Genomic DNA, 113652 nt, shown 5'->3' on the forward strand with positions numbered 1-113652 from the left:
GAGACTGACACTAGAGAACTGGCAGTGAATTGACTGTTTCTTTCAGCGGCGCTGGGCCCAGCGGTAGATGAGGACTGTTCCCGAGGAGTATCTTTTAACATGGACATGTAATATCACTAGGGATGAGAGATGACAGCTTTGATATTGCTTCTGGAATCTCGCCGAGACACGGTCTCGGGACAGCTCGCTTAGGGGCAGGAGTTCAGATCCATCCTTCCAATCGCACAGCATCATCGGTCATGTCGTTATCAAGGGGTATGTACCTTACAATAAGCTTTAGCTGGTAAATATCTGTACGGTACCAACGGAAACGAGATGCTGGACGGTGTACGAATACGTTGTACGTTGTACGTAAACGGTCCAGCCCCTGTACGAAGTAGGTAGGTAGGCAGGTACCTTGTACTTACCGTACGGCGTGGGGTTTCCGGGGTTCCTGCTCCACTTAATTCCACTTGCGATGTCGCATCAGTTTGTCAAATTGTCAAAGCTCTCCTGTTCCTCCTCTTCCTCTCAGCTCGATGTCACCCATTGTTTCCCGGCTCAGCGAATCAGATGAGCGTACTTGCTCCCATGACTGCGTCGCCCATGATACGGTAACATCGACGTGCGAACCGTGAGCAAAAGAATCAGACGACAAGGTGGGATGAAAGGGTAGAGAGGAAAAACAGAACCATTCAAGCCCTAAAGACAGAGAACGACTTCTTGTCGTGGTGTTCATGCACGAGCCGACCTCGAGATGCAGACCTTGGACAGTGCAGTCTGCATTACATGCAGTTCACGAAACGGGCCAATTACTTCCGTTCTCTGAGAACTGGCGTACAACATACGGAGTGTGCTCAACCCCAGTTTCCTCATGCCCCTGATCCCTGGCAGCTTGTATGACAGCAGGTGGTACTCCGTGCTTCGAAAGTACGGATATGGAACCTGAGAGACGATGTTCCTGCGCATTTACGCCGCCCATCTGTGTCGAGGGTCCTCCTCTATTCCCCTGGCCTACGAATGGTAGAGCTCTCGCACCTCACGGAATGCCGTGGCCACTGACGAAGTATCTCCCCGTCACCTATGATTTCAATCATTGCTTTTTCTTATAGGGCAAGACAGAAACACCGTCTCACTCCAGCCATCTAATCTACAGCGTACAACGTACGTCGTATGTCTTACTTCGCTTGATCTGCGTTGACCTACGTTGTACACTCCGCACCACCGGGATCATCAATAACTCAACCCCTCGCAGCCGCGCCTCTTCCGTCGTCCTCCACGTATTATCTTATTACTATACTTCGCCTTATTAAAATCGTGTCCAAGCCCGTTCCAAGTTGCTTCCCGTCCCGACTTACAACGTACAACCATCTCCTGGCACTCGCCTCCAAATCCCAGCAGACCCCTGGTCGACACTACGGTACCCATTTGATTTAATTAATCTCGCGCAGCGTCTGCAACGTGAGCAGCCCCTCCTCCGGATATCCTCGATATACTCCTTGGCGACGATCCTAGGAAGTACGTTGTACATACCTACGTTGTACCTGGAAAAAGCACGCCGAAGCCACCCTTGTCCCTTCTCGGACCTTACGTCGCATCAGACTTCGTCTCCACCACCTGGATAATTAAACTTGCAGGCAAGGCGTGTTGGACTGGCATTACGGCTCCTACTTTAATGGTCAACGTTCTAAGTGGCCCGTCGTCGGAGGGAGACTTCTCCTTCCCTTGCGTCCATCGTCAGACTTGACGAACTACGCACATATCTTTGCTCATCTTGGCTTCCTGGATACTCCATTCAACTTGACCTGAGACCACGTCCCGATTCTTCATACGGCGTTTCATCCCTCACTCGAAACATCATTCTTCAGCTCGCCCTTCGATATAAACTAGACATAATGCCGTTACCACTAGGTCCGGCGACGTTCGGTACTCACGCTGTCTCTAACGATTTACCTCACGCCACCCACAAGAGGATAGCCTCCCTCGACTCTGCGACTCCTATATCCAAGGGCAAGGCCCAAGTGCCACGACGTCTCTCCCTTCAGACTCAATCTCCGTTACCCACGCTGCCCAACACGCCAGCCGAATGGAACAAAGCTGTTGCCGAAGTCAAGCGAAACTATATCAACCGTCGATATCGGTCCTGCTCAGCACGGTGCTGTGAAATCCTGGACAATGTCAAAGACATCGTAAGTATCTCATCAGATAACACTGGCTCACTCCGTAACGACAGACGTGGGGTCGAGACGGGAACTGACTCGTTGCAGACAGCTGTAGAGCCGGCCTACCTACTCTACCTACACTTCTACGCAGCTTGTTCCGTCGAGATGCTTGCGCGGCCTTTGAACCCATCATCCCCCTACAGGATCAAGCTCCTCCAGCAGGCGCGTTCACACTACCACCGCGCCTCGGAGCTCATCCGGACCGCCGACGAATCCATGTCGCGATCCTCCCGCCCCTCCTCCGCCGCCACCTCGCGCTCAGGCCAGCACACACCATCCTCTTCATTTTCTTCGCACGGCTCCAGCGAAGTGTCTTCCTACATGGGCTCAATCTACTCTCCAGACGACGCCATCGTGACCAAGTTGTCCCCGCCCCCCCCTCTCGTGCCTCGCCACCCAGCGAAGAAGCGCGTTACTTTCGACGACTCCCACCACGAGCCCAACGACGAGCCGAACTACGAGCCGAACGTTCGACCCGACTCACCGACTCTCGGCCTCGACTGTTCGCCTCATGCTGCCCAGTTACCATGCAAGACCCGCCACCTCCCGGATGCCAGCGAGCAGCCAAGAACCCGACTCCTCTGTTCCCTACCTTCGACCCCTGAACCCCCAGCCGAGGACGGTGGGGCCGAACTTGCCTTCTCCTTCGTTCGGGAGCGCTCCATTCACCGGTATTGCGCCATCCTCGCCACCCTTCGCATCCAGTTGGCGTCTTACCTCGCGTCCCTCGATGCGCAGCTTACGCCATACGCACTAGCCGGCGCCGGCGTTCGATCCCACTTCAGCTTCAGCATGCCCGCGAGAGCAGCCTCCCCCGAGTCTTTAACCCTCGACGACGAGATGCGCTCCCTTCAGCTCCGTGCCCGCATCGAGCGCCTTCGCGCGGCTGGGTGGGAACGCCCGCGCTTCAATGCTCAGAGGTACAAGGAGCTCTGCGATAGCGTGCTTACCGAACTTTCGTCCTACTAATGACTCGATACCCGTTATGTGCGCCGCTGCTGTCTCTCTTCTTATACCCATGTACTATCGTATTTGTTGTTTGAGCGGGTGTTGAATGTTGTCTATGACCCTGTCGCATACGGACTTGAAAGCCACCACATGTATATGCCCGGACTACGATGATGGAACATGCATAACACCTGACGATCTATTTTCTTTTCTTTGAGGCAATCTGCGCTGGCACCGCAGCAGGATAAAGGAGAGATGGAAGACAGGGCATTATGGCAGAGACACCCCTTAGGATCTTGTCTGTCCAGGATGACTCTGTTGCAGCATGTCGCTTCTTTCTCGTTTCCCTCTCGTTGGTTTCTTGCCCTCTTCTTGGGATTACCTACTTCCGTTTCTCTCATCTTCCCTTCTTACAAGGCCGCGGTTGGCCGGCTTTTTCTCTTGTTTCCCCTCGGTATTGGACATACCTTGTTTGGTCTCCTTTGTAGCGCGTAATGCTGTTGTTTCACCGCCAGAGCTGTAGGCTCGGTTTGGGAAAGGCTAGGAGTTTGATTTCTGCATCAACGCTTATATACCCCTTTTTCATTTGGCAAGCACAGGTTGGACTAGATACCTAGTGTCGATTTCTATAGCATGAATTCGGACACCAGCGTATGCGTAGTGCGAAGTTGTATTGATTGCGAAGCAGAAACGTCGAGGCTCAGAATACAGGTACTCGATTCAGAAAAAGCCCCAGAACCTGGAAAGATCCCATCCATCCCACACCCAAGTCTTAACCTAAACCCCTGACTACCCACACCCCGGAGCCTTACAATCGAATCACGTATCAGTAATCATCTTCATTGGCGCCGTCACCCTTCCGCGGGTGGCTACCAGCCCACCCGGCAGTCATATTCGGTTCACAGACTTCATATTGGACATCCCCGCCCGGTACACCCAGCACTTATTCCATCGTGCGTCTCCGGGCTTCTTTCTCTGCCTCTTCCTTGACCTTCTGGGTATCTCGCTGCTGCTTCATCTCCCGCACTTTAGCGAAGACCACTTCGCGGAAAATGGCACCCTTGACGGCCTTGGAGAGGGTCTTTCTGTCGGCGGAAAAATCGGTTTGATGGCTCGACAAGGTGTCGTCGCGAAAGTCGGTGTCTTCGGGGTCCTCTTCCTGGATTTTGAGGGCCTGGATGCGGTTGGCGAGCTTGACCATCTCGATGCCCCGACGTAGCCTGGCCTTGGCCATGTACGCTTTGATCTCGGGCAGCAAGTTGTGGTCGGTGGCATTCTTGCCGCTTAGCCACGGGTGCCGAAGCGCTTCCTAGGATAAAGGTGAGCTACTAGAGAACCAAAGCAACGGAAGAAGGGGGCCCGAAGGGATCCCCGGGCTTGCAGGAAATCGCCGTACCTCACTAGTCCATCGCTTTTCCGGGTTCGGTTGCAAGAAACCTAAGATGAAATCCTTGGCATCCTGGCTAACGTCTTTCCAGTACCGCTCGTGGAAGACGATCCGCCCTGACGTGCATTCGTCGATGAGCTCCTGGAGATTATCGGACCGGAAAGGCGAGTAGCCGCAGAGAAGGGTGTATGTTATAACGCCCATGGACCACATGTCGACCGGCTTGCCGTGACCTTGTTTGAGCATGATTTCTGGTGCCGCATAGCCTAGTGAGCCCGCCATGGTCGTGAGAACTTCGTCCTTCCGGTCAAGCATCTTGGCAATGCCAAAGTCGGCAAGAACGAGGTCGGAGTTGGGGTCTTTGCTAATGTAGAGGAGGTTCTCGGGTTTGAGATCTTTACGGGACCCAGGTTAGCAAATGTAGATTCCCAGTCCGCGCGTCACACAGGATATTGTTGTGAGTTTGGACGAACCTCGATGGACTACGTTATTCTTGTGAAGGTAGTTGACGGCGCCGAGAACTTGCTTGATCGTCTGCGATGCGTCCTTCTCTGTGAATTTCCCCTGCTCGGAGATGCGATCAAAGAGCTCGCCGCCCGTCGCCAGTTGAGTGACGATATAAAACTTGTCCTAGTGTCGTGGTCAAACGAGAGGCCAATCTGATGGGCCCAGGCGCAAGGCCAACTCACTCTCGACTCAAACCAGTCCACAAATTTAACAATGTTGGGGTGATGGAGGCGCTGAAGCATCCCTAGTTCGTCGTAAACCATTTGTTCGTTGCCCTTGACGCTCTTCTTCAGAATGATTTTGATGGCCACTTTGCCCGTAGGGCTATCAGCCTCTCGGACGACACCATAAGTACCGGCACCAAGTGTCCTCCCGAAGCGGTAATTCGATCTAAAGGCCAGCCACGGCTCGTTAGGCCTCTCACGTCACGTTTCAGACCAGGATATAGGGACGCACTTCTTATCGTAACTCTCCGGCTGGCCGCCGAGGCGGTTGAGCATATTAGCGACTACAGGCGCAGAAATTGTTAGTACATATTCGCGCAGTCGGGAGAATACTCGTGACCTGATAAATACGGACGACTCGCAGGTACAGTGCGTGGCATTGGGACAGGGTGCATTGAAGGGGCGTGACGCAGACGGCTACGCATCGATAATCTCGACTTACAGCTCATGTTGGGCGAGGTCGGAAATAGTCGCAGAAGGTAAGTAAGCCAGGCAGATTCCGGTAGGTTATCCAAGAATGAAATGGCGTTGTTTGCGAGGAAGACCACGGGCGTGATTTTCCAACACCCGGCGCACTGGTAGTAGTGGTTGCGAGAATAAATCGAAGAGGACCGGACTTCTTTATGGGAATTTCGTTCTACGACCACTGGCAGGCGAAAAAGAGTGTCGGGGAGGAAGACAAAAGGACAAGAGGCGGATCGGCGAGGGAAGTTGCAGCTTGGGACAACGAATGGTCCACGTCGTGGGCGTCTTAAGGCTGATGATGTGGGGTAAAACCAACGTCCGCTGACAGGGGAGGAGAAACAGGAAGCTGGTCGAATTGCGAATTATCAGTCGTAGAGAGGCGAGATCCCGTAAAGCGTTTTTCTGCGACAGTCTCGAGCTCAGATATATACGGAGTGCGAGAAGAAATCAGTTGATAACAGGCTTGCTGTGAGAAGTAAAAGGAGCGAAGATTGTCGCGTAGAGGAGTGGAAGGTGAGCAGCTATGGGTGAAAATGAGGGGCTGTGAATTGGGAGTATAAGGTACTGTACACTGACACCGTGCTGTCCGTCTTCCCCACCTCACCTCGGTCCACCACTAGACCAACCGATGGCGTGGAGGGTGCATACATAGACAAATGAGAGTTGTAGGTAGTATGAGGTGCAGAAGACACGTTATCAAGCCCTGAGAGACAGGCTTCAAAGGTAACCAGTACTTCCCTTTGGGTGGACTTGCTGTATTTTGGTCACATTCATGTTGGCCGTTTGGCGTTGGCAAGACAATCTGACACGCCAAGAACAGCAACAAGACTCCACGCAAGCCGCGGGTTTCTGGCTACCCAGTTATGTGGTACATACACCATACCATATCTGCAACGTTCGTGACACTTGCGGGTTCTAAGGTACTGACGGGTATGGGATGGAGCGTGATGATACCGATTATGCACAAAGGACTAACTTAGACACACAGTTACGGAGGTTTCTCAGCGGGAACTATCATATTCGATCCACTATATGAATCTAGCCACTACGAAGTAAAGCTCATGAACGTCCTGGTAGACGGGCAGATGACGTGGGTTGACCGAGACTCGATGCCAACAGCACTGGTTGGTTGGTTGGTGTGACCATGGAGTGTCCTCTTTTGGTACCAGGGAACTAAGGAGGCATCCAACTGGAAATATCCTATCAGCTATCTTGGGATATCCTGAACCTTGCCTCGACATGTTTCTTCATATTGCTTCGGCAAAGACATGCCATTACGTACGGGGATCGTTCTCTCCCCCATCGAGATTCGTTACACCCAAAAAGCTCTACGATGGGGTGTCGCTCATGAGGACATCAAACCCCTTGTAAAATGTTTCAACATCTCTTGCACAGCGGACATCGTTTCGGTGAGATGATTGAAACATCTCTTGTCCCCAAATTCCTGTGCCAACGACGCAGCACGCCAGTCCAACCTGTGAAGATTCCCATACTCCCGGGTTTGCGAAGCTCGCCCAACGCCGAAATGCAAACCGCAGTCTTTCGCGTTCAAACGACCATTTGTAACCAAAGGGAAGCGCGCTATTGCTTAGACAGTGTTATCATCGTAATAGAAGTCGATGTCGCGAGGTCGCTTCCGATTGCTTCGCACAAACTCCTCGTCTCCAGGCGGTCTTTCGTTCTTGGAATTCCCCGTCAACATGCTCTGTAGACTCATGCACACCGTCTCCACGTTTTGAACGGGACTCCATCCCTGGCTTCCGAGGAGGTCGAGGCAAATGATACCATTCGAGTAGATGTGCGGGTGGATGGGGATTGGACGATCGGTCTGCTGGACGAAGGTCACCTCTGGGGGTTCTGAAGAATCGAGCACGGTGAATGTTAGCCTCAAACCACAGGTCCCACGATACGTGCTGCATCCAGCAACTGCAACACAAGGGCTAGGAGTGAAGTTGGCTACCGTACGTACCAATGGGATATTGTGGGGAGAACTTGAACTTGAGTCTATAAACCTCGCCCCTATAGATGGGGTTGTCATCCAAGACTCGTATGTCCATGAACCAATCTTCGAAATTGTCGGCTGAGATGAGATCAATGCCTGGGGGAAGCCCATTTTTCAGCTAGGGAGGAACGGTCCGAGTCAGTTCACGTTGCAGTCAGGACCACATGGCCCCAGACACACATAAATGGCATAGGGCATAGGATTGACGAGATGCGCGCAAACGATGGGCCAAGTCAGAAATCCTATACCTTGGTGAGTTCCTTTGCAAGTCTCTTGGAAGCGAAGCTAGCCATGCTGTGCGCACGTGTGGTAGGGGGCCAAGGCTGCGCCTTCGTAGAAGTGATATAGTATGGTGACGTAGCTGGTACGGGACGTTTCGTTTTATCGTGCCTTCACTCCATATGGAAAAGTTGACAAATGATGGCTATGGTATGCTGCGGGGACCTTGCACTCGGTTGATAACTGACGGCCTAACTAACGTATATCAGCGATGGTGGCGGCCGGAGCGGGTAGGCTTGGTTTGGCATCACGCGGTAGGATTGATTGAAGGCGAGAGTTGGAGAATGGACTAGAACAGGGTGGTAGAAGCAGTTGAGCAGCTTGAGCGTCGTGGGGAACAAAGAGTACTTCTACATAGATACTCAGTAGGTACCACAGTACGAAAGTGTGACCCCGCAGTCGCAGAGCTAAATAAAGCCCATGCGTGCGTGTACGTTGTACAGACCAACTACCTACCTACGGTAGGTAATTACTGGTACTCAGGCATCTATCTGGAAGCTTCCCTACCTTCAAGGTACGTACTCTTTCTTATCTGTATGATGCTGGAACTGGCCAGTCAAAAGGCAAGGCGACAGACCCACCCAGCCAGCCCCGCTGGAATGGAGCTACCTTCGCCTTGGTCATTCACCTTCGGTTTCCTTCCTTCCTTCTCACCGAGCTTCAGCTAGCCATCCTACCGGCTCGCCTTCTCAACCACATGGGGCCGCAGACATGGCTTCTCGAGTTGGGTTTGATGCGGATCACATCAAAGATCGAGCTCGCAGGGACTTGCTGAACCTGCTCGAGGGAGTACGTAAGGCTTCCCGTGCCTCGTCTGCCGCCGCGCGCTCCTCCCCATGCATGGCTGACCCATCCGTTCGTATCTAGGTTCGTGGCAAGAAGAACTTGGTTCTTGAGCGTAGTTTGGCCGGGCCCATTGGCACACTCGTCAAGGTCGCAACTCTTCAGGAATATGGCGTCGACAAATTCTTCTTTCTGGAGAACAACAATGCCGATACCAGCCAGCGCAATATCATCTTCATTGCCCGTGGCGAGTGTGCACGTCATGCCCCATCCATAGCAGGTTAGCATCTCTCTCGTATCATGTCCCGGTAGTCTTTTCGCATCATGTCCCTGTCCCTTCCGAGTTGCTGTTTTCTTTAATTGGCTCCAAAAGTAGACTTCGAGGAATAAAGCCCACTCTTCGTCGTCCGTCAGTGAGCCGAACATTAACATATGCATGTCCTCCTATAGCATCACTTGCGTCTTGCTTACAAAAGTTGATGCCATCATAACGCGCTGACATTTCCATCAGATCATATTCGACGATTGCAGCGCGAGAGCCAGACTGGCCATGAGTTCCATATTTTCTGGGTACCCCGGCGGACCGTTGTATCGGACAAACTGTTGGAAGAGGCAGGCGTCTTGGGCGATGTCAACATTTCCGAGCTAGCGCTCTACTTCTTTCCCTTGGAAAAAGATGTCTTATCCCTTGAACTTGAAGACTCGTTCCGCGATTTATATCTGAACAAGGATGTGACGCCCTCTTTCTTGATGGCCAAGGCATTGATGGGAATCCAAGAGAAATACGGCCTCTTTCCACGAATCATCGGCAAAGGCGACAATGCTAAACGCGTGGCCGAATTGCTGGCGCGCATGCGACAAGAGATCCTAGCCGGCGATGACGCGAGCGAGACCCAACGCAGTGGCGGCCTCAGCCCAAGTACGACCATAGAGAGCGCTATCATCATTGACCGTCAAGTCGATTTCGTCACCCCTCTTCTCACCCAGCTGACATATGAGGGTCTCATTGATGAGGTGTTCTCCATACAGAATAGTCAGGCAGAGGTGGACACCACCATCGTGGGAGCCCCATTACAAGCGTCCGCGGCGGGAGCACCGAGTGCGCAGGCACGGAAACGAAAGATACAACTAGATTCGTCTGACAAGCAATTTGAGCAGCTCCGCGACAAGAACTTTGCCATTGTCGGGAGCTTCCTGGGTCAACAAGCGCGGCGGCTCCAAAGCGTCCAGAAGGATTACGAAGTCCGAAACAGTCACAAATCGATTGCTGAGCTCAAAGACTTTGTAAGCAAGCTTCCGACATATCAACAGGAACACCAAAGCCTTCGCATCCACACCGGGTTAGCAGAAGAGATTGTCAAGTACACAAGAACCGACCAGTTCAAGGGAATATTGGAGGTCCAACAAAACTTGGCTGCCGGTGCAGACCCTTCCTCGCAGTTCGAGGCTATTGAAGAACTCATTGCGAGGGGAGCGCCGCTGCCTGAAGTTCTGAGATTACTTTGCATCTACTCTTGCGTATCGGGCGGTGTCAAACCCAAGGAGTACGACCAGTTCAGGCGCCTAATTCTAGAAGGCTATGGCTACCAGCATTTACTGACGCTCCATGCTCTGGAGAAACTCCAACTCTTCCTATCTCGATCTTCACCTCTGGCGGGCATGATACCCATGGCGGGCGCAGCAGGAGGACCCATTAATAAGACGAATTACACCCACTTACGGAAACTTCTACGACTAATTGTGGACGAGGTGCGGGAGGATGACCCTAACGACATCGCATACGTGTATAGTGGCTATGCTCCACTTTCGGTTCGCCTGGTGCAATGCATTCTCCAGAAGCAATATCTACTCACCGTGACCAAGGGTAACGGCGTGACCGGGACGACTGGTTCGTCCGCGGCACAAGGATGGCACGGTTTTGACGAGGCTGTGAAACACGTCCAGGGTCAAACATTCTACGAGCTCCAGAAGGGCGAGGACAAGGCGGTCAAAGCTCGCGCGCTGCTTTCGGGCGGGTCAGAGAAGCAGACTGTCTTTGTAGTTTTCTTGGGAGGGATCACCTTTACTGAGATCGCGGCACTCCGCTTTATTGCAAAGCAGGAGGAAGGTACGTTGGCCCAATCCCCCTCTTCAGTTGTTTTTCTGTCCGACGACTTGGTATTGTTGGGTTGCTGACACATGAGACTACATGATTAGCCCGAAGGAACATCGTCATCTGCGCAACATCGATCATTAGCGGGAACAGGATGATGGAAGCGGCTGTTGAGAAGGAATCCTTTGCGAAAAATATAGGCCCAGCCATCTCAACACAACGGGCGTGAGCTGCCCCAATGCTATAAAGGAGTTGGGAGTTGATTAATGGGTTGAGCGGTTGGATTAAAGATATGATCATTGTCGAATATCGGGAGACTCTAGCTCGGCGTGCGCTAGTACCTAGAGAAGAGTTGTGCCGAGGGATACCAGTGCTCAGATGGAAATATTGAATCCTCAAATTCACTATAAGGAGATTGCCAATGTTCAAGACAACGGCATCCCCAAAGTGAAGCGGACGCCTTGTCCCTAATGACGCTATATCGTCTTCTGCTGTCATACCGTTTGGTACTCGAGGCCGCTTGCGGAGTGATAATTTGCCCAGGGTCATTGTAGCTAGGAACGAGCTCTTGCAGAGTAACAATATCTCTTCGTTATTCGTAACGACTCGTCTGTGTCTGTCGTGAAGATCCGGACGGCAGGCGCGTTTTCCTATATGTATCAAAAAGTGGCCCTAAAGCTAGGTACTTTGCTCAAATAATATCGCTGGTTATAAGCGCAGGGAATGTTGAAAATGCGGAAACCCGGGGTCTAAAAGCAGAGCATTGTATCATCGCCGGGTCGTGATGACCGAGACGTCCGTCCTCTGAATCGCGAAGGTCTGTCTGTCAGATATTGCCATTTCAGGGACATCACATGATTTTGTACCTTGGTACTCCAGAACAATTCTTGGCTCGTTGGACGACAGGGGGGTGAAAACACGTGACAGTAGCGCGGGTAAAGTACTCGGAAGTGGAGGGATCGCAGGCCCAGCACTTGCTGATTTATATCCAATCTCCCTCACTAATACTCCCATGGCTTATTAGCCCGGGATTTCCTCAGGGCACCATCTATTCAAAGTCGCCGATAAGCGTCTCGATCTTCAATTGATCGCGTAGACCTATCCCTTCAAGAGCCGGTGCCGGGACGTGTGCGACTGTGAACATCTCCTTCCGACACTCGTCTTGAATCGATAGGTAAGAGGGTCGACTTATATCAGACTCCGAGTGTGAGATAACATGTTGGTCAATATACTAACTCGGCTGATGAAGGACCTCTGAACCTAAACTCATAGTATCATTACTGTTTAGGGCTGCTTGCGGCTCGGTGCAGTTTGGTCTGATGGGCCATCCCTCCGCTACGGCCGAGCCACCATCCGCAATTATACTCCCCCATATTCGCTTATCTCGACATACCTCCGGTCCGGAACGACCATTCTACAATGAGAACGAGCCCAACGACTCCGATTGAGTTGGGAATTGGACTTGGAAAAGAACCATTCGGTCCACCTCGGTGTGTGGGCTCATATATCTCAAATTCCTCACCACCCAGATCAGGGGACCCGAACCATCCGCCATCAGGACTTCCTCCGCAAGATCCCGTGTCCCCCGCTGGCAGCAGCATTTCATCTGGAGCAGTCTCAGAAGTTGGATCTGAAATCATCGTTCAGGCCGGAAACATGGAGCTCGATGGTCCCCGTCTCGAAGACTTAGAAATGGGGCCTTCAGCCGCCTCTCCCCATGCCGAGTATGTAATATACTGTCACGCCTTTCTCGGACAGGTTCCCATTCAAATCGAACTCCTCACCCTCATAGTTTATGACGTCTCTGAGACTCTCATCGGTACAACTCGTTCTTCTAACTATCCGATAGAGCCTCCGAAACTGGGGCCCCACCAGCTCCTTCGACTACTCTAAGTCACCTTGAGACTGATCACTATTCACTCGAATCTCCCTTGTCCAACCTGACTGATCAGTCCGAACTATCATCAATCCCGCCATCCGTGTCTAGCAAGGCTACCACCCCTGTCGACTCGGAAGCAGTGAGGGAACTGCTTATCCCACCTTCTCAGAACCTCCCTCCGACTTTCCCGCAGCCCAAGCCTCGCCGTGCATTCGACGTAAAGCCGAAATCTTCGATACCTGTGGGAATGGACGATGTGACATATGCATCCCAGTGTCTCCGTGCTGCAGAACATTCGAGACTGGACCCATACGCCTTGCATGAGGGGGAATACCGCTTGTTGCGGCAGCACATCACGCCATCGCAAGTGACTACGTATCTCCAAATCAGAAATGGCATTCTGCGTCTCTGGTACTCGAATGTTCGGAGGCCAGTGACACGTGCTGCGGCAGTGGGATGTGCATCGAATACACGATGGTTTGATATGGCCAGTGTCTCCTTTGACTGGCTCGTGCGCCATGGTTACATCAACTACGGCTGTGTTGAGTTCCCTCCAGCTCCCACGACCTCCACCGAGCTTCCCTGCAACCGAAAGAAGAAGACAATTGTCGTCATTGGCGCGGGCATGGCCGGCCTCGGGTGTGCCCGGCAAATCGAAGCCCTGGCCAAGCAATATTCGGACGAACTTGAGGAGCGTGGCGAGCTGCCACCCAGGATTATTGTCCTCGAAGGTCGACGCCGCATCGGTGGTAGGGTGTACTCGCGCGAGTTCCAGACGAAGCCGGAAACACCCGTACCCGGGTACGACGGACAGCGGTATACTGCCGAGATGGGCGGGATGATTATCACGGGATTCGAGCGCGGGAACCCCGTGAATGTCCTTGTTCGAGGACAGCTGGGCCTCCCATTCCGAGTCTTGAAATCAGATACAACACTGTACGACTCCAATGGTCGTCCCGTGGATCCCCTCAGGGATGATCGGGTGGAAAAGCTTTATAACGATTGTCTCGATCGCGTTAGCGAGTTCAAGTTCAAAACACAGCCGTCCAAGCTCATCAAGGGCAATTTACAACTTATTCAGACGGGCCGGGAGGTCACGAGTGATGGGACCAGGACCATCAGCGAACAGGAAGAAGCCTTGGCGGCACTTCCACACGCGCCATCTGTGTCGGAGCAAAACGTGCCTGAGCAGGTGAACCGCGTTCCCGTCTCTTCTGACAAGGTGACCGGCCGTGTCCATACTGAACCGGGTACCCCAGCGACGATCAAAGCTTCAACCAAGGCGTCGCAGTTTGGGTGGACACTGAAGAACAATGTCAGCGAAGACTCTACGGTGGATCTCTCCGAAGCCGCATCAAGTCCGGATGCGACCTTGGGTTCTGTGCTCGACGATGCCATCGTTCAATACCGGTCCCTCGTCGACCTCACCGCTCTGGATCACCGTCTTCTGAACTGGCACATTGCGAATTTGGAGTACAGTAACGCTACCCATCTGTACAATCTCAGCCTTGGTGGTTGGGACATTGATGCCGGATACGAGTGGGATGGTAAACACACCATGGTTGTGGGTGGTTATCAGGCCGTCCCCCGAGGTCTTGCGGAATGCCCGACACCCCTCGAATTGAAGACAAAATCACCGGTTCGGAATATCAAATACGGAACCGACGACTCCTCTGGTCCTTGCGTGGTAGAATGCGAAGATGGAAGCGCCGTCGAAGCAGACATTGTGGTGTCGACCATTCCGCTGGGTGTGTTGAAGCAAGGCAGTGTTGGCTTCAACCCACCTCTTCCAGAATGGAAAACAGGTGCCATTGAACGCATTGGGTTCGGCGTCCTCAACAAGGTGATTTTGGTCTACAAGGAGCCCTTTTGGGACACTAGTCGACACATCTTTGGAGTGCTCCGAGACGCCCCCAACAGGCATAGTTTGGCTCAGGGCGAGTACGTTTCTCGACGTGGCCGTTTCTTCCAGTGGTTCAATGTCTCCAAGACGACAGGCTTGCCGTGTCTCGTGGCTCTGATGGCTGGCAAGGCCGGATTCGACACGGAGTACGAGAGCAACGATAGCCTCATAGAAGAAGCCACCGTTCTTCTGCGCAAGATTTTCGGTCGGACTGTACCCTACCCTGTGGAGGCAGTAGTCACTCGCTGGGCTTCGGACCGGTTCGCCAGGGGCAGTTACTCTTCATCCGGGCCCAACATGCACATCGATGACTACGATGCCATGGCGCGCCCCGTTGGCAACTTGTATTTCGCCGGGGAGCACACATGTGGTACACATCCGGCCACTGTCCACGGCGCATACTTGTCCGGACTGCGGGCTGCATCGGAGGTGTGGGATGCCCTACTGGGCCCGATTGACGTACCGACGCCTCTCAGGCGTCCCAGAGAAAGCAGACCACTGTCACTGAAGAGAAGGATGGCTCACGAGGCCAGAGACCCAGAGTATGCGCGTATCGAGGCGTTTGAGAAGGCTGCCATGAAGTTCATCGTCGGACGGATCGGAGAGCGCCCCGAGGCTCCTGCCAAGTGTTCTGCCAACGCGTATCTCCTCTTCAGCAAGGACTTCTTTGATGTCGCAAAGAAGAAATGCGAAGAGGAGCGGGCTGGGACGAAAAAGAAACTCCTTCCCAATGATGTTCGGAATATGACATCCAAGATGTGGAAGGCTGCTAGCCCAGAGGAACGTAAACCGTACGAAGACAAGGCTAGCCAGCTCAAAGCAGAACACGCTCAACAACTGGAAGAATTCGAGGAGAAATCGACCCAGTGGGATGAGCAGTGCGCCGTCCTGCGGGCCCAGTATGAAAAGGACCATCCCTTGATATCAGGGTCCTTAAGCTTGACGCCTGACAGGCAGAACGGTATCGGCGACAGGGGCCTGCACAAGAGCAAACACCGCAGAACTAGCAGGCCTATCGACTATGCTGAGAGCAGTGACGACCCTGACCTCTGAGACTACGATGCAGAAACGCAGTCCGATATAGTAACCTCCTCTGCGCAGGAGGAGGAACTTTCTTGCGTATATTTGTACATGAACTCGTCTGGGCGTCATAGTTGTGTGTTTCGGTCGGGACTTGATCTCGAGGCGTTCAAAGAGGATATTCCATCGTTGACAGCGGCGGCGGGCGCGAGGCGACGCGGGCATTCTTATCACGGCTTCGTTCGAAAGTGACGATGTATAGAATAGTAATTAACTTCCAGTTCTTTTCCAGCAACAATTCCGTGTCTGCAGTTCATCCGCAGATTCTCTATCAAACATCTCAGTGCATGCGACTGCATCTTGTATTATGGCGGCTGAACATTGAGGAAGCACCGCGTTTAGTTTAGGATGGAGTTTATTGCGGAGGGTTTGGTACACTGAGGGCATGTATCGCCATCGTTTCGAGAGCTTGATACAAAGGGAAAGGGAATGCTAAGGTATTTCTCCAGGCTCTTAAGTCCCCATCGATTACATATCCTCTGAGGCGGTCGCACCAGTGATAATCTCCACCAGCTCGCCCGTAATGACGGCCTGGCGGGTTCGGTTGAACAGAATCTGGTACTTGCTGATCATCTCACCAGCGTTCTTGGAGGCGTTCTAAAAGAAAGAGAGCGGGTGTGTCAGCAATCGAGAGGCTTCGGCGTAGGGATTCAATCCATGTTCAAAAGCTGCAATGGTAGTACTCACATCCATGGCGTTCCGCCGGGCAGACTGCTCGCAGGCGTGGCCCTCGGCCAGAGCCCAGTAGAGGGAGTTGGCGAGAGAATATTCGCGCAGGTTGCCGAGAACCTCATCTTCAACCTCGAAGGCGGAGATGTTGGCTGTACAGACACAAGAAGTGTTAGATGACTTTCAAACTCTTATGCGGTTGTTTCTCTCAGCCGTTCCGACTCACCAGACGCGGCAATAGCCTCCTCGTTAAATGCCTCAATGGTGACGGGCTCGTAGCTCTGGGCGTTGATGAATCTGTTGTACAGGATCTTGACGTCCGAGTAGTCGCCAGGGAGCTGGGTGATCTGGTCGGCGATGGCCTGGGCGTCGGCAAAGGTAGGGATATCCTTGCCGACACCGGCAAAGCTGAGGACAATGTTCTGGGGGTTGGTACGCTGGAGCTGGGCCTTGGACTTCTCGCCGATGATGACGAGGTCGAAGGGAGGCCCATCGGGCGCGATACGACGAATGTAACGAGACAGGCCGGAATGGACACCACCGCAGAGACCCTTGTCGGAAGAGCAAACGACAATGAGCTGCTTCTTGCCCTCACCCTCGAGCGGCTTGGTCTCGGCCGACTCGAAGACCTCGTTGGATGTCTCGCCGTACTTGCGGGACTCGGTCATGGCGCGTTGGGCCCGCGTCAGCTTGGTCGACGCCACGATCTTCATCGTGTTGGTGATCTTCTCAATATTACGGATCGACTTGAGACGGTCCTCGATCTCACGGAGCGTGGCATAGGTGGCGACGGCGCCGGGGCTGGTGGCTCCGGCAACACTGTGAACATCGCATCCATCAGTATAGTTCCGTACTGAAGTCCTTTTTCCCTGCAATTTTTCCCTCCTTTTTTTTTTTGTTCGTTTCCTTCCCACTTTAAGAACGCTCCTAGAGCCCAATTGATTCCCTGTCGTTCCCCCGTCGTCCGGTCAATCCAGCCAAGGTCGATGGTCACTTACCGAGGAGCCGAAGCGGCAGCTCGCAGAGCTGGCCTTGCCGCGCGGGAAAGCATCATGACTGTGGGAAAGAACGAAGCACGGCCTTTACCAAAGGTGATTCAATCGACCGCGATTGTCGTCGAGGTCAATTGGCGGGTATTGGCTGTAGGGGTGTATTGAAGGTATTCGATCGGATGGAGAGGTTATTTTCATTCCCGGCAAACGTCCACTCTTTCGGGCTTTACCGGCTAAACTGGGTTTGGTATAGGCGCATGAATAATCACGTGACCTTACGGGCCGTGGCGGATTGGCAGCGTGGTTTCCCCCATCTGGATTCGTCTTCACTTTTACGTACATAACTGGTGCTAATCCCATTCCCAACCCAATCGTCGAGACCTCTCTTCCTTCCCACTTGCCATTTTTTTCTTTCCTTTTTCCTTTCCTCCTCCATATATTCCGGGTTCACAGCACCTCTCGTTCTCGAGGACGCACACCATGAGAAATTGGTAGCTCCCAGCCTTTTTATTCCGTTTTCCCACATCTCTTACTTCTGCATTGCGCTTTCAACCAAGTTGTAAGCCAATAACGGCTCTCAACTTGTACTGTTGTACTGCACCCTTGCGACTCGCCTTCCGAAGCAACAACCCTCGTTTTAAACCCAACCCACCTACCTTTTACCTACCTTCCTTCAGCTCCGCAACCACCATACGACCCATCTCAACTGTCACCATGTCGGACTCGGACGATGATATGCCTCTTGCAAGGTCGAACGGGCATGGTAAGTGACAACTTTCCCTTGGGACCTCTTTGCAACGGGTCCTCGGCCCACTCGGCCTTCGTATTGAGGCGTGCCACTTTCTCATGAGGTGTTGATTTTATCTAACGTCTACGCTAGTATCTGCCGCCAGAGTAACGGAGGCCGACGACAGGGCTATGGACGAATCGACATCGAACTTGACGCCCGCACCTGCAGGCCTCTCCGTGCGCAACGGGCCCATCGTCGAAGACATGGACATTGACGATCCTGCCACGAATGGCTCTGCAAAGCGCAAGTCGCGGTCCTCCATCGGGAAAGTCAATTACCATGATAGCTCTGACAGCGATGATGACAAGCCTTTGGTACATTGCCCTCGCCCACAGGATTGGCAGAGTTCCATTAGCTAACATCTCCATCTTCCAGGCGAAACGACAGAAGAAAGCCGCTGCCGAGGACTCGGACGACGACGACAAACCCCTCAAGAAGATCAGGCGGCCACCTTCGTATGCTGAGACGTCGCTCCTCGAGGACGACGACGATGACAAACCCCTTAGCACGAAGCTTGCCGCCAAGAAGGCGTCGATAGAGCAGCAGGCGGCAAAAGAAGCGAAGGCTATTCGGGCGAGCGAGAACAAGGCAAAGAAGGCAGCTGGTAAGAAGGCGATCAAGGACGAGTCTGACGATGAGCCGATCGCCAAGACGAAGCGGACATCTAACGGCGTCGGCTCTGCCAAGAAGCGGACCAAGGTCGAATCCGACTCGGACACGCCTATTGCGAAGAAGAAGAGGGCCACTACGAAGGCGGCGCCAGCCAAAGGCAAACAGGCCACGCCTGCTGGTAGGGGCAAGGTGAAGAAGGAAGAGAGCGAGGAGGTCGAGGAGGAGGAAGACGAGGGCGAGCAGTGGTGGAACGAGCCCAAAAAAGAGGATGGCAGTATCCAATGGGACACACTGGAGCACAACGGAGTGCTGTTCGACTACCAGTACAATCCGCTCCCCAAGCACGTCAAGCTCGTTTACGACGGCAAGCCTCTTCAACTGCCCATCCAGGTCGAGGAAGCCGCTTGGTTCTTTGGGTCGATGTATCATTCAAAACAAAACGTCGACAACCCCACCTTCCAGAGAAATTACATGAACGATTTCAAGGAAGTCATCAAGGAACATGGTCCCGTCAAGGACATGAAGGGCAACGTGGTCGAGATCAAGGACTTCCACAAGATTGACTGGGAGCCTCTTGCTACCTATGCCGAGCAGCAGGCCGCTGAGAGGAGAAACCGGTCCAAGGAAGAGAAGAAGGCCATAAAAGAGGAAAAAGAGAGACGAGAGGCTCCGTTCCAGTACTGTACGTGGAATGGACGCAAGGAAAAGGTCGGCAATTTCCGCGTCGAACCTCCCAGTCTCTTCCGTGGCCGCGGCGAGCACCCCAAGACTGGGAAAATCAAGAAGCAGGTCTTCCCGGAGGACGTCACGATCAATATCGGCAAGGGAGCCAAGATTCCAGAGCCTCCTGCGGGCCACAAGTGGAAGGCTGTCGTCCACGACAACAAAGCTACATGGCTGGCATCGTGGCAAGAGAACATCAACGGCGCATACAAGTACGTCATGCTCGCCGCGGGCAGCTCGGTGAAGGGCAAGAGCGACTACCAAAAGTTCGAGAAGGCGAGAGAGCTGAAGAAGCACATTGACAAGATCCGGAGGGATTATACCAAGGACCTCAAGAGCGACATCATGGCCGATCGCCAGCGAGCCACGGCCATGTATCTGATTGACAAGTTTGCTCTGCGAGCGGGCAACGAGAAGAACGCCGAAGAGGAAGCCGAGACGGTCGGCTGCTGTTCTCTGAAATACGAGCACATCACCCTGAAGGAACCCAACACGGTCGTTTTCGACTTTCTGGGCAAAGACAGCATTCGATTCTTCGACGAGTTTACTGTGGATCGACAGGTGTTCAAGAATCTCAAACTGTTCAAAAAGGCACCCAAGACAGATGGCGACGATATTTTCGACCGCCTCTCGACCACGCAGCTCAACAAGCACTTGAAGAGCTACATGGATGGCCTGACAGCCAAGGTGTTCCGTACCTACAACGCATCCTTCACCATGTCCCGTCTACTGCAGGAGCTCCCCGTCAAGGACCTCACCACGGCGGAAAAGGTCAAGCTCTACAACGACTGCAATCGTGAGGTGGCCATTCTCTGTAACCATAAGCGAACAGTCGGGGCCAGTCATGCGGCACAAATGGAGAAGCTGGGCGACCGTATCAAGGGGCTCCGGTATCAGCAGTGGCGCAACAAGAAGATGATGCTGGAGCTCGACCCGAAGCAGAAGAAGAAGAAGGGAGCCGCGTACTTTGAGCTGGATCCCGAGCTGGATGAGGCGTGGATCCTGTCTCACCAGGCTTTCCTGGTTGAAGAGCAGCGCAACAGGATCGCGAAGAAGTTCGAGAAGGACAACGACAAGCTCGTGGCCGAGGGCTCCAAGAAGATGCCCGAGAAGGAGCTCAAGGACCGGCTCAAGGTGGCGGATGAACTGGCGGCCAAGTTCAAGAGGGAGAACAAGAGCAAGAAGGTCGAGCCTGAGGGCAGAAGCCCTTCTGTGGAGAAACTCGAGGAGGCGGTCAAGAAGATCGATGACAGGATCAACACCCTGAAACTCCAGGCTGCTGATCGCGACGACAACAAGGAAGTTGCTTTGGGCACGAGTAAAATCGTCAGTGTTCACGCTTTTGTTTTCTCTGGTTTTGGTTTTCCGACTATACTAACAAGACTTTTAGAACTACATCGATCCTCGATTGACTGTCGTCTTTTCCCGCAAGTTCGACGTACCGATTGAGAGGTTCTTCTCCAAGACACTACGGGAGAAGTTCAACTGGGCCATCCAATCGGTCAAGGACGACACGTGGGAGTTCTAAAGGCGCGCGACATTGGCTCTCGCGGTGAGGGTGCGGATCGGTATTTATTCCCAGGCCAAATTCTCCGTCAGCGCACATTCATAGATGTTCTGCCCTTTTCACCCTACTCGGGTTGCCTGCGTTTCCCTTTAGAGTCCCAGTTTTCGCTCGCTCGCTTTGTCATTGGCCGGCCATTTGGACGGCGTTGAATCAGCCATGGTCTGGTCTGGAGCGTCATTTTCTGGCAACCGCCGGCGCATATCGGTTACCTCCATGGGGGAGGAGGGCCTCGGAGGGAGTTGTCTGTCGCATTTCTGGCGATAGTATGAGGCGCGGAGACATAGCTTTGCTTTTGCTGTTTCACAGTTCTGTGGATGAGCGCATCATACGTTGTACTCAGATTATTATAGATGAACGCCCTGGCTAGCATGGGGGTTTCTGGCTTAGACGTATTATAGGTAGACAGACATTCTGTCAATTGCAGATCCTATTCAGAGTCCAGTTGACGATCCTTGCTTCCAGTCCGTTGCGGTGGCAGCCACTTCCAGTGGTTGATGGCCCTGGTCATCGATATGTGTTCGTGTTGGAATAACACACTCCTGGGGCATACATTCCACGTTGGTCAACGGCTTGATCTGACTTGGGCTATGACACTGAACGTGAAATGCGTCTATATCAATTGCACATGTATCTATCCGCGTGTAATCAACCATCATGGCCGGACATTTTGCTATATCCCTGAGCAGACCGCATCGCTATGCTAAACCAACTCCTGAATCATTAAAGAAACAAAATCCCAGTCTAATCCGTTTTCGTGCGCCAGTTGCGTAAATTGTGCAGCTTGCTTGATGTATCCACAGATATCCAAAATCCCCACGACTTTCGTATACCGTATATGTTTGCACCTTCCCGGATGATTGCCATTAAACAAAAGTGGTTGCAAGAATGAGAAATGCCGAGGTTATTAGTACAGTGTATGGAGGGCGATTTGAGGTTCGGGTGCAAGGTACATCCGCTAGTTCCGCAGGATGGCGAGAACTCCAAGGAGAAAAGAGAGAGGAATGAGGAAGGTGTGTGGGAGGCGGACAGACGAGGCGGCGCTGATGGGAATAATCTTGCCCTCCTCGGTCATTCGCCAGCCTTCGGGGACGGAACCACCGGCGGGGCGGTCGCCGCCTTCCCAGGGCCAGCCGGACTGATTCACGGTGTCCTCGTCAGTGCCGATGCCGCCGGGGGGCACAGAAGGGGCGGGCCCGCGGTCGTCGGCGGCGGCGGTGGCGGTGGGCTGGATCTCATGGGCTCGGCCCTCGTTGGCGTTGATTTCGCCGTCGACGGCCTCGATGGACTGCCAGCTGCCCGAGTTGTCGGTGTAGCGGTACTCCTTGCCGGTGGAGTAGTCGGTGACGGAGACTGAGCGGACGGTCATGTCGAAGGGCCCCTGGGAGAAGTCGGTGGGGCCCTTGGCCCAGGCGATGGTGCCCTCTGCGTTGGCCGGGTCGCCGCCGGACCAGGCGCCGAACTTGACCTGCATGGGGGACTGGGGGTACTGGTCGTGGTCGGCGTCGTGGTAGGCGAGGGTGCGGACGAGGGTGCCGTCGACGTGGAACTCGACGCGGTCCTTGGTCCAGTCGATGACGTAGGTGAGGAAGTTGTCCTGGTTGTTCCGTTCCATGGGGTGGAACTGGCCGCGGTTGTAGTCGGTGACGCGGCCCTTGCCGAAGTAGTTGGACTGGACCTCGTGGGGGTCGGCGCCGAGCCACTCCAGGTCGATCTCGTCGAGGGTGTCGGACTGCAGGACGAGGGAGCTGACGATGCCGGCGCCCGGGGCGGCCTTCATGGTGATCTCGACGCGGCCGAACATGATGTAGAAGATGGACATGAGCTGCGGGGCCTGGCCCGAGGCGGCGACGGAGAAGGTGACGCCGTTGGCGTCGTCGTAGGTGGGGTTGCCGGCTTCGACGAAGGAGTTGACGGGGCCGTCGGTGAAGTCGACGTTGATGGCCATGCCGAGGGCGGTGTTGGGTTCACATGTTGCTGTTGGGCGAGGTGGAATGTTAGCGGCTATGTACGCACAAGAATAGGAGCACCACTGGTTGGAACGGGAGTTGGAGAACGTACTTTCTAGCGGATTGCAGTCGGTCCATGTTTGTGCCGATACTGTAGATATTGACGTGCTTGCGAGTAGGGCCGCGGCTACTGTTGATAATGTTGACCTTGAGAAGATCATGACGGGGGAGAGAGAGGGATTGGCGAGACGAAGAGGATACTGTAAGCCGAGAGCAGAGTGGAATGCGAGAGCTGCTATGTCAGGATATGTGGGAGTCGAGTTGCAAGGTCTGTTGGAGGTCGGTAATAGTAAGAGGAAGAGAGCAGAAGAGCGAAGGTGTCTATAGAACAGACTTCAAGTTGAGTATGGGAGGGAGCTAGGAGGTCGGGTCACTGGTTCATCGGCCTAAAAGAAAGACACGGGTATATTGAAGCAAATTACGAGCAGAGAAGAAGGTGGAGGATATTTGACAAGAGCTTTTTTTCAGAGAAGCTGCTGCATTCAACGGTAGGGCCACAAGGTGGGGACATGGCTACGCTCAATGGAGATGAAAGCAAAGCCCAAAAGAGCGGGAAGCGCTTGGCCATGTGGCAATACGAAATCGAAGCCTGCCTAGCTGGGCGTGACGTTGATGAGCTGGCTGTCCGTACTTTCGTAGCATCGGGACACGCCGTGGTTGGGTTGAGGTTTTTCGGGGCCTGATTCCGAGCCTGGGGCCCCCAGTAAGGAGCTACCCCTGTAGGAACGGGGCCCCATAAGACGGCGCGTCATGATTGGACGGAGTGGCTGAAATTGTGTGGCTGGTAGTGTAGGTACGTATTCGTACAAGGGAGCGAGAAATCTGGGTGGCTGGGGATTTGGGATGACGAACGCTGACAGACTTCTTACCCTCATTCGCGTCAACAGATTGACCATCAAAATGGCATTACACTACATTGGCTATCTGTTGAGGACGAGACCGAGTCGGTGTCATACGACGGTTCGTGTCTGTTCGAACGTCCAAGTCAATTCAACACGTGTCACGGCTCGACACGACCGAGCTGAATACCTGGTGGGACATGAAGCACGGATACATACTTGTCGAGGTCATGCCTAATGCGCCCAATAATCCAATGAACAAACAGAGCTGTGGTCGAGGGTCTGGCAGTCTGACTAATGAATCCGTTGTGGAACGTCTCGCATCGCATCGGTGAAGGTGAACCCAAGGACCAACTCGCGGACCTGATGCGGAGTGACACAAGCCGTTCGATGCCGCCCGTCAGCCCCGGGGCGCCGGTCCCCATATATACACCACACTTGAGCATTCTCCGGTTACGGAATCAGGCACGAGGCGGAGAACGTTCCTTATGGTGTAATTCTTACCCTATACCTAGGCATTGAGACATAAGGGAATCAACCCGCCGTGATTGCACCCCCTGAACACCTCGGCGGGAGGCTAAGGGTAGCTACGGGTATCAACGGGAAATGTCCCCCCGCAAAATGTACAATGTACGTGCGCCTGTCACACGATCTCTCTTGCCGAGTCCGTGGGATATCAACAACTGTCTTATCCATCTTCCCTTCATCGTCCTGCAACAATATTACCTATACTACCTACACCTACCGGTTCCATATTCGCATGCCATCTCGTATCACTTTGAGCGTCTTACTTGGAAGCAGCACGTCCGCAATGCCTGGACCTTGAAGACAGAAACACTGGCCTTTGAGTCCCCCAAGGCATACAACGTCGTCCGTCGTCCCCCCTGTTCTTACATCAGCGTCTTCCCCCTGGATTCAACATGGGGGCTCAGAAGACTCTAGTTCTCCGTCATCTTCAACCCCGCAGCTTGATAACCTCACAACCGACCTCGTTGATACCCAGAGCTTCCGTCTCGGCCACTTCCCTTGACTGTGCCGCACGTCGATCCTTTCGCACCAGAACCAGAGGCGATCCTGCTCCTGCTGCTGCTGCTGCCGCCGAAATGGCTGCCGAGGCCGAGAAACCAGCAGAGCAAGCCCGTCGGCCCTCCCTGTTCGATGCCGTCCGCGAGAGGAGGGCCAAGGCCGGTCCCCTTGTCGCCGGTGTTGCCGCCGTTTCCGACAGTGACATGTTCAAGGCACCTGTAACGCCACCCAACCTCCCACCCCACGCCCGGGCGAGATCCATCGCTGACTTGGGAGTGACCATCGTAGGCTCCGGGGAAACCTCCAGCGAAGAGATGGGACCGTCAGCTCTGCCCCCATCCCCCGTTGTAACCGCTCCCTTCTCCTCTGCGTAAGCTAATTTGGGTCGTCCTTGTCCAGACCACCTCAGTCATGAAAGTACCGTCCGCCGACCCTGTACGCTGAAGAAAGCCGCCCGTTTCCTCAAGAACCCAGGCCTCGTCTCCCTCGGCGGCGGCCTCCCCTCGAGCGAATACTTTCCTATCGCGTCCCTCTCGATGCGCGTCCCGAAACCGCCACACTTTTCCGAAGAGGATATCTTGTCGCCTGGTAGCGAGACCGCCCAGACGGTGACCATGGGCAAGTACGACACGCGTGACGGCACGAGCGAATACGACCTCTCCATCGCCCTCAACTACGGCCAGGCTACTGGGTCCGCCCAGATGATGCGCTTCATCACCGAACACACCGAGCTCGTCTACAACCCGCCCTACGCCGACTGGAAGGTCTGTCAGACCGTCGGCAGCACCGGCGCCCTTGAGCAGGCTCTGCGCATGCTCTGCGACAAATCTCGCGGCGACTCGGTCCTCACCGAAGAGTACAGCTTCTCCACCGCCCTCGAGACCATCGCGCCCCTCGGCGTCAAGGCATTCGGCGTCCGCATGGACGACCAGGGTCTCCTGCCGGAAGACATGGATGCCATGCTTTCCAACTGGGACGAGGCCGCCCGCGGTGCCCGTCGGCCCCACGTTCTTTACACAGTTCCCTCCGGCCAGAACCCGACTGGTGCCACGCAAAGTGCCGAGCGCCGTGCCGCCATCTACGCCGTCTGCCAGGAGCACGACGTATACATTATCGAGGACGAGCCCTACTACTTCCTCCAGATGGACCCTTACTCCTCCGGTACCGGACCGCCGACGCCTTCTCCCCCACCTAACCCAGCCGAATCCCCCGAGGACTTCTTGGCCAAGCTCGTCCCTTCTCTCCTGAGCATGGACATTGACGGCCGCGTGCTGCGCATGGACTCCTTCTCCAAAGTGCTCGTCCCGGGTTCCCGCCTCGGCTGGATCACGGCGTCGGCACAGATGGTGGAACGGTTCATCCGGCACGCCGAGGTGGCCAACCAGGGGCCCAGCGGCTTCTCGCAGGCCCTTCTCTGGAAGCTACTGGACGAGACGTGGGGCCACGAGGGTTACCTACGCTGGCTGGCCAGCCTCCGGACTCACTACACGCGCCGCCGGAACATGCTCCTCGCCGCCTGCGAGGCCCATCTGCCCCGAGACGTCGTGACTTGGACCCCGCCTGCAGCCGGCATGTTCGTAAGTTACCCCCCTTTTTAAAAGTCCACGTCCCCCTTTTCCTTCCTAGGCGCATCACCCCCACCTTGAACAGATGGCTCTAACATACACCCAGCTCTGGCTCAAGGTCGACCCCTCCAAGCATCCGGGCCATCCTCACCGCTCGGTGCTCGAGATTGAGGAGGAGATTTTCGACCACGCCATTTCCAACGGTGTCCTCTGCGCCCGCGGCTCTTGGTTCCGCACCGAGCCCGGGACCCCCGCGCGTGACATGTTCTTCCGGACCACCTTTGCCAGTGCGTCCGAGGAGGCCATGGAGATGGCCATTCAGAGGCTTGGAGCGGCGATTCGAAAGTCTTATCGGATGGACTGAGGGGGGAAATGATCGACCTGAGAGTACGTCTCACTCCCGGCCTCCATTCCGTTCATGGAGTTCAAGGGTTGGGCTGGTTCTTGCGTTGGACTTGGGATTCTGCATCTTGCTGTCTCATTTATGGATATCTGTATTACGTTCGCACAGGGGCGGTTTTGCTCGGGATCTGCATGGTAAGGAGCAATTCTTGGGCAAGAAGCTCATGTTTTAACACATGTCAATTTACATGGGATGTAATAGTGATGTTCGTCCACCTCAAGTGCTCCCTTGTGCCCTCTCAATCCCTCCGCCCTCCGCATTCAGTGCCGCTGGCACGAGCATAGCAACGCAACGAGCACCACCGCCATCATATCGAGTCTGGCATGAAAATGCACATTCCATCTATGTATAGTCATCCGCAGCCAATCATGTATACTCTGAGGTTGCCCAAGTATCGTATACGGAGGATATTGTATCGACCAACCAAAGTGGACGGCGACTCCCCTTTTGGATTGTCCGAGATGTGATGTGCTTCTATGAATGACAAAAGCGCACGCCTCCGCATCAGGATACTATGACATACTCCGTAGTTCGAGGAAATAGACTGATTTGTGACTGCTTGATAAACTCCAGCTGAATATACACAAGAACGTGATGGCGATTCTGCAGAATATAAATCCGAAGCCGAAATGATATACACCACCGTCCGAGACGATGGACGACGGTAGATTTGATCGTATAATGCAAGCCAATGGTGACTGATTCTTGACCTCATGATCGTCATGATCGTCATAAAACGGTTCACTGCACTCCATTTCCCCTGCCCAACCAGAAAAAAAAAGGAAAAAAAAAAAAAAAGTTAAGACAAAAAGCGAGGCCGATGACCTACTTCTCTGCCTCCCAGAAAGCAACCTTGACGCCATGCCCCGGCTGCAAGACGATATCGGCCTTGAGACAGGGATCGCCGCCGTCAATGTCGTGCATGTAGCTCTCGATGCGCTCGTAGCGCTGGAACAGGCGGCAGAGCACGTAGCTCATCTCGGTGAGGGCAAACTGCTGGCCGATGCAGATGCGCGGGCCGCCGTTGAAGGGGATGAAGGTCCACGGCTTGGGCTGCCAGTGGAACCAGCGGTCGGGGGAGAAGACGTCGTGCGGGGCGAAAGTGTCCGAGGGCGGCGGGTAGAGGTCGGCGCGGCGCTGCATGGCGAGGGTGGAGTAGCTGACGGGGGTGTTCTTGAGGACGGGCAGGGGCTCGGAGCCGTCGGGCCCGCCGCCGCGGGGCAGGGTGGTGTCGCGGAGGGCGAGGCGGACGTTGAAGGGGACGACGGGGTAGAGGCGGGAGGTCTCGTTCATGACGTTCTGCAGGTACTTCATGGCCTTGAGGTCGGCGTAGTTGGGGGCGCGGACGGGGCCGACGTGCTCGAGGATCTCGGCGCGGAGCTTGCGCACGGCGTCCGGGTGGCGGCCGAGCTCGTAGAGGGTCCACGAGAGGGTGCTGGCGGTGGTGTCGCGGCCGGCGAGGAGGACGGCGATGAGCTGGTCGCGGAGGACCTTGCGGTCGCGGGTGAAGCTGGCGAGCTCGTGGAGGAAGGTGTAGCCCTTGTCGGACTTGGCCTTGGAGGCAAGTTCCTCGGGGCTCAGGAGGAGGGCGCGTTCGATGTACTGGTCCATGAACGAGTTGAGGACCTCCAGGCCGTCGAAGAAGGATTTGCGGTCGATAAAGTGCCGGAAGCGGCCGGCGCGGGCGAGGACGCTCTGGACTCGCTGGACTTCGTTGAAGGCTTTGGCGAATTTTTCATTGGGGGTTCTTTGGGTTGTCAGTTTTGGAAGAGTATAGTGAAGGAAAAAAAAAGAGAGAGACGAACGTCATGGACTGGACATCATGGCCCAGCAGAAACTCGGTGGCACAATCAAGAGTGTATCGGAAGAGGAGGTCGCTAATGTCCAGCACCTGGCCGTTCACCTTGTCAAAGTCGACGGGCTGGTCGCTGGAGCTCAGGACGCCACCGTTGGCGATGGCACGGAAGAGGATCTGGATGTGCGACTCGAAGCAGTGGAGGTCGCTGACGCGGTCCCGGATGAACTGGGGCCGGATGAGTTGGCGGCTGGTGTGCCACATGTGGCCGTCGGTGGTGAAGATGCTGTCACCCAAAAAGTCCTTCCACTCCCGGTGGAACGGCTCCCCCTTGCCAAAGTCGGAGAACTGGGTGGCCAGGATGGCCTTGATGTTCTCCGGGTCCATGGTGGAGATGAGGGGCTGGCCAAGGACGTTCGTCTCGCCCGTGTCCCTGCCGATGGCAGTGAAGTTGTCGGTCCAGAAGTCGAGGCTGGTGTGGTTACGGGCGGCCTTGACGGCACGGTATACAAAGGGGATTCCTAGGGGAAGCTATCGTTAGCGAGGAGGGTTTGGGGCCAGTATCTTGGGACCATGGCATTGTCCTACCGAGGGGAAATGTCCCAGGCATGATCTTCCCCCGTGCACCTGAAAGGCGGCGCAAGCGAAGGTATTTGTCGACACGGTTCGTGATGGTCCATAGTAGCGTCATGAAAACCAGGAAGCCGGCGATGGACGAGATGGAGGCACGCTCCAGGGCGGTCTCGAGGAGGCCCATGATGGCGGATGTGTTTCGAGGCCGATGGACGAGTTATAGATGGATTGATGCTGGTGGAAGAGGGGGTAGACGGGATTTTTGAGTAGGACAACGGAAAGCGGAGGGATGTTACACGAGAGGACGTGGGAGATGTATAGGATGGGAGAACCGCGAGTAGTAATAAGAAGCAGGCGAGAAACGATGCGACGTCCTGACCAGTTGCTGACGCAACCTTCTCTCAGTCGTTGCAACCTCTCGGTCTCGTCAAGCGTCCGTTATATATCAGTCAAGAAGACGACGGATGGTTGGAACCAAACCAACAGCACACAATCAGAATGAAGAGAAAATGGAATAGATCTGCAAGTGAATGGAAAGCACGGGCAGCCGGGAAACCATTGTTGATAAAAGGTCGGAGGACCAGGGAAGTGGATGTGCACGGAGGACGGAGGACGGTGAAACAGGAGGGTAGGGGTTCCTGGGGGCATCGGCCGCTAAATATCCGCCCAGTGGGTTCGATGGAGTCGATGGAGTCGATGGAGTCAAATGTTACACCACTGGACGTCGTTACCAGCTTGCAAAGTATCTTAGTGTACTGAGGGGAAGATGGGGTAAGCGGATAATACGTAACTTGGTGACCTCTCCGGACAATGCCAGACTGTGTACATCATCATACTTTACTTTGCGTTCTTACACGTACATATAGCAACACGTTGTATATGACGATGGTTGAATCAAGTATCTACTCCGTACTTCGTATACCTCGCGTCTCAAGGTAACATGCATGTGAAGACTCTTGGCTGCTGCTGCCTCGGCATGTACATGCAAGGTGCGGTACCGAATTACATGCAAACTTGACAGAATCACGCAAAAGTCAAGTACCGAAGTTTATGCAGTAGGTACACGACTCTACGACGTAATACCTTCGCATGGCTTGCAATGTCCCGACAGAAATGTCATTCAACGCCAACTCCAATAACCAAGACATCTCGATTTGACGTGCTTACATTCCCTTCTGCCAAGATACACGTGCGGGGACAATCGACTTGGCTCTTGGTCCGGAGTGGAACCCATGCCGCCGGGTCCGTCGGCCTTTTAATTCCCCCGACTACTCCGTTCGCACGGATCATCTTCACTTGTTCACTTCGCTACGCCAAACACGCACGCCATGCAGTACTCCAGTCCCCAACTCACATGAGAAAGGCGCACTCCTCCGGCGACGATTGCGAGCAAAACAGCTGACTGATCGGCGCCGCCCCGACACCACGCGCCACCATCCGCTCCCTGAGCTCCGACAGACGCGGCGCCGCATCAAACAGGCTCCGGTTCTGGCCCGTCGCCGGGTCGATCCGCCCCGACCACAGCACCTCGCCCATGGCGCTCGCCCGCGGCCACAGCACCATGTCCAGGTTGGCCGAGTCGATCGTCTCGCTCCACGCCGGCACCTCGCCGCCCAGCACCAGCTTGGCCTCCTCCTCCGTCAGCCCCTGCCGGGGATCGTGCGAGTAGATCAGCTGCCATCCCTTGGTGGGCGAGCACCAGTCGTTGAACGGGTAGAATTGTTGATAGGCCGCTCCGTTGTCGAAATTGAGCCAAGCTCCTCGTCCGCAGTCCAGATACTAAGGTCTTTGTAAGTATGTTTTGTCGGACGGAGAGAAGGGGAAAAAAAAAAAAAAAAAAAAAAAAAAAAAAAAACTTACCCAAAAATTGGAATCACTATCAATCACCCTGTGTCCCCTCGAGACCAGCTCCTTGATGGTCGAGCCTCCCAACCACGCCTGCACCACCACGTCGTCCCCCAGCGTAATATTCCACTCGAGCGGCATCTCCTGCCACACCATCGGCACCAACCCGTGCGACCGCACCCGCGCCAGGTTCTTGTCCATCCACTTCTGCAGGAGCGGCTGCAGCACAGCCGTGTCGTTGGTGCCCACGCCCTCTTCCAGCCGGGAGCTGTTCCTGTTGAGCTCGTCGCCGCCCGTGTGGAAGTACGCCGTGTACGGGCCGATGCGCGGCAGCAAATCATCAAAGAGCGTGTCCAGAAAGTCGTCGACCCGGCTGTCGTTGAGCTTGAGCCCGCCGCACGGCGGCTGCACGCACCACCAGTGGTACGGCTGCTCGTTGTAGGCCACCACCAGCTCCGGGTACGCGAGCGCCACCGCGCCGCTGTGGCCCGGCATGTCAATCTCCACAATCACCTGCACGCCGCGCTGGATCGCGTACTCGTGGATGCGCTGCAGGTCCGCCGGCGTGTACACCAGGCCCTTGGCGTAGGAGCCCTTGGCCGCCAGCTCCGGTAGCGACGGGATCTCCAGCGGCCACGACTGCGAGTCGGTGACGTGCAGGTGGAGCTTGTTGAGCTTGCTCCACGACATGGTGTCGATGGTCCGCAGAATGTCCTCGACCGGGAAGAAGTGCCGCGACGTGTCCATCATGAGGCCCCGGTACGCGTATTGCGGCGCGTCCTCGATCGACACGGGCGCCAGCGGCGTGTACCATGCCGTGCCCGACGAGTGCTGGTAGAAGAGCTGGTTGAAGCTCTCGAGAGCCCGCAGCACGCCGATGGACGTCTCGGCTTCGATCCGCGCCGTGCCGTCCTCCGCCAATGCGAAGGTGTACGACTCGTCAATCTCGCCGGTGAGCGCAGTGTACGGGCTCTTTTCGTCGTCGGTGTCGGTCTGGGTGATGTGGAGCGCAGTCACCCGTCCGTTGCCGGCGTGTAAATCGGGCTCAAAGTCGGCATGCTTATCGTGAAGCATCCAAGGCACCAGGTTCTTGTGGAAAATGGTGGACAGGGTTCTCGACACGCCTGCCTGGACAATCTCCTTACTGTTGTAGTCGGCCCCAGGCGCCGGGGTGTAGCCGTAGGTGTACGAGAGCTGCATGTTCAAGGCATCTTTAGCGACCTGGGCAAGATTATGGTGATCACTGTGACGGTGAGGTGTAGAGGGGTTGGGGAAAGAGGACCAGCGTACAGGTTCCCCATTGTAGGTGACGGACACGGTCTGATCTATGAACAGGACCTGGTCGCCCGTTTGGAGCTTGGCCGGGGCGGGCCAGATGCTCCCCTCGACTTGGCCGAGGCCAAGGGCAAGGCTTAGATAGATTGGAAGTTTTTTGAACTTCATCGCGAGGGGCTATTTGCGCCGCGTGATGGAAATGGGGAGAGAGGTCGAAGGGTTAGACGCGATGAAAACCCCATGCGCGAAGGAGGGAAGAGAGAAAAGAATGAGAAGAAGAAAAAGTAAAAGGTGGGGATGGGAAAAGAAAAGTGTGCTGTTGATCTACTCCGGAAATACTTCGTACAGGTCGGGAATCCGAGAGGCGCGAGGGAAAAGGCAAGCACATGTCCATCCAAATCATTGGGTAGGTAGTTCTGATGTCTCGGATACCTGCCCCAGCTTTGGACGCACGTCCTTTGCAAGTACCGACGTCACAAGGATGTCCAGAGGAGGGGAGAAGGATCCAGACAAGACCGTTGAGAATGTCACCGTTCCAGCTACGATGAGGATGTTACGATGGATTCTCAACTAGGAATTGCTAGTGTTTGGTGAGGCCCAACACCTTCGGAACGAAGAAACGCTTCGGGAGTACGTCCGTTGGTCCTCACCCACGAGATGATATGCCGATCGACAGATGGCAGGGACTGTGACAGGGGCCCAGGGGTAGGCCGTGATATTGTACGAGAGGGGTGACGGCGCCAAACAACGAACAATGGCGCTTTGGGCAGCCAGTTTGGAACGGCTGTCTCGGGACCGCGTGGTACAGGCGCAACGCAACGTTACCTCAGCTACTACCGAGTCGTGGTTGGAAGGCGGACGTTGTACGAAAAGGTCAAGTAGTGCTGCGAGTACTTAAAGGATACAGAGCTGGTTATTTTCTGTACATCGCCAGACCTGGGTGCATACTAGTCCAGTAGCTTAATTCTGTTAGTCGCAGGCCAACATTGTTCTAGGGACTTGAGAGAGATGTTGGTCGGGGTTTGAATTGGATGCGACCAAAAGTTGCAAACACCAAGACCGACAGACTCTGAGATGATACCGAAGATGGGGGTACCAAATGGGAGCCCCAAACAATCCGGAAAGGGTCAGACGTCATCTCACTTTGTGCAAGGGGCATATGCTCATGAATCTATATGCGAGGAGTGGACGATGGTCGAAAAACAGAAGTGAAAGAGAATAGTGCCCGAGTGCCGTAGATAAGTCAAATTCTGAGATGGACGTATCGGGCTTCTTCACTACGCATGGTGAATTCGTATCTCGGCTGTTTCGTCGTCGGGGAGTTGGAGTTTTTATGTTACGCTGTAACCATGGAGACGTGATGGAAGAAGAGCGGTGAGGTGTCGGATAGGAAGCTGGGGACATATCTGAGATGGAAGAAAGACTCGCAAGCTGACTAATCACCGATGGGCAGCTCCCTCCCCTCAGCATCATGTACCTACGCGGGAGGGGGTGGTTGTAGGTCGGAACTTGAACAGAGGATTTTGCTCTGACCAGAGCCAGGCCAGAGGTACAACTCTCAACGTAATGTTCTAAGACTGTCGACAGTCTGACCAGTGACGGGGCTCTGACCTATAAACCCCTAAACCCGCGTAGGTATCTATCCATCTTGTTGCGAGGCAGGGGGAATGTCATATTTCGTTGACAACTCTCCCTCGTTCTTGATCTATCCCTGGATTGATTAAAGAGATCACTGACTACGATTCCCTTGCCTTCTCAAAGCCCAAGACCGTCAATCATGGACCTGCAAACCTCAGGCCCTCCTCCCAAAACTTGGCTTCCCGTCTGTCGACTTCGTAGTGTCTGTACTAAACATAGCCATGAAACTCCCCTCCAGCATTAGCAAATCCCTGGAACAAAGCCAGCTCGTCCCCCCGCATAGCCAGAACCTCCACTGTAGCTTTGTCCGGATTCATGGTAGCCAAGTCGAGATCGACCATGAACGAACATCACCCTCGAGTCGTTGGGACCGTTTACTCTGGAAAAACAGACGAGGGTCCTGTCCCATAAGCGCGCCGTGGACCACGAAAGGTGAGCTTCCCGATCAATGCCATAGCTGGTTCGATGGAAACCAACATCGCCACGCCTCCCCGCAATTTGTCCTGCAGAGGAATGCGGACTCCCCACCCTTTTGTTCCTGTGGTGTAGATTGTAAGCTGTCTCTATATCCGTGAAGTGGCCCAGATATTCGTACAGCGGCTTTTCCCTTGGGTCTTGCTCATAAACACGCGAATGTGCATCTTGAAAGCATACGGGTGGCTTATGGGACAAAGCCTAAAGTGAGGAATACTATGACTGCTTGTCTAGCCTGTCTAGCCTGTCCCTGTACTAAAAATAATGGATACAACGTACATAACTTCAAAGGGGGAATAAGGCTAACCAAAAATAAAGAAGAAGAAGCTTGCAAGGTCTAACCCCTAGAAGAGAATTTGAAAGGATTTACTACCAGTGCTTGTGTTTGACTGATTCCAACTTTTGGTAAGCGACGACATTGAAAGACGTATTCGTATATAAAAATCAGTCACGTGACACGATCAGTTTCCTAGTCACGCTTGTCTACCAAACAGGAAAAGCGCCAACGGATTCCGCTCCACTCTCCCCTCGAAAATCGCCGTCATCAGAAAACGCAGCCTCTTGAATCTCAGCACCTCACCTCACCTCTAGCCATCGCCACTCCTACAGATACATCACATCCCACCCATCCGCATCCGCATCGACACCGTATCCTCCCACGCCAGCGACGTCCCATCGATACGAGTATTCTCGCGTTTTCTCTCTAGGCCGCTCCTCTCGTCGCCTAGCTTTGCAACTCATTCTTCGGCTTGGTCGTCGCGACCGGTCTTTCTCCTCTCTCTGCCCTTCAACCTCCACAACCGCCCACGCGACGCGATCGTCGTCATGTCAATCCAAGTCAGCCCCAATACGCCCCTGGCGGAGGCGTTGAACAGCGCCATCCAGGCCAAACTCCTGGAGGTCGGCTTTGCCCAAGCTGCCGATTCCAACGCCCTATCCGAATACATCATTCTCATGCTGGTCAACGGCAAGGGTCAGCAAGACATCCTCACAGAACTCTCAACAGACCTCCTCGGCCTGCCCGAAGACGATCCCACCGCGATACAGTTTGTCTCATGGTTGTTTGAGCACGCCGAGTCCCTCAGCGCCCAGCTGAAGGACCAGCAGCCCGTGTCCCAAGGGAATGGCGACGCGATGGACGGTAGCACAGCTCAGGGTGCTGCCAACGACCCCGATGCCGACACCGACATGATGGCCTCCAACGACGTTTCTGATCTGAACGCGTATGTTCCTCTCTTGATTTTTCGTCCCCTGATTTTATGCTTTCCCAGCCCCTGCAGCTTTTGCTAACTATTGCATAGACCTACCGGCCCGCGATCAATGCGGGCGGGTCCCACTCGCCTCGGTCGGGAAAAGCGCTTGTTGTCCCAAATGTCCCGAGCCATGGATCGGACCGGAGACTCGGTGCTTCATCGCACACGCGGAAACGACCGCATCAACTCCCATGCCCGGGGCCCTCCCACCGGTCCTCGCGCGCTCGGTCGCGGCGGTCGAGGTGGCATGAACACACAACGCGTCGCCAACATCCAAGCCGGCATGACCGCGGCCATGGGTGGTGGTGGCATGAATGGCCGGGCGAACGGACCTGCGGGCATGGGCCCCATGGGCGCCATGAACGGTGGCTGGGGCATGTCGGGCCAGCCGTCGGAAATGGACCTCATGGCCATGATGCAGCAGCAATCCCAGATGATGGCCCAGCTCCAACAGCAGCTCATGAACGGCAACAACGCTGGCTTTGGCCAACACAACAGGTCAGGCAAGTCCCTGTTCGACCGCGCGCAACATCCGCATCGCCACAACCAGCGGAATCGGCACCATCACCAACACGGCAACCGACCCGATGCGGCAGCGAACGAAGGAGGCGCCGAGGGCGAGGATGTGGACATGTCCTCGACGACGAAGCGCGAACCCCCCAACCCCGACGAGACGGTGTGCAAGTACAACCTCCGTTGCACCAACAGGGACTGCAAGTTCGCGCACCAATCTCCGGCGGCGCCGCCCGGCACCCACGTCGACATTAGCGACACGTGCACCTTCGGAGCGGCCTGCAAGAACCGGAAATGCGTCGGCCGCCACCCTTCGCCCGCCACCAAGCTGGCCCACCAGAGCGAGCAGGACTGCAAATTCTTCCCCAACTGCCACAACCCGCAGTGCCCCTTCAAGCACCCGGACATGCCCCTCTGCCGGAACGGGGCCGGTTGCACGACCCCCGGCTGCAAGTTCACACACGTCTCGGTAAAGTGCCGTTTCAACCCTTGCAAGAACCCCCACTGCGCCTACACCCACGAGGAGGGCCAGCAGGGTGTCTTCAAGGACAAGGTCTGGACGGCCGAGGACGGAGGCGAGCACATCAGCGAGCGCAAGTTTGTGAATGAGGGACAGGAAGACGAGGTGATCATCCCTCAAGAGGACAACGTCATGGCGCAGGAGGGTCACGGAACGCAGGAAATCACCACCTAGAGGGGGGGATCCTGTAGCCCAGTGATTATCACCCGTCGATGGCATGCCGTTTGAAAGAAAGCGCCGGAGTGGAGCGAGCGAGAACCAGACAGATGAGGGGAAGCAAACAAAATATGGGAGCTCAATATGAACGACGAAAGGGGGCAAATGGAAAAGAATCCCATGTACTAGTAATCTTGCTTTGATTTGGAAGGAATGGCTGGCCGACGAGCCATGGCATTTTAACGGCGTTTTTGGGAGAGGGCTAGTAGGATGCCCATTTCCATTTTCCTTTTTTAACCTAGTTCTTATGTTTTCCTCGTCACCTACCGGGGTTCAAGAGGCGGCGGGAGAAAGACCATGAGCCTGGGTATAGACAAGAAGAATCCGGAGGTGACGGGATGAGGTGACCAAGATTGATGTCTCTTGATGGTTTGTTCGGTCCGTGTGGGAGGGATGGGTTGAATGAATATATACGAGGGCATATTCCCTCTGTTCTGGGTTGTTGTCATGTCAAAGCTCTCGTCCAGGCCATGATATATTTGACTGATATGAACGTGATGCCGCATAGCAAAGGACGTTGAAGATTCATATTCATCGTGTGTGGTTGATATGAGGGCGGCTGGTATCAGGTGGCAGTCGGTACTGGCAAATAGTGGGTCCTCTGGCAGCACAAAACTGAAATTGTGCCGGGGTTCCCGAAAAATTTCCTCCCTTCACAGCTCCTACTTTTCCATACTCAAAGCTTTCTCTGGAGCCATTGAGTCTTACTCGTGGCCTTGGACCCATTTTAAAAATGCGTCCAAGCCCATGCTGAGTCTTCTCCCCTAGCTGAAGAGACCATGTTCTCCCGCACCAGCACCAGCGTCGCTCATGGCGCCAGGTCTGTCCAACTCGTCTCCAAGTCCTGTTCCCTCGTTGCTGTCCAGCAGCATGCCGTCACTGCTGCCTCGTGGCCACACTCTGGCCGTGCGAGTGCGGTACGCTGCTACTCGACCGAAGTGTCGGACGGCAAGGTCCAGAACATCGCCGTCATAGGCGGCGGGATCACCGGCCTGTCGACGGTGCACCACCTCGCCAAGTTTGCTCCCAAGGGAACCTCCATCACGCTCTACGAAGGGACCAACCGGTTGGGCGGATGGTTGGATACCCAGAAGGTCGAGTTCTCGCACAATGGCGAGGACAAGCTCATCCAATTCGAGAGGGGCCCTCGGACCTTGCGGAGCTATGCTTCGGAGACGTGGAGGCTTGACGACTTGGTGATTTACGGTCTCGTATGTCTCTTCTCTCTCTCTCTCTCTCTCTCTCTCTCTCTCTCTCTCTCTCTCTCTCTCTCTCTCTCTCTCTCTACTATTTCAATTCGCTGACATCAATCAAGCTCCTCGACCTCGGTATAGAACCCTCGTTCCATCGCGTCTCGGGACGATACTTCTGCCTTGACGGCAAGATCGTTTCCCCGACCATGGGCAACCTACTCGCAGACCAGAAGCTACGCAAGCTATGGTCACCCGTCCTCAAGGCGTGGTTCCGCATGAAGCGTAAGCGTTTGGGCAGCTTCGACGCCATGAAAGACAAGCAGCCCCCCAAGGACATGTCCGTGGGCGACTTTATGCGTATGATCGGCGGCCAGTCGCCTCTCCTGGACCAGCTCGTCTCTGCGGGCTTACACGGCATCTGGGGAGGGGATATCGACCGCCTCTCCATGCCGTCGGTATTGCCCAAGTTTTGGTATAATTTCTGGTACAAGGAGAGCCGGAAAGGCATCCACATGCCAGAGTCCGAGATCCGCTTGCTTCATCATCTCTTCGCCGACGGCGCCGACGAGTCTCGGGGCCAGGAGATTATGAAGCTGGTAAAGCAAAGCCGCAAGGGCAACTTGATGACGTTCCCAGGCGGCATGTCTACCCTGCCCAAAGCCATAGCTGAAAAGCTGGCCCAGATCTCAGGTGTCACCATCAACCTCGGTCAGCCTGTTACTGGTCTGGGATACGACGAGTCTAACAACCAAGTCTTGGTATGTCATTTCCTCTTTGTTTTGCAAATTCGCCCGTCTCCCCCATTCTGGTCTCTCATGATGAAGTATTGCGGATGTAAACCTATCGTCAAAATCGGAATAGCGCAAACACCATGTCGATACTTTCCGTTGCCTTCCTTCTGATCCGAGACATATGACCACTCTTGCCCGACAGTTGTATTGAACCTCATCTTGGTAACCATGCAACTGACCACTTGTTCACAGCTCTCTACGTCCAAGACACCTTCTCCCATCGGCTACGACAAGGTCATCTCCACCATCAACGCCAAGCACCTCTACCAGATCGCCCCTGCGGCACTCCCATCCCTAGCAGAGTCTGAATCCGTCACCATCACAGCCGTGAACCTGTTCTACCCCAAGGAAGGACTGAACCACCCTTACCGTGGCCTAGGCTACCTCGTCCCCCGCAATGACGAGTCGCACCACGACAAGAACGGCCTCCTCGGAGTCTTCTTCGACTCGGACGCCCTTCCCGATTCCGCCGGAGAACCAAAGGGCACCAAGCTCTTCGTCCTCCTCCGTGGGGCGCACGCCGAAGCCGACGCCATCGCCACCGCCCGCGCCGTCCTCCGCGACCACCTCGGCATCAACCCCTCCGAGCCCTGCGTCGCCATCGCCCGCGTCAATGCCGATTGCCTCCCGCAGCACAACGTGGGCCACCGCGATCGCATGGCCCAGGCCGACGCTGACCTCGCCTCCGCCTTCCGGGGCCGCCTCGCCGTCGCAGGGCCATCATACGCTGGCGTCGGCATAGCTGGATCCATCCGCGCCGGCTTTGACATAGCGTCCCATACCACGGGCGTCCTGGAGGGCCGTGTTGGCTCGACAGGTCTTGCTGAGTTTGGGGCGCACGACATGACCCCCGTCGACTTCATCTCACGAGAGTCCCTGGCGTGGATTGGGAGGAAGATTCGTCCCGAGGCACCATTGTGGTGGCATCTCATTCGGTAGTTGGAAACATCCAGCGCGCCTGTCACTTCATAAGCCAGCCAATGGGCTTTCTGTACGATACCATGGCAGTCTAGAGTTGGCTTCTGTATCAGTATGAAAGATACCCCAGCATATCACTGTATATTTATTAGAGAATTCGAATTCTCATATGTATCATACTGTATAATACAAGGAAATATCCAAATGGAGACCCGGCCAAGTACACTCAGTAATTACAGCATACATCACACAATCATAAAAGGGTTTTGCCTTGCTTCATAGATCCACTGCCCGTTCGATGGATCTTGGGCATTGAAACGGACGGCCCTACGTGTCTCGAAGACCCTTGAGAAACTGAGGAGAGGCACATCCAGCTCAAAACAAGAGCCAAATTACGCTTATGTTGACTACCTATCCTGCATGAGACATCCCTTTCTCCGATGCCAGGGCCTCAGTGGTATCTATCAGTAACAGCAACCTTGATCATGTCCCTGCTTCTCTGTTATCCTGTTCTTCCCCGTCCCATCCCGTTCTCTCCAGACATTCCCGGGTTTGGTATCAATATAGTTGTTGCGGTAGGAAAAATCAAATATATACGTCGGGAAAAAAACACAGGGGCCGTCCACAAACGACAACTAGACCCCCCAATGCCCGTCGTCTCGTCTCGCAGGGCTTGTGAACACCAAAGAAAACGAAAAACAATGCGAGCCGATGTGGCCTCGAAAAAAGCATACTGGCCAAAGCCTCTCAATCTAGCACCACCACCGGCGCGTGTCTTCCTCCGCTCTTGTTCGCGGCGACCTGTTTCCGCCTCCCAGGCGGAGGCTGGTTCAGATGCGGTTGGGGTTGGGGTTGGCTCGGGTTCGGGCTCGTCTGCTGCGTCGCCGTTCTGGACGCCTGGCTCGAGAACGTCTGGCTCGCCGACAACGTCTCGCTCGTTTGCGTCGGGTGCCCGGTAGTCGATGCCCCGTCGCCCGAGGCGGCTGCGCCAGTAGCATGCGTCCTCACCGCGTCGTCCAATCGCTGGAGAAGGTCCATAACGCCCGTTCCGAGTCGAGCAGCCGCACCGGTAGAGAGGCCGCGCCACCCGTCCCCACGCGAATCCCAAACGGGCCGAAGGACCTTGCTGACCTCCTCGTCCGAAGCCAGCGACGGGTCTGTCCCGCGGGCCCTGGACAACACGAACCAGAACGTCTCGCCGTCGCGATCTCTGGTCCGCAGATCGATAACAATCTGGCGCGGTCCCTGCCCAGCGAAGCCGTTCGTTATGGTATAATGGACCGTGAGCCAGTCAGCCGCCTTGGCGTAGATTTCCACCTGGCCCTGTTCGGCCAATGTCACCTCCTGCCACTTGGCTTCGATTGCACTGAAAGCAGAGAGGACCGGAAGGATATCGGCAAGATAGGGAATCATAACGATGATCCCGTCGGGGTCGTTGGCCATTCTGGTCAGCAAGTCGAGGATGCGCGTGTGGGGATTACCATCCTCGAGAATGAGCCGGACACCAGCGGCCCCAGCCATGTCCAAGATGGCCGTCCACTCTCTAGGTTCGCCGTCTTGTCCCGGGGCCATGACGTCTTTGTAGGCGAACTTGATCCTGTGTAGGCTCATATTCTTACACTTTATTGGAGTTCGGGCAAAGCGAATGGCATTGATGAACTTGACCAGCCTGTCGATGGATCGGATGTGATCGGCCAGTGTTTGTAGAATGGGCCGCCCAACCGACCCCCGCATGCGTATAAGGAACTGACCGGCCCTTGCGTCGAAGAAGACGCCGCGGTCGATTCGACCGCGCAGCTGCTGGAACTTAGATTTGTGCTTGACATGAAGCAATGCATCGACAGTCGCGCCAAGCCTGGTGGGATCTTCCACGTCACGACGCACGCCCCTGAAGCGCACCTCGACCGTCTCCGCAGCCCAAGGCAGAATGTTTGTCTCGCTCGGTGCGTCTGCAGCGTTATTTGCGCGCTTACGTTGCCGTGGCGGGTCCAGAACGTCGCCCACATTAAAGAAGATGACTGGAATTTTGGCCTGTGCCGGTGAGGACTTTCTCTTATCTTCCCTCGGCAGGTAACGAACCCCGACGTTACGTGCGCCTTCGAGCTCGACCACGTGCGAGATCATGCCCGTAACAAGGGCGGTCAGGCTGTCCCAGAATACGTCGTCTAGCGTCGGTAGCTCCTTGGTAAAGGTCAGGTTGATGCTTGTTCGGACGGATCCAACGGGTCCTGTCCGGTTCCTACAACGAGTTAGTCTTTGAGTGTCAACAGTCGCATTCTGTAGGCCAAGGCACTTACACCCGGACCAGAACCCATTCGTCACCAGAGAGGCTCATCGAAAGCATGACAAACCAGTCCGGATCCAACCCTTGCCGCTGAAAGAAGAGTGCATGATATCCGTCGCGCGCTTTGATGAGACGCTTGACATCCTCACCCCCAATGGGACTCTTGGCGAGGGACCAGCCAGCGCTTCGGCCACGACGGTTGATTTCATCCATGACAAAGCCCCATCGGATATTTTCCAGAACGTTAACGCCATCCTTTGCAACGTCTCTGACGCCATGGTTGAGTCGATTCTCCCCTTGGAGGGTGTATCTGGTATGAGGCTGCAGCGCAACAAGCCCGGTGACTGGCTCGATCAGCAGAGACACCTTGTGGCTACCGCCCAGCTGCACTTCTAATGAAGACTCCAGGGGCTCCGTTTCGGACACTTGGAGTCGCATAAAAGTCTCGTGTTTCACGAATCTCGGCGCAGTAACGAGCTTCGCGTGTATGGTCGAAAGGATATGCTTGACGTGATTTGCGATGGCGGACTTGAGCAACTCCTCGGCAGACAGAGCCTCCACGTTGAGTCGCAGCTTGACATCCGGGACTTCCTGGTTGTCCCTGTACCAACGGGCCACAAGCCGGCTTGGGTATTTCGGGTCTGGCTGACCGTTCTTCTTCCGCTTGCCACTCTGGACCGCCACCATGACCCAGCTCTTGGGCGCATTCGGTGGCAAGCGATTTGTCCAGTACTGGATGGCGAGGGCCCTGTTGAGTGGCTCGATCTTCAGATGGACCGCCCACGAGTTGCGGACGAGCCCGATGGCCTGTCGCTTTAGTTCGTTGACCTTGTGGGTGAGCACAAACTCGTGAAGGAATTGGTAGCAGCCTTGTAGGCCATCCTTCCCCAAAACCTCGTTGACCTGCACCTCTAAGAAGGCCATCAAAGCATCAGACAACTTATCGGTTGACGGTGAGAAATCGAACCGGAAGTCGATAAACCAGAATTGCTTCTCGAAATCCTCGTCCGCTATTGTGAGGTCCACCTCGAACTCTCCCTTGACCTTGAAGGTCACTCGGCCGGATTCGATGGAGTAGTCCTTGAATTGGGGCGGAATCTTATCATAGTCGTCCAGATTGAGGCGAAGGGAGAGGAGCGTGTTCAGTTCTTCGACCCATTTCAACTGCTCTTCGGGCGTCAGGGGCGGTGGGGGGATGTAACCGGGCTAGTACACGAGTGGTGAGCAGGCAGGCCATATACTCGTATGATGCGAGTTGTAGGGAAAATCACGTACCTCTGGGATCCAAGGTGCCTCACCCGTGGTCAGAATTTGCAAGGCAGTCTTCAGGTCCGGGCTCGGTAACTTGGCCTGGTTCAAGGACAGTTTGAGCTCGATGAGCTGGTTCAGAGTCATATCAAAAAGCATGCGCTTCCCGTCCAGGTGTGCCTTGAGATCGATCAGTTTGCTGACCGTCTCGGCTTTTCTGCTCCAGTCGGTAATGACAAGAGCTTTGACCCATTTCGTGTGCGCATCTTGGGCGAACTTGAGCAATGTCGTCTTCCTTTTGCGGTTCCCTTCGGAAGTGTCGTCGGGCAAGTCGCTTCCGCTCGCTGAATTGCCATTCAAGGCCATGGGCATCCACTTGACGCTGGCTGCATCCACGACAGCCTTTTGAAGGTCATCGTGTGTAGCTTGGGCAAGGCGGACGAGAATAGTCGATAGCGGGATGAAACCCTGGGTGATGTGGACGATCTCGTCGGGGAGGTCGTTCATCCTTGAGCGATTCGTCGCGACAGTATTTTGCGCTCCATCAGCCTGTCCTTTTGCCTTGGGAGGCTGCCCGTTTCCATCCTTTGCTCCGTTCAATGTAGACCCCGACGCCGCGTCGATGGCCTTTCTCTTGTCAGTCCCGGGATAAGTGCCCTCGCGCTCTCTTGATGATGGTCCATTCGCCTTATTGTCTCTATCGTGAACCGAGTGACCCCCATTGTGACCACCGTTTTCCATGACGACAATGCCTGGCATAAGGCAAGTCCTTCTCCCAACGTTTATGTCCTGCTGCGTTGCAAGGCCCGAGTACCTGCCTAGCCGAGAAGTCCCTATTCGCCGACACGATACAGGATGGGCGCGTCTCTTATCGCATGAGAGGCCTTGCTGGGATTGGAACCTGAGTCCAAGACACCTGACTGGATTGTAATTATGTAGCCGTTGGTTCGCTTGTCGCCCGGTACACGTGAGTCGCGTAAAATAAAGAAGAAAAGAAAAGAAAAGAAAGAAAAGGAAAAAGGAGAAGAATGAAAGAAAGAAACAGAAAACTCGGTGTGTTCGGATGCCTTCGCGATTGGAAGATATGTGTGTCGATAAGAGCTACTGTATTGATATAGTAACGGCGTCGGAAAAAAAGGCTATCGTGGTCGGAGGCAACCTCTTGTGGTTATGCCAGGATGAGCCCGTGAAGAACCGCAGTCGAGAAGGAGCACGATGAAGTGGTCGAGACAAGAAGAGACGCTGCGCAGCCTCTTGAAAAGGGACGTCAAGCAAGCCGGTAAAAAGGGTGTTGAATCGACCGAGTTTGTTCCTTCAGTCGGTTATGACGCGTTGCGAAGGGGATGAGCAGTCCCGTCGTCGTGGTGGGCTGGTCGTAGGTGGTGGTAGAGATGCTGAGAAGTGAACAAGGAACCGAGATAGGCGCCTGCTGGGGCGGTCATTCAGATGCTGAAAGAATTCTACCTGGGTCTCTTCTTTCGTACCGTATTATCGGTATATCCGTAATTCGTACGTACTGGTAACGGCAGGTAGGAGAAGGCGAACCGCGACACTGTGAACGCAGCACCAGACCCTGGGTCCCACCCAAACTAGCCGTCTCTGAGTCATGTGACCCCGTGCCATCGGCCGAACATACTCCGTACAGTGTCAACACTGTGCGTGCCAGAGGATACTGATACCGTCATGGAGAAACCGATTTCGATCCAACCGCGAAAGCTTGGAACTTCTTCCTCCGTCCCTTTACTAAAAGGCTTAACACCAACGTCATCGTAGTCGCCTTACTATTGCTGCTTCGCTGCCATTCTTAAAACTCAACCGTCTCCTATCGGTTCGGGAAAGGGGCAAGAACTTCGTGTGAAACCATCGAATTGAGGCGACTGGATTAATGAATCCAATTCTCTTTTCTACTTTCGTGTTCAATATCATCGACGGATTACACAGACAATTGTCTCGTGGTACTGAAGAATGTACCAAGAGCAACTTTCTTTTCTTTTTTCTTTGCCTTTCTTTATTCGTTTCCTCTCCATCTTCCGTACTAAGAGATGCGCGAAAAGCGTCATCTTGATGGATTCCCTCAAGCCCACCCCATTTCCGACTCCCGTATAACATGTTCGCGTCGAGTGTGTGGAAGTATGTGTCGTAGAAAATCCTATATCATGCCCTGTTGAAGAGGCACAGGGACATCGAAAGAACTTGGCGAAAGAAAGACAATTCGTGATTTAGGTATGGCGAAAGGGATCTCAGCTGCGAATGAGAAAGTCGAATGAGTAATCATTTCCCTATCTACGGAGAGAAAGGAAAAGAAGAAAAACAATTCATGCGCGTGACATATGCTTGGCCACTCACAATTTGTTCGGCGCTGAAGCGGCCGTGGTAGGCCACTGGTATCCCGCCGCGTCACTGAACTTATAGCCATACGACGAAGTAAAGTCGTCGAGGACAGCAGGACCACGGGAACCTGCGGACGATTATCAGTATGTCTCACTCGGCTCACTGCGCACTATGCGTTTGCCCGAATGGGGCATTATGTCGACTTACCATAGGGGTATTCCATGGGGATAATCTCTTTGTTGTCGTCGAGGTAGTGGAGCAGCGGGGTGAAGATCCTCCAGCTCGCGTCCAGCTCATCATCTCGCACAAAGTTGGAATGGTCGCCCTTGAGGCAGTCAAGAATCAACGACTCGTACGCCTCGGGAATCTTTAGGTCGGAGAATCGCCGCCTGTAGGTCAAGTCCAACTCTGTGACGACCGTCTGCATGCTGAGACCTGGGAGCTTCGAGTTCATCTTGATGTAGACGCTCTCGTTGGGCTGGATACGCATGACCAGCTCGTTTCTTGGGATGTCCTTGAAAATGCCCGAGGTCACGTCCTTGAACTGGATGCGGATCTCCGTCTTCTGCTCGTTGAGCGCCTTGCCGGCCTTCATGATGAAGGGCACGCCGTCCCACCGCTCGTTCTTAATGTACGCCACCAAGGCGCAGAAAGTGGCACACCGGGAACCCTCGGGGACGGTGTCGTCTTCTTTATAAGCGGGCTTGCTGCCATCGAGAGATTTTCCGTACTGGCCAATGATAACGTTCTTGGGCTCGATGGCCGGAATGGCGCGCAGCACTCTGACCTTTTCGTCGCGGATGTCTTCGGCCGAGAACGAGACGGGGCGTTCCATGGCTAGCAGGGTCAGCACCTGCAGCAGGTGGTTCTGCATGACATCGCGGATGATGCCAAACTCGTCAAAGTAACCGCCACGACCCTCGGTACCAAAGGGTTCCTTGAACGTGATCTGGACATTGTCGATGTTCTGCCTGTTCCACGTGGCACCAAAGAAGGAATTGCCGAATCGGAGAATCAGAATGTTCTTCACCATCTCCTTGCCCAGGTAGTGGTCAATGCGGTACAGCTCGTCCTCCTTCCAGTCCGGTTCGAGGGATTTCTGTAGCTCCCGCGAGCTAGCGAGATCCTTGCCGAAAGGTTTCTCGACCTAGAGGGCGCCAGTCACAGCACGTCAGCGAGAGGCGCAGGGGTAAAGGCGAAAGCAAAACAATGCGCCCTGAGCGATGACAAGTTTTCGAAGGGGAAAGAGTCGAAGGTCTACGTACGACGACGCGGGCAATGCCATTCCTGGGGTAACAGCAGCGCTTTAGGTGCTGAGAGACGATGGTGAAGACGCTTGGGGGGAGGGCCATGTAAAATAGACGGTGAGTCTCCACCCGGCCCTCCTCGAGCTTCTCGAGTTGTTTGTTCAGTTCGAGGAAGCTATCATCCCGGTCATACTGGCCCGCGACGTAGGTGCATAGGCTGCAGAAATCGTCGAGTTGTTGTTCGATCTCCTTTGTTGGCGTCTTCATGTATGATCGAATACGGCGTATGTACTCATCGTGGTCCATCTTTGTACGCGCATAACCGACGATCTTGATGTCCTTGGGTAGGAAGCCATTGCGATACTATTCGACGTCATATTAGCACACCGACCTGACTGTACCAGCTCAATCGCAGGATTCCGATGGCATCCAGGACTAGGTAGGGGAGCAGCTGAGATAGCATTGTGTTGTCGCTTACCAGACCGAAGAGCGCAGGGTACTAGAAAGAAGTCAGCAATTCCGGTCGCCATCGAGGAGGGGTGCATGGGCGGTCGTGAAAAGTACCGTTTTCTTCTTAGCCAAATCTCCGGACGCGCCGAGGACGACGATAACTGTGTTGTCCTTCAGCTCCATGCCACTAGGAAGAAAAAAAACCAAGTGTTTGTCAGCAAAAACTTGTCAAGAAGCCTAGGGCGTCGCTGTTGAAAGCTACGAGGCCTTGCGTGGTGCCCTTGACTGGGCCCGTACACAACGACCTGAGCTCTCTCAGACAAGTTGGGGTTGAGGCAGCTGATGCGAGGGAAAAAAAAAAAAGTGTCGAGAAAGGAGGCAACTGGAAGCGGGGTGGGGGTTCTCTCGCGAATGGTCGAGCTAGCACATACGCTGCAGGTGTTCCGAGTTCACTCATTGTGATCGCTAAGGTGCTGATGTTTTGATCTGCTTAATGAAGGGAAAAGGAAAAAAGCAAAAGGCCAGTTGCAAGAAATTGAGGGAAATAGGTGGCCGAAATGTCAACGAGACCGGTTGGTAGGATTGAGTGTCGATGATGGGGTCTGCAGGAGGGGGTGGGGAGGCCAAAGATGATGAGCAGGAGGGACGGGATTGAGGGGCTCTTGGGGCGGGGCGGGGTGGTAAGTCGTAGATGTACTCCTACACTCACTCGGTAGGTTAATAACACTGGGCACTCTAGCCTGCCGCCAGCGGCTCCGATGCATCATCCTTCGTCCATGCCCTGCGACTCCGATTATTCCGGCTGTACTACAGTGGGAAGCCGTAAATAGATGGGCCCCGCTAGCCGTCACGTTATTAACAGAGATCTGTTGCATCTGATCTGATGCGATAATCTCTTATAGGTACCTCGACCCGTGTCGGGTGGGGGTTTTGTATTGAGGTTTAGATAGAACTGGTCCATGCAGGAAGCTCATAGGTACTGCAGCTGTCGTACCGAGTTTCAATGGCGGTACTGTACGTACAAGTACACTCCAAGAGCCCCGAACGAAGAGCTACCGACTGGATAATTAGTGACAAGCTCCGAATGTAGTTGAAGAGCATCACCAATGGGAATTTAGTCTACATACGTAGGCCAAGTTTGTTTTAGCTAAAACTGATGTTGGAGAAGCGTCAGGGCCAGGGGATTTGAGAGACAGTATTGGGCTAGCACGGAAGAGTGTGCTAGGGCGGGATAAATTGACTTAAAAAACCGACAGGGTTGATAATTACGGAAGTGTGACAACCCACATCTGGATGATTTGTTGAGCACGCCATAGTTAAACTTGATATAAATCTACACACAATAAGGGCTTACTAAGTAGTTTTATCTTGCGACTCCTTTGAAGTTGACCAAAGCTACGACGTGCTTAATGAACGGGCGACAGACGGTCGTATTGTTCTTCATTCAAAGGTGAAAGACATTTGAATTAAGGCGGCAGCGAATCACGAAATAGCCTGGGAAGCAAAGGCCACCAAAGCTCGTTTACAACATAGACTCCGGGCAGTGTTTCTATATATCTCTACTTGTCGGCTCTACTCCCTATAAACAACTCGTGGGTGGGGAGAGGGAATGAGAACGAGCCATGAACGGACGGGCTAGAATCACGGGAAGTGGAAGGGTTGTCCAAAAAGTGAACACGTTGTGCCGGAGAGCCATGTCATTATCTACCCACTTACCTTAGGTACGGTCCGATGGGGACGGCGCATCTGACCCCAGCAGCGTTGGAGGACATTGGCATAGGAATGGAGTATTGGAGGTCCTTTAGAGTGAAGGAGTAACTCGACGGCATGATATTGATGGATTGATTGCTCGATTGCTCGATCTCTCGATGTACAAATAGTAATGGCAGCACCCCGTGGATCCGCCAAAGTATTCCTCAGAATGCCAAGTCTTCGGTGTTCGGTGGTTTTTTTTTGCTACTCTTTTCTTCCCGTCTAACACCGGTCAACCCCGCTTCATTTCGGGATTTGTCTTTCGAATGTCCAAAAAAAAAAGGAAAATACTATAAAAAATTGACATGACGAGAATGTCCGCCTCAGGTCTGGCAAACGATGCATTTCCGCTTTCAACATGAACTACCTGGTGTTCCCTCATAAGCAGATCGGGTATGTCCGTGGGATTCTCGTTGCAAGTGCGGCGATACAGCGAATCACGGAAGGCCGACGCGATATCGGACATCAGAACGTTGCTGCCGTTGAGATCTCCGGTCCCGGGTTCCAGCTCTGGCACACGCGCCCACGACTGCCAGTAGGGCGAGGGAATGTGAAAATTGGTCCTTACGGATATCATCTACCCTTCAAAACCGCGCAACGGGATATTCGGTGACAGCGCCCGATGATTAATGACTGGGGCGGCTTGCATGTCCAGTTTAGCCGGAAAGGGTGGGCCAGCAGCCAGTCAGCGTTTACCCTAGGTTGCTTGCGTTCAACAAACGTGATCGCTCCTGCGATCTTGCGAGTCGTCCCCACGCTCCGGTACTGGGGATAGATAGGCAGCAGGCGGGCGGCGGCGACAGCATCAATTATGCGAAGTATGCACTGGATTCGTTACTAGCCGATTTTCGATGCTTTTGACAATGAGAAATGCCATTGTAGGTATCGCATTCATCCTCAATTGGCTAGCGAGAACGGCCGACGTGTTGATAGTTGGTCATGCGAATACAATGCCCCAAAAGAGGGCAACGTGCAATTATTTTAGTGAATGAACATTTGATATTGGTTCCTGGGTGTATTGTTGGATCCGGGAGAGACGAGCTTCCATGGCATTCTCGAACTGATACGATCAGAGTCGGAGTACGAATCGGGAAAGGCGGATGACGTTTGGGTGCGCCGAAGTCCAGACCACTATGCGACACAACTCAGCCACAACCCCACACTCCTGATAAGATAAGATATAAATTCTGTGGCTGAAATAACGGTGCAATATGTCGCTTTTTCAGTACTGTGTGTGGTCACTCGGTCACCTGACTTAGGGCACACTCAAGTTTTAGTGGCCCTCGGCACCCCTACCTTGCCGGATTCCTTCCACTAACGGAAACATCACGACACGACAACATCGGCGAGCAAGTCAACCCTGGAGAATTGTCCTGCTGCGACGGCATTTCTCTAACTTTCCCAATACCATATCCGGTTCGGTTGGATAGAGGGTAATCCGACATAATAACGATGCCTTCAGAACAGGGTCACCGACGTAAGTTACCTACGTCCCAATTCTCCTGCATTTCGAGGCAGAGCGGCCTGCAATTGTGGGCATAGCACAGCGAACGCCCAGCCAAGACTTTCATTACTTCTGCTTTTACCGCTACATTTGGTTTTTCATTCAGATTTGGCTAACTTTATACTGTACAGTATACGTCAAGTGAGTAACCATTCATCGCTCGGGGAGGAATTCGAATGCGCATTTGGAGGGGAAGGGAATACTTTCGAGACATCGACCGGGAAGGAGGATGGATATGAACAGGGCAATGCGAGGGAACGACCGACCGAATTCAATGGACAAGAGCTGATCGAGTGTACCAGGGGACGTCACCTGTCCTACCAGCGTAGCAAGCACCACACGCACCCCGGGACCAGCCTCGTCAAGATCGAGGGTGTCGACGACATTGACGCCGCCAAGTACGCGCACTCCCTACACATGTCGTTTTGTGGGCCGATTTGCTGACCAAGGAACGACAGCTTCTATCTCGGCAAGAAGGTCGCGTACGTCTACAAGGCCAAGAAGGAGGTCCGCGGCTCCAAGATCCGCGTTATCTGGGGCAAGGTCACTCGCCCTCACGGTAACTAGCCCCTTTCTCCACCACTTTATCCTTTTTCTCCTTCTGCGCCTGTCGCCACCCACACGGTTTTATTCGGCTCCAACCTTGCCAACAATGGTCACTGACACTCGATGCGACAGGCAACTCGGGCGTTGTCCGTGCCAAGTTCCGCACCCCTCTTCCCACCAAGTCCTTCGGTGCCTCGGTTCGCGTCATGCTTTACCCCTCGTCGATATAAAATGGTTTAGGGCGGAGTTGAGGAGGATGGTTTCTGAACTGGCTGCATCGGTCAAGGTCAAGGATCAGAGCATAGCCTTGGGTTTGAGGCTCGACAAATGAAACTTGTGAAACAACATACCCCCCCGAAAACTCCCAGTGGGCGAGCCTATGCGATGATTATGGACCCATGTGATATCTGGCCGGTTCATGTGTCAGGCGCGAAGGGGTTCGTTCGACATCGAGAGAGGAAATGGGCAGGATGGATACCATGTTTTCCGTCCTCGAAATAGAAATCTCGGTACTTGGGAAATGGGGTTAAGCGGCATTCGAGTCACAATTTAACGTCATCTTTCGGGCGGTATACAATGATTTCTCGCGAAATTTTCAGTCCATATTTTCCCGCAATCCCAGACGCGAACCTGTCGCCATGTGCGCCAAACGCGATTGTCATATGCCTATTTCAAATCGCGTCCGTTCGAGGTACGACGGAGGATCGCGCAGTCTTCACTGACGTAATGATAGGACATGGATAAATATGGTTTGCATTGAGACGGCCGATGTTAGACTACGCAACGTGAGCAGCATTGCCTCAGACCCCTTAGCGCGCCTCTTGATAGTCGAGGGATCCCATAGTGAAATCCTTGCTTAAGATGTTGCCTTCGGGACGCCCCTCCGGCACTTTCTCGCGACAGGGTCGTCAATATCACCTCGCCTCTTTCAACCTATGACCTCGTCGCGCCCTCGGCGAGCGGTACTGGGCGGGGCTATATGGCGTCCCATCGTGATTCCCTTGGTAGTGGCACGGGGTGAGCCGGATTCAAGTTGGCCCCTGAGCGGGTCAACCCCTGATGGCTAAGGGGGCCTTCGTACGTGACGCATACTGTTAATCACTTCACGCAACGGAACAACGGATTAAGTTTCAACGAAACGAACGACGGAATGAATTACAAGGAGAGCAGTGTTGCGGTTCATCTGCCTTCAGACATAAATGTACGCAGCAGGCTCCCATCTTCGACATTGGGAATATGCCGGGCAGACTTGGGATATTGGATGGCTCGAGGTATAGGGACGTAACTTCAAGCAGTGCCGCAATTCCGTGGCATGACCTCACCCGTGAGCACCGTTGGTCCAGCAGTACAGGAGGTGCTGACCGTCTCCTCGGCGCTATATCCTGGATGGGACGGCCTTCAGTGCGACTGCAAACTGTGCCTTTGCGACTCGGCGCAATGCTTCTTGGGCCGAAGAGTGGCCTGCGCAAAGAATATGTTTCGCCGTAATCTGGCGGTTGACTACACATGGCAGTACTCCACGTTGCAAAGTCAATTGCAGTGCTACCTGGCACTGTTGTAACCTCCGACCTGAACGGGGAAGCGAGGGTATTACTTGTGTCCACGGTGTTACTGGCGTCGTGGTAAGTCCATCTCAGCGAGTGTGGGCTTGCATTGAACCTTGATCAAGCCTGTGGTATTCTTACTCTTTCTCCTCCTAAAAAAACCCTGCTTACTGAGAAAGATTATGTGGTCATGGTTGGTATGTACGTGACTGGGACGCGAAAACACAGCTCGTATGGGACGGGCCGGGACGCGCGGGCGAAGAGGCTCGCGACTACTTGCTCCCAGCATACCATGGACGTGGCTTGAAAGCTGGCGGGGGCGGAAGAACAGGAAACATGGCCGTTATTATGGCTCGCCGCACTTGATGTCCAGTTTGCGCAAGTCTGGACAATGTTGACGCCACTGGTAAGCCTTGTCGCCGCCGAAAACCAAGTGGATGCGGTCGTGGACGGACATATCAAGTGCTTCGGCAAAACATTACAGTTGCATGGATAGAACCGGGAGTACCAGACGCGCATCTGTACTCACAAGTTGTGTTCCCAGTTGCAAGTCCGATTTGAGCTGGCCATGGCAGACGCCGGGGAGTTTTTGACTCACCAGGAAGCGACTCGAATTTATTCAGAGGGGAGATATCCGGGTTTGCCCGCTGCGACATGAGTGAGTAATGGATAACCCAGTGGAATGGAAGACATCCCGCATGGTCGAGTCTATTGCCATCACTGCTGCGTGCAGTGATGTATGACCGGTAAACATTGTATCAAAGAGGCTTGAGCCGTTGAAATATCCATCTTGCTGAGCTCAGGTTCGTGTACAATGTACAGCGCACAGTGTAATTACAGTGGGTACAGGTCGAGAGCGCGTACGTCGTGTATCTACACACTGTGTTCCAAGGTCGTGGCAGGAGAATGCGCCAGCGGTCGCAGGACTCAGCCACGTATGTACTCCACGTTCAACGAGTGGGTGGGGTAGTCTCGAGCTAACTATATCCGTACAGTATGGTGTTTAGAAACGTCGAGGTTGCGTGTTGTATTCAAAAGCGGACAAGCTCATCCATATTGGCAGACGACATGCGCTCATCGTTGTAAAAACTCGTATTTTCCACCAACCTGCAGGATACTTTTAGAATCATGTAGTGTACTTCATACATTGCGGCACACCTGATTTGTTTTACACGTGTAGTTGTACAGTGCAGTATGGAGTACTTCGTACTTCGTATTTGGTTTGCTTACTAATTAAGCCTCGCTAGATCCCACCGGTACAGACCGCCGCACCGGCGACGCAAGACACGCGACACCGGACGCGCCTGGCAAAAAGTTCTACACACTTCTATGTACTTTGAAGGGAGATGATAGAAACTTCTTGCCCCCCACAGTATCGCAGTCAGCGGAGCAACAGTAGCTCCATACCGTACGCATCATCATCGGGCAGACCCATTCAGGAAGAGGGAAAGATTTCCTCGTTCCCCCCAGGCAGCACTATAAACTCGGGTCTATTCCATCTCCATGGGGTAGAGGTTGCAACTGGGCGCATATTCTAGGCGGGGGGGTACCGGCGGTGCTTCGCCTCGCTCTATCACAATATATGTCGAAGACCCGCCTTTTGAAGCCGTACAATCGCCGAGGTTTGCGTTGTCCTGATGCTTACTGCAAGGCAATCCCTTCAATGCAGTGTAATGTTTCGAGTAGAGTTCGAAATTCAACGGCCTTTGGAAGAGGTAAAGGAGGGTTACAAAGTAGGCTGTGCAACTATGTACACTGTGACCGTGTGGTTGATGTTGCCAGGGAAACGTGTCCGCACACGTCAGACAGGTCGATCGTGTGGCAGATCAGTACTACCTTCTCCGTGTATACCGCATTTCTCGATGGATTGGCGACTAAGAGGCAGGCCGTTGACATTCGAAACGACCCGGTGGAACGAGAGTCGGCCGAAAAAGGGCAATGTATCACACTATATAACCCACCAGAAGACCTGTATTAAGAAGGGATTGCCACTTCTGAGTAATGTAGTGGCCAAATCCTGTGTGATGAAAGAAGATGGACAGCACTGCGTGAAGACCATGCTGGCTGTCCCAGTATCGGGGCCAGGCAGATCAACAACCAACCCACACCACTTCGTACGTGTACTTTTCCCCTGAGTTGGCGCTACGGATGCCGACACTCAATTCCGCTCGAGGTCTCCTCATGTAAGTGGTAATTACTGATATATGGAAAAAGGAAACACGGATTCTGAGGAAAGCCCATCGGCCATGGCCATATGGCGAAGGTCGGGTGGCAGATCGGATATAGATGAAGTAGGCAACAATTTGATGATACAGAACAGTCGGCGATCGTACATTCATCGGAGGGCTGTACTTGGAAGGAACAACAAATTCAATGCTGGTGGTCGGTCACCGTATCGGCAATATCAGACAGCAGCAATGCATGGTGGTGATGTGGCTGGTCCCAGGTGCATCAGCTCTTCAGAAACAAAGAAACAAAAAACAAAAAGCGAGTCAAACGGCAGGCAGTCAGTTTCGGGAGGTAACTGAAGGGGTACCTGGGTCTAGGTAGTCTGACCGTCGTCGCCTTTGGAAAGAAATCGACCACACAAAGTCGTTCGATTGCCTAGCTGCAGGGGGTAGCGTACGATGGTAGTGGTAATGGTGTGTCAGATATTTCTAGTGCCTGACTTGCAGCTCGTATATTACGAAATGGACGAAATAGAAACGAATCTCGCCCTATTGGGTTGGGAAAGACATCCCTGATTTTTCGCCGCCCCTTCCTGGCCAGTCGTTCTCTCTTTCTTCCGTCCGCCCTCATCATAGTCCTTCGTTGACTGGCCGGTTCAATGGAGCACCGAGGCGCCTATTGTATGTACTGAGTAGGTACGTGTATGTACATCACAATAGAAGTATCATTGTTGTTCTGCTTCTAGTCGCAATCCGAACCATCCGAATCGTTCACTGCCTTACTTATTAGCAACAACTACCCTTGCCGCCTCAAGTCGACATCTCCCTTAACTATTCATCGCTCCGACAGTCGATTTTGCCATTGTCCTTAGAACTATAGTCGTGAAAGAGACTCCACGCCCACCCGCTTTGTTCTCCACGAGGGCGGTAGTCAAGAGACCTTTTATCACAATCACCTAACACAATAGGAGTAAGTCCATCCCCATCAGGGTGCCCTTATCGTATACCCCGTACAGTGAGATGATGTGCTATTGGTCACTCAGGAGGCAGCGGGAGAAAACATAGGATATACGCATAGAGAGAGTGAAGGATGGATTTGGGATAACAGGAACCGTAACTGACAGAAACGTAGGCCTAGGAGACCACCACACATCCATATACTTACAACGTACACCTATTCCCCGACAATAGAGCTACCACCAACTGCGGCCACACCGGCAAAGAGGTTGCTCTTGAAGGGTCCTAAACAGAGGGAAAAAGACATTGGACATTTCGCTTTTGGGCAGCGTGCTGTTGAGCCCACCAGTCATCTTCGGAATTCTCAGTCAAAATCTGAGACCCAGACGAGAACAGATCGTGCCCAACGAAACTACAACGTTTCTCCATACTTTACTTGACCCATTCCCCATTCTGTTCCTTATCCTTACGTTCCACGCGAGTTGCCGGGGAGCCAAGACTGGGGTCTTCCTTATTACCAGCATTCCAGCGACGCTTCCACGGGAACGAACCAGCGGTAATTCGCACCCGGCCATCAAGTTGGCATCACAGCGGCCATAAACCGGTGCCGTCGAGACGGGCACTCCAGTGGATATCTTTTGAACTGCGACATTTGCAACCTTCACTCCCAAGACTGCACTCGAAGCGGAAGAAACGACACCGTCGTCGACGACTAAGGTCGGAAATAACCTGTGCCGGCGTATATATCATCACAACAAGGTTGGGAAGAGATATCCCACGGAAAGCTTGTTGTCGGCCTTGCAGGGCGACGAGGGCAGATCCGTCAAGTTTTTAAATATACCGTGCGGGTCGCTACTATCCACCCGGAGAGGAGGCTGGGCTCATTTCCTCTGCACCCCGAGTGCTCTTAGCTCAGAGCGACCAGCGGGCCTTACGAGGCGTTACGAAGTACCCAGTACTTAGGTAGTGGCGCCACCCAGCTGAAACAAGGGACTCCCCCGTCTCTCTCCTCTGTTTACGACAATCGGTACATTAGCGCGCCCCGCCCAACCAGCTCATCATCAAGACCGATCCTGTTCCCGGAATCGCTCGTCGCCATCTCCCATCGACTTCTTGTTCTTTTGTCCTGGTTCTGCGTTGTCGCCCCTGTCCACGTCACGTCACCTCACTTCTTTACCTTCTTGGCAACGCAACCCTCCCAGCCACGACCTATCAGCATTTCCCTACCAAGTACGAAGTACGAGAAATCACCACCTCCATCCCACACATCATCAGTTCCTTTATCTCCTACTTCACCACACAGCAGATATTTGACAACAGCGAGGAAAAGAGAAAGAAAAAGAAGCCAAAAAAGAAGGCCTACCTTCGCCAGCGTTTGCGATCATCCGATTTACGATCACGTAAACAGCCAAACTGGACTCGTTTCAACATTGTCTCCTGGAACCGCCGTCATTGGATTTCTAGGTTCTTGATCTTGGCGCCAGACTCCCTCCCACGCACCCCCCCTGGCTCAGCTCGATAACGCTCGGCAACGCACGATAACCACCCGCGCCCAATCCCAATTTACCAGCCTTACCCTGGCCTTGTGCGGTCCACCATTTCCTGGCACCTGGTCCCAGAGCTTGCAGGCCCCATTACAACGTCCCCAGCTTAATAAAGAGGTGCCCCGGCGCCCCTGTCAGAAAAAATGGCCGACCAGTACCGTCATCATCACGCCCAGCAACATCAGCAGCAGGGTCCGTACCAACAGAGTCCCTACGATCAACCACCGCAGAGCCCGTACACATCGCAACCGCAGCACTCCCCCGACGTCTCGGCCCGCGATCAGTACTTCCCCCAGCAGCCGTACCAAGCTCGGCCGCCCGCTCCCGCCGAGACCGCTTCGTCGTCCAGGCCGAGGACCACCAGTTTTCAATCAGGCAAATCGCAAAAGAGCTCTGAACAATATACACATTCCAAGCCCAGCACGCAAGAGACATCGGCCGAGAAGGCAGCGAACCGCTTGAACAGCAAGGCCGATCCTACCATGGCCATAAGCGAAGCAGAGCCCGGTGAGTCGGTTGCGTCCCTGTTCTGCTTGCTTGCTTGTTTGATTCCAGTATTGTTGCTAACGCTGCGGTCGGGTTTCTTCTAGCGTTCGTCCAGGCGATGACCAAGACATCTCTGGCCCCTCTCCGCGCCATTCAGCATAAAGATGCATTTGGGAACCCAATTGGTACGTCTTGTCAACGTCTATTCCGCACGCTGTTGAATAGAAGATAGCCCACTGACTGATACTGTGTTGTGCTGCAGCCGAACCCGATCAATCCAATCCCACCCGTAGCCGCTGGGAGCGGCCTTTGGATACAATCCGTAGCTTCGAGGCCGCAATCGACGGTGGCTATTCGCGCAAGTCATACATCCGCCCAGGTAAATCGACCTGCCCTCCAGATGAACCCGACTCCTCGTATCTAACAGAACAACGATCAGACACCGAATCGGTTGCGAACCGGCGGAGCAGCTACTATGCCGGTGGTGAGTTGTCTCGAGGAGATTTCCGTGTTCCCAGAAGAAGAACCTTCGTCCCTGACACGGTCGCCTTAGCCCATGGATCTCGACCCGCACACGATAATCACTACAATGGTCGCCCCGTATCCATGCGACCCGACAGTACCCACTTCGATTACCACTACTCAAACCGATCGGGTCACTTCGATTCCATGAACCAGAGTGGGGGAGGGGGATATGGACCAGGGCCAGGACCGAGCCGACAGAAGGCGCCGCGGATGGTCTCCGAGCCGGCCTATGGCTATGGTCATGGCAACCATCATCAGAACGTCTATCCCGTGCCACATAAAGACCGATCCTATGAAACCGTAACCACGGCAGCCGGGAGCGGTAGCTCTGAGCCGGCCGGCTATCAGACGGACCCCACGAGCAGCGAGAATAGCTCCATCGATCGGCAGTCCCCGACCAAGCGACAGGAGCGGGTAAACGACTACGGTATCAATTTCGGTCAGTCGTCCACGTACCAGACCCCCGCCTTTTCCGTAGGCGGTGGGCCAAAGGCTCCTGCGCACCACGGCGCGGCTTCCCAACAGGCTCCCCCGGGCCAGAACCAGAGTCACACAGGCGCAATGGCGCCTCCACCGCTTCCCCGGAAAGATGTTGGCGGCGGCGGCGGCGGTGGCGGCGGTAGTAGTAATATCCTGCTACGGAAGACGAGTGCCCTCAAGCGGTCCGATACGACAGAGAAGAGGAAGAGCTGGTTCTCACGCCGCTTCAGCAAGAACTCATAAGTCGACAGCACGTTGGGTTTCAGGACAGCACAAGCCTATTCTTCAGACATGGTGAATGCATCTTCTCCTTGGGCGCCTGCTTCCACCCGCGCTTCGCTGCGCCAGTACTTTTGGTGCGCCCGTCTAGCTGCGTCTTCTCCGGCATATGGCCGTTTTCTGTTCATACGTAAAATCGAATTCTCGGCTTGGTTCTTTGGAAGGAAATGGGGTTTCGGTATACACAGGGAGATAATGGGGGCCCTGGTGGACTACGGTACTCGTGTACATGAATCTTGTACACGTCTGGCGTTGGAGGAGTTTCTTTCTTCTTTTGTATGATCGACGAAGTGATATTCGGCCCGACGACGATATAAAGTCGAGAGCGCAGGAAAAGTTGGTGGTACTTGTGGACACACAAAATAACTATAACCCCATGAGAACCACCCACACCCCATAGCCCAGCCACGGGATTATAGAGATGCACATTCCCGTTTTCCTTCGTTAGGGGGCAGGTTTGACAATTAATACAATACGAGGACAGAAATGAAGTAAAGCCCATAATAAAGCCGTGACAAAGGGAAAGCAGAAAGCCAGGCTCAGCGGTGTTTCTTTGCCTCCGCCGACATGGATGGCTTCCCCTGCTGCTGACGCTCGCCATGGTCCTCTCTCATAGCAACGATGACATAGGCGATGAGCACGACGTTGGCCATGACGGCTGCGAGTGCCCCTGCGAATGTTGAGTTTCCTGCCATTGGTCGTTAGCGTACGGAGGGATATCGCCAGGCAGTAACGCTTTTTTCGAGGGGAAACAAGGCAATAGTTGCTGCGGAATTGAAAGAAACAGGTTAGGTGAAAACGTTACTACCTTTGAAGATTGTCTCGACTGAAATAAAATAGGAACCGATGGGGAAGGCAATCATGGCGAACGTGAAGCCCAGGAGCTTAAGGATCACATCTGTCGGAACGGCTGGGGTGATGTCGGACCTGGGACTGCCGGCCTGGGTAGGTCTGGCCGGATCATCTTGGTCCAGGAAAGTCTTCTCGTTTGAGATGATGCGTCGTGTTGCCATTTTGGCAGCTCGGGTGGTGCCTGCTGATGGAGAAGGGCGACTGTGTTTGAGCACGACTGTTTGAATGAAAGGGCCGCGGTGGAGATGGCTGATTACAGCTGTCAATGAATCGTTTATTAAAGGTTGATGGGCTCTCTCTCTCCCTAGCAGCTTTAGCAGAAGTTGGGTGTTGAGAGAGTATTTGGGTCTCTCGGATTGTTATAAAATCGCATTCACCCTTGCTCCTGCTGCTGTACTTTCGGTACAGACGACGTACTCCGTAGTAGTTGAGAATGGGGTGAACTTAGAAAAGATGTCACGTGTTTTCGCGGGTCGGGAGGGGCGGTTTGAGCGCGTCTTTTCCCACCGCCAACCCTCAAATATCCACTATAAGTACGCGTGTACGAAAAAAGCAGGTACACTCTGCCAAGACCAGAGGTACACAAATCCCTCAATGAAGGTAGATGCTCAGATTTCGTAAGCGCCAGACTGTGTAGACGCCATTTCCCATCTCAATTTTCACACATCAGAAACAGATTTCGGTCAAGATGATGATGGTATTATCTTTACTATTACTAACATCTGGGGGATCTCTAAGAAGAGCAAAGGACGCCCAAAGTGGTCGTCTTTTGCGTACAAAAAGAAATGCTCGGAGGCGGATTCGAACTGCCGTCAATGCAGTATTGTAGTATTAACCACAATGCATCATCCTAACCAACTAGACGATCCGAGCTTCTTGCTTGTTTCCGTCAAGAAGAACAAACAACATCTGTCGCTGCCAATATGATTCCGGATTCTGATTCTCTTGTCCCATATAATATATTACACACCCCGCAGATGTAGCAAGGCTCCCCGGGGAGCCCAAGCTTGAAACTGACGAACGCTGGTAGCAAGAGGCTCATTAAATTCAATCTGCTTCGCATCTAAGTCCATACGAAAAGAATACTGAGTCGATACCGGACTCTATTACTTCACATTTGTGCAATCGCCGTTGCTGCTTCTGTCATGCGTCGTATCGCTAGATCAACCCTTGCCGCTGTGTCGTCGCCGACTAGAGGCCGAACCTCCGCAAGCCTCCGTTTCCAAAATCCCCATCGTTCGGCATTTAGCCCCGCATATCCAGGAAATAGGTCGCCAGGGCTGTACGATCTCTTTTGAAGGTCGTTGAGCTCTCCCATCTCTTCAAGACAGCGCCGGAGGAGCAGCGGCGAGGCGTGGACAAGCCACTCGCTAGCCACGGCAACTCTGCAGTCGGTGGGCTCGGAAGCGCTCATCTCCTGCTCGAGACCGTGCTTCAGTTGCCACAGTGCAAAGTTATCCCAGCTGACGATACCTGATCCCAAGAGCCGGGCGTGGAATGAGTTCAAGCTCAGCCACTCCGATAGAGAATATGTCTCCTCCTCGCCCTCTACCGTCTCGAATGTGGGATCTGTACGGAGAATATCCATTAGAAGATCTCGTGGTAGGTCCGAAAAGAAGGGAGATACGCGAACCTATCCAGTGATCTCGCATAATCCTTGCCAGACACGGCAAGTCCTTCCATGCCTCTGTGGCGACTAGGATGCGAAGGACTTTGATAAGAAAATCCTGACTCTCGTGCTGGTAGTGAAGATGCCGCGCGATGCTAATGAAGGCTTGCCAGATAACTTCGAACTGGTCTTCTGGTAACTCTGGGGATACGAGCTTCTGCAATTCTAACGCAGTGCTCTTCGCTGCGTCATCCGCAGTAGCTTCAGAGAGCGACGCAAAGGCAGATTCGAAAATTGCAACTACCCGTTCTTCTTCTTCTGCCAGGCCGTTCTGCCTGAGAGCTTCGAAATCGACCTTCTCGTGCGCCATCATGCGGGAGTACTCAGTAGTTACCGGTCGGTGGTAGGGGTACTTGAATCGGCGATTGCAGACGCTGAGGTGGGTGTTAATAGTATATATAAGAAGATCGATGAGAAGAGCCGAGATAATGAGAAGATGGTGTATTTGTGATGTGAAAATTTCGACGTCATGAGATATAAAGAATGGATTAAACTTAGAAGTGGACAGGATGCAGTGTAATAAGCGCTGCACAGTGAGGCTGTGTTACGGTGAAAGCGAGGCGGCGAGGCCGCCGCCGCGGCCGCGCGGTTAGAGGACGGTCAGCTACGGAGTACTACTGCTGGTGGTGAACTGCCTGACGCTCCGAGACCTGGGACTGGATGCCTCAGACTCTCTCTCATTGGCTGATACCTTGACTGCCCCGAGTTTGTTGGTGGACGGGTGCTTCCGCCCCCAACTTGCCTTTCTCTTCTAACTGCAACTCTGCAACCAACCACAAACGCCACAAATACTGTCAACTTCACACCTTAAACAATTAATAATGTAGAGCAAAGTCCGGTTGCAAATACTTTTGAAGAATCTGGAATTTCATGCCACACTCTGCCATGGACGAATCGACGACATGTTGGAAGCGACCCCGCGTGGATCCCCGGAGGGATCTTGGACCGTGGTGGTCATCCGGCATCCATTCTACGAATCTACACATTGGAAGGGGACGTCGTCTTCGAGATGGATATAATCCGAAACGAAGTACGCAGCTTGTTCCATTCTATATCCTACCACTCTGCCTGCCACTTCCCTTGTGCCATCGGGAGGTGCAATTTTGTAGAACCAAATAGTTATTTGCGGTTAGATACGGCGGGCTGGTGGTTTGAGGCTGCGGCAACAGGTGACGGCAGGGCTGGGCCAGAGTAGAGCACTTGATGGTAGGTGAAACTGGGCTATCACGTAGTGGCCGAGGCTTGGCTGGCGACTTTGGTGTAACCTGAGCCCCGAGTCTCCATCTGTCGAACAAGCGCAACAAAGGCTCCAATGTGAAGTCTCCGCAAGTCGTCTTCGTATATCGCTATATCTTAGAATAAGATCACAGATTCCGAATTTCGAATCTAACAACAACTCGCGCCGAGTCTTTGTTCGAAAACCGAGAAAAGAGGGTAATGGGGCGTTGGTGATGGGAGAGATGTGGGCGGAAGGGAAGGGATGTATCGGCGCTTCGAAAACGTTGAGATGGACGGACGGAACGGGAGTGGGCCCTACTTACCCGCACCGGCCGTTCCCCGGTCACCGTTTCCTCCACGCGAAACGGTCCGGTCCCGGAAGGACGGCGAAGCTGAGTCAGCGAGTTTGGTGTAGCCGACGACGTTTGTCTGGTGCTTTCTCTAGACAAGACGTCCCGTTCACTCTCTCCTAAGTAAGCCAGTAATCAATCGCCGGAGTAGTAGGAGATGACTGGCGAATTCAGGTTTTTCTTTTCTTCTTCTTTTTTCTTGATTTGTTTGTCGGCTGCAGGGAGGAATGATAATCAAGGTAGGTAATGAGAAACATTTGTCGCCACGGAAAAATACGTTGTAATGTCTCGAGAGGTAATACTTCGCGTTCGATGTGCACAGACCATTATTTCACACGTGACACCGAAGTCGGAGAAATTAGAAGTTGCTCCTTTGGCGCGACACGCGTATTCCAAAAGCTCCTACTTCTCCTTCCGGGAAAACAATGACCGGCAACCCTTCTTTATAGCACCTGTTCTTTGCGGATAGATCGTATCCTTTTCTTTCCACACTCGTTTCTTTTGAGACCCAGGAATTTCTTTCATATACCAACTGTTCTGTAAACAAAGAGTTTTCACAGGCTTCCATTGTTAGAATTTTCCCCCACCACCACCACCACACACGCACACACATATATGTCTGTCCTTCCCATTGGCACCCTCGTCATCGATGCGGAGACCTGCCCTCGCGTCACTCCGACACCCGCCGGCTTGAAATCCAACCATGACCGGCTTCTCCTCTTCTCCTCCTCGTCTAACTAACGAGCTGGGCACTATATCCCATCACCGCACAGCCTTCGACGATATGGACGAATTAACCACAGATACCATGCCTTGCTCCCCGTATGCTACGCAGGCCACGCAAATTGTCTCACGCACTACCCTTGCCCCCCAATCGACCGACATATCGTCTCCCACCACGCCCCGCAGCATTGTGGAGGTGCCAGCTTCGTCCCCTTTTCAGTTTAGACGCGATGACCCTAGGCCGAGTCCCCCAAGGCCGTCCACCGCTCTCTTCGCTTCGCGGCTCGCACCGGCTGGCACCTCCTTCAAGCCTCCTCGAGCAGCTCAGGCGGCGCCGCGGGGCGTCAAGCGGCCTGCAGCTGAACCAGTTCTCATCTCGTCCGACGATGAGGGCCAGACGAACCCGGCTCGAGGCGAGATTCGACCGACCGCGTTTAAGAAGCATGTTTCGGCCTTTGCCCACGTTCCGGTCGACGAACTCCAGGAGAAGGTCAACGCCGTGTTCGACGCACTGAGCCATACGATCCCCAGGCGGCTGTGCCGGGAAGCACTGGTGGCCTGTCATAATAATGCCAACGACGCGATTAACTATCTCTTCGAAGGCAGGCATATGAACAAACCGAGCTCTGTGCCCAAGAATTCCAACAAGTCCTATACCAAGCCTTCAGAGCCATTGAAGCCGAAAAAACCCTCTGCTCCGTTGTCGTCCAAGGCCAGCAAATTCTTCGCCCCGACTCCCGTAACGGAGACCAAACCGAAGCCCCGACGCCGACTCGTACAAGGACGACGGCCCAATCGATCTCCCTCCCCACCTTCCCAGCCCGTGCTCCAGCCCGCGGCCGAGAACTTTGCCGATATGGATGAGCTAGCCCACGAGCATATCATGATTTCCGACGACAAAGACGACGAGTATGACGACATGCGAGGCGAGCTTGCCGAGTCTGTCAAGGAGAGCCTGCAGGATAAAGCCTTGAACACCATCAACAAGGCACCAATTGACGACCTTGCTGCCATGACCAACCTGAAACAGGACGAGCTCAAGGCCGTTGTCAGCAAGAGGCCGTTTCGTGATATTTCACAGGTGGAACGGGTTACCGTCCCGAAGAAGGGCAGTCGAAAACTTACCAAGTTCGCCATTGGCGAGGTCCTGGTGGACGCCATCATGGAGTTCACCAAGGCCACGAATGCCATCGACGACGTTGTGGCCCAGTGTGAGCGAAACGCCTCTCGTGTCAAGGAAGAAACAAGCCAATGGGACCTTGATTTCAAGGGCCAGAGACGCAATGTACAGCCCATGTCTGACTCGGAACTTCCCCTAACGCCGAAGAGCCTCAAGAGCCAGAAGTACATGGATCCTCCCATTGCCCGCCAGCCTGGGCTCATGGACGGCCATTGCGAGATGCGTCCCTTCCAGCTGTACGGCCTCAACTGGATGACACTCCTCTACAAGAGCCGGTACGGCTGCATTCTCGCCGACGAGATGGGCTTGGGCAAGACGTGTCAGGTCATTTCACTCATTGCGCACCTCGTCGAGAGCTACGATGAGGAGCGGGATGCGGTGCGTCCTTGGCCCAATCTCGTCGTTGTGCCACCGTCGACTCTCTCCAACTGGCAGGCAGAATTCGACAAGTTCGCTCCGGACTTGTCGGTTCTTGTCTACCAGGGATCTCGCCGACAGGACATCGCCGAAGAGATGCTGGCAGATCCCGAGCAATACCACGTGGTCCTCACTAGCTACTCGCAGGTGGGAAAGGAGGAAGATATCGAAGCTCTCGCGGAGCTCCGACCGAACGCGGCCATCTTTGACGAAGGCCACAAGATGAAGAATCCGAAAACCAAAATCTATAAGGACCTGATCCGGATCAAGGCGCAGTGGCGTATGCTCCTCACGGGCACGCCGGTGCAGAACAATCTGATGGAGATGCTTGCGCTCTTGAACTTTATCGATCCCAAGATGTTCAAGCCGCACATGGAGCACCTGCAGTACATGTTCAGCCAAAAGGTGACGCTCCGGGACGTCAACAACGGTGCCTTCCTCTATGGCGAGCGGGTCAGCCGCGCCCGCAATATCCTCGAGCCGTTCATTCTCCAGCGACGCAAGACCCAAGTGGTCACGGACATGCCGGCCAAGGTGTGCAATGTGGTCTACTGCGAGCTCGCTCCCGTGCAGAAGGAGCTCTACGAGAGCTACGAGCAATTATTCAAATCGGAACCCAGCAGTCGGAACAAGGCCAACGCCCGGCAGAATGACCAGAACAACCCCTGGATACAACTTCGCAAGGCGGCGATCCACCCTCAGCTGTTCCGTCGATTCTTCGACGATGCAAAAGTGGAGGCCATGGCCAAGGTCCTGATGAAGAAGGTCCCGCAGACGGAACTGCAACAGCCGCATCTTCACCATCTGATCGGCGAATTGAAAAACTGCTCCGACTTTGAGCTTCACTTGTGGTGCCGGGACTACCCTTGCCTGGCCGGGTTTGACGTGCCCGACAAGTCGTGGATGGAAAGCGGCAAGGTTACGAAGCTGCTCGAGCTGATCCGCCAGTACGAGCAAAACGGAGACCGCGTCCTGGTGTTCAGCAAGTTCGCCAAGGTGGTCGAGATTCTCCGCGAGGTGCTGTTCAGCGCCGGCGTGAAGCACTGCGTCCTCTACGGCGCGACCAGCGTCGAGGAGCGACAAAACCTCATCAACGAGTTCAACGAGAACAGCGACATTACGGCGTTCCTCCTGACGACGGGGGCGGGAGGCACGGGCATCAACCTGACGTCGGCCAACAAGGTCATCATCTTCGACCAGTCGGACAACCCCCAGGACGACATCCAGGCGGAGAACCGAGCGCACCGGCTAGGGCAGAAGCGGGAGGTCGAGGTGATTCGTCTGCTGACGTCGCACACGATCGAGGAGCTCATCTACAAGGCGTGTACCAAGAAGATCGAGCTGGCCAACAAGGTCACGGGCGCGGTGGAGGAAGAGATGGCGAAGAATGCCGAGACCAACCTGGAGAAGGAGGTCCGGAAAATGATGAAGGACCAGTTGACGCCTCCTTGAAGCGATTCGGGACTTTGGTGTCGATATACCCGGGAGTCCCTGAGTAAGAGAAAGAAAATGGTGGCGACATGTACTGACCAGACGATGCATAACAAGACGCACTGCACTGCCCGATTACATGCGAGAAGATGGCCGGATGGTAGACCAACATCATGGCAACAAGCGAGCGTTCCTTTTTTGGCTTTCCTGTGTATTTCTATTCGCCTTGCTGCTGTTCACGGCATGGATCGAGGCGTTGGACGGTTTGTCATCCTCTCCGCTGTTTCTAGACTAGAAGGACGAGGCTGGTGGGATTGGAGTTTGATTAGGGTCATCATGTAGACGCACGGCATGGCAGAGTGTGTTTAGATCATTTCAGGGGTGGGAGCCGGCATGAGTAGGACAAGAACCAGGGGTTATGTAGGCACTTTGGAACGGTGCCATACGAAGTACGGAGTACAAAGGGAGACATACGTGGCGCGAGACATGGCTACCTGAGGCGCTGCGCGCCTGGTGCTTTTCCAAGGCAACATTGCCTTGGAATCTCGCGTACACTACCTTGAACTACGAATAGATAAGGTCAAAATGTCGTACCTACCTTGTCAAGGTACCTTATGTACTGAGGTATCGACTGTATTGGTCAGGGATCGAACGGATGGGCGAATTAGGTGTACTGAAAGCTTATCAGCTTGGTATCAATGCCATTTGGTACCGGAATTACGTTGTCAATATCGGCGAGCGTGTGTTTATTCTTGGCATATTTTACTCTGTAGTCCAGCACGACTTGGACCGTCTTGAGAGGCAAAGAAGGATGATATGCTGGCTGATTGCCCACTTTGATCCTCTCTGGACTTAAGACACCACTACTGCATATATACGACGGAAATATACGAAAAGGGAGGTACCTAATCAACAGCAGCCAAGAGTCAAGTGCTGGCTAGGTTGAGGTTGGGTAGGTAACCAATAGGGCTGGGAATTAATGGAGATATGAATAGGTGCCTGTTGACATCCCACGTGCGGCTGTGACGGGCGCATATACGTACGTATACGTATCGGATACTTTCAGAGATGAATACCTAGTACGCGATGGACTATCAGGGTGGGGAGTCACAGTGACACTGCGAACCGATCCAAGCGACGACGTGACTTATCTTTACTATTTACGCTTATCAAGGATAAGGTAGCGGGAACAGCTTGGGGTCTGGGGTGATGGTCTGCTTCTAGTGAGTGTACTTTAAAAATACAATGACCAGCTGACTCTGGACCTCATCACTCTCGTCTGAATTTCCCTCCCTTCATCTCGTTGATCTTCGACACCCGTCTGTTCCTCCTGGTCCCTTTTTTTGATATCAACCACGGGGACCTGCCAACGCCAGCGAATATCGCGCTCCCCTTCGCAATGACCACCTCAGAGGTCTCGCATGGCCGTGGCGGCGCTGGCAACATCCACCCCGACGACACGCCCTACGCCGACGGCTCGGTTGTCCGGGCTGGTCCTGAGGGTAGCCGTGGGGATGGCGCCTACAGCGTAGGACGAGGTGGTGAGTGAACGACTGTCTTCCCGTCTCCCATCTCCCATCTCCCGGACGAGCACAACTGGCTGGTTGTCCTCGCCTCTTCACTTGGCGCCAAGCCAACCACCCAAATTTGGCGCTCCACTCTGATCTCCCCTTCCGTGTACTTTCTCACGAACTGACAGATTGATTACCTAGGCGCCGGAAACATCGGCGACGCGGGCGTCAAGGCCCCGCCAACCGGCCGCTCCGACATGGACATCATCCCCACCGAGGCCTACCGCGTCTCCACCGACATGGCCGAGCACCATACCGGACGAGGCGGCGCCGGCAACGAAGTCAAGCCCACCCAGTCTGCGAACCAGACACCCGATGCACCTCCCGCCGGTGGCGACATTCACCACATTGGTCTGGCCGACAAGCTCAAGTTTAAGATTTTTGGCAAGAAGTAGATGGGGTGGGGTGGACCTGGGATCCGATTCGAATCGTTGGAACGGGAATATGGGAGACGTGGCATGGTGGAAGAGGTTTGGTCTCATGGTCCTGTTGGGCGTGGATGATTACCATGGAAGAGCGGCATGAATGATGGGCGGGAAAGGAGATGGTCTGTCTTCACTTGCTGAGGTTACGAGGCGTGGCAGCTGTCGCGTGCTCTGTGACGATTCTCTTGGCTTGTTTGATTCTTTACTTTACCTTGATTCCCCTTCGATACTTCGATACCATAGTTGACCTCACAGGTAGCTGTTGTTCTACCCTTTTATATGCGACGCTGTTACTATCACGGTCCTGGTCCGCATTCTCTCCTCTGGGAATGGACCGTCTCGAAGCGTAGAAAACCGTCTCGTTTTCTTTCTTAAAATCTCGATGAGAGCTAGGCCGACCAATTGCGATATCAAATACCATGCTGGTTTCTTGCATTCTTCGTCATCCCATCATGTCAGTTTGGATCTGATCCTCCAACTTTTCTTTTGCTGGTTCCCTTCATTTCTCGAGCCTCGATTCCCCTGGCCATGTAAAATCATCCATTCTCTTTTGTCATCATGTACAAAGAAGCATAGAGCCACTGAAAAGCAAAACCTCCCTAATACAACCTTACGAAAACCCCACGGCTACCACTCGAGAGGATCCTCCTTGACATCGCCGCGGTTTGTCTTGGGAACCGGAGCGGCCTCGACCATAACCGGACCACTCCGCTTCAGATAGCCCGAGCCGTCCAGCCAAGGCGTCTCCTTTGTCCTGCGCTTCTCAAACGCGCTAATCTTGTCCTCCATCTGGATGGTCAGACCAATGTCATCCAGACCGTTGATGAGGCAGTGTTTCCGGAAGCTTTCCACCTCGAAATTGGCCAGCACCTGGCCATCGGCCGACTTGACCGCCTGCGAGGGGAGATCCACCTCCACTTCACGTCCGGCCCTGGCCTCAGCGGCAACCTTTTCCAGGGATTCCGGGTCCAGGACAACCGGAAGCATGCCGTTCTTGTAGAGGTTCGTCTCGTGAATTTCGGCCTGTGGCACGCAAAGTTAGTTTCCGTGTTCGGTGACGTCGGGCTATTTTATACACCTTCAAAAACAAGAGCAACGCGAGGAAAGGGACTTACAAAAGAAGGGGCGATGATGCAGCGGATGCCAAAGTCGAGCAGAGCCCAGGGAGCATGCTCACGGCTGGACCCGCAGCCAAAGTTGGGACCCGTCACTACCAGAATCTTGGCGTTTCGGTACGGCTCCTTGTTCAGGACAAAGTCGGGCTTTTCCTTGCCCGTTTCGCTGTCATAGCGCCACTGGTAGAAAAGCGCAGTGCCCAGTCCCGAGCGCTTGATGGTCTTGAGGAACTGTTTCGGGATGATGGCGTCGGTGTCGACGTTGGCAATCTCCAGGGGAGCTGCGATACCCTTGAGTTGCGTGAACTTGTCCATGCCTGCAGAGCTGGCGGGGGCACCACGATCCTCGGCAGCGCTGGCCGAGGCGTCCTCCGGCGCGTCCATGATCCGGTCCAGATCCTCGTCATCGAGAATGTCCTCCATGACAGGGTCGGCGACTGTGATTCTGGGCGAAGCCTTGGCAGGCGACGCGTGTTCCGCGCTGGCGACATCGCGAACGTCAGCGAGCTTGCCGACCAGGGCGCATGCCGCCGCCATGACAGGAGACATGAGGTGAGTCCGGCTTCCGGCACCCTGGCGTCCCTCAAAGTTACGGTTAGAGGTAGAGGCGCAGCGCTCCTTTGGCGCGAGAATGTCTGGGTTCCTGTAGAAGGGGTAGTGATATCAGCAACTGTCTCGGAAATGAAGAAAAAGGGGGCCGGTTCCTGAACAAGTATCCGGGAGTACACTCACATGCCGAGACACATCGAGCACCCGGCCTCGCGCCACTCGAAGCCCGCATCAACAAAGATCTTATCGAGGCCCTCTTCCTCGGCCTGCTGTTTCACAAGGCCGGAGCCGGGCACGATCATGGCGCGCATGATGTTCTTCGCAATCTTCTTGCCCTTGACTATCCTGGCAGCCGCGCGCAAATCTTCGATGCGTGCATTTGTGCAGCTGCCAATGAATACCTTGTCGACCACCACATCCTGGACGCGGGTTCCGGCCGTCAGCCCCATGTACTCCAGGGCACGCTTGCAAGCCTCCTTCTTGTTTGGGTCGGTGAAGTCGTCAGGACCGGGGATGACGCCGGTGATGGCGACGACATCCTCAGGAGATGTACCCCAGGTGACGGTGGGGGGGATGTCGGCGGCATTGATGTAGATCTCCTTGTCGAACTTGGCACCTTCGTCCGTGTGGAGGGTGGACCAATACTGAACCGCACGCCTCCACTCGGCGCTATCGGGCTTGGGGGCAAGAGGGCGGCCCTTGAGGTACTCAAAGGTGGTCTCATCCGGGGCAATCATACCGGCCCTCGCGCCAGCCTCGATGGACATGTTGCAGATGGACATCCTGGCTTCCATGCTGAGACTGCGGATGGCAGAGCCGCAGAACTCCATCACGCAGCCGGTACCTCCGGCCGTGCCGATGAGGCCAATGACATGGAGGATGATATCCTTGCTGCTGACACCAGGGGCGAGCTCGCCATCGACTTGGATCTTCATGTTCTTGCTGCGCCGGGTGATCAGGGTCTGGGTGGCGAGGACGTGCTCGACCTCGCTGGTGCCGATACCGAAGGCGAGGGAACCGAAGGCTCCATGGGTAGAGGTGTGGCTGTCGCCGCAGACGACTGTGGTGCCAGGCAGGGTGAAGCCCTGTTCGGGTCCGATGATGTGGACAATACCTTGCCTCTTGTCTTTCAGGCCGAAGAAGGTCAGGTTGAAGTCGCGGACATTCTCCTCGAGGGTCATGCACTGGGTCCGCGAGTCGGCATCCTTGATGAAGCTGGCAATGTCCTTCAGTTCGGAACGAGAGCTAGTGGGAACATTCTGCCAAGGCGACCATCATCAGAAACTGCCACGGCAAGTCTAAAGCGAGGGTGGTCAGGATGGAAGAGACTTACATGATCGGCGGTCGCGAGAGTGCAGTCGGGTCTCCGGACCTTACGGCCAGCGTTTTTCAAGCCCTCAAAAGCTTGCTGCCCAGAAAGTTAGAATCAAGTGGCACTAGTGGTAGATGCAGCTATCCTGCTCCCTAATGACCGTAAGGTGCTGCGACTTACAGGAGATGTGACCTCGTGGACGAGGTGGCGATCTAACATGTAATACAATTAGCTGCCATTCCATTTCATTTTCCCATCGTCTCGCGAGGAAAGACAACTTACCAATGTAAAGAAGAATGGTACCATCCTCCTTCTCATCGACAATATGACTACGCAGGACCTTGTCATAGAGGGTCTGCGGGGTTGCCAAAGCGCCAGGCATGTTGGACAGGGATGAAGCTACGATGAGAACGAAAGGGAAACAATAGGTGGAGGAAAATAACCGTGCCTATGCGCAAGTTGGAGGTGTAAAAAGGCACGCTTGGGGAAGAAGAAAGAGGAAAAGTATGAAGCCTTGAAAACGGAATTGGCCACACGGTAAAAAGGGAAAGAGAGGGAGGCAGCTTTAAGAATTTAGCGGTGGTTGTTTCTTCTTGCCCGCATTGAGGGGAGTTGGGGCCGATGTCGGACCAGCCCTCTCAGGTCCGCATCTCGGAATACCGGGGTCGCCACGTGATTGACGTCAATCTCCTCTGCTCCGAGGTCATCGGAAAAGAAAGTCCTCTGATTTGCCTGTTCGCTGTTGGACCCTCTTTTTTGTACGTCCTTCCTTTTCCAGGAGCAACCCGATATTCGACTTTGTCTGACGGCCGCGAACTGAGACCAATATTTACATTGTATGCCTGTCTAACAACTGCTTTAGATTTCGTACACCAAGCCGATCTCGGGCCCATATTGACCTTTCCACAACGCATCCCAGTCCGACTCGAGCGCTCCGATATCCTGGCGCCATGTCAAGCTTACACCGTGCAGACCACCTCGGCCATGGACGAATCGCGCCCACGCCTCGTCCAGCAACTGGAAGTATCTCGCTTCGCCTTCCACTAGAATGGCGTCGTCCCTCATGGTAGGAGCAGAGACCATGTAGACGCCACTCCCCTCCTCGCGCGTTTCTGCGTCGAAGTGGCTGAGGTCTGTCCGGGTGGGATCCCCGCCAAATAGAAGTCCCGTAACCGTACCGCCCAGTTCGCGCAGCCTGGCCGCCCATCGATCAGGCGCGTCGCCTCGCCCGGCAAAGTCAACCAGCATGACCTTGGTCGCCTTGTCGAGTGCTAGGATGCCGGCGAGTTCTTCCCTGTCGACGTCGTTGTAGACCAGCACTTCGTCGAAGAGACCGGTGCGCTGGGTGAACTCCCGGGACGCCTCCGAGCCCACCGCGACCACTTTGCGAGGCAGGGCCCCGGTGTTTCGCCCGTGCCGAAGCTGGTCTGCGAGCGAGAGGCTCGTCTTGCCGGACGCGGCAAGAAACACGAGCACAGCGTCTTTGATGTCTGCCTGTTGGGCGGTCCACGGAGGGCCCTGGCCTAAGGGATGTAAGGGCTTGGTCTCGGGTCCAGCGAATGTGTACCGGTTCAGCAGATAGCCGGCTTCGAAAAGCGGTCGCAGTAGTGCCTCCGAACCCCGGGCGTCCCGCTCGGCTGATAGGTCCACGTGGGGTGGTTGGCACACGTAGCGGTTGTAGAACGGCATGACGCGAGCCGTCCGCCTCTCGCTCACCTCCAGCAAGTGACCGGGAATGTCCGTGGGCTTGACTTGCAACTCCTCGGGGAGTGTGCCGATGGGCAGGTAGCCGAACAGCTTAGTGCCGACAGGAACATCATCGCGTGCGCTCTCGATGACCTCGCCGTAGCCCCAAGCCGCGATGCGGCCGTACCTAGTTTCGTCGTTATACGGAGCGGGGAGTGAGGGAGGAGTTGGCCAGACGCTATACCAGCCCAGCTCCTCGCCGAAGCGTGCGTAGGAAAAGTTGTTGGTGGTGAGTGACAGAATTCGGCTCCGGACGCGGATGGAGCCTTTTTGTAGAGACGGGAGAGCATCTGTTTCCGGGAGAGACACGATTTTCTGCTTGGTATAGTCGGTTTTGTCGACTACGTGGACTTGAAGTGCTGTAGCAGGCATGTTGAATGTCCCTGTCTTGCTCCGTCGGGTAGGGCCTGTGGGCGATTTACATTTCGCGATGCGGCGAAAGATTGCCTAAATCCAAGCAGGCCGCTTGTCGTTATTTCATATGTCTTGGCTTCGGTGGTGATGGTGAGAAATTTTCTTTTACCGTCCTTTCTTGAAGCCATCATGGTTTCCCCGCTCTGATGCCATCTGCAGGTCGGATTAATAAGCTGTGCATATGTGCATATCAGTTGAGGGTGTCGGCAAATCTTCCTGTGATAGTTTGGTGGAGGGACGTCAACCAGACAAGAGCTGTCGTCACGACTACTGGTTCAAGGGAGACAGACTCAGCAGGAAGACACTGGAATGCCTGTATTCAGTAATTAAGTGATTTCTGGAACTCAAGACTGTCAGCTACCAGGATTTTGAGGTCCATTTTCCTGATATACCGATGGCTTGTAGGCAGGGTAAATGAGAGGCTAGCTGCTGTATATTAGTTGGCTGTTGGTGATCTTGGTTTGACCACTCCCCGCCGGACATCCAGCCCACTGCCGACTTCGTTCATCCGGTCGTGGTTAGGGTCGCCGCCGCGGCACCTTGTTTCAAGTCGGATCGAAGCTTGTCGACCCATAGGAAACACATCGTGGTAAAGGAATGATCCTTCTTGTTGTTGCCACATCTCTCCTCGTTCCTCAAGTCGACCCCAGACTATGACGAACTCACCCCGTATAAACCCCATGGAATTGGAGGAGAGACGCGCACCACCTTACAAGCATGACGCAGGCCGCGCATACTAGCTGCATATATCTTCTGCATGCAGCCCGTGAAGCCCAAGGAAGCAGGAATGGGCCACTCAGGCACCCAACCCATCAAGGCATGATTTGAACCCGGCTGATCTCGACACGGCTAGAGATGAGCCCGAATGGGAATAGCCAAATGAAGAAGGAGCCAGGAAAAAGGGGTAGAGGGATATATACTCATCCCAGACCCCTGATTTTAATCACTCATCTCCTGTTCAAGTCGTTCCTGCGGCGTCCTCTCGATGTTCGCAAACCGCCCTTCCTGTTCTCGGATCCAGCCCATGCGCCCTCGTTCGCCTCGATTCCGACGTGGTTTCCGAGCAAAAACCCCGTGTTCCACTGACACGATTCCCCAGGTGCTGGTTTTCGAGTTACAACGTACGTTGTACATACGTTGTATCCCCATACAGTCGGCTCGGTCCGCCTGCGGCCAGAAACCCCAGCAGACAATCTTACTGAAAAATCTCTTGGTTTGGTTGTTGTGCGGCGGGAGCAAGGATCACCCGTTCATGGATTCAGAGACGGGCGGTTGTGCAGGAACCACATTAGGTACAGTGGCTAGTGTACCTACACTACAACGTACGAATACGTTGTACACAACGCTAAAGCTAGCGCCACCCCCAGGCTAGACCCCCTATCTTAGTGGGGCCGAGGGCGCGTCCGTGGACCCTCGTATCGGGTACAGTCACATTCCACCTGTTTTGGCTGGGTATCTCGGTACCCTGGTACCTACCCCCCTCGGAGTCGCACCCAAGCTTCCGCCAGGCTACTATGGCGTCTCCGCGTGACGAGGGACATGACGGGAAGAACATCCACACCACCACCACCAACCGCACAAACAGTCACCCCAGTCTTCGTCCGTCGCCAGCTCCGCGCCTGTGGTCACACCTATCCAACTTCTCGCGCAAGTCCTTTCGATCCTTCAGTTCCTCATTCGAGGCCGACGACGAGCGTTCAAGCTCCGATACCGACCGCCGCGACGACTCCCATTTCCGTTACAGCCGAGACTGGCACGCGTACGGTAATATGACCGACTACGATGATTTGGATGGGGACGGCGACGGCAATGGTGTCCGGTCGTCGCTGCCGTTGGGTCGAGCGAAGTACAAAGGCGAAGATACCCGTCCGACGTCGCGGAAGGAGCTTGCTGGCTGGTATGTCTACTCATTTGCGGCTGAGACGTATGTCATCTGTGGTAAGTTGGCACCCTCCAGTTATGTATTACTGCGATAAGCGTCTTGATGGGAACGCCTGTTGCTTTCGTCGATGACATTCTGCTGACCTCCTCGTTCTTTTGCAGCTATCGGTATGTTATCCTGTCTCCCCCTTCCCCGTCCGGCTCAGCACACGCCTCGCTGTCGAACCGATGAAGTACTGACTCTTGCCGCTACTTTCCAGGCTCCTTCATCCCAATCCTCCTAGAAACACTCGCGCGAGAGAACGGCGTCCTCGCATCCGACCGGACCACCCCATGCGGCACGAGCGATTCCAAAGGCGATGGGGACGGGCAGTGTATTGTCTACGTATTGGGCGTGGAAATCAACACGGCCAGCTTCGCCATGTATACCTTTTCCATCAGCGTCCTCATCCAGGCTCTCTTGGTGGTGAGCATCAGCTGCGCCGCCGATCACGGCAACTACCGCAAGAAGCTCCTCCTCGGCCTTGCCTGGACCGGCAGCTTCGCCGTCATGATGTACATCTTCGTCACCAGAGACATCTACCTCTTTGGCGGCCTTTTGGCCATCGTTTCAAATACCGCCTTCGGGGCATCCTTTGTGCTCCTCAACTCCTTTCTGCCGCTTTTGGTCCGCTACCACCCGGAGACTCTGGCGTCCGCACAAAAGGTCCAAGCACAGAACCCCGATATTGCGGACCAAGACCTCGAGTCGCATGCCGGACCTGACATTCCCCGCGACTCGGATTCGGTGGTAGAGGAAATGGCAGACTCGACATCGGCACTCCTTCCTAACAGAGCGCGTGGCCGGGGTACCAGCCGTCCTACGCGCCGGACAGCCCATGAGGAACTCACCTCGATCGAGCTGAACCTGTCGACCCAGCTATCTTCAAAGGGCATCGGTATCGGTTATTGCGCAGCTTTGTTTCTACAGTGTGTGGGCATCGGCATTTTGATTGCCATGGGCAACTCCACCTGGGCCCTGCGGGTCGTGCTTTTCATAGTGGGCGCTTGGTGGACGGTCTTCACCATCCCCGCGGCGGCCTGGCTGAGACCTCGCCCGGGCCCTCCCCTTTCCCCCGCGATGGCGAGTGGCTTCACGGGGATGTGGACCTGGGTGGGCTACGTCGTCTACTCGTGGAGGTCGCTGTTCAGGACCATCCAGCTCGCCCGCCGCTTGCTGGACATTGTCCTCTTCCTGGCCGCCTGGTTCCTCCTCTCCGATGCCATCGCCACCACCTCGTCGACGGCTATCCTATTTGCCAAGACACAGCTCCGCATGAAGCCGTGGGCTCTGGGCATGATCAACGTCACCTCGACGATGGCTGGTGTAGCTGGGGCATTCGGCTGGTCCTTCATCTCGCGCCGCTTCGGGTTACAACCGCACCAGACTATCCTCGTCTGCATTGCCCTCTTCGAGCTGATCCCCCTCTACGGGCTCATCGGTTACCTGCCCTTCGTAAGGGAGTGGGGTGTTTTTGGGTTGCAGCAGCCATGGGAGATGTACCCGCTCGCTGCTGTGTACGGCTTCGTCCTGGGGGGCCTGAGCGGCTATTGTCGTTCCATCTACGGCGAGCTCATCCCTCCAGGATCCGAGGCGGCCTTTTACGCCTTGTACGCCATCACCGATAAGGGGTCCAGCGTGTTTGGCCCGGCCATCGTCGGCGTCATCATTGACAAGTCTGGCGGGATCCGACCGGCCTTCTGGTTCCTGGCCTGCCTGGTGGGCTTTTCAGCCCCGCTAATCTGGTTCATCAATGTAGACCGCGGAAAGCGTGAGGGTGAGAAGCTGGCGAGGATCATTGAGGGCTTTGACAGTCCCCGTGGGGATGAAGTGGGAGGTGATAGCGGGAGCGAGGACCGTCCCATTCTGAGCGCATATGACGACGACGATGGGCATGAGGCACAGAGTCGGCTTCATTAGTGTTTGGTGATGTTTCTGATGTTTATCCATTTCTTTTTGTTTGGGCCATTCCTGTATTCCTTGTCCTTCTCCCTGGCATGGCGATGGCGTTTTGTGCATTCCAGCTGCTTGAATACTATGCGATCAGTTGAATTAGAGGCTTTGACGATGTATCATGGCGTGATCTTTTGGTATACATATCAAATACTTTTCCGTTAACAAAGGATATGGACGCATCTTGTCGTCCTCGTCACTGGCAGAAGAGTAGAACAGATTAGGTATTTTGTAACATTTCGATGGGCCGATGCAATGCGACGCTCCCGGTAAGGGGGTTTTGGACTGATGAGGAGCGTGTTGTTCTATTGGCCAAGTTGACCGGAGATTAAGACACGTGATTGGAGAATTACTAGTAACGGTGACCAATTGCTTTGGGGGTGGCGGGTGTCCACCATGGGCCGACTGGTCTTCGTTTTCCCCTCCCCGTTTCGAGTAAGAGTAACGTTCGAAGCCTTTTCTCGGCATGTTTTGCCCGCGACTAATATCGCCATTTTGCGACTTCACCCTTACGTCTGTGTCGTGACTACGTCGCCATTGCGATTCTTTGCTTTATCGCGTGTTTAGCAGCTATTACGATCGCGGCGACATTCCATACGCCCCATCTCAACTCTCCAAGCCAATACCCTATCCAGACCGCGAGGCGCATCGACTAGAAGCTGGGCAAATCTTTTTTGGATCATACGTACCTGCCTTGTTTGGCGGCGCAGCATCTATACCGACAAACAAACGTCGCGTGTGATTATCTCATAGCTCAAAGCCCCACGACTAGACGACCATCCGTTCCATCATCCAGTTGCGACGCTTTGGTTCTCACATAGCCGACAGAGACCACGACCGTTGAAACCCGGCCGGAACCCATCGCAGGCCGATCAACGAAAAGCGTCGTGTCGTTTCCATTCACGTACTATACTGGCCGGACGAAACGCGGCGCCGCTTCCTCCCAAGTCACCGTCAGCCCCAACCATGTCCTCCAGCTCTCGGAAACGGAGCCATCCGGACTCATCGGCCGACGACGGCAGGGCTGAATGTCCCTTCACCATCAAGTACGTGTCTCCCGAGGACAAGTCCAAGGGTCAGAAAGGCAAGAAGAGAAGGAAACAATCAGAACTGGAGGAAGACGATGTTGCCAAGATACAGAATTCGCCCTTTACACCCTCGGGCAAGTTCAAGAGCGACGAGAATTTGGACCTACACTATACGGTGGAACCCCGGGATAAGTGGATGGGCATGACGCGCTACAATAGTTTCGTCTGTACGTTACCGGTACCGAGAGGGACCGCGCATCTCTTCTCTTTCCTTCTTCATCTTCCCGTCCGATACGGCGCACTAACGTAGAGGGCGACCGGTCCTCAATTAGTGAACCAGGCCAAGTATTTCAGCGAAGGATTCATCTACGTTGCCAACGACTCGACTATAGCGCCGAAAGACCCGCCCCAAAATGGCATGGCGACGCGGAGACAACCTGACGAATGGGTGGCCCGCATCCTGGAAATCCGCGCCGCCGACGAACATCACGTCTACGCCCGAGTCTATTGGATGTATTGGCCGGAGGAGCTTCCGGTCGGGACAAAGGATGGCAACAAATATGTCTCAGGGCGCCAGCCGTATCACGGGCATAATGAATTGATTGCATCCAATCACAGTATGCTTCCTCCATCCACCATAAATAAAAGGCGCAGGGAAAATCAAGGAAACAAAGCGACGACTAACTTGAAATAGTGGACGTAATCAACGTGGTGAGCGTAACGCAAGAGGCCAAGGTGAAGCAATGGTTCGAGGAGAACGACGAGGAGATCCAGGATGCACTGTATTGGAGACAGGCCTTTGACATCCGAAGCATGCAGCTTTCGGTGAGGAACTCTTTCAACTTTTGTTGCTTCCACCTGTCCGCATGGGCGCTAACTTTGAGCCAGTCGATCCAACGAACCTGCAAATGCGACCAGCCCGCAAACCCCGACAAGACCCTCATTGCCTGCTCGGATGCCAAGTGCAGCACCTGGCTTCACGAAGAGTGTATTAGGCACGATGTGCTTATGAAGACCTACGAATCTTTAGGCAAGGACAGGCCATATCAGAAGCCAATCGCGGACGCCACGAAAAACGAAGATTCCGGGAGCAGTGATAAGGGAGCAGGTGGGCCGCTGAGCCCACCAGACAACGGGTCGGAGGTCCAACAATCAATCGACGCCAAGGTCGGCCCCGATACCGAGAATGGCATCAAGGCAGAACAGCGGTCATCGCAAGATCCGCCCAACGTGGCCGCGGGGAGAAATAGTCAAAGGGACGCTACATCCGCCGACAGATCGATCACGGCGGCACCGAAATCGGGGAGACATTCGCTAGGGAGGAGGAAGAAGGCGGATGTCAACCCAAAGCCGTACGAGGGCCTCTTCGATGTTACACTAAAACTGGCCGAGAGCCCGTCGGTGGCAGAGATTCACGATCTTCGCGCAGACGTCAAGGGCGGCGAGAAGACATGGACCGAGCCATTGACCTGTCTGATGTGTGGTGCATTGATCAGTTGACAAGACAAACAGCAAGGGAGGCTCGTCTCTTTTGAGCAGAGGACAGGAAATGGACGAGAGCAAGACCTGAAGCTATAGTCTGGACGCTACTTGCTCATCTAAGTGTGTAACTATTGTGAAAGGGACGGTACGGTGGTCTATCATGACTGAAGATGGTTGTCCTTGTAAGCGGACCGACCAGGATAGGAGGGAAGGCTATTCCATGTGCATGGTGCCCGATTGTCGGTACCGCTGCTAGGGGGTTTTTGCGGCGTTCGGAGAAGCTTGTTGGAGTACTTTGGGAGCAGATCGCTTATCAGAGGGGTTTGTCTCTTTTGGAGTAGGAGCCATTCATTGGATTGGGGTGCATGTGGAAGGGAGAGACTCTGGGGCTGGGGTGCCAGAGGGGAAAGGGAACAGCGTTGTATGAAGTAGTTGAATAAATGGCCCCGGAACGTAAAAAGACGAGGGAATTCAGGTATGCTTTATGGCTTACCAACTATAAATCAGGAAGAATCCTCTTAGCGTAGTGTTTACTTTGAAAGCCATGGAGCCGAGCGGCTGTAATAACATACCTAGGTACCGTACTGATTCCACGGACTTTGAACAAAAGTTGCGCAGTTCAACTCTAGATGAGGTACAGAGGTTGCGGTTCTGACGCTATTGGCGATCCGGACAAAGGTACAGGGAGACGGGTATCTATCTAGAGCTCTGGTGGGGTCACTGTTTACCCCGCTACCTAGAGTAAGGCATGTACTTCGTATAGTGTACCTCGAATTGGGATTGGGCAAGCTCCGGCCTTCGGTTTCTATCAAGACAGCCTCGCCGTGCCAACTAGCCAAACGACCGACAAGACACTCCCACGACTTAGGCCTCCATTCGTTAGCTCTACAGAAGAGACTGCCTTGTCCGTCCAAAATGACAACCGCCGACCCCTTCGATGCGGCACTGTAAGCCAGCCTCGTCCCCTGAGCCCCCTCCCACCGAGAGTACCTTTACGCAACGTGCCCCTCCGCCGAACCTCTTCCCCCCGGCATCAACCCATTTCTGCACGAAACAATACATCCGAGGCAATCGCTAAATCCCAACATCCGTCCAGTGACCTCCTCCGCCGTCTCAACCCGAAACATACCACCTCGCACCTGAATTCCATCATCTCCCTCGCCCCCGACCTGACCGAGGACCTCCTCTCCTCCGTCGACCAGCCCCTGGGCGTGCGCCGCTGCCGCCAGACGGGCCGCGACTACCTCCTCTGCGATTACAACCGCGACGGTGACAGCTACCGCTCTCCCTGGAGCAATGAGTTCGATCCGCCCCTAGACGAGGCTGGTCTGGGCGGCGTCTCGGGCGCTGGGAACGACGGGGCCGGCGAGGGGGCTGTCCCGTCGGAGCGGGTGCGCAAGATGGAGATTAAGGCGAACGAGGCCTTTGACGTCTACCGCGATCTTTACTACGAGGGCGGTGTCAGTAGCGTCTACTTTTGGAATCTGGATGATGGGTTCGCTGGGGTTGTCCTGTTGAAGAAGTGTAAGTTTCTGCCCTCCGTTCTCCTTCCGTTTCCTTTCTTTTGTCGCCCTAAGACTGTTGGCCATGTCTTCTCCCATTTTGCTTGGGTTTGTTTATTTTTATTTACTGTTCTCTTGGATATGTGCCGACCAAAATGAGCGAGGCTAACGATACGCACCGCAGTGTCGAACCAGGGAAGCACTTCGGAAGGTGTATGGGACTCGATCCATGTCTTCGAGGCCATCGAGCGTGGCCGGTCCACGCAGTACAAGCTCACCTCGACCGTAATCCTCAACCTATCGACGAGCGGTACGGCGCTAGGCGAGATGGACCTCAGCGGCAACATGACGCGGCAAATCGAGCAGGAGCTTCCCGTGGATGGGGACGAGAGTCACATTTCCAACATTGGCCGGCTCGTCGAGGACATGGAGCTCAAGATGCGGAACTTGCTGCAGGAGGTGTACTTTGGCAAGGCCAAGGATGTCGTGGGCGATTTGCGCAGCATCGGGAGCCTGAGTGAGGCGGGAAGGGACAGAGAGGCACAGCGGGAGATTATTGGGAGCATGCGGAGATGAGAGGGGAGGGAAGTGGTCTTTTGTTTACTTCCTCCCCATTTATTCTATTCAAGCAAAATAGAAAGATGCATCGCTGGCTGGTTCGCTTGCTCCTAGATATGTTCGACTGAGACTTACTTGGGCGACTTGGACACGAGCAGGTCAAGGGATCCAGGAGCTAGTGGGAGTTTGGTTCCGGATATCGTTGAACGGCGTGACGATATACCAGATGACTTTTCGTCCGTCTGTTCCACACACACTTGTCCATGATGAGCCAGTCCAGTTGCCGTCTGTCCATCTGCACGCGCCCAAATCCTGTTACTCTGGTTCAAGAAACACCCTCTTCTTTTGCAGTGGTTCTATTGCAAAGTACAACGTATTATCTGGACGCGGCTCGGCAGAGTTTGCCTTGTAATCTGTGCCTGATGTGGCTTTTCTTTCTGCTTACTGGTGGAACACCCGCCACGGGTACTGAAATAGATCAACAGTGGGAGTGGACCAGTTCCGTATACAGGTGAGCAGGGGCTGGCGTTGGCGGGAATCGGCCCCATGCAGAACGGTTAAAAATGTCCTCGTTGTCCTTGACGCGCTGCAGCGCAGCCTGCAGGGGCACAGATTAGGGGTAGCCATATCATCGTACGTTGCCAATGCTCGTTTATCAAATCCACAGACCACGCTCGACCGGATGAGCTGAGACGGAACGTCGAGAGCGGTCAGTAATCACCAACCTCGACGTGGTGGCACTCGGGTCAAGGATTCTGAATGGCTACGAGCACCGTGGTCCCGATGGATTAGATGTTTTAAGAGTCCTATCCCCAATATTCAGGTGTAAAACTCGTGACATGGCGTTCCTAATCGAGCAAGCGCTAAAAAGGGCATGATGGTAGGTATCCATGACTATGGTCGGGAGCCAACCTTTAACGTCTACGCTAGGATCACCGGGCCCAAATCTTCTACGTCACGTGATGTCCGTCCCTATGAAGATGCCCCTTTTCTGTGACACATTCTGCAGTTCTTCCCCTTCATGCCCCGCCTCCATCCGTCTCCACTTCCACCCGTCCCCGCCTAGGTAGGAACGATCAGGTACGTCCTGTAATTAATTGAATGCTGTACGAAGTAATCAAGCGCGGACCCCACCCCCTTTTTCTCCCTCACACCACACGATGTCTTGGTCTCTTCCTACCTTGCCATGCCCTCCTTTTTCTTTGGCTTCTAGTTTCTCCTCCTCGATCAGTACAGTGCCAGCGTACTCTGGGTAGCGTAGGTTTTTCTACCCCGTCTTCCTGAGGAGCTTTTTTCTCCTAAATTATTCCAAAATCATCCTTACGTCGCTTTATCCCCTTCTACTCTTGTTCACACCGCCTCAGAGCCGATTCACCATCTCCCGACTGCGGCACTGGACTCGCATCGTTGGGTAACCCCTGTTCTGATCTCCTTCTTCTGTGAGCTGCAAACCCCTGCCCAATCCTTGGACAAAAAGACAGGCTCGACACTGTCCACCACCCACTTGGTACTACGTCGGCGAACGAAAGACACTTCCCCTCACTGGTTCCTCTTGACATAATCGCGATATTCGAATTTCGAGACCCCGCCCCCCATTCGATAGTCGAAACCTGAGAGGAAAAGAGTCCTGCAGAATACCTTTTTCTCACATAACCAGCACGCCTTCTTGACTCTCAAGACTCAGCCAGACAGCATCCGGGTCGAAGCAGCGAGGACTAAAACGACACTCCTTTCCACCGCCACAGACAACTGTACGATCACATCTCCGTAGGACAGACAGTAGGTTGGTCCGATAGCTCGAGACGGCCTCGCGACACACCATGGCGGAAAAGCCCTCGGTCCTCATCATCGGAGGGCTCGGCTACATTGGCCGCTTCCTCGCCCTCCACATTCACAAGAATGACCTCGCGTCGGAGGTCAGGATCGTCGACAAGGTCCTGCCCCAATTGGCATGGCTCGCCCCCGAGTTCCAGGACGCCTGCGCCGGTTCCAAGTTTATGCAGGCCGATGCCAGTAGAGAACGTACGTGACATGGCCTCCTCCCCTTCCTCTCGCCCATGCTTTGAACCTGGCTCGCAGACGCCGCCTCGACCAATCCTCCGGCGCCGATTGGCGCGTTTTGGAATGGGATGGCTTTCCGAAGAGGCGGCGACGTGTGCGGGATATTTGCGCTGACAGTGGGGTCTTGAAAATAGAATCGCTAGAGCGCATTTTCGACCGGAGCGACGGGAAACAGTGGGACTACGTCTTTAACTGCGGCGGCGAGACGCGGTACTCTCAGGAGGACGAGGTATATAAAGTGCGCTCGCTGGGGCTGTCCATCGCGGTGGCCAAGGAGGCGGCCAAGCGCAAGGTCAAGGCGTTCATCGAGCTCAGCACGGGCATGGTGTACAAGCCCGACTCGTCGCCCAGCAAGGAGGGTGACAAGTTGAAACCGTGGAGCAAGATTGCCGTCTACAAACTGCAGGCCGAGGAGGAACTGGCCAAGATTGAAGGGTGAGCCAAGAAGACGCATTCCCCCTTTTTTTTCTCGGGTATCTCTGGGGCTAACCAATGGATGAAAAAAGACTGAACCTCATCATCGTCCGTCTCGCACACGTGTACGGCCCGTATGCGTCGCAATGGGTGGCGACGGGGCTATGCATGGCTCGTGTCTACCAGTACCTGGAGCAGGAGATGAAGTGGCTGTGGACCAGGGAGTTGCGGACCAACACGGCACACATCCACGACGTGACGCGGGCGCTGTGGGCCGTGGCGCGCTGGTATGACGCCGAGGGCGGCAACGGCAAGGCGTCGTGGGACTTTAGCCAGGGGGCGCCGACTTTCAATGTGGTGGACAAGGGGACGACGACGCAGGGGACCATGGCGGATATCATCGGGGAGCTGTTCAAGATCGAGACGGGCTTCCAGGGACAGCTGATCAGCACGTTCGCACGGCTCAGCCTGGACAGCGTGGTGGACGACGTCAATGACGAGCTGCTGGGTCCCTGGGCGGAACTGTTGGAGAATGCGGGCATCTCGCGGCCCGGCCCGTTGACGCCGTTCCTGGAGAAGGAGCTGATCAAGGACACCGACCTGAGCATGGACGGGTCCCGGCTGGAAGAGGTGGTGGGGTTCCAGTATGAAAAGCCGGCGATGGACAAGGAATTGGTGGAAGAGGTTATAGAGAGCTACAAGAAGATGAACTGGTGGCCATGAGGGAGGGGTGGACCGCCGTGGAGAGAGACCAATCGGGAGGGCACCCCGAATCAGACGATTAACCATGACATGACGCGACCGAGCTACGACTACAGTTGACGCGGGAGCGTGGAAGGCGACTTGATCTGGCAGCAACCAGTATTTTTTGTTTGTCCTACCCAACGATACGCTATACGAGAAGCATATCTACGCATCTATGGATATTTACTAGCGTCATTTCATGGGCCAAGATACCATGACACTTAATAGACACACATTCATGCTGTGGGGAGGTCACTTCTTTATATGTTGTTCTTATCATTTGAGTGTCGGGTACCAGGCACAAGGTAGCTTGGCTGAGGTACCTACCTACCTTAGGGGTAGGTATGAAGCATTACGTATCACAGCAACCTGTGACAAGAGAGGGGCAGCCCCTCATTTGGGGGTCCGGTCATCGGTGCCGAGGCTGAAGTGGCTGAGATGAAGTTGCATGTGTCGTGTCGGAAAGACCAGCCACCCACATCTGACTTAGCACTGAATCATACGGAGTAGTGTACGAATACTTCGTACAGATGGCCGTGACCGCTGCGTACAAAGTACTACGGTGTACCTGTACATCTCACCAGCCCATTCTCATCTCAGATAAAGTACAGGTGCTCGCGGATATTGCTCCCATAAATGGCATGTCCTCCGCCCTCCTGGACGACGCTTTTTCCTCCCCGTGAAACCACCGACGTAGACGTACGTGACCGCTTCACTCTTGGCAGACGTCGCCGAAGCATGTGAACTCGCTCAGACGGGGTCTTAACAGAATCCGGGGTTTCTTCAGCCACCTAACGGAATTTTTCCCTGCTCGCAGTATCTTGCAATACCCCGCAAGAACCAAACCTATAATAACAGCTATAGCATCGTCGTAACGTCGTTCCTGCGTCCTGTCCTACAGATTCCCACCTATAACCTCAACGAGTGTCTTGCCTTGCGAGGAGTTTTGTGGCTCGGCGCGAACTTTCTGCCATCCTTTCAGAGAATATACATCAGAGCAACCGTCTCTTACCTGGCCTGCTCTCTTACACCCGCAAAGGACGGATTATACAATCGTCGACAACATGGCCGCACCTCCCAACAAGACCATCGGTGATCTCTCGGGCAGATGGGTGATGGTATGTTTCCGGCCCTCCGTCTGCGCAGTTGATCCTTTTCCGTTCCCTGAAATTACGATTTCTTTTTTCTCTTCTTCCTCCCTTCGTCGTGACAAACGCTCATCCTCCTCCAGAACACCACCCTCTCCGACTCGCCGGAGCCCGCCCTCGCCCTCCAAGGCGTCAGCTGGATGGTCCGCAAGGCCATCGGCCTCGCCACCCTGACTCTGCACGTCAAGCAGTACGAAGGCCCGCCTAAGCCGCCATCCACCTCCACCGACCCGGTGGTGCACATCGACATCACGCAGACCGCCACCGCCGGAATCAAGGGCACCACCGAGAACCGCTGCGTCGACACCGAGTGGCGCGAGCACTCTGACTGGCTCTTTGGCAACTGCCGCGCCTACAGCGCCTGGCGCTCGCTTGACGAGATTGAGGCCCCGTTCCTCAAGCAGGGCTGGTTGACTGGTGATGCCGAGGCCAAGGGCCCCGGTGGGAAGAGCCTCCTCATGAGCCATGTCGAGAATGTCGATGATGGATGGACGGCTACCCAGATTTGGGGGTTCCAGGACTTCAACGGCGAGCGGAGGTATGCCCGGAATATTGTCGTTTCCAAGGGCGACCAGAAGGTTGAGATTCGTCTGGTCTATGACTGGCTGGGCGAGGAGCTGGAGGAGTGAGGCAAAAGGGGAGGAGAGTTCCTAGATTTTCGCGTGTATAAATATATAAGCCTTACGGTGTAACATGAGCCTCCCTATATGAACTCGGCTTTTATTCAGAATCTGCTATTATATAAGATCTTCATGTCCTTAGATTGTAGCATTCGGCTGTGTGCCGAGTCCAGCCCCGGCTTCCGCAGATGCAGCATGAGTGTCGGTTGCCCCAGTTTCAGCCGGTCCATCGCTTGGATTTGTCCTGTCCTCCTCCCCCGTCGTCTTCTCCTCAGCGAGTACGGGCTGCCCCTCCGCCTCGGCCCCAGTCTCCGGCGCCTTGGCATTGGAATCCACCGGCTCAGGAGGCGCGGTGGGAGCAGCCACCCGCTCAACCTCGGCCTGGCGATCCAGCGCCGTCTCGAGACCGGCGAGCAAGTCGGGGCCTTCCTCTTCCGCCTCGGTAGCCGCACTGGTGACAGGAACCGGAGGCTCGGGCGCCTGTGCAGCTTCGGTGGGTTGAATCTGCTCCTCACTCGTAGTGTTATCTTGTTCCTTCGTTTCCTTCCCTTCCTCCTCCTTCTGTTGCGTCTCCTGTGTCTGCTGTGTCTGCTGTGTCTGCTGTGTCTCCTCCGGCTTCTCCCCTGGCCTCTCCTCCGGCTTTTCCTCCTGCGTCTCCTCAGGTTTCTCCGGGTTCTCCAACATCTCAACCGGCTTCTCCTGCATCTCCGGTTTCTCCTCCTGCATCTCCACTGGCTTCTCCTCATGGCCTGGCTCTACCGGCGCTGTGGACTCCGGAGCGGATTCTGGAGCTGGGGCCTGGAGAGGAACCTCCTCGATACTAGACGGTTGGACAACTGGTGTTTCTTCGGACTTCATAACTTCTTCCGCGGCGGTGGTGACTGCAGCGGCGGGAGATTGTTCCACAGTAGAAGCGTTCTCTTGCGGCTCCGACATTGGCTGTTGCTGCTGCTGCTCTCCTCCTCTTTGTCCTTGTTGTTCCTCGGCGGGTTCGGATTGCCCTGTCATCTCGACATCATCCCCATCCCCCATGACCACGTCGGCCGGGGGTTCCGGAGATGGAATGTTGCCCACGCGGTCAGCCGGTGGGATGAAGTTACTGGGTCGTTGCTCCGCTTCACTGCCTGGCGCCGGCTGATCAGAGGCCGCCGGAGCCTCATTTGTAGTCGTAGCTTCAGTCGGGGCTGGGGGGATGGGGACCTCAGAGCTCTGTATGGTATCTTCTGGGGCCGCAGTCCCGGCAGTGGCGCCTTGTGGAGTCCCGTCGGTCGCCGGCGAGGTCCTCTGTGGCGAGATATCCGTAGGGGACGGCATGATGACGTTTTTGAGTGGGCTACCTTCGAGCTTAGGGGAGGCAGATGCAGCTGGGTCCAGATGCGGCGCCAGGAGAGGGTTCGTCAAAGAGGGCTGTTGGGTTGGTGAGGACATGGTCGTGTCGGCCACAGGTTCAGCTGGGCTGTCTGAAGACGACTGGGGTGCTGTTGGGGGAGCGTCCGTCATCTCCTGATCTTGTTCTTCTGTATTGTTGCCATCGTCCTTGCTCTCGCCGTCTTCTCCTTCGCCCTCCTCCCCTTCCTCTCCCTCGTCGCCGTCGTCATCGCCTTCGTCATCATTTTCCGCCATCTCGCTGTCGGGATTGTTGGACTCGCTTTGTTCCTGCTTGGGGACCTGTTGTGCGTGAAGAAAATGAAGAACAAAAACATTAGCCAAAAGCCCGTGCAAACAAGGGAGAGGGTGGGGAGTGTGGATGTCGCACATTTTCACCACCGGCAATGTCTTCTGGTTTCGGTATAACGGCTGCATCGGCCGTCCCGGGCGCCTGATTTTGCACCGGCGCCGGCAGGGGAATCAACTTCTTCTTCCGACCACGACCAGGACCGCCGAGCTTCTTTTGCTTCTTCGGCGGCGGAGGACGACGATTGTTTCGAGGGGGCGTGGCGACGACCTGGTCTCCCGGAGCAGGGGCGGGGACGACAGTGGTGGAGATGATCTCGCCGTCTACCTGTTGGCCGTGCTGCAGCGTGACCTCCTGGGTGTACGGGTTACCGGCCGCATCGATCCTCCTGACGGTGGCACGGGTGACGGTGGCGCCGGTGAGAGGGGCGATGACCGACTTGGACGCGATGGTGACGACGCCCTTGCGGCGCTTGGCGAGATACGACGGGGGAGAGCCCTCGGCATTGCGATCGACCTGCTTCCACACCTTCGCCTGGAACCCCTGGGTGCACGTGTCTTCCTCCTTCTTGTCGGTCTTCTCGACGGCCACTTCCGGATCGACCTCGTCGTCCTCCGCGGGTCTCTTGTAGAGACGGCCGGCGCGCGCTGCGCGTAGAAGCTCCTGGCTATGTTGCGGCAGTAGGGCGGTGTCCCGGGGCATGCCCCAAAGGAGTTCGCGTGACCAAATGTCGTTCTTCCGCGTCGTCTCGGGGGGTGGTGGGGATGCGACCTGTACAAGTTCCTGGCGCCATTGACGGACGGGGAGACCTTCGAAGTCGTCGTGCTCGACAATCCCGGCGCGGGCGGCTCGCCTGGTCTATATTTTCGAGATGATGTGAGTGTTGGTCGGCTGGGAAATAGTGGTCTGTGGAGGAAGGACTTACGCCTGGAGCCATCCTCGTGAATGCCTTTCCCTCGCGCGCTTCGAGAGAAGTGTTCTATGAAACTACAGAGCTAATACAGTGCGTGTCGGTATTATTCACCCGCAGTATTTTAGGGTATGTTGGCGGAATACGATCGGAAAGTGCCTCTATCGCGTCGGGGCGCGTCAGGGTTCTGGGCCGGAAGATGATGGTAAGGTAATGGAGGGCGAGGCCGCGAGACTCGCTAGCCAACTGTGGAACGAACTAATTCAACACTCGATGCCGGTTTCTCAATGTACGCATAGGATTCGAACCATCCGGAACAACGTCGAGGGCAGGAAAATGCTGGTTTCCCTTTGTCGGGGTAGCTGGGAATTGGACTATGTCTGTACGATGGTTGACAAACTGCGTGCGAAAGTACATGATACCATGGCGTACGGTTTACATAAGCTCGTTGTTTGTGCCGATACGGAAGTACAATAGACTTGGCCGCCACGCACAGTCAAATTGTGCCGACGCTATCCGCCCACTTATATACACTGAGCCTTCACTTGTAATGCGGTAAACTCCCCCTTGAACGCTGGTCGATCCGTCATTTCTCTCTCCAAGGATGCCGAAAGATAATCAAATATTCATTATGGATGCCCTGATCAACGTGGCTAATTTCGGCGCCTGGTTCGAGGGAGACGTCCTTGGCCTACCTAAACAGCTACGCTATTTCCACGAGGGCGGCTTAAAAGGACTTGTGGACGTTATACACCTCATCATCATCACCTTCCTAATGATCGTGGTCTTCCCAATTGCCGAAGCGATGGATGGGTTCCCTTGGTCCTGGCGCCGTAGTGCAAAGCAAGCGGCTTTCGTATTGATTTTCTTCTGGGCCTGGATGCTTCTGGTGAGGGCCTCAAACTCGAGTAAGTCCCTGGTTAGAAGAGAGCTCAACTAATACGTTTTGATAGTGGAATTGGATCATCGACACCTTAGACCAATACTTCGTACGCGTCCAATAGATAGCACTGCCATGTAATTTCTGGTTAGAATAGCTTAAGATGTTCCGACTGGGCTCTAGGTGCCGACAGCGGACACATAGCCCAATCAATCCAACAGTTAATCAAGGGCCCCTTAATCGATCCATCTCAAGACTGCGTTTCCCGCTCTTCGCAACAACCTATAGCTGTGAGATTGGGAGCAGCCTAGCAGAAGTTACGTAAAGGGACCAGTCAATTGTGTAGAACTGTTAGCCACTCGATCCCCTGTGGGGTCGAGTAGAGGTACTTATAAACAGGGACTTTCCTATATAAATACGATCCGTTTAAGATACCCTTACTCATATAACTCCCATCCATCCTGATAAACATTTCCCTACGTCCTTACCGATATTTCCCTGCTTCCGGCCTCGGGCGCAGAGGCCCGATATAGTTACCCTACGCCCGGCAGATATAATAACCCGGATCCGATATCCTATAGAAGCTTATACTCCCCTTCGGATCGTAGCGTAATTATAGCGGAGCTACGATCCGTGGTGCTAAAACAGTTAACTCGATTAGTTAGTAGAGTAGGCCGGGATCTTTTCTATCCGAAGCAGAGACTTAAAGTAATTAAACGGGCCCGGTTATAAGGGCTTAGTGAATCTATTAGCCGGGTTATTAGCGTTATCGATATACTTAATTTAGACTTCCTTATAATCCACGGCGTTAAAGATATAGGCGTGGTTAAGCAGGGTAAACTTACTATAATAGGATTATTAGGACTTAGCGATGGCCCCGGTGTTATCGACTTTAATAGGAATAGGATTAAGTTCTTCGCCTAGCTTATATAGCAGGTAGCGGATCTATTAGGCGGTTTAGACGGCGTTACTAAGGGCGTAAAACTCGGCCTCGGGTATAGATTTTATAACGCGGGCCTGGCGTTTAGAAGACTAGGCGATAGGACCTCCGGCTATAAAAAAGACCTATCTAGTAGTGGATTTAGCGCCCTCGGCGTCGGTAAAGCTAGAATCGGAGGCGCCGAATAGGCCGAGGCGGTTACCGTGTTATTATTAATAGTCGGCTAATTAGCGGTATATAAGGCCGTCGGATTAGTTATTATAAAGGTATTATAGGATCCTTTTAACGCCTATAAGGTGGTAGGTAAAGGGCGTATAGCTAAAGCGGCTCTAAAAAGAGGCGGCGTAGATAATATCTGCTATGCATAAACGTGTGCTGAGACCGTAAGGTCTGTATAAAGATTTTTGTTAGAAAAGAAGATAATCATTCCAAAGTCCGAGCTCGTGGAGCTCTGCTATAGAGGCAGACTTTTATAAGTCTGCTGGCAGCTAACTAATCTAGCTATGTGCGTATATGCGTATGTACAAGTATAACTTTTGTGTAGTAAATACCGCCCCCCTAAAATGCAATCGTCCCGATTATATTAGTACTATTATTAATTTTTTTTTTTTTTTTTTTTTTTTTTTTTTTTTTTGCTTATGCATAGCGAAAAGAAAATTATACTTATTGCTAAAAGGCTTTTATACTACCGGGGAACGAGATAAAAGAAAAGCAGGATCGTAGTTCTTAGTCCGATAAGTTTGCCTATTCGTTAGCTAGCTGATTGGCTTAAGGCTGTTATTACTATTAGGACTATAGCTATTACTATTACTAGGTTTAAGGTTATGTTTGTGGTTAAGGCTATTACAGTGGTTGCGTGTATAAGTTTATCCGTGATAGGGGAGGAGTTGCTTATAACGTTTTAGCTAATTTTGCAGCTCTAGCTAGTTTCTTTATAGCGGCGTATATCTATTATAGCTTATTTAATTCTATCTGTATTTTAACCTAGGCACTCCTAATATTAGTTAACGTTAAGTTCGTCTTACCTAATTCGGTTATATTATCTACGAGATCCTTAGATAATTTTTTATTCTATATATCTATCTATAGTCCTATAGCCTTGCTTTGTTTATCGATTACTTTCTTCTATTTATTTTACTGTTTTACTAGTTCGGCGTGTCTCTTAGTTTATTCGCTATCTATTCTCCTTTTTAGTCGTTTAATATAGCTATTTATATAGTCTTCTAGTAATTTAATCTTAGCTTTGGTCGCGGTGGCTTATATAGGTTTATCGGCGGAGCTTATTACTATAGGCTATAGAGCTACGGTAGTCGTTAGAGCAGGTATAGTCGTCTTCCTTTTCTTTAATAGGTTTATATTTATAAAGTCTGCCGAGTTACTAGGTAATATAAGTCGTTTACGAAGTTTATTATCCTCCCCGTCTATATGCTATAACTTAATCTGTTAGACGATTATATCCCGGTTTAGAATATTTAGCTAGCTATCGCTGGGTATTCCTCTATCCCTTAGTGTTAGCGTAATAATATAATACCTAACGGATTTATTGCCCCGGGCTAGCTTTTTTTATAGTCTCTCCTTTAGGCTTCTATAATCGAAAAATATAGATCCGATTAATTAATTAACTCTGGCGTTTAGGTGCTAGTCGATTATACCGTCTAATCCGAGGACGGTAAGCTTCTAATTTTTAAATATAGTCTTAATTATATCTTCGTAGTTAGTTTATATTATAGTAGTTAACTATAGAGGTTATATCGCTATTATATTATTATTTATTTACTAGTTTATATCGCTTACCTAATAATCCTCCCTATTCGCCTATTAGTCCGCTTTATCCGTTAGCTGGTCTATATCGTCTATAGTTATATTATTTACGATCTCGATTATTCCCGTGTTTAATAGACCGGCCTTTATCAGAGTCTTAGCTAGTTATTTTCCCTTATATAGTCTATACTCGTTATCTCCGTATACTAAAATCTAGCTATTATTTATAGTAAAACCTCCTTTCTTAACTATCTATCTATGCTTATCCTTAATTATATCCTTATCCTAGTCCTCCTCCTGCTATTACGGGTTTTCCTAGTAGCGGTATTTTACTATCTTTATTAATGCTCTTTTAAATAGTTCTAGTAAGTTCTTATTATTAGGCAGGAAATTATTATCGTCTATCCGCTTTTATACCGCCTTTTATTCCTTCTACTAGCCTTTAATTTAGCGTTTTATTCCTTATCTCTATATATAGTATACTGCCTCCTATGCCTCGAAGATATATAGGCTAAGGTTATTATTAACGATATATTTACGTAAATTTCCGGGTTTACGCTTATTACCGCTAGCTATTATAGTCTAGGTTAATACGAAAACCTGCGATTTCGGTCGCTCCTAGGTAAGCCGTCTCTACTCTGCTAATAGGAAGAGAAGAATATCGTGAAACTATTCTTCTATACGATAATTACTATTTAGATATTTAGAGATTCTTTCTAGTAGTCGGATATTCTTTATAGACTTCTTAAAGATTAGCTTTCGCTAATCGAGGTTAGGTATATTACTATAGGCTTTAGGGGCTATATTATTTATAGGACTATATATCGGGTATATAGTATAAGATTTATAGTGTTATCGGAGGATTATTAGAGGATTTCTGGATAATCTTAGTGTGTTACTAGGTATAATTTATATTAGTTAGGGTTATACGGGAATATATGCTACGAGGTTCTTTTATTAAGGTCGCGATAATTATTCTAAGTATATAAAGGGATATAAATATAAGAGTGAGATAAGGGAGGCTAATCCTAAAGCGGAAAGTTAGTACTCTGGAATTCTGACTTTAAGGTAAAAGAGCTTTTTTTTTTTTAGGGGTGTTTAGAAAAGGAAAAGGGGGTATAGGGTATAAGTGATACTAAAAGGAAGGTATATAAGTGCCTAAAAGAATGGTTTAGAGATATAGTGTAACGTTAGTTATCGATATTTATCCTAAATAAAGGCTTTTGGCTTTACCGCTTTCTAATCCCTTTAAAATTTCTCCCTATCCTTTTCTTAATCGCTGTTTTCTAGTTTAATTTCTCGGTATTCTATATCGTCGCTCTGCTAGCCGTGTAGTAGTATTAACTTAATTAGTCTCTAATCTATTTATCTACTCGCCCTAGCTAGTCGGTCCCTTATCGTTTACTCCCTTGCTTAGCTATCTATATCCCTTATTTACCTGCCTAATCCCGTTAGACCGTTTTCTGTTTATCCTATTAGTTTAGCGACGGTGACTGGTTATTTTCTCTCGAAATCGTATACTAAATCGCTAGCGTTTTCTATTAATAGTTTTCTTAGATACTATTCGTCATACTAGGCTGGCTAGTCTTTCTACTTTATAAGATACTCTATTTATAGGCGGCCCCCGATCCGCACCACTCTTTACCTCTATAGCTGTTCGATCTTATACGACCTTTATTCTCTATTATCTCCGTCCACCACGATTAGTCCGGGTCTTATTTTCTCTCTACCGAAAGGGTCTCCTGTTAGTACCGGTACTAGTTATACAATAGAGACTACTCTATATACCCTCTAGGAACAAGGGAAGTCTAGTTTATACGCTAAAGGGTTCACGACTCTTATTACTCAAAACGGTCTAACCCGCTATTAAGACTATTTACGGGAGTCTCTAGAGTGGCCTAGCAGTTTATAGCCTTTATATAAACGTAAATATATAGCGTTACCCACTTCGAAAGTGTATAGTCTTCTTATCTTATTATATCGCCGTTTTATATTCTTTATTACGATTATAGCTAGATATTCTGCTTCCTAGTAATATAAATTTCTAATATAGTCCGTCTATTCCTTATTAAACGTTAGCGGCACTCCTATACCTATAGTGAGTTCTGCTACTAATTATAGCTAGAATCCGAGTAAGAATTCGTTTAGTAATATATTAAGCGTTATTATATAAGCTTAATTCAGAGCGTACTATACTACCGGAATAACCTTAGGCTAGGGAATATCGCTTATAGATATATAGTATTATAGGATAATTTTAACGGATTAGTTCTTTCTCTCTAATAATCCGTTTATCTAAGCGTGCTATATAGTAGAAATTACTAATAAAACTCTAAGTACTTTAAACAGTTCTTACTAAAATTCGGAAATAAATTTTAGGTCTCTATCCGATATAATCCTTATAGGCAGTCCCTAATCTATTAGCTAAAGTATACGTAAAAGCAGTTCTGCCTAGTCTTTTACTATATAGGTAGAGTATCCTAGGATAAGGATCGTCTTTTTGCTTATCTTATATATCACCGTTAATATTATATCTAATTTATCGACCGGTTTACTCTTAATCTTCCAGAATAAGTATAGGTATTCGATAAGCGGTAAGCCGATAATAAAGTCGATTATAATAACGGAGAAAGGAACTATGGGTGGTATAATTAGCTATAGCTCCCCTAAGGGCTTTTATCGATCTATAGCGTTATCTAGATAAACTGGATAGTATCGGGCCTAACCTTTAACTACGCGTACTTTACTACGGAAACTAAAACTATTAAGTACGTATATTATTCGTTTTATTCCGAAGTAGTGATTATTATTATAAACTATTTATAGCATTTTTCGGATTAGAGCCTATAGGATAACTAATCTAAGCTTATTTACTTTTTTAATAGTATAGAGAAGTCCGTTTTCGTAGCGTGTCGGTGGGGCTTTTCTGGGTCTGCCGCTTAAAGTGCGAGCTCCCTCTCGGTAAACCACTACTTCGTCGATTATTTTCTTATATTTAGGGTCGTCTCTATAGGCTTATTAGAATTCTGCTTTTAGATCGTCTAGTATTATATAGTCGACTACCACGTATATAAGTGCTTGCTTATATCCGTTATCGGCTAATTCGGGGTTTATAAAGGCGACGAACGCCGCTAAGGCTTCTTCCCGATCTGCCTAAACATCGTCTAATTCGCTTACGTGTAGTGGCTTCCGCTTATCCGTTCTCTTCGCCTTCTTTTTTCCTATAAGCTCCTATAATTCTTTATCGTTTACTATTAGTAGCCGAGATAAAGCGTCGGAGACTACGTTCTATCTGCCCGGGATATATCGTATATCTAGTCGGAACTAGCTAAGGAAAGTCGAAGCAGCTACTAGTCGTGGGTTAAGTTTATTAATATCTATTATCTTAAGCGACGTTTATTCCACCACTCCTTTAGTTACTTAGTGGTCTATTAACACCACTACTAGTTATTTATATAATTATAGGCGTATACGTAATATCTTATAGGCCTAAATAAGTGTATAGACTTCGAGTTTAGTTAATTTATAGCGTGCTTCTATGGCTATTAGCTTTCGGGAGAGGAATAGAATAGGTTAAATCGAGTACGTAGGGATTTTTCCGCTATCCTAGGGGGCTAATAGGTGGAATAGAAAGGCCCCTAGGCCGTTTCCGCTAGCGTCTAAATTAAGAAACGTCGTCTTATCTAGCATATAATAGTATAGTCTTATCTCCTCGGTGACTTATTTCTATATAATATCGAATACTTATTTTTCGATTTCCGTTAGTTTATAGGTTAGTTTCTTAGTTTACTTCTATCTTATATATTTTAAGGCGGATAAAGTGATTTTACCTATATCTCTGGCCTTATTATTTAGTACTATCTTTCGCTTCTATAGCGGCTCGACCTTAACTTAAAACCATAGGATAAATCGGCGCAGGAATCCGACTTTTCTAACGTATATCTCTAGATCCGATAGTTTTTCTGGTATCTTAATTTATCGTAAAGCTTTTATTCGATCTATGGTTATATATAAACCCAGACCGTTAACCTTAAAACCTAGTAAACGAATAGAATTATATACGTAGAAAGATTTCTTAGGAGATAGGGCTAACCGGATATCCTAAAAAAGTTTAAGGATCGTTTTTAGGTATTCTATATACTCCTCGAAAGTATCAAAGAAAATAATAATATCGTTAATATACACTCTATAGAAATGCCGATATTTAAAAAGCCGCTAATCTATAAACCTTTATATAAATAGTAGAGAATTTCGGAAACCTATTAGTATAACTTCCGGTTATTCTAATCCTCGCGGGGAGACGATAGTTATTTATTCCTTATATTCTTCCTTTACTAGTAGCTAGTAAAAGAACGAACTTACGTTAAAAGCACTAAACCATTTCTTCCCTTATAGCGATTATATGATTTTATCCTACGACGGGATCGGGTATATATCCGGTAGAACCGCTGCGTTTAGCTTACGAAGATTAATAACGACTCTACCTTTTCTTAGGCCTTAGACTATACGCCAGACTATAAAAGCTAGATAGGCGAAAGGCGTGGGTAACCTTTACTAAGTTATTTAGCCGAGTTTATATATTCTATCGAATTTATTATTAAGAATATCTTTATCCTCTTTATTAAGCTAATATAGCCGGGAATATAGGTTTACTATCTACTAGTTATCTATAAGGTCGACTCGTATATATTTATATAGTAGTAGCGGTATAATACCTCGGTCACGCTATATATTAAGGGATTCTAGTAATTTTACGATTCTTTTTACTTTATCTACGTTAATAGCGTAGACATGGACGCCGTCTTTTATTATAATTTCCGGTACGTTATCGGGTCGTTCGGGCTTTATTATACTATGTTTCTGTTTCTTTATAGGTGGCGTTCCCTTTACTAGTACTCCCTAATTATGGTTTATTATTTCCTTTAGCTACTCGGGACTCGCTTTTAAGATACGTCGTATAATTTCCGAATCGTTAAATTCGCCTCCCTTAGCTATTATTAGCGCGTAAGCGTTTACTTATTCGACTTATTCGGTTTTATCGTTATCCTAGGAATCGCGTAGACAGCCTATTTTATCGTTCCTATATAAGGTCTTAGGCGTGTTGGTTTTATTTATAAAGTATACCACCTTTAGGGTATCTGCGTCGTAGATATATAGCAGGGCGTTATATCGGCTATATAGCTTAAAGTAGAACTCGTGGTCTCTAGGCAAACTACTATATCTTACTAGAATTAGTATAATAGACTTTAGTGGCATTATAGTCGTTTACGCTATTATCACTCTACGTTAGTATCTACGTCCTGGCTTCCATAGGTATCCTAGGATTAGGACTATTATACTATAGTAGCTAATAAAACGTAATTATCTAGATAAGTAAAGGATATCGACTCCGTAGGTTTTTAAGAAGACTATGCCTAGTAGCAGTTTCGGTTCTAGTTTGTCTAGCACCTAAGCTATAACTATAAAATAGCCTTGGATCGGTATATCGCGTACGCGACCGTTAACGTAGAAGTCGAATATAGCCACTTCCTATACGTTAATTATTCCGGTGACTCCCTTTATAGGCTTCGGCTTTACCGTAGTTCCGTATTGCACGTTCTGGGTATACTCGTTTAACTATTTTCTATCGACTAGGATTATAGAGTATCCTAAGTCTACGTAAACGCTTATCGGCTCTCCTAAAGGGGTGAATCTAATACCGATTTTATAGTACGTGTATCTTTCGAGTCCTCGTGTTTTAGATACCTATACGTTAATAATTTTGTTAGGTTTAAATAAGAAGAAACTGTTTAGGGCTTCCGGCTTTAGGGGTCTTTACGGTTTATTAATTATCTCGCTGGCTGGTTCGTTAATTTACTATATAATTATTAGTGGTTAAGTAATTTTGCTTCCTGTTTTATTATTTTAGGTAGTCTATTCTATCTCCGAGTTTAATTTATTATTCGTCTCCTTTATTATCTCCTGTTTTGGTTTTATAATTTGTAGGGTAGTTTTATATAGACCCTATCCTTTCGGCTTTAGGTCTATATAGGTGTTCGAGAATATATACTTAAATAGCTGCGTTCCGCTTAAGAAGTATGCTACGTATTTTCTATATTAGTGCGTCTATAGTTTCGGTTTAGTCGGTTCTTTTAGTTATATTCGTCTTTTTTAAGTAGATATATGCTTTCGGCTAGTTATAGAGGTGGCTACGCCGCGGTTATATGCTTACCGGTTTATAGACTGTGTGGGAGTATGGCCGATTCGGCCTAAGAAATAAGAATAATAGACGTTAATTTTATTAGCTAGTTCCTCCTCTTCGATCTCGTAAAAGTATATCTCCTCTCCTTCGCTAAGTACTTTATTAACTAAAATATATCCTTTCTCGCGTAGTTCCTCCTTATCGTCCGCTCTACCTGGGTTATCTATAGCTATATACACGATATATCTATCGTAGTCTCCGTTCCTGTTATTTACCTACTATCTTATACGTCGTTAGTAAGGACGTCTATCCTCACGGAACCAGCGGCCTCCTCTACGGAATTACCGGCCTCTATAGCCATAATTACTATAATCGTCGCCGCTCCGGCGGCCTTAAAAAAACCTATCGCGGTTATTAGGATTACTAGGGTATAATTATCTATAGCCGAAGTTATTACTATTAAAACGGTTACCTTAGTTACCCCGACTCCCTTTAAAACGTCCCTAATTCGCTGACTCGCTTACCTCCGTTATCTTATCCGTCGTGTTATTATCTATATAGTACACCACGAGTCTATTAGTCTATAGCTGCTATATATAGTTAATAGGGTTATTTACCTAGCTAGTTAAGGGGGGTCCTAGCTGCTTAGCCCGAAATATACCGTTTTATAGCTAGTATCGTAGTAAAAGTTATCGGTTTACTATCTAATCTTTAATTTATCGAATAAACTTATCTAGGTATCTATTTATATCTAAGCGAGTATAAATTTCTTATAATAAGGGATTAATACGGTTTTAGATTTCCTGCTACACGTTGAGGTTAGTTCTGGTATTAGCGCCTAAAGCTTTATATAGGCGGGTAACTTAGTTCGCCTACTCGGCGAATACTTAACCGTTAATAATATCTCGCGCCGTAAAGCGTAGGTCGGCTATCTTTACTATAGCCACTTCCGGATTTATTTACTAATAACGGCGTAGAGCTATATACTATCCGTCTAATAAGCGCCGAACTTCGCTACGCTATATAGCAGTAAGACTAGTTAGCTACTAGGAGGCGGCTTCTCCGATAAACAGAGCGTGTAAATTAATATAGGCTTCCTTAATTAATTTAGGAGTGGTTACTTATTCTTTAATATTTTCGATAAATAGCTTAATATCGTGCTATAGAACTTTCTTACTAGACACCGATTATAGTATTAAGGTTAGCGATAAGTGCTTTAGTGGGCTAAAAAAACCGATCGAGGTTAGCTTACGGTAAAAAACCTATAGATTATTAGCACCTTAAGAGCTATAGTTTGCGTTATTATTTACGCTAGCTGCGCTATTGGTTGCAGGTCTGCCTGTAAAGACACTTATTATCTGCTGGAATTGCTTAGCGGATAGTATAATTACGGCCGGGGCTAGTATAGGGGGTAGGGTTAGTTGCTATATCGTTTACTGCTAGGGTTCTGGTTAATACGTGCCTAAGCTAGATACCTGCGTTTCTTAGTCGATATCTATCCTGGTTATCTAATATATTTATTCTAGTGCTTATAAGGTTTTGCGTGATTAATAGGGGGGTGGTTATAGAGTTAGTCTTAGGGATACTATATAATTATAGTACGGGGGTAGTTAAGTAGTAGGGGTTTATATAGGGGGAGGAGGGCTTTATATAGTAGGAGGTGGTTATTAGCTTATGCTCTGCGGCTCTATATGATTATGGTATAGGGGTGTCTGGTTAGGGGAATCTTATATAAGGGGAAGCGGGGTTATAAAATTAAATAGGGGTTTACGGGGTGCGTTAATATTAAAAGAGGTGAGTTAGGTGTTAACCGAATAGAGTCTGTTTTTAATCGAGTATTACTATCTATATCGTTCTATAGCCTGCCTACCTATCGGTGGAATATCCTATAGGGTTTGGCTTAATTATCGTGAGTGTGTTCTGCTAGGTTATCGGCTTCTATTAATATTTAAATATCTAAGTACCGTTACGAGTATAGCCCTTACTGCCTAGTTATCTGTTTCCTATTATAGCGGGAAAGTCGGTCCTGTATCTATCGTTCTGCTTCGGCTACTGCGTCTACTAGTACGATACTCCCTCTCGGCTCTGCTTTATAGTAAAGATCCTTCCTAGTGGATAATAGAGATTACTCCGTCTAGTAATTATTATTATCTTACTTAGTCAGGTCGTGTTTATAAGAATCTATGGATATAGAAAAGCTCTCTCTTAGTAGTTATTAAGGGTTCTATTTATAGTCGCGCTTTAGACTAGCGAGAGTATAAGGAAAAGTTTATAGTAGGGGCGGGGTAAGATTTATGCTTATAGCAGGGAGGGGTAAAATTATGGCTTACTATCTAAGTTTATAGGAAGCTGCGTTCGGATTAGTGATAACGCGTCCGCTTGAAATAAGGTTATAAGAGACTACTAGGAAAAATAAAGAGAAAAGTGGGAAAAACGATAGGAAAAACGATATAGGAGTGAGTATAGAAAACGTCGAGGAACGACGTGTTTAACGTCTTTAAGTTACTAGTGATAGCGATGGTTTATTTATAGTGTTTATAGGATAGGTGGTTTACTGAATATGGTCTTTATAGAATTATATAGTTAATAGTGGAATTATAGGAGGGGATATTTAACGAAGTCTGCGATAACTTATTCGATTACGTGGATAAGTGGTAGAAGAAGAAAAGAGGGTAGGGGTATAGTATAGGCGCGAACGATAGCTTCTATTTAGTTACTACTATTTGCTATGTATAAACGTGTGCTGAGACCGTGAGGTCTGTATAAAGATTTTTGTTAGAAAAGAAGATGATTATTCTAAAGTCCGAGCTCGTGGAGCTCTGCTATAGAGGCAGACTTTTGTAAGTCTGCCGGCAGCTAACTAATCTAGCTATGTGCGTATGTGCGTATGTACAAGTATAACTTTTGTGTAGTAATATCTAGGCGTATAAGGTAGGCGGGATAAAGCAGGTTACCGATAATTTAATAATATAACGTGTATTATATAGGGTCTAGAGGAGAGTTAGTATCGCCGGGTTAACTAGTATTACCGGCTTAACGGCCTATGGCGGCTATAAGGTGGTTAGGATCTATTAGCGTTATAACCGGGCATATACCGTTATAATAGAGTTACTTAAGGGCTTCGGCGATATAGGCGTTTTATAAGATAGTAATAGAACTATTATTCTATTATATACAGACCCTAAGGAAGTAATCGGCGTTACCTAGATTAATAATATCTAGGCGGCCGGCTAGCTAACTAAAAAGAAGGGACGAGGCCGAAGGCGGGCCTATAATCAGGAAATCGTTAATATACGTGGAGACGATAACGCCGGTAGAGGCGTTACGATAGATAGCCGGGTTAGAAATCAGAGGCTTATATCTAAAAAGGGCGAGTTCCTTATAAAGGCGTTACTACCACTAATAGCCTCCCTGCTTTAATCCGTATAGGGCTTTTCGGAGGCGTATAATATAGGAGGGCCTCTATCTAAGCTTAGGAGCCAGGTGCTAATATTATAGGTCCTTAAAAAACTCGGGCAGTATTATAAACTGCTTTATATAAACCTCTTTATTAAGGTTACCGTGGAGGTAGGCTCTAATAAGGTTAAGCTAATATACAGGCTATCTATTAATTACTATAAAGGCGATAATAATACGCTATAAGGCGGCCTTAACAGTAGAGGCGTAAGTGTTATAATAATCGATACTATAGCGTTACTAAAAACCACGAGTAATAACGCGAGCCTTCCTCTTTTCTAGCAGACTATTCTTCTTCTTATATTTTATCACGATCTTTATAGTTAGCCGGTAGTCTTATTACTTAGGAAGAGGCTTAAATAAAAGGGCACCGTGGCTAATTAGGCTAAGGATTTTATCGAAGATAGCCTCCTACCAGGAGGGCTAGTCGGGAAGGCGGCGTGCTTCAGTAACGCTCTTTAGGTTAGGTATAGTCTAGTAGGCGCCGCTATTATCGGCGGCGGAGGGGGCGTTCTTATTATTATTATTAGTATCATATAGGTAATGAATTTTAGAAGGGTCTACGCCGGGAGGTAACTCGGGAATTATAGTAAAGATAGCGTTAAAAGAAGCGTTATATTCGGTTAAGTTAACGATAGGCTCTAGGTTAAATTATTATTATTATACCGTAAGATAAGGCAGGTCACGCTAACCGGCGATAAGAGGGTCGTTATATAGGCCCGAACTTACTATAACGCCGGTGGATTCCGTATCGTATATAACGTCGTAAACCATAGAAAAGGACGGGCCCGGGGGCGTGGCCGGCGGGCGTTTAACTTAGGAGCCGGGGTTACGCTAAGGGGAATCCGATAGGCTACGCTGGAAGTTGCTGGGTGGTTAACTACGAATAGCGGCAGGCTTAGGCTCCGTGGGATTTCCACTATTATAAAGGTCTTTATGAAAAACGACCTGGCTGCTAATAACGAGGCGGCCTTTAGGCTTATTAATTAGTCCGGTAAGAATCCAGACTCGATATAGGTGCTCCCCTTTAAATCCCACTAAGATACCCTCCTTAGCTCGGGCTTTAAGCTTATATAAGCGGACCCTCTTTTCGGGAGGGATATAAACGAAGGCTTAGTAGCCTAGGGTCCGTAGATAGTGGATAAGAGGCTTATTATTATAGCTAGGGGCTAAATCGTCGTAATAGGCCTAATAGGGCGTCTTGCCCTTAACTACAGAGGACGCCGAGACGTTACTAATATATACAGCGGCCCGGGTAACTTTATCCTAAAGGAAGGGCGGGATATTACCGCCTATAGCGATCTTCCTCCCTTTATCTAAGATAGCTCGGATAGCGTGTTCGGCTACGCTATTTTGCTCGTGACCGTAGGGCGGGCTTATAGAAAAGAAGGTGCCTTAAGCTTAAGGCAGTTAACGGAGCACATTACTAAGGAATTCCCCGGCGTTATCGGAATATATATAATAAACAGGCTAGCCTTATCGGTTACTATAGTTAAGCAGGGCGTTTAGTAGTAGGCGGGCTAGATTAGCCTTGGTTTTAGAGATTAAAAGACCTTTTTTCCGGGTAGCGTTATTAGTAATAGGAAGGCTATAGCGGTAGCCGGAGGCGGCCTGCGGCTTAATATTAAAGATATCGACGTGCTAGACCTCGCCGGCATAGGCGGCCCGGGGCCTAGGGTCCTTAGGACTATAACGTAGGCTATAGGAGAGGTTATAAACTACGCAGGGCTAGCTATAAAGCCGCTTATAATTAACGCTATATAAAGGTGATATTAGCTAAAGGGTTTTCCGAAGATTAGGGTAATTAATATAACCGAGCCGTTAGTGCTAAAGGCGGGACTAGATCTAGGCCTAGGAAGGCGCGGCCCTAGTAGGAGTAGGAGCTAGAGGCGGTAAAGGCGCCGGCTCCGGCTTAGCCTATTAAGGCATAGGTGATAAAGGTATGGCTGGTATAGCTGGTAGTAGTTAGAGGGATATCACGGAGCTAGGCTTAATAGAAAAGACGGCGGCGGGGTCGCTGGGTTGGCTTAAAAAGAAGCCACGCTTATAGACGTTAATAGTAGCGATACCTTCGCTATCCTTATTAAATATAACGTTACGTTTTAAATATCCACCGCTTCTATATATTATTTCGCTGGATATAATATTAATATAGAGGCCCGGAATAAGGATAGTCCGGCGGAGGAGAATTACCTTTTCGGTCCTATTAGGACCTTAAAGAACGGCCTTAGCGATGCCCCCGTGTATAGGTTTAATAGTCCTACTAGCCGTGATAATAGTGAAATTAAGGTCCTCCGGAATAGGGAAGTGGTGGATAAAGGCGTTAAAATTCCTAATAGAATAGAGGGAGGCGCCCGAGTCCTAAAGCCAGCGGCTATAATAGGCCAGGCATTTAGCTTTATTACCTTTATAGATATAGTCTAAATAGATAGCCGGCCCCGGGACTATATACTAAATAATAGTACTATTATAAGCGAACTAGGGTCCTGGAGCCGGCGTTAGGCCTAGGGCAGGGCCCGGGAGAGGGCCCGGGGCCGTAATAGTATTATTCTAGTCTGGTGTTTTAGTATAGTCGTGATATTCCGATAAATCGTTAATACCTTTAAAAGGGGTGCCACGAACCTGCGTGTTAAATAGTTTATCGAGCTACTTAAGAGAAGCCTTTAAGGCTATAAAACTAATAAAGATACCGCTGTTTTCTATCTGCTTTTCGAGGTCCTTAAAGACCTTAGCGGTGCCTGCTATAAAGGCGTTATAGGCGTGGTTTCCGCCGGAACTGCTGCTAGGGCTATTACTATTATTATTATTATTATTAGAGGAAGAACTAGAAGAGCGGTTGCTATTAGATCGATTTCCCCTATGGCCACGGCCTTAGCCGCGGCCACTATTATTCCCTTAGTTACTATTACGGTGCTAGTATTAATTAGTGCCGTGTATATTAGGCTTAGGGTAGCCCGGTGTTATATAAGGGTCCTGGCCGTTATTATTATTCTGATTATCCTAGGCGTCGTTAGCCTAAGCCTTGCTATTATTATTATTTCCGCCGTTATTATTATTTCCGCCGTTATTATTACGGGATCTATTACTACGAAAACCACCGTGGCTAGAAGAGCTCCGGCGTTACTTAATAGCCTCCTCCTCTTTTATAAGTCGGTTAGTTAAGAGCTAAAGGTTAACGTTATTATCGGCCTACTAATCGAGGTAGAAATTCTATTAGTCTTTAAAACGGTTATAGGCCCTGGTAAGGCCCTCGACGATATTAGCGGCTATAATATTATTATTATAGGTCCTGTCGCCGCCGGTAGCGAGGATCTAGCGGAAGTCTTCGTGTTTAGCGAGGTAGTCGGCTATATATCTAAAATCCTATAGCTTTAGGGCCAAGGCCTGCTTAATTATTAAGGCCCGGATCTTATTCTTAGAGGGTGCGTACTTCCTAAGGGTCTGGATTATATCCTAGGGTTATACGATATCTTCTACCTCCCGTTAAAGGGGCGAGGTTAGGAGAGAGAGGATAAATATACGGGCTTTCCTACGGGTCTTAAGCTTATACCTATAAATAGCGGATTTAGTAGTCTAATTTACTATAGATAGCTGTATATTAGGCGGCCCGAGGTTAGTGTCTTTAGCCTTAGAGTCGCTAGCCTTCTTCGCTTTAGCTTTCTTTAATTAAGCGGTTATAGCGGCGGACTCGGCGGTCTAACTAGGGTAAATAAAGCAGTCTTCTATAGTCGGAGGGTCATCTTTAACGATCTTATCCCCCTAAATATAATCGAAAAGGCCGGCGGCCTTAGCCCTACGTTAGGCGAAGACGGTCTATTCGGCGTAGTTATTCCTGCCCTTAAAAGGGGGCACCTTAAATAAAGCGAGGTATTCGTTTTCGGATATTATAGGAGTATCGGCAGGCCTAAAAAGGCAAAAAATCGGCTACGGCGTTTAAAAATCGTGATAAAAAAAGGTTAAAGAAGGGGGAAAATAGACGGCAGAGTCTAGAAGAAGGGAGGGCTTATAGGCAGAAAATTAGTATAAAAGGCTTAAAAAGGAAGGAGGTGAATAGTTATAGCTGCCTTAAAGGAAGGGGCGGCTAGTATAGAGGGGTGGATCGGAGACCCAGTGCTATGTCGTTGAGACGTCACGTGACGTTATAAGACGCGCGCTTTTTTTTTATTTGTCTTATACATTATATATACGTGGCGACGCCACCTAGACACAGAGGATGCTTATTATCCTATATAATTATTATCCTTTTAACCCTAAGTTCTGCTATGTTTATTATATTCACTTTGTTTAAGCTATATTACCCTAATCAGAGCAGCATATACCTCTAGGAACTTCTTTTAAAGGTCTCCTTGTTATGTGTGTTATTTTGGTTATATGCACTTCGTGGTCTTAAGCACTCCTGTTATCGAAGACTTATCCGAGATTATACTGCCTAAGCCGTTCTGTATAGTGACGGCTTCGCCTTTTTTTAATCAGTGCTCGGAGGCGGATCTATTCGGTGCCTAGGAAGTCCTGATCGTCTAATTAGGGTAACCGAAAGCACTTAAGGGGAGTTCCGGCCTACCTAAACGAACTACACGTTAATTACGGAAGTGGAGAGGGAAGTATACGGCTAGGAGGCCGAGATTAAAAATAAAGTATTAATATTTAAAATTAGAATAGAGATTACGATAATAGCCTAGGAAACCTGCCCCCCCCTAAATAGCCTTAATAAAACCTAATAACCAGAAAACGGGGACGGATCCTCCCTACTAAAAATAAGATAAGAGCCATAGACGGAGAGATAGGCCCCTACCGCCGATAAGGTAGAGGTGGACGGAAAAGCGAGAGATAGCTAAGAAAAAGGTACGACGAATAGAATAAAGAATGGATTAACTATAAGATAGATTCCGGATATAGTATAGATATAAATACCGAGGGCGCGCTCCCTTACCGGAATAGGAAAAGCTACGGATATAGACTATTAGGGGCCATAGAGCCTAGATATAAAAAAATCTTTTACTATAACCCACTAAGTACGAAATAACGATAGTATAGGGTTAACCTTACTATAATCAGGGTAACGAAGGCCTATACGAATAGCGGTAAGTCCTTAGCCCCGAGAATTTTAAGAAAATCTAGTTATATAAGGCCCCGATAGTTAGAAGAACTTATTAAGGAGCCCCGAGATACCGCGCCCTTATAGACCCGGCGGTTAAGTAAACCTGCTAGTGGATCCCGGATACGACTTAAACTAATCTCCTATAATAGCTAGTAATACCTTATCCTATTCCTTATAGGTATCTCTGTTAGTCTAACCATAATAGGTTCCCTCCTAAGCCTTAGCGGAGAATACTTATATTATATCCTTTAGGGCCCCTAAGAAAAGGGCTCCTCCTACCCCCTATCACTAAGTGGAATTATCCTTAGACTTATAGACTTAATATATAACTGCTTCTTATTTCTTAACCCTTTTTTTCTTAAAGACCCTGATTCCCCTAATCTACCTAAACCAGTAACTATAATAGATTAACCCCCCCCTTTTAATAATATAACGGCCTTATAGTGGACCGACTATCGCGACCCCCCCCCTACGGTTATAGTCTATAGCGACTCTAAGCCTAACGATAATAGCACGTATACGGCTATCCTGACCCTAGCGACCACGGTTACGCCTAATTAGGGTAACGCCGCTTTTATAGCTAACCTACCTTTTATAACCGCCTCGCTTAGGTAAGGGGACGTAGACCCCGGTATCGGCCCGTTAACGACCGTCTCTTACGGTTAGGGCGCCCCGGCGTCCGGCTACAGAGCCGTATCGGCTTCCCCTTCGCCTAGTCAGGGCAACCCGAACCCTAGCGGCAGGCTAATTCCCCCCGTTTTCCCCGGACTAAGCGCTCCCTAGCAGGCCTACGCTCCTAGTATAGAGGTCGCGCCCCCTAATAACGTCCTAAAGAACTTTAAGGCGAGCCTTATTATAGAGACGCTCGCGGCTATCCACTAGTATATTAGCCTATACGATAATAAGAAGACTCGAGCTACTATTATATCTTACGCGCCCCTAAACCCCTTCGCCGCGGGAGCCCCTCGCTTTAGTAGAAGGGCCCTATCTAACTTCCTTAGGGACTACGAGGACTATACTAAGCTTAACCGCCTTAGCGAGGCCGATAAGATCTCCTATATTAGCCTATTCACGGAGCCTAGTATCTATCCTACGGTTAATAAGATAATCCGACTAATCGAAGTATCCGGTAGCCGATAAAAGCACTTAAAGTAGCGGCTTATTAACGAATACTCTTACCTAGATCCCGACTAGCAGCTTAACCTATCCGACTAAGTACGCTAGTTACGACTTACTTATAAGCACGAAAAGGTTAAGACCGTCTAATAGGTTAAGCAGCTATTAATAAGCGTTACGGTTTAGAAGTTAAGAATAGATAAGGTCGGCGGCACCTTTATCGAAGACTATAAGCTTTGCGATATCTTCCTTACTATCTTATATAGAGATATTAATATATAGCTCGCTAACCGGATAAAGAGTAAGTTTATTAACCTAAAGGACTAACTACGTAGGTATTACGATCTATCGGATATATTAAAAGAGTAGGCAGAAGATATCTAGGTAGCCGACGGGCGGCCTATTAACGAAGTAGCGAGTATTATAGATATTCCTACCCCTATACTAACCACTAAACCGATACTAGCCATTACGCCTTAGCCTAATCAAGCTAACCCGATAATATATACGCCGATTATCTTACGGAGGCCTATAGTGGTGCCTAAACCGGCTATATAGATAAGGAGCGATATAAATAAGTTAACGGAGCTTTTAGAAAAGTACGCTATCTTTATAGTCTACGACGGTACGGGCGTTATTAGGAACGCGGTCCCCTAAGTTATAGCCCTCTCGCGCCGAGTAGGAGCCGATAAGGTTAACGCGATCCTAGCTACCGACCCCCACCTAAAGACCCCGTTCTACGCCGCCCTAAAGTAGTCCACTTCGGAAAGGCAGGACGCCGCTCCGATAACTTATTATATTACCCCTAATTAGACTAACGTCGGTATATATAAGGACGATATATAGTACGGGTAAGGGCCACCGCGGTATAGGAATAGGAATTCCTACCCCTATTCCGGCGGTCCGTTATAATACCACCCTATCAATAACTAACCCCCCTATTACTTTTATTATAGATAGGAGCGTTACCGCCACGAGTAATATACGGTACTATAGCTAGATAAGACCTAGTACCTAGTTAGGTTCCGTTACCCCGATTACCTCGCCTTAGACTAGAATAACGAGTAGTAGCCCTGCCCCTAGGATATATACCTTAAGCAGTAAGACTAGCCGTACCGGCGGTCCGTCCTCTACTAGCTTAGCACGCGCCTTTAAGGGAAGTATAAAAACCTAGCTAAAGCCTACCACGTTAGCACTAACTCCGGAAGCCTCCCTATTAAGATAAAAGACGTTATAAGAGTAACGTTAGAATATTATACTAGGCTAAAGGAAGAAAAAGCGAAGGCTAAGGCTCCCGTAGTAAGTATTAGCGTTAATTTCGTGTTTATTACGTCCGATTATTAGTAGGCGGATATCTATACCGCGTCGAAGGATACTCGGAAAAAGCAGCCCCCCGTATAGCCTCTATACACGACTAGGAGTAGGAGGATCGTTAAACCCACTCCTAAGGTCGTCCGTTTCCCTAATTAGGTTATTAAATAACGCCTATAAAAGTTAAACCCTAGTCCTAGCTACCGGGTGCCGACCCTAATTATAGCTAAGGTCGTTAATAAAGAAGTGGAGATAAAGGAAGCGCCGATATAGCCCGACTAGTAATAACCTAAGGCCGTCGATAAAGGCAAAGGCAAGGCTAGTGCCTCCGCGGATAACCCTTATAACCTAGAGTAAGCATAGAAAGACCTGGATAGGTAAATCAGGGATCTCCGGATTAAAGTTCCCTTATAGTATCACCTTATTAGCGACCTAGATACAAGGCTAAGAAATAATAAAAGAATACGCGCCGCTAAGACTAGTTAGCCTTAGCGTAAAATCGTTCGCCTAACCGCTAATAAAGCCTTCTTCCTTAATAGATAAGGTCCCCCTAGTATACCTCCTCCCCCGCCTTCGTCTAAGGGGTATACCGTCTTATTTACCCGACCTAATAACGCTAACTTAAATACCCTTACTATCGTCGAAAAGGAGGCCGTCCCTAAGACCGATAACCCTTTAGTTATTACCTGATATATAGTCTTAAAGTGCAGGCTTACTCGTAAGGGTGCCTTAATATATAACCCCGATATTTTTATTAAGGCTATTATCGATATAGGGGCTACCTTTAATACTATCTTTATAGATACTATAAAACGCTTTGGTTTAGAATATCGTATTAGCTAGACTAAGATCCGAATTAAGGGTACTAATAACTAGGAGGGGTAACCGTGTACTAAATACCTTAAGGAACGTTTATAGGTTAGTAAGTAAAGCGGCGTTTTTAACTTCTAAGTCCTCCCCGGTCCAGGGCCCGATATACTGCTTAGTATACCATGGATCTAGGAGACTAGAGCATCCTTTTCTTTCCGGGATAGGTGGATTAATACCGACTTTACGCTTAGTAACGCCCGTATTCTTATGCCTATCGCTTATCGCGAATAGATTAAGGAGATACCGAGGAACTAGAGCTAGCCGAACTACGAGGCTAATAAAAGGCGTCGGATCGATAAAGATCGGTCTAATTAGGCTAATTAATATTAGCTTTAGGATAGCGACCCTACCTATTAGCCTAGGGCCGCTACCTCGCTATCCGTTAAGGAAAAGGCTAACTATTACCCTTTAGACGTTCTAAAGGAGGGCGATAAGATTTAATACACGATTAGGGACGCCGACGCAGCGTTTTTAGTAGCCTTTATATTCTCTAAGGAGATTAAGCCACTTTTACTAAGGGTGTGCGTGGCCTTAAGGGCGATACTATAGAATTAGGGCCGAGGGTATAGGAAATACGACGAGGAAGCCCGATAACACTATAAACACCGTTTTCTTCCTTTATTACTATATTTATCTATAAGTCCTTATCGTAATTACCCTAATTAGCCTAATTTATACTAAATCACTTATACTAATTTTAAGTTAGAAACGTAGAAGTCTTACTAGTCGTTAACGTTATCGGCTCTAAGGGCCGAAGACGCGCGTATTACTAGCGCCGCCGTAATGGCCATAAAAAAACTATAGACCCCGAAGAGAAGAAAGCACTAAGACCTGATTAAGGAAGTATATTATAAGCCTGATTAGGCTATCTATACTATATATAAGCCGAAAGCCCTTAAGATTCACCCTATAGACAACGCGCCGTCTAATAGTTCTATCCCTAAAGGCGACCCCCTCTAGAAGCAGAAGATCTTAGCGGAAATCCCCGAGGATATATAGGAGCAGGAAGACGACCGTTTTATTAGCCTAATTACCCTAAAGTTCTCTAAGATTACCCCTTACTCGAGACTCACGGAAGAGCGACTTAAAGATATCTTAGACTCTACTAACTATCTACTGCCTATAGAAAAGGAGCTTTTAGCGAAGACCCTCCTAAACCGCGAAGCTGCCCTCGTATAGGATTAGTAAGAGTACGGGAGACTCGACCCTAGAGTCGCCCCGCTATAAAAGATTAAGGTGGTTTTATATAAGGTATAGTAGGCGAAAGGGATCCTGATCCTTAGAGCCCTAGAGTCTATTATCGTTAAGATAATTAAGGATAGGAAGGATAAGGGGGTTATTAAGGAAAGCTATACGGTATACCGAAACCCCTGGTTCCTCGTAAAAAAGAAAGACGGTAATATACGCCTTATTAACTCTACCACTAAGATTAATACTATTACCCTACGCGATGCCTTTATCCCGCCTAGGGCTAATAAGTTTTCCGAGGACTTTAGTATATATAAGATAGTTTCCTTTCTGGATTTTTTCTTTAGCTATGATTAGGTTACCCTCGATAAGGAATCGAGGGACTTAACGACCTTCGCCACGGTTTTAGGACTCTTTAGGATATACACCCTTCCGTAAGGGGCGACTAACTTAGTGGCCTAATTTATATATGCTATAACCCGTATCCTCTATAACCTTATTCCTTAGTGCTATTAACCCTTTATTAACGATATCGCGGTTAAAGGGCCGACCACCACCTATAATAATACCCT

The 113652-nt window shown here is 51.6% G+C and overlaps 34 protein-coding genes and 1 non-coding gene across 35 annotated transcripts; 17 read left to right on the forward strand and 18 right to left on the reverse strand.

Annotated features, from left to right (window-relative positions):
- Positions 1–1874: 1874 nt before the first annotated feature.
- ACRALDRAFT_1068171 (uncharacterized protein) lies at positions 1875–3170 on the forward strand (the record flags this gene model as incomplete). Its single annotated transcript, XM_071017534.1, has 2 exons — positions 1875–2168; positions 2247–3170. The coding sequence occupies 2 exons, from the start codon at positions 1875–1877 to the stop codon at positions 3168–3170; spliced, it is 1218 nt and encodes a 405-aa protein (XP_070876650.1).
- Positions 3171–3224: 54 nt separating this feature from the next.
- ACRALDRAFT_206905 (uncharacterized protein) lies at positions 3225–3907 on the reverse strand (the record flags this gene model as incomplete). The annotated part of the gene is made up of 4 exons (XM_071022135.1): positions 3225–3314; positions 3341–3498; positions 3536–3689; positions 3797–3907. 4 exons carry the CDS (start codon positions 3905–3907, stop codon positions 3225–3227), a joined length of 513 nt encoding a protein of 170 aa, XP_070876651.1.
- A 185-nt stretch (positions 3908–4092) lies between these two features.
- On the reverse strand, positions 4093–5543 carry ACRALDRAFT_2040024 (uncharacterized protein; the record flags this gene model as incomplete). Its single annotated transcript, XM_071021013.1, has 5 exons — positions 4093–4458; positions 4546–4931; positions 5010–5166; positions 5226–5433; positions 5500–5543. The coding sequence occupies 5 exons, from the start codon at positions 5541–5543 to the stop codon at positions 4093–4095; spliced, it is 1161 nt and encodes a 386-aa protein (XP_070876652.1).
- Positions 5544–7320: 1777 nt separating this feature from the next.
- On the reverse strand, positions 7321–7846 carry ACRALDRAFT_2097427 (uncharacterized protein; the record flags this gene model as incomplete). The annotated part of the gene is made up of 2 exons (XM_071022839.1): positions 7321–7589; positions 7702–7846. Coding segments are annotated over 2 exons (414 nt in total), but the record flags the coding sequence as incomplete, so codon positions are not given.
- An 878-nt stretch (positions 7847–8724) lies between these two features.
- ACRALDRAFT_1047655 (uncharacterized protein) lies at positions 8725–15723 on the forward strand (the record flags this gene model as incomplete). The annotated part of the gene is made up of 7 exons (XM_071015513.1): positions 8725–8802; positions 8881–9076; positions 9308–10903; positions 10993–11113; positions 11342–11509; positions 12235–12612; positions 12738–15723. 7 exons carry the CDS (start codon positions 8725–8727, stop codon positions 15721–15723), a joined length of 5523 nt encoding a protein of 1840 aa, XP_070876654.1.
- A 495-nt stretch (positions 15724–16218) lies between these two features.
- On the reverse strand, positions 16219–17470 carry ACRALDRAFT_2098983 (uncharacterized protein; the record flags this gene model as incomplete). Its single annotated transcript, XM_071022917.1, has 4 exons — positions 16219–16347; positions 16438–16571; positions 16646–17238; positions 17418–17470. 4 exons carry the CDS (start codon positions 17468–17470, stop codon positions 16219–16221), a joined length of 909 nt encoding a protein of 302 aa, XP_070876655.1.
- Positions 17471–18125: 655 nt separating this feature from the next.
- Positions 18126–21064, forward strand: ACRALDRAFT_2099495 (uncharacterized protein; the record flags this gene model as incomplete). Its single annotated transcript, XM_071022946.1, has 4 exons — positions 18126–18174; positions 18292–18515; positions 18577–20862; positions 20927–21064. The coding sequence occupies 4 exons, from the start codon at positions 18126–18128 to the stop codon at positions 21062–21064; spliced, it is 2697 nt and encodes an 898-aa protein (XP_070876656.1).
- A 994-nt stretch (positions 21065–22058) lies between these two features.
- On the reverse strand, positions 22059–23048 carry ACRALDRAFT_1068177 (glycoside hydrolase family 16 protein; the record flags this gene model as incomplete). The annotated part of the gene is made up of 1 exon (XM_071017535.1): positions 22059–23048. One exon carries the CDS (start codon positions 23046–23048, stop codon positions 22059–22061), a length of 990 nt encoding a protein of 329 aa, XP_070876657.1.
- Positions 23049–25051: 2003 nt separating this feature from the next.
- Positions 25052–26903, forward strand: ACRALDRAFT_1054848 (uncharacterized protein; the record flags this gene model as incomplete). Its single annotated transcript, XM_071015835.1, has 4 exons — positions 25052–25192; positions 25263–25296; positions 25374–26551; positions 26646–26903. The coding sequence occupies 4 exons, from the start codon at positions 25052–25054 to the stop codon at positions 26901–26903; spliced, it is 1611 nt and encodes a 536-aa protein (XP_070876658.1).
- An 837-nt stretch (positions 26904–27740) lies between these two features.
- Positions 27741–29842, reverse strand: ACRALDRAFT_1039882 (uncharacterized protein). Its single transcript, XM_071015157.1, has 3 exons — positions 29326–29842; positions 28748–29258; positions 27741–28689 (listed from the first exon to the last, which is right to left on the reverse strand). The coding sequence occupies exons 1-3, from the start codon at positions 29492–29494 to the stop codon at positions 27768–27770; spliced, it is 1602 nt and encodes a 533-aa protein (XP_070876659.1). The 5' UTR covers positions 29495–29842; the 3' UTR covers positions 27741–27767.
- An 818-nt stretch (positions 29843–30660) lies between these two features.
- On the reverse strand, positions 30661–32598 carry ACRALDRAFT_2097386 (glycoside hydrolase family 20 protein; the record flags this gene model as incomplete). The annotated part of the gene is made up of 2 exons (XM_071022835.1): positions 30661–31089; positions 31171–32598. The coding sequence occupies 2 exons, from the start codon at positions 32596–32598 to the stop codon at positions 30661–30663; spliced, it is 1857 nt and encodes a 618-aa protein (XP_070876660.1).
- Positions 32599–35085: 2487 nt separating this feature from the next.
- ACRALDRAFT_1074602 (uncharacterized protein) lies at positions 35086–37541 on the forward strand. Its single transcript, XM_071018263.1, has 2 exons — positions 35086–35765; positions 35844–37541. Exons 1-2 carry the CDS (start codon positions 35368–35370, stop codon positions 37000–37002), a joined length of 1557 nt encoding a protein of 518 aa, XP_070876661.1. The 5' UTR covers positions 35086–35367; the 3' UTR covers positions 37003–37541.
- Positions 37308–37793, reverse strand: ACRALDRAFT_206915 (uncharacterized protein; the record flags this gene model as incomplete). The annotated part of the gene is made up of 3 exons (XM_071022136.1): positions 37308–37603; positions 37656–37732; positions 37753–37793. The coding sequence occupies 3 exons, from the start codon at positions 37791–37793 to the stop codon at positions 37308–37310; spliced, it is 414 nt and encodes a 137-aa protein (XP_070876662.1).
- On the forward strand, positions 37720–40223 carry ACRALDRAFT_1060971 (uncharacterized protein). The gene is made up of 3 exons (XM_071016335.1): positions 37720–38255; positions 38360–38995; positions 39221–40223. Exons 1-3 carry the CDS (start codon positions 37824–37826, stop codon positions 39965–39967), a joined length of 1815 nt encoding a protein of 604 aa, XP_070876663.1. The 5' UTR covers positions 37720–37823; the 3' UTR covers positions 39968–40223.
- A 31-nt stretch (positions 40224–40254) lies between these two features.
- Positions 40255–44483, reverse strand: ACRALDRAFT_1079786 (uncharacterized protein). Its single transcript, XM_071018938.1, has 3 exons — positions 43506–44483; positions 42244–43436; positions 40255–42185 (listed from the first exon to the last, which is right to left on the reverse strand). Exons 1-3 carry the CDS (start codon positions 44235–44237, stop codon positions 40694–40696), a joined length of 3417 nt encoding a protein of 1138 aa, XP_070876664.1. The 5' UTR covers positions 44238–44483; the 3' UTR covers positions 40255–40693.
- An 819-nt stretch (positions 44484–45302) lies between these two features.
- On the reverse strand, positions 45303–48158 carry ACRALDRAFT_1060973 (uncharacterized protein). Its single transcript, XM_071016336.1, has 7 exons — positions 47938–48158; positions 47621–47693; positions 47535–47555; positions 47075–47419; positions 46017–46956; positions 45825–45936; positions 45303–45722 (listed from the first exon to the last, which is right to left on the reverse strand). The coding sequence occupies exons 1-7, from the start codon at positions 47961–47963 to the stop codon at positions 45719–45721; spliced, it is 1521 nt and encodes a 506-aa protein (XP_070876665.1). The 5' UTR covers positions 47964–48158; the 3' UTR covers positions 45303–45718.
- Positions 48159–49880: 1722 nt separating this feature from the next.
- On the forward strand, positions 49881–50427 carry ACRALDRAFT_206918 (uncharacterized protein; the record flags this gene model as incomplete). The annotated part of the gene is made up of 5 exons (XM_071022137.1): positions 49881–49927; positions 49960–50076; positions 50127–50228; positions 50300–50379; positions 50408–50427. 5 exons carry the CDS (start codon positions 49881–49883, stop codon positions 50425–50427), a joined length of 366 nt encoding a protein of 121 aa, XP_070876666.1.
- Positions 50428–50531: 104 nt separating this feature from the next.
- On the forward strand, positions 50532–52166 carry ACRALDRAFT_1060974 (60S ribosomal protein eL33). Its single transcript, XM_071016337.1, has 5 exons — positions 50532–50735; positions 50894–50903; positions 51065–51160; positions 51221–51321; positions 51441–52166. Exons 1-5 carry the CDS (start codon positions 50711–50713, stop codon positions 51536–51538), a joined length of 330 nt encoding a protein of 109 aa, XP_070876667.1. The 5' UTR covers positions 50532–50710; the 3' UTR covers positions 51539–52166.
- ACRALDRAFT_206920 (uncharacterized protein) lies at positions 51686–54748 on the reverse strand (the record flags this gene model as incomplete). Its single annotated transcript, XM_071022138.1, has 24 exons — positions 51686–51715; positions 51757–51820; positions 51855–51974; positions 52028–52084; positions 52115–52159; positions 52249–52283; positions 52323–52399; positions 52444–52593; positions 52631–52683; positions 52717–52808; positions 52862–52967; positions 53079–53162; positions 53215–53317; positions 53382–53414; positions 53451–53575; positions 53605–53650; positions 53734–53778; positions 53864–53925; positions 53960–54010; positions 54107–54156; positions 54188–54308; positions 54430–54509; positions 54553–54607; positions 54651–54748. 24 exons carry the CDS (start codon positions 54746–54748, stop codon positions 51686–51688), a joined length of 1782 nt encoding a protein of 593 aa, XP_070876668.1.
- Position 54749: 1 nt separating this feature from the next.
- On the reverse strand, positions 54750–55535 carry ACRALDRAFT_1060975 (uncharacterized protein). Its single transcript, XM_071016338.1, has one exon. The coding sequence runs from the start codon at positions 55189–55191 to the stop codon at positions 54943–54945; it is 249 nt and encodes an 82-aa protein (XP_070876669.1). The 5' UTR covers positions 55192–55535; the 3' UTR covers positions 54750–54942.
- A 2129-nt stretch (positions 55536–57664) lies between these two features.
- On the forward strand, positions 57665–59255 carry ACRALDRAFT_2040042 (uncharacterized protein; the record flags this gene model as incomplete). The annotated part of the gene is made up of 5 exons (XM_071021014.1): positions 57665–58028; positions 58112–58192; positions 58270–58386; positions 58447–58491; positions 58561–59255. 5 exons carry the CDS (start codon positions 57665–57667, stop codon positions 59253–59255), a joined length of 1302 nt encoding a protein of 433 aa, XP_070876670.1.
- A 1674-nt stretch (positions 59256–60929) lies between these two features.
- ACRALDRAFT_t108 lies at positions 60930–61016 on the reverse strand. The gene has a single exon. It is a non-coding gene; the product is annotated as a tRNA-His (tRNA).
- Positions 61017–61165: 149 nt separating this feature from the next.
- On the reverse strand, positions 61166–62225 carry ACRALDRAFT_1074608 (uncharacterized protein). The gene is made up of 2 exons (XM_071018264.1): positions 61777–62225; positions 61166–61712 (listed from the first exon to the last, which is right to left on the reverse strand). The coding sequence occupies exons 1-2, from the start codon at positions 62123–62125 to the stop codon at positions 61255–61257; spliced, it is 807 nt and encodes a 268-aa protein (XP_070876671.1). The 5' UTR covers positions 62126–62225; the 3' UTR covers positions 61166–61254.
- A 1858-nt stretch (positions 62226–64083) lies between these two features.
- On the forward strand, positions 64084–67152 carry ACRALDRAFT_2097318 (uncharacterized protein; the record flags this gene model as incomplete). The annotated part of the gene is made up of 2 exons (XM_071022832.1): positions 64084–64604; positions 64710–67152. 2 exons carry the CDS (start codon positions 64084–64086, stop codon positions 67150–67152), a joined length of 2964 nt encoding a protein of 987 aa, XP_070876672.1.
- Positions 67153–68530: 1378 nt separating this feature from the next.
- On the forward strand, positions 68531–69097 carry ACRALDRAFT_1068188 (uncharacterized protein; the record flags this gene model as incomplete). Its single annotated transcript, XM_071017536.1, has 2 exons — positions 68531–68672; positions 68844–69097. The coding sequence occupies 2 exons, from the start codon at positions 68531–68533 to the stop codon at positions 69095–69097; spliced, it is 396 nt and encodes a 131-aa protein (XP_070876673.1).
- Positions 69098–69754: 657 nt separating this feature from the next.
- Positions 69755–72485, reverse strand: ACRALDRAFT_2040045 (uncharacterized protein; the record flags this gene model as incomplete). Its single annotated transcript, XM_071021015.1, has 6 exons — positions 69755–70150; positions 70243–70885; positions 70975–72050; positions 72125–72199; positions 72284–72315; positions 72386–72485. 6 exons carry the CDS (start codon positions 72483–72485, stop codon positions 69755–69757), a joined length of 2322 nt encoding a protein of 773 aa, XP_070876674.1.
- Positions 72486–72824: 339 nt separating this feature from the next.
- ACRALDRAFT_1060979 (uncharacterized protein) lies at positions 72825–74416 on the reverse strand. Its single transcript, XM_071016339.1, has one exon. It carries the CDS (start codon positions 74219–74221, stop codon positions 72962–72964), a length of 1260 nt encoding a protein of 419 aa, XP_070876675.1. The 5' UTR covers positions 74222–74416; the 3' UTR covers positions 72825–72961.
- Positions 74417–75244: 828 nt separating this feature from the next.
- Positions 75245–78368, forward strand: ACRALDRAFT_1060980 (uncharacterized protein). Its single transcript, XM_071016340.1, has 3 exons — positions 75245–76201; positions 76307–76312; positions 76405–78368. The coding sequence occupies exons 1-3, from the start codon at positions 75778–75780 to the stop codon at positions 78102–78104; spliced, it is 2130 nt and encodes a 709-aa protein (XP_070876676.1). The 5' UTR covers positions 75245–75777; the 3' UTR covers positions 78105–78368.
- ACRALDRAFT_206927 (uncharacterized protein) lies at positions 78101–78535 on the reverse strand (the record flags this gene model as incomplete). Its single annotated transcript, XM_071022139.1, has 4 exons — positions 78101–78219; positions 78251–78336; positions 78374–78442; positions 78498–78535. 4 exons carry the CDS (start codon positions 78533–78535, stop codon positions 78101–78103), a joined length of 312 nt encoding a protein of 103 aa, XP_070876677.1.
- A 79-nt stretch (positions 78536–78614) lies between these two features.
- Positions 78615–81154, forward strand: ACRALDRAFT_1079794 (uncharacterized protein). Its single transcript, XM_071018939.1, has 4 exons — positions 78615–79392; positions 79498–79782; positions 79860–79990; positions 80054–81154. Exons 1-4 carry the CDS (start codon positions 79104–79106, stop codon positions 80663–80665), a joined length of 1317 nt encoding a protein of 438 aa, XP_070876678.1. The 5' UTR covers positions 78615–79103; the 3' UTR covers positions 80666–81154.
- Positions 81155–81436: 282 nt separating this feature from the next.
- Positions 81437–83011, forward strand: ACRALDRAFT_1047684 (uncharacterized protein). The gene is made up of 3 exons (XM_071015514.1): positions 81437–81594; positions 81744–82171; positions 82334–83011. The coding sequence occupies exons 1-3, from the start codon at positions 81563–81565 to the stop codon at positions 82723–82725; spliced, it is 852 nt and encodes a 283-aa protein (XP_070876679.1). The 5' UTR covers positions 81437–81562; the 3' UTR covers positions 82726–83011.
- Positions 83012–83846: 835 nt separating this feature from the next.
- ACRALDRAFT_1060984 (uncharacterized protein) lies at positions 83847–86178 on the forward strand. Its single transcript, XM_071016341.1, has 3 exons — positions 83847–84729; positions 84903–85203; positions 85275–86178. The coding sequence occupies exons 1-3, from the start codon at positions 84528–84530 to the stop codon at positions 85903–85905; spliced, it is 1134 nt and encodes a 377-aa protein (XP_070876680.1). The 5' UTR covers positions 83847–84527; the 3' UTR covers positions 85906–86178.
- Positions 86179–86990: 812 nt separating this feature from the next.
- On the forward strand, positions 86991–87703 carry ACRALDRAFT_1068195 (uncharacterized protein; the record flags this gene model as incomplete). The annotated part of the gene is made up of 2 exons (XM_071017537.1): positions 86991–87044; positions 87158–87703. 2 exons carry the CDS (start codon positions 86991–86993, stop codon positions 87701–87703), a joined length of 600 nt encoding a protein of 199 aa, XP_070876681.1.
- A 129-nt stretch (positions 87704–87832) lies between these two features.
- ACRALDRAFT_1079798 (uncharacterized protein) lies at positions 87833–90624 on the reverse strand (the record flags this gene model as incomplete). Its single annotated transcript, XM_071018940.1, has 3 exons — positions 90295–90624; positions 89451–90227; positions 87833–89362 (listed from the first exon to the last, which is right to left on the reverse strand). Exons 1-3 carry the CDS (start codon positions 90304–90306, stop codon positions 87833–87835), a joined length of 2319 nt encoding a protein of 772 aa, XP_070876682.1. The 5' UTR covers positions 90307–90624.
- Positions 90625–90867: 243 nt separating this feature from the next.
- Positions 90868–91514, forward strand: ACRALDRAFT_1091866 (uncharacterized protein; the record flags this gene model as incomplete). The annotated part of the gene is made up of 4 exons (XM_071019588.1): positions 90868–91168; positions 91233–91268; positions 91312–91449; positions 91506–91514. The coding sequence occupies exons 1-4, from the start codon at positions 90884–90886 to the stop codon at positions 91512–91514; spliced, it is 468 nt and encodes a 155-aa protein (XP_070876683.1). The 5' UTR covers positions 90868–90883.
- Between the last annotated feature and the right edge of the window lie 22138 nt (positions 91515–113652).

The sequence above is a fragment of the Sodiomyces alcalophilus genome (genome assembly GCF_042370955.1).
Source record: "Sodiomyces alcalophilus JCM 7366 unplaced genomic scaffold ACRALscaffold_2, whole genome shotgun sequence".
In the NCBI taxonomy this organism is placed as follows: Eukaryota; Fungi; Ascomycota; class Sordariomycetes; order Glomerellales; family Plectosphaerellaceae; genus Sodiomyces; species Sodiomyces alcalophilus.

What these genes read in the sequence shown, in the direction of transcription:
- ACRALDRAFT_1074608 (XM_071018264.1), bottom strand. Translation starts at nt 62,125, where the DNA reads ATGATGGCGCACGAGAAGGTCGATTTCGAAGCTCTCAGGCAGAACGGC. An exon ending in TATGCGAGATCACTGGATAG is followed by an intron (nt 61,713 to 61,776) that starts GTTCGCGTATCT and finishes TTCTCCGTACAG; the next exon opens with ATCCCACATTCGAGACGGTA.
- ACRALDRAFT_1060979 (XM_071016339.1), bottom strand. Translation starts at nt 74,221, where the DNA reads ATGCCTGCTACAGCACTTCAAGTCCACGTAGTCGACAAAACCGACTAT.
- ACRALDRAFT_1039882 (XM_071015157.1), bottom strand. Translation starts at nt 29,494, where the DNA reads ATGGGCCTCCTCGAGACCGCCCTGGAGCGTGCCTCCATCTCGTCCATC. An exon ending in GCCTGGGACATTTCCCCTCG is followed by an intron (nt 29,259 to 29,325) that starts GTAGGACAATGC and finishes AGCTTCCCCTAG; the next exon opens with GAATCCCCTTTGTATACCGT. An exon ending in CATGATGTCCAGTCCATGAC is followed by an intron (nt 28,690 to 28,747) that starts GTTCGTCTCTCT and finishes GACAACCCAAAG; the next exon opens with AACCCCCAATGAAAAATTCG.
- ACRALDRAFT_1079786 (XM_071018938.1), bottom strand. Translation starts at nt 44,237, where the DNA reads ATGCCAGGCATTGTCGTCATGGAAAACGGTGGTCACAATGGGGGTCAC. An exon ending in AGGCACCTTGGATCCCAGAG is followed by an intron (nt 43,437 to 43,505) that starts GTACGTGATTTT and finishes CTCGTGTACTAG; the next exon opens with CCCGGTTACATCCCCCCACC. An exon ending in GAATGGGTTCTGGTCCGGGT is followed by an intron (nt 42,186 to 42,243) that starts GTAAGTGCCTTG and finishes AACTCGTTGTAG; the next exon opens with GAACCGGACAGGACCCGTTG.
- ACRALDRAFT_1060971 (XM_071016335.1), top strand. Translation starts at nt 37,824, where the DNA reads ATGTTCTCCCGCACCAGCACCAGCGTCGCTCATGGCGCCAGGTCTGTC. An exon ending in ACTTGGTGATTTACGGTCTC is followed by an intron (nt 38,256 to 38,359) that starts GTATGTCTCTTC and finishes ACATCAATCAAG; the next exon opens with CTCCTCGACCTCGGTATAGA. An exon ending in AGTCTAACAACCAAGTCTTG is followed by an intron (nt 38,996 to 39,220) that starts GTATGTCATTTC and finishes ACTTGTTCACAG; the next exon opens with CTCTCTACGTCCAAGACACC.
- ACRALDRAFT_1060974 (XM_071016337.1), top strand. Translation starts at nt 50,711, where the DNA reads ATGCCTTCAGAACAGGGTCACCGAC. An exon ending in GACGACATTGACGCCGCCAA is followed by an intron (nt 51,161 to 51,220) that starts GTACGCGCACTC and finishes AAGGAACGACAG; the next exon opens with CTTCTATCTCGGCAAGAAGG. An exon ending in CAAGGTCACTCGCCCTCACG is followed by an intron (nt 51,322 to 51,440) that starts GTAACTAGCCCC and finishes TCGATGCGACAG; the next exon opens with GCAACTCGGGCGTTGTCCGT.
- ACRALDRAFT_1047684 (XM_071015514.1), top strand. Translation starts at nt 81,563, where the DNA reads ATGACAACCGCCGACCCCTTCGATGCGGCACT. An exon ending in GACCCCTTCGATGCGGCACT is followed by an intron (nt 81,595 to 81,743) that starts GTAAGCCAGCCT and finishes ACATCCGTCCAG; the next exon opens with TGACCTCCTCCGCCGTCTCA. An exon ending in GGTTGTCCTGTTGAAGAAGT is followed by an intron (nt 82,172 to 82,333) that starts GTAAGTTTCTGC and finishes TACGCACCGCAG; the next exon opens with TGTCGAACCAGGGAAGCACT.
- ACRALDRAFT_1074602 (XM_071018263.1), top strand. Translation starts at nt 35,368, where the DNA reads ATGTCAATCCAAGTCAGCCCCAATACGCCCCTGGCGGAGGCGTTGAAC. An exon ending in GACGTTTCTGATCTGAACGC is followed by an intron (nt 35,766 to 35,843) that starts GTATGTTCCTCT and finishes ACTATTGCATAG; the next exon opens with ACCTACCGGCCCGCGATCAA.
- ACRALDRAFT_1079794 (XM_071018939.1), top strand. Translation starts at nt 79,104, where the DNA reads ATGTCCTCCAGCTCTCGGAAACGGAGCCATCCGGACTCATCGGCCGAC. An exon ending in ATTGATTGCATCCAATCACA is followed by an intron (nt 79,783 to 79,859) that starts GTATGCTTCCTC and finishes AACTTGAAATAG; the next exon opens with TGGACGTAATCAACGTGGTG. An exon ending in TCCGAAGCATGCAGCTTTCG is followed by an intron (nt 79,991 to 80,053) that starts GTGAGGAACTCT and finishes ACTTTGAGCCAG; the next exon opens with TCGATCCAACGAACCTGCAA.
- ACRALDRAFT_1060980 (XM_071016340.1), top strand. Translation starts at nt 75,778, where the DNA reads ATGGCGTCTCCGCGTGACGAGGGACATGACGGGAAGAACATCCACACC.
- ACRALDRAFT_1060975 (XM_071016338.1), bottom strand. Translation starts at nt 55,191, where the DNA reads ATGAATGTACGATCGCCGACTGTTCTGTATCATCAAATTGTTGCCTAC.
- ACRALDRAFT_1060973 (XM_071016336.1), bottom strand. Translation starts at nt 47,963, where the DNA reads ATGAGTGAACTCGGAACACCTGCAGC. An exon ending in ACCCTGCGCTCTTCGGTCTG is followed by an intron (nt 47,420 to 47,534) that starts GTAAGCGACAAC and finishes GACGTCGAATAG; the next exon opens with TATCGCAATGGCTTCCTACC. An exon ending in CCCCATGGAATACCCCTATG is followed by an intron (nt 45,937 to 46,016) that starts GTAAGTCGACAT and finishes AATCGTCCGCAG; the next exon opens with GTTCCCGTGGTCCTGCTGTC.
- ACRALDRAFT_1060984 (XM_071016341.1), top strand. Translation starts at nt 84,528, where the DNA reads ATGGCGGAAAAGCCCTCGGTCCTCATCATCGGAGGGCTCGGCTACATT. An exon ending in GGCCGATGCCAGTAGAGAAC is followed by an intron (nt 84,730 to 84,902) that starts GTACGTGACATG and finishes TCTTGAAAATAG; the next exon opens with AATCGCTAGAGCGCATTTTC. An exon ending in GAACTGGCCAAGATTGAAGG is followed by an intron (nt 85,204 to 85,274) that starts GTGAGCCAAGAA and finishes GGATGAAAAAAG; the next exon opens with ACTGAACCTCATCATCGTCC.